Source organism: Leptodactylus fuscus, chromosome 7, assembly GCF_031893055.1.
Source record: "Leptodactylus fuscus isolate aLepFus1 chromosome 7, aLepFus1.hap2, whole genome shotgun sequence".
Taxonomy (NCBI): Eukaryota; Metazoa; Chordata; class Amphibia; order Anura; family Leptodactylidae; genus Leptodactylus; species Leptodactylus fuscus.
Window position 1 is genome coordinate 149,159,192 of NC_134271.1, and position 144,179 is coordinate 149,303,370.

Genomic DNA, 144,179 nt, shown 5'->3' on the forward strand with positions numbered 1-144,179 from the left:
CCATGTATTCAATTCATTACATTCACTATTTATTACTCATTTACTATTCCTTTCTGTATCGTTATTAGTATTTATTTTTCATTCATTTATCCAATTATTTATTTATTTATTTGATTATTTCCACCATACCTGCTCCACGCTCTCTGACTTATACGTCTTTTCTATCCTCCTCTTTACTTTTTTTCACTTTTCCAGCAATTAATTGATCTATTTCTTTATACATGTATCCAATCACTTTATCTTTGATTACCTCTCATCTAAACTGGACATTGAACTTTCCTACTACCATAAATGTTTTCCACCTCCATCTGCTCTTCTTATATTTTTCACAACTAGTGGATTAATCTAATCACCCAACTTTTCCACTCCTTAAGAAGGTATCGCTATATTTTACTGGTACTATATACTGGTATATTCTCTTTAGAACATGTCTGCTGTATCAGAGAGTATAATACTGGGGTTTATCACCTCACACAGCACTGGTGTGACCACATTCACATTACACAGCACACAGCACTACTAGTGTAGTACAGTGTTGGCCAAAAGTATTGGCACCCCTGCAATTCCGTCAGATAATACTCATTGTCTTCCAGAAAATGATTGCAATCACAAATTCTTTGGTATTATTATCTTCATTAAATTTGTCTTCAATGGAAAAACCACAAAAAGAATTGTCAAAAAGCCAAATTGGATATAATTCCACAGCAAACATAAAAAAGGAGGTGGCAAAATTATTGGCACTATTAGAAAAATCATGTGATGCTTCTCTAATTTGTGTAATTAACAGCACCTGTTACTTACATGAGGCACCTAACAGGTGGTGGCAATAACTAAATCACACTTGCAGCCAGTTGAAATGGATTAAAGTTGACTCCACCTCTGTCCTGTGTCCTTGTGTGACCACATTGAGCATGGAGAAAAGAAAGAAGACCAAAGAACTGTCTGAGGACTTGAGAAGCAAAATTGTGAGGAAGCATGAGCAATCTCAAGGCTACAAGTCCATCTCCAAAGCCCTGAATGTTCCTGTGTCTACCGTGCGCAGTGTCATCAAGAAGTGTAAAGCCCATGGCACTGTGGCTAACCTCCCTAGATGTGGACGCAAAAGAAAAATTGACGAGAGATTTCAACGCAAGATTGTGCGGATGGCGGATAAAGGACCTCGACTAACATCCAAACAAGTCCAAGCTGCCCTGCAGTCTGAGGGTACAACAGTGTCACCCCGTACTATCCAGCGTCAGCGTCTGAATGAGAAGGGACTGTATGGTAGGAGACCCAGGAAGACCCCACTTCTTACCCAGAGACAGAAAAAAGCCAGGCTGGAGTTTGCCAGAACTTACCTGAGAAAGCCAAAAACGTTTTGGAAGAATGTTCTCTGGTCAGAGGAGACAAAAGTAGGAAAAGGCCTCAACATAGAGATTACAGGGGAAAAAAGAGGCCTTCAAAGAAAAGAAGACGCCCCCTACAGTCAGACATGGTGGAGGTTCCCTGATGTTTTGGGGTTGCTTTGCTGCCTCTGGCACTGGACTGCTTGACCGTGTGCATGGCATTATGAAGTCTGAAGACGACCAACACATTGTGCAGCATAATGTAGGGCCCAGTGTGAGAAAGCTGGGTCTCCCTCAGAGGTCAGGGCTCTTCCAGCAGGACAATGACCCAAAACACACTTCAGGTCAGCACTAGAAAATGGTGGTGAGAGAAAGCCCTGGAGACTTGTAAAGTGGCAGCAATGAGTCCAGCCCTGAATCCCATAGAACACCTGTGGGGGAGGGGGAGAGATCTCTTGGTGGCAGTTTGGAGAAGGCCCCCTTCACATCTCAGGGGGGACCGCGAGCAGTTTGCCAAAGAAGAATGGTGTAAGATTCCAGCAGAGCCTTGTAAGAAACTCATTGCTGGTTACCGGAAGCGGTTGTGCGCAGTTATTGTGTCTAAAGGTTGTGTTACCAAGTATTAGGCTGAGGGCGCCAATACTTCTGTCCGGCCCATTTCTGGAGTTTTGTGTAAAATGATCAATGATTTGACTTTTTTTTTCATTCTCTTTTGTGTTTTATTCATTGCAAGCAAAATAAATGAAGATATTACCAAAGAGTTTGTGCTTGTAATCATTATCTGGAAGAACACGAGTATTATCTGACAGAATTGCAGGGGGGCCAATACTTTTGTCCAACACTGTATATATATAATATATCAAGGAATTTCCATACATAGTGCCAACATAAGTACAATACATACAGTGCCTTTCAATAGTATTCACACCCCTTGAACTTTCGCACATTTTGCCACTTTACATCCACACACTGAAATGTATTTTCCTGAGATTTTCAGTGATAACAACACAAAGTAGCCGATAATTGTGAAGTGGAAGGAGAATGATACAAGGTTTTTCATAATTTCAATCTAATAAAAATCAGAAAAGTGTGATGTGCAAAAATCTTCAGCCCCCTATATCAATACTTTGTAGAGCCACATTTTGATGCAATTCCATCTACAAGTCTTTTGGGCTTGGTCTTAGCTTTGCACATCTAGAGATGAGATTTCTGCTTCTTCTTCTTCTCTGCGGCCAGATTGGATGGAGTCGTCTGTGATCGGTAATTCTCATATCTGGCCACAGATGCTCAATGGGGTATTGGTCTGGTCTGTGACTGGGCCGTTTTAATACATGAATATTCTTTGATATAAACCATCCGCTGTAGCTCTGGCTGTAGGTTTAAGGTCATTAGCTTGCTGGAAGGTGATTCTCATTATCAGTCTCAAGTCTTTTGCAGAGTCTCTTGGCAATCCCTGGCCTGGTCTACTCAAAGGACGCCTAAGCCAAAGAAGTGGGTGCATGTAAACAAGCCAACACCTCTTACATGGCTGACAGCCTTAGACGCCTGTGACAATCAGATGGATCCAGCTACACAAACACCTGTCGGTCGTGATGACAGAGCGGATATCCGTGAACTCTGTGACTCTTATCTATGTACTTTACCCAATACCTCTGATAAGCTGGCACTTCTTATACCCAGCATTAACAAGGACATTAGCAAGCATCCATGTGTGCGTTCTCTTCACTGCCTCGATGAGGTCTGGGCTATCCGGGTCTATTTGTCTCTCACTGATCCCTTCCCTTGTTTGGATTCATTCTTCGTCCTTCCTGAGAGCCCTCACAAGGGGCTGCCTGATCCAAAGCCTTCCATTTCCCGGTGGATTTGACCTGCTATCAGGTAGGCCTATCGGTTGAAGGTTAAGGCACCACCCGTCGTGTGACGGCTCACTCCACGAGAGCTGTCAGAGCCTCTTGGGCTGTTTGGCATCAGGCCTCCACCACCTAGGCATGCAAGGCTACCACCTGGGCCTCTGCCAATGTCAGCTTAGTTTGTAAGGTTCTGGCTTTGCACTAGGTTCCTCGCATGCCTGAGAACTTCCCACCCTCTGGGACTTCTTTACGACATGGTGCTGTTTAAGTGAGAAATTTGGATTTTTGTACTTGCTGTAAAATCCTTTTCTTGTTGTATACATTGGGGGACACAGATCATACCCTTGTTTCTTGTTCCTTCCCGAGCTGTTTTAGTTCGTTTTTGGGTTCAGGACTTGTTGGTCCCATGTTCTTTTTTGTTTTTGCAGTACACACTGACTAGGCCAGTATCTGTGGAGGGGGTATAGTCTAGAGGCGGGGTGTAGTCTGGAGGGGGTATAGTCTAGATACGGGGTATAGTCTGGAGGGGGTATAGTCTAGAGGCGGGGTATAGTCTAGAGGCGGGGTATAGTCTGGAGGGGGTATAATCTAGAGGCGGGGTATAGTCTGGAGGGGGTATAGTCTAGAGGCGGGGTATAGTCTGGAGGGGGTATAGTCTAGAGGCGGGGTATAGTCTAGAGGCGGAGCTGACATCTTTGCTATTCCTAGAGTCGGCCTTCTAGTGGACAGGTCTATATCCCTTGGTGCTGTGTCCCCCAATGAATATGAGAAAAAGATTTTACAGTGAGTACAGAAAAAAACCCCAAAACTATTTTTTGTCTGTAAATTAAAGTTGTGGTCTTTATCTTACAGGGCCGTCATTGTGGACTCGAAAATGTACCAGAAGCCATTTCCGAATGTTGGCACTCCTTGTAGTAGAGGTCTCACTTTTTCATTACACCTTTTCAATTATTTACCAAATATTCCTATGTAACATCTCAGACATGTCTGAACTTCAAGGGCTTTTCCAGGCTTCAGCTGAGCTCCTTAGAATAGGTCATCAATAGAGATGAGCGAGTAGTATTTGATTGAATACTCGTATCGGTCGAATACCACGCGGGAAAATTCCATTGAATTCAATGCAAAGACCTCCTCGTGCTCATCGTCCTGCTACTTCCGGAACTTGGAGGATCCAATGTGTCGAACTTTGGTTTCCATGGAAACCGGAACAACATTCCTGTTTTTTCCCATAGACTATAATATTATTCGATATTCGATCAAATACTACTCGCTCATCTCTAGTCTTCAATAACAGATCAAGTTAGATCTAACACCCCCTCTAATCTGATATTACCTCCTTCCCGCACTGTGCCGTACTATTACATCACATTGAGCATATAGATAGCGCTCAGTTCTTGGCGCTCAGTTCTTGGCAGCACTACAAAGGTGAGACCCGGGACTAGCCACTGGAGTCAGAAAATACTCCGACTCTAGCTGCTTAGCCCAATAGCAATCATGGCATCTGGCCGGATCGGGGCCAAGATCAGTCTCCTGCCACCAGCGCCGCACCTCCTATGAGGTGACCTGAAGAGAGCGCTTCAGGCGGCGCTATGCCAGGGCCTCAGGGAGGGCGGCATTTTTGGTTACCTAAGCCAATCTCAAGTAATCTCAAACCCCACTTCACGTAATTTATCATATATAATTTCCAAAGATATTGTTGGCCCCCCCACAGTGGCCAATTTCGTTCATTTACCCGATTCATCTCAGTAGCTGGGGCCATGTAGTCAACATCCAGGCGTGAGCCATGGGAGTCAGAGCTCTCAGTATAAAGCCTTTAGAACCAGGTCCACCATTTGTAATATATGGGGGCCCTATAAAGCCAAAGACTCTGAGTACCATAGACTTCCTCAGTCTTCTTCCACCCTCCATTATGACTGTGCCATGAGTAACGTGAACTGTGTGTTTCCTCCTAGATGATAAGACCCGGCAATTTTACCATCGTCTTTCTCAGTATAAAGATCACGTCCTGAGGATGACCTATAAATATTTCCAGGACGATCTGATCTATGTTGTGAAGAACTTGAATTCAGACACACTTCTGAGTGAGCTCAAGTCACAAAAGTTCACTGACGTGGAGGTGAGAAGACAATATAGGATCGCAGCCCTGCTTGTGCTTGGGTTACATTGAAGTGTTTGGCCTCAGGACATTATATATGGAGCGTTGCCCACTTTTTTGCGGAGCAGCACTATGATTTTTCAGGGGGCACCCGTGTAGCACTGTCATATTGTTACCTAAATAAAATTTAGAGTACACTATGCAATGCTATTTTATTTAGGAGTCCTATTGTATGGTACTATTATTTTCAGGGGATACATTGTGTGGCAGTATTATATTTAGACAGATTCCTTCACCTGGGGCAAAGATTCAGTGACTGGTCTTTGTGTAGGGAGATACGACATTCAAGTGCATCAGACCTTTAGGGAGCCTGCACACGGAGTTACGCTCCGCTCATTCTGAACATAAAAACTCATTCAGAATGAGCGCGTAAAAAGCAGCTCCCATTGACTTGAATGGGAGCCGGCATACGCGCGTATCACATTCAAAGCAATAGGGAAAAAATCCTCCCATTGATTTCAATGGGGAGCGCGCGCATGCCGGCACCCATTCAAGTCAATGAGAGCTGCTTTTTACGCGCTCATTCTGAACGAGTTTTTACGTTCAGAATGAGTGGAGCGTATACTCCGTGTGCAGGCTCCCTTACACTGCTTTTGGCTAGTAGCAAAGCTGTTCAGGGTTCCCACGGTTGGAAAATTACCAGCAGGGTTGTCAGAATCCTGGTTTGCCACAACCTGCCCTAAGTCAAGTGGTTTTTTGATGGAATTTGTCAAATATAACAGGTTATGGACTCTAGATTTTAAGGACACGTTGATCCAGGGTTTTATATTGACTGCCAGATTGGAGTCTGGAACAAATTTTTTCCCCTGAAATGGGGCAATTGTCATGAGCCTCATGGTTTTTTGCCTTCCTATGGATCAACACTGTAAGGATTGTAGGGTTATTGGTTGGACTTGCTGGACTGATGTCTTCATCCAACCTCATCTACTATGTAACTAAATTAGTGAAGGAAAGTGACCTGGGGATCTTGGGTAGCACATAGTGAGTCACAGCCAAAATTGCCATGTAACCTTATGGAAGGAACTGCTTTCTGTGCCGTCAGCACTACCATAGAGGGGTATCTAGGTGAACATCAACCCAGAGTTTTACATTTTCATTTGTGTTTTTTTTTTACTATTAAGTATCTGATATACAGTTATGATGGATTTTAGAGGAACAATCTGGTAGATTCAATAGATTCCTTCTTTTGTGTTGTAGAAATTCCAAAGTCTACAAAGTGACAAAAAACAATTTGCCTACATTCTTCTGAAAGATATATTTGACCATGGAAGACAAGCTGTGATTGCACTGTGGGTTAGTCTCTATGTCCTACAAAGGAAATCTTCTCTTCTTACCTTAGATGCTGTACTGGAAGAATTCCTAGTGGAAGGTAACTTTGTGTATAATCTTTTTATTTTGTTTTTCACTACTACTGAGCAAATTTAAAAAAAGAAAAAAAATAGCCGATCAGTAAATTCTTATTACGGTTCTGTATTAGAGATGGGTGAACCTGAAAATTTTGTTTCAGGTTTGGACGGTTCAGGTCAAAGATTAATATCGGGAAGTGAAATTTTTATACTTTGAGGTCAGAGCATAACAGGTGGATGCTCAGAAGAGGTGTAAAAAAAACAAAAACACTTCATACTCACCTTCCCTCACGTCTTCAGGGCTTCCAAGTATCTTTCTTTGGGTCCTCATCACTTTGGGTAACATCATCACTGAGGCATGGCACATAGGGTGCATCAACGTCAGGTCAAATGTGGTTCGATCCAAAATGATTCATTTATGTCTATTCTGTACGGTATTACAGCCTCCATTGTCTTGCCTTCAGAAAATCTAGCTCTTTAATAGGAAAGATTAAAGGGAATGTGTCACCAGATAATGATTTTTTTTTTTTCAACCAAGTTTTATATTCACCATATTTTTAAATAATTTTTGGTGAATTTTTAATTTTTTTCATATTATTAACTTTATTTAAAAATTTTTTTTTAAAAATCTGAATTCATGCAGTTCTGACTCTAACACGTGTATTGCAGTGTATAGTACTGAACCAGCAATCAGAGTATCGCTGGTTCACATCCCCAAGTGCGACATCATTATACAGTAAAAAAAAAAAGAAGTAAAATGTGTGAAAATCTTTTTATAAATTAATAAAGTCCCAAAATGTCCTTTTCCTACTTAAAATTAAATATATAAAAGATAGGGTTGAGCCGATCTTGACTTTTCAGGATCGATTTTAAAATCCAATTTTCGATCATTTTTCATTCGAACCCGATCTCGATCCCAATTCCGATCCCAATGCAAGTCAATGGGATTTTTTATTAATTTGAGATCGGATTTTAAAAGCAATCCTATTCACTATACAGCATGGAATCTAACACTTGAACGCTTTAATTGTTAGAATCCACGTTGTGTAGTGAATCAGTAAGTAGCCAGAGGATTTTTTTTTTTTTTTAATCCTCTGGCTACTTAGTCCCCCCTGGTGTCCACTTACCTACAGAGATGGCTGCTCCGGTGCCCGGTGTTCTTCTTTGCCTCGCTGCCGCTCCATGCTGCTCTTCTTGCCTCGCTGACCCCTGCCTCCCAGGTTAGGAGAGTGTGGGCGGGTACTGGGAGGGGAGACGTCAGACCCCAGAGTATAATAATCAGAGACCGAAGGGGATAACAACATAAAAAACACTGTCACTTACCTATCTCCGGTTCTGCTGCAGTCCTTGGTGGTGTTGGACATCTTCAATGACGTCACATGACCCGGGACGCAGGGAGGGAGAATCACAGAAGCCTGCCCGAAGAGGTAAGTAACACGGATTTTTATGTTCCCTCACCTCCCCTGAACCTCTGATCATTATACTCGGAGGGCTGAAAAGACCCCCGAGTATGATAATGATGTTTGTGGGGCCCGTGGTGTCACTTACTGATCCCGGCCCCTGCCAGGATCGGTAAGTAAATAGTGCCCGTTACCGGCTGGAATAACTCCAGTTGGTAACGGCCTATTCGGAAAAAAAATAAATGCAGCGGTAGCAGCTGTCGCCAGGCCCTTAGTGTCCTGGGCCCCGTGGCAGCCGCTACCCCTGCTACCCCGGTAGTTACGCCACTGACTTGGGCATTACAGCTGTATATTACATTGTTTCATTCCAGGTGAAAGTCTGGTGGAAAAAATTCTAATGGATGAAGATGGATACTCACTTCCCACCAAACTGAAAGGTATTACATATCTTATATTTTAGATTCTTAGAATAATACTAGAGTAATACAGCTCACTATGTAATACTTAGGGAATAGAAATCTAATATGATGGAGCACAACAGTCATTTATTTGGCACTAAAAAAACATAGAAAGCAATAGGGACATAATGCAAAAAAGTAATGTAATAAATACATCTAAAGCAGGGGTCTCAAACTCAATTTACCCCGGGGCCGCTGGAGGTAGAGTCTGGGTGAGGCTGCGCCGCATCAGGTTTCCCAATTTTTTTTTTCTACAAGTCGCCATATTCCGACAGCCGTAACTTTTTTATACGTCTGTGTACGGGGATGCCTACGGCGTTTTTTTGCGGGGCCGGGTGTACTTTTTAGTTCTACCATTTCCGGGAAATGTTATTGCTTTGATCACTTTTTATTCAAATTTTTATCAAAATCAAAACAGTGAAAAAACGGCGGTTTGGCACTTTTGACTATTTTTCCCGCTACGGCGTTTACTGTACAGGAAAAATATTTTTATAGATTTGTAGAGCGGGCGATTTCAGACGCGGGGATACCTAACATGTATATGTTTCACAGTATTTAACTACTTTTATTCTATATGTGTTCTAGGGAAAGGGGGGTGATTTGAATTTTTAATACTTTTTATATTTGTTTATATTTTTTTTTATTTTTTTTGCATTTATTAGACTCCCTAGGGGTGTTGAACCCCAGGGGGTCTGATCACCAATGCAATGCATTACAATGCTAATGCATTGCAAAAAATCATTATTTCTTTTGCAGGCTGCATAGACCAGCCTGCAAAAGAAAGAAATTGCAGACAAGCCTGCAATCACTGGCGCCTGCAATCACTGGCAAAATGGCGGCACCTATGCGCCGCTGGGAAAATGGCGCCTCCGGCGCAGTAGACACCCGGCAGGGTGGTCGCCATAGTTACACACCCGGCATGCGCCATACTATTACGGCGGATGTCGGGATGTCCGCCGGGGGCCGCAAACTATAGGCCTGCGGGCCGCGAGTTTGAGACCCCTGATCTAAAGTAACAATTGTATATGGGCAATATACACACACACACACACACACTTTGCTGTAGATTCTGTAGCTAAGGCTCCTGACTGATTCGGCCCATTCATTTGGGCCTAATCAAAGGTGGGAAGTCGCAACGGAACTGCATAAGGGCAGAAAATGAAGAGGAATCCGCGGTAGATGTCCCCATAATATTCTTCTTCACAGTTCTATCTTCTTGTATGGAATGGAATATATTATACTCCATTCCACCAAGTCTGCCTCAGCAAAAACCACCAAATTTCAGCTGTTTTTTCACCACGGCAAATTGTGCCACAAAGGGACCCACTGAGGCTCTGTCGCCCAGTGGCCCACAAAAACCTGGAACTGGCCCTGGTCCAAAGTGAACAACGTCCTTAAAATGTGCAAGTCTAAAAATATCTCACATTTAAAATGATTTCTCCTGGTGTTTATTCCTATAGATGCCAAGAACTGTCACAAGAATCACTTACATGGCAAAAATGAAAAACTTACAGAGAACATACCTCCGGCATGTAACCAGGGAGAGGAAAGTTTCCCCTTCTCTACACGTTATGTGAACCTCATCATTGTCTCTAGTGATCACTTTAGGAAACGTTCTGAGAATGAGCTCATAGAGACCGGGGTAAGACATGAAACCATTTTAAAGAAAACCCAAAATGTACTACAACGTATTTCTCTCAACAAGATCTTCCGTTGGTGCCACCGATCCAGACTTGTACCACATATGGTCATGGTGAGCGGAGTGCCTGGCGTAGGGAAGACCACGCTGATGCAGAAGTTTGTCTATGACTGGGTGAAGGGCGATCTCTACCAAAGATTCTCTTTTGTCTTTTTCTTCAAATTCCGAGAACTGAACAGACTGGATAAGGTTAGTCTGGAGACCATGATCCTTCATCAGTACCCATATCTGGAGGAGCAGCTGGAGAACATCTTACAAGATCCAGAGAAACTTCTCTTTATATTTGATGGATTAGATGAAAGCAATCATACAATGGATTTCACATCACGTGACTTGTGCTCTCATCCTAAACAGCTCGGACATTGCGGTCAGATTGTGGTTAGTTTGGTGAGAAAGTCTCTTCTTAATGGTTGTTCTGTCCTAATGACAAGTCGTCCAACCAGACTGGCATCAATTGATTGTAATGTTTTCGATCGAATAGTAGAAATCATTGGATTTTTTCCAGAAGAACGAAAGATTTACTTTGAAAATTTTTTCTCCAACCCTGAACTGTCAGAAAAGTCTTTTACTTATGTGAAGCAGAATGCCACCTTGTACACGTTCTGTTACCTCCCGTCCTACTGCTGGATCATCTGTACTGTATTATCCAAGGCCTTCCAGACAACAAGTAGTGACCAGCAGGTGACATTATTACCCAGAACAGTCACACAACTCTTTGCCATATTTATCGCCAACATTCTGTCCAATCACAGCCTGGAGAAAAGTGACGCTCAGAAGATCCTGCAGTCCATCGGATGGATGGGAGAACATGGAGTCATGAACCACCAAATTATTTTCGAAGATCGAGATCTGGATTCTTTTTATGTTGACAAGAAGTCAAAGCTCTTATCAAGTTTTCTTATAGAATCTGAGGAACCTGTGACCTATTCCTTCTTACATCTCACTGTTCAGGAATTCTTCTCTGCCCTGGTCCATTATACTGATTATTCTCCTGAGAAGTTACAGAAATCACTAGAAAAAGCCAAATCCTATCCTGATGGACGTGGTGAGATGTTCCTCCGTTTCCTGTGCGGTCTATCGGATGGCACCTCCAGGTCAATACTATCTGGATATCTGGACAAACAAGCAGCTCAGGCCTCCAGAGATGTGATCACTTGGCTGAAGAACTTTACATTAGAAGAAGAGAGTCTAGTGAAAAGTAAAGCTGAGAAGCGACATTTTCTTATGACATTCTACTATCTCTTTGAGTCCCGGAATGAAGGTCTAGTTCTGGAATCATTGCAATCCCGCAGAAGACTGGACCTTTCTGATGTTCACATGTCAGCTCTAGACTGCAAGGTGTTAGCATTCATCATGGAAACCTGCAAACATATAAAAGAATTAAATCTATGTAGGTGTTCCATAGACATTGAAGGAATGGAAAGCCTTAAACCAGCCTTAGATAACCTCCAGAATCTGAGGTATTTTATTTCTCTGCGGTATTACACTTCTGTTACTACATAGTTATTACTACTCCATGTTATTGTTCATTTGTCTATATTATAAATGCATAGAGAACAAATATTAGTAACTACAGAAGAGTCAACCAGTTCAGATCAAACTGGATTCAACTGCTGTCAAGGGATGTGGTAACGCAGGATCAGCTGCCGGATTTGGCAGCTAATGTGCACCATATGTGCCCTAGAAGTCACATCAGTGGAATCAGACACAATGTCACTTAGTCTAGTGGGAACAACCACCCCACGCTATTGAGAACTTGAGTTTCTGGATAGTAGGGATCATAAAACAAGACTTACACACAAGAGACCTGAGTGGGGACACTGTGGACCAGGAATCGCAAGATGGAGAAAAGTAGGGATCATAGTTAAGCAGGTTATACTGCTTCATAGTGTAGTTAAAGGAGGCCATGGTCTGTGGGCTCTGGTAAGTGCTAGGGGCCACAGGCAGGCTATTTGGGTATCACCAACATATCTGTTTGGGGCCATCCATTTCAGTTAGAATCATGGCTGCCATATCCCTTGTAAAACATGGACACTGAGAAGGTATCACCCCCCCCCCTCTTCCCCCACATTTCCCCATTTATCCCAAGGTTTTAGTGATGATATTTATTGATTTTACCGGGGACACTTTTTTTTTACACATTTGTAAATTACAGATTTTATCCTAAGGTACTTTACATGCGTCACCCAAATTTTTATTTTTATCATTCTTAAAGATTGGACCATATTAAGCTACCAGACATTGCCTGCATCCAGTTGGCCTCTGTAATACAGAATAACCAGTCTCTGAAGAAACTTGTCCTGTCTCATACCCGTCTGTCTGGTCTTCACTTCATTGGCTTGATGGCTGCTCTGTCCAGTTCGACCTGCCGGATACAGGAATTACAGTGAGTATAAGAGATGTGTACAGGATCAGATTAGAAATAGGTGAACCGATTACTCACAAAATGGGTTTGAGCCGAATATTCCAAATTGTTCTTTTTTTTTTTTAAAAAAAAAAAACAAACAAAAAAAAACAAAACTGAATAATCACTGATTTTTCTTGGACTAACTTAAATGGCCGACAACACATGTATTGAGAAGGGTATGCAGAAGATACATATGAGTGTGAGTCACTGTGTGATGTTCTAGAATCATCTAACATCACCTGACAGCCTCTTAGCCATTAGATAGTGGTAGGTGGTGGGATATACACTATGTAAGGGGTTGTGGACTTGAACACGAGGCATTACAGTAATGTTGGAGATAGTGAAGGGTCTGTGATTAATCTCACTGCATGATACAGAGCACTCAGTTCTGAAAAGCTTGCAACAAATAATTAGGAATAGGAGTGCAGAGTGTAGAGGTTGCAGTAGTCTTATGAGGCCATACAGTGACACAGTGGAAGAGTGGGGAGGCGATAGTGGCATGAGGAGGCCATACAGTGACCCAGTGGCAGAGTGTTGAGGTTGCAGTAGCCTTATGAGGCCATACAGTGACCCAGTGGCAGTGTGTTTAGGTTGCAGTAGCCTTATAAGGCCATACAGTGACCCAGTCGCAGAGTGTAGAGGTTGCAGTAGTCTTATGAGGCCATACAGTGACACAGTGGAAGAGTGGGGAGGCGATAGTGGCATGAGGAGGCCATACAGTGACCCAGTGGCAGAGTGTTGAGGTTGCAGTAGCCTTATGAGGCCATACAGTGACCCAGTGGCATGAGGAGGCCATACAGTGACCCAGTGGCAGAGTGTGGAGGTTGCAGTAGCATTATGAGGCCATATAGTGACCCAGTGGCATAGTGTGGAGGTTGGAGTAGCCTTGTGAGGCCATACAGTGACCCAGTGGCAGAGTGGGGAGGCGGCAGTAGCATGAGGCGGCGATACAGTTACCCAGTGGCAGAGTGTGGAGGTTGCAGTAGCCTTATGAGGTTATACAGTGACCCAGTAGTCGAGTGTGGAGGTTGCAGCAGCCTTATGAGGCCATACAGTGACCCAGTGGTTGAGTGGAGTGGTTTCAGCAGCATGAGGAGGCTATACAGTCATCCAGTGGCAAAGAGAGAAGGTGGCAGCAGCCTTATGAGACCATACAGTAATCCAGTGAGTTCTCCTTGGGGTAACTATGGCCCTTGCCACACTAAACACTCGCTCTGAGGTTATACTACTGGCTAGGCAGGACAGCTGTTTCAGGGCAAACTCGGCCATGTTGTGGTCACAAATTCAGTTTTAGCTGCCTAAAAGTCCAGTGGATCTTCCACGATGGGTGGCAGGGTACACTTTAAGTATGCCACCACCTGCTGCTTCAAGTTCTGCGCTGTGTCTAGCTGCTGATGAGCAGCTTCTTCACTATGCGGGTGAAGAAAGCTGCTCATCAGTGACTCTAGGCTCAGGCTGGTGCTGATGGAGCCGATAATGCTCCTGCCACCCCTACTTCCTCCCACACCTGCCATGCCACTGCAAGGGCCCCCCGGTTCGGACATGCGAGAGTATGGATGATGGCACAGATAGGCAGCGGCCAACTTGCAATGTAGCATTTCTCTAAAGTAGTTCAGTTTGTTCTCCCTTTCAGTGAGTGTAAAAAAGGCCCCCATTTTTCCCTGGTAGTGAGGGTCTAACATGGTGGAGAGCCAGTAATCCTCCCTCAGCCGAATGGTGACAGTTCGGTTGTCACTGGCCAAGCAAGTGATCATGCATCGGGCCATTTGTGTAAGTTACTCTGAGGGACTTCCTGCATCCATTTCCACTGCATACTGTCACGGTGTGTCTGGGTCATCTGCCTCGTCCTCCTCATTTTCCTATTGCTATTCCTGTTGCTCCTGCTCCTCCTCTCTACCCATTTAGCTAGACATTGCTTGTGCTTCAATGTACTCCTCCTCCATTTCAGCCCCTGGTGACTGACCGACAAAAGTGGCCTCCTCAAAGTGAACGAGCAAACGGCAGATGTCAAACATGAGATGCTACTAGCTAACATTAAAGTTACACAGGGGAGTACCTCCACTTGTATCATCAAAAAATCATTTATGGCTTTTCTCTGTTCATATAGTCAATCCAAGATATGGAGGGTTGAATTCCAACGGGTGGAAACATTGCATATCCGCCTATGTTATGGAAGGCCGTTCTACCGCTGCAGCTCAAGGAAGGTGTGTTTGGCTGTGTACTAGTGGCTGAAGTGCATGGAAAGTTTCCTTGACATTATTAGGATGTCTTGAAGATTGGTGGAACACTTAAGGAAATGCTTAACAACCAGATTGAACACGTGCGCCATGCAGGGCACATGGCTCAGCCCCCTTTGACACAGCACCGACACCATGTTTTTCCCATTGTCACCACGGTTCAAATTTTAATTTCCTTTGGAGAAAGCCAGGATTCGATTTCTTGATTGAGACAATAAAGGAGTTCCTCCCCTGTGTGACTTTGTTTTCCCAGGTAAAAGAAGTGTAGAACAGTGTGACAAAGCTGTGCCCTGCACATGTGGTATGCTGGAGGAGCAATGGGAGTTATCCCTGCATTGGAGGCTGAGGACCCAGTGGAGGATGAGATGGAAATTGCAAGACCAATGGTGTGAGAATGTGGAGGTAGAATCTGTGTCACCTGTCCAGTGTGGAGGTTGCAGCATCCTTAGGAGGCCATACAGTGGCCTAGTGGCAGAGTGAGGAGGTGGCAGCAGCGTGAGTAGGCCACAAAGTGACAAGTTGATATAATGTGGATAACAATAGCCTTAGGAGGCCATATAGTGACCCGGTGGCAGAGTGAGGAGGTGGCAGCAGCATGAGGAGGCCATAAAGTCACCAAGTGGCAGAGTGAGGAGATGGCATCAGTGTGAGGAGGCCATACAGTCACCCAGTGGCAGAGTGAGGAGGTGGCAGCAGCGGAAGTAGGCCACAGAGTTGCAAGTTGATATAATGTGAAGCGAATTATAATGTGGTAGTGAGGGTCTAACACGGTGGAGAGCCAGTAGTCCTCCCAATTGCGATCGGTTACATTGTCATCCAATAATGTCTGCAGGTCACTGATGTCCTCTTCAACGGTCTCTAGCCAGGAGCCTGACTGCTCACAGCACTAGCTCCCACACCACTCTCCTCATCACTACTACTGGAGGAAGCGGCAGTTGTCACCTCCAGATCTTGTTTGGGCACTAGTTGCTGACTGTCCAGTAGTAGCTCAATCACAATGTATAGTGGATCTGAGCCCACAGCATACAGTAATTCTCTAGCTGAGGGAACATAAAAGGACAGAGGCATGTTCAGGACACCTGAGGGTATAGGGCCTGTTTCTGGGCCATGTCAACTAAGGGTTGTATCTGATGAATCTACCGACTCTGACTCTTAGCTGGGGGTGTCTGATGTGACTTGGGATGAAGTGGATGACTGAGTCAACCAGTCTTCAACTGTTGAGTCGCTGGTCAAGACACAATCGCGATTTGACACTCGAAGCTCAGACCTCTGTCACTGACCCCTGCTGCCACACCCCCTTAGTTTGCTGTGACCTGTGCCTGCGCCAGAAACATTTAGCTCTATGGCTCTCCCCTGTGCATGTCCTGTCACCTCTCTGTCTGACATATTGAGTAATGGCCTGTAATTTTATACTGGGAACAAAATTGAGAATATTTCTTTTATTTGTTTCCCCACTATTAAACACCTTTAAAATAAGTGTGAGAATAACAGGTAACTGTGGAGATTGGTGGCTAAGAATTCTTGATTTTTGCCAAGACTGTATTGAGAAATGGGCTGTAAATGTATACTCTGTACACACAATGGCTAATAATCCCCTAATTTCTTTCCCCACTTTTGAACGCCTTTAAAAAGGCATGAGAACAGATAAGTGCAGGTATTAGTGGATGATAATTCACTGGTTTTGGCTGTAAAAGGCTTGTTTTGTTCCACCTTGAATACACAAGTATGAGTAATGAGCACCAGTATAATGGCAGTGAGCAGTACAATGTGTATTAATGATGCTGCAACCACCCCAAGTTCTTCTTTGATTACCTCCCTATACTTTCCCTTCACCTTCAATCCTCTTTCCCTGAGCTTGTATCTGTTTTCTAACACTGTCCCTAGCTCCTGATGACTGCCTGTCCCTGCAGTAAGAGCGATGTGAAATGACTGTACCTAAAATGTGACTTCACAGGGCAGCTTGCTGCTGAATAGCTGTATGCTTGGCATTGTGGGTGATCCCGTGTTCCCAGAGTTCCCTGCCCCTTATCCTAACATGTGCGGTGGCCAATTTATGAAAAAATGCGATTCGATGCATCGAAGCTTGAAGAAGTCCGGATTCAGGGCGATTTGAAGATTTCCTGAAATTTAGATCGAATTCCACTTCTGCAGAATCGATTTGCTCATCCCTAGTAATAATGTACAGACAGGAGGTGAATGGATGGAGGACACAGGAGCCGCAGTTTGAAGACTGCAATAGTCAGTGGAGGATGGAGACTTTGCTGCAGAAGATGACTGGTGACACCAGTTCCTCTATTCAGCTTACATTTATAGTTTACAGATTACATTTGCTGCAATTATCTCTGTTTTATGACATACCAAAAAGTGAGGACAAGACGTGGCGTCTAGAGAAAACATTGTGTCTTAATAATATATACACAAGTTACAGATTTTATACTAATATTCTTTGAACACCTCACTCACATCACATCTTCTTGTTCTTACAGTTTAGCAGAGAATTATCTACCAGACATATCAAACACTTCCTGCGCCCCGCTGGCCTCTGTAATAAGGGAAAACCAGTCCCTGAAGACACTTGTCCTGTCCAGAAACAATCTTGGTTCTCACTTCAGTGACTTGGTGGATCCTCTTTCCAGTCCAGCCTGCAGGATAGAGGAATTACAGTGAGTATAAGAGATTTATTATTATTATTATTATTATTATTATTATTATTGTTTATTTATATAGCACCATTAATTCCATGGTGCTGGACATTATTATATTAATTCCATGGTGCTGTACATTATTATATTACTTCCATGGTGCTGTACATTATTATATTACTTCCATGGTGCTGGACATTATTATATTAATTCCATGGTGCTGGACATTATTATATTAATTCCATGGTGCTGGACATTATTATATTAATTCCATGGTGCTGTACATTATTATATTAATTCCATGGTGCTGTGCATTATTATATTACTCCCATGGTGCTGTACATTATTATATTAATCCCATGGTGCTCTGTACATTATTATATTAATTCCATGGTGCTGTACATTATTATATTACTTCCATGGTGCTGTACATTATTATATTAATTCCATAGTGCTGTACATTATTATATTAATTCCATGGTGTTGTACATTATTATATTACTTCCATGGTGCTGTACATTATTATATTAATTCCATAGTGCTGTACATTATTATATTAATTCCATGGTGCTGGACATTATTATATTAATTCCATGGTGCTGTACATTATTATATTACTTCCATGGTGCTGTACATTATTATATTAATTCCATAGTGCTGTACATTATTATATTAATTCCATGGTGCTGTACATTATTATATTAATTCCATAGTGCTGTACATTATTATATTACTTCCATGGTGCTGTACATTATTATATTAGTTCCATGGTGTTGTACATTATTATATTACTTCCATGGTGTTGTAAATTATTATATTAATTCCATAGTGCTGTACATTATATTAATTCCATGGTGCTGTACATTATTATATTAATTCCATGGTGCTGTACATTATTATATTAATTCCATAGTGCTGTACATTATTATATTAATTCCATGGTGTTGTACATTATTATATTAGTTCCATGGTGTTGTACATTATTATATTACTTCCATGGTGTTGTAAATTATTATATTAATTCCATAGTGCTGTACATTATATTAATTCCATGGTGCTGTACATTATTATATTAATTCCATGGTGCTGTACATTATTATATTAATTCCATAGTGCTGTACATTATTATATTAATTCCATGGTGTTGTACATTATTATATTAATTCCATGGTGCTGTACATTATTATATTAATTCCATGGTGTTGTACATTATTATATTAATTCCATGGTGCTGAACATTATTATATTAATTCCATGGTGATGTACATTATTATATTAATTCCATGGTGCTGTACAGTATTATATTAATCCCATGGTGCTGTACATTATTATATTAATTCCATGGTGCTGTATATTATTATATTAATTCCATGGTGCTGTACATTATTATATTAATTCCATGGTGCTGTACATTATTATATTCCATGGTGCTGGACATTATTATATTAATTCCATGGTGCTGTACATTATTATATTAATTCCATGGTGCTGTACATTATTATATTATTTCCATGGTGTTGTACATTATTATATTAATTCTATGGTGCTGTACATTATTATATTAATTCCATGGTGCTGTACAATATTATATTAATTCCATGGTGCTGGACATTATTATATTAATCCCATGGTGCTTTACATTTGGGGGTTACATACAATACACAGAATATACAGGTAGATATAATACTAACATCGGCTGGCACAGTGGGGTAGAGGGCCCTGCCCGCGAGGGCTTACAATCTATGGGGGAAGGGGGGTAGAGACAGAAGGAGAGGGGGAGACTGTACAGATGGCGGTGCGGTGATAGTATTATTGGGGGGGTGTAGGCCTTCCTGAATAGGGGAGTCTTCAGGGCCTTCTTGAAGCCTGTGATTGTGGGGGTCAGTCTTATGTGTCGTGGTAAGGAGTTCCAGAGTATGGGGGATGCACAGGAGAAATCTTGGAGACGGTTGTGTGAGGAGCGGATGAGAGCAGAGCGGAGTAGGAGGTCATTGGAGGATCTGAGGTTACATGTGGGCAGGTAGCGGGAGATTAGGTCAGAGATATATGGAGGGGACAGGGTGTGGATGAGGTCGGAGATATATGAAGGGGACAGGTTGTGGATGGCTTTGTATGTTAGCGTTAGTAGCTTGAACGCAATTCGCTGGGCTATAGGTAGCCAGTGGATGGACTGGCAGAGGGGAGCAGCCGATGAAGATCGGGAGGTGAGGTGGATTAAGCAAGCAGTGCAGTTTAAGGTGGACTGGAGGGGGGCGAGGGTGTTAGCTGGGAGTCCATGGAGAAGGGTGTTGCAGTAGTCTAGGCGGGAGATTATGAGGGCCTGGACGAGCATCTTAGTAGTTTCAGGGATGAGAAAGGGGCGAATTCGATGGATGTTCTTGAGCTGGAGGCGGCAGGAGGTGTTGAAGGTTTGAATGTGAGAGATGTAAGAGATGTGTACAGGAGGAGACATGTGGGGGACAAGACGCTCTTGAGGCCTTTCACCATTACCTAACGGTATTTGGAATGAGCTTGGCTTGATACTTGCATTTGATTGTACTGAAATCTATGTATTCACTTGTATTCTATGGGTCAGTACAATTCCAGAAATACTACTTTTATATAGTTTTTTTCCATTTTAACCCAAAACTTGGCAAATAAATAACAATTTCTTGGAGTTGCCATATTTGGACACCCATAATTTTTTTATTTTTTTATTTCCATATAGGGGATACACAGGGCATCTTTCCTGCCGGGCCAGCTATAATTTTAGTTATACCTTTTTGGGGAACATCTGATGTTTTTGCTTTTTATTCACATTTTCATAGTAAACAGCGTAAAAACATTGGTGCAAGCGATGTGCTTGCAAAGCACATGGAGCCCATAGTCTATGGGCTCCGTGTGCTTAACTGCACAGCGCCTGCATTAGCGTTGGTATTCTGTTCGGGGGACGCCTTGCGGACGGAATACAAGCGCTAGTGTGAACCAACCCTAAGTCTGGTTCAGTGGGCGACACAATCATGGGGAAGACTGCTGACATGACAGATGGCCGTCACTGACACTCCACAAGGAGGGGGACCCATAAAAGGTCATTGCTAAAGAAACTGGCTATTCACACAGTGCTGTATCAAAGCATAATAATGGAAAGTGGAGTGGTAGAAAAAAGTGCACAAGCAGGGGCGTAACTAGGAATGGCTGGACCCTGTGGTGAACTTTTGACCTGTGCCCCCCCCCCGACCGACGCAAAGACCTCGACCCCTAACGCCGCCCCCCCCCCCCCGCGTGCACATTTCTAATTTTCCATTCACCTCAATGTTTTAGTGATGACGTTTATGAATGTTACTGGGGACATTTTTTCAATATATATTCACAATTTACAGATTTTTATCTTAAGGCACTTCATATTGATCACAATTTATATTCTGCTTATTCTTACAGTTTGGCTGGTAGTGACCTACCAGACACTTCCTGCACCCAGTTGGCCTCTGTAATAAGGAATAACCAGTCCCTGAAGAGACTTGGCCTGTCTGGTAAGCGTCTGTCCGGTCCTCACTTGATGGCCGCTCTGTCCAGTCCAGCCTGCAGGATAGAAGAATTACAGTGAGTATAAGAGATGTGCATATTCTTCCCATGTTCTCACTTAAACCAAAACAATTCTCTCTAGGCTGCGCTGATGACGTCCAAAGAGACAGAAACAGTGCCGTCCGTAGCTGAGAAATTGATTTGGTTATAACCCCGCATTATGCAGTAAAGGCTTCTGGGAAGTCGGGCATGTTGTTCAGGGTGCTTGCTATAGAGGGCAGCATAACAGAGGCACTGTCTCCCTGTCTACATCTTGGGAGACAGATTTGCATATTCTTCCCATGTAAGAGATGTGTACAGGAGGAGACTACAACTAGGTGAATCGATTAGTCACATTTTTGTTTTGGGCTGAATATTTCAAATTGTTCGTTTTTTAACAAGATCGAACAATCATTGATTTTTCTTGGACTAACTTAAATGGCCGGCGACACTTGTATTGAGAAGGATATGCAGAAGGAAAGGATGATTTTTTGCAATGCATTAGCATTGTAAGGCATTGCATTAGTGATCAGACACCCTGGGGTTCAAGACCCCTAGGGGGTCTAATAAATGCAAAAAAATAAAAAAAATAAGTTTAAAAAAAAATGTAAAAAGTATTAAAAATTCAAATCACCCCCCTTTCCCTATAACACATATAAAAGTAGTTAAATACTGTGAAATACATACATGTTAGGTATCCCCGTGTCTGAAATCGCCCGCTCTACAAATCTATACAAATATTTTTCCTGTTCAGTAAACGCTGTAGTGGGTAAAAATAGTCAAAAGTGCCAAACCGCCGTTTTTTCACTGTTTTGATTCTGATAAAAATTTGAATAAAAAGTGATCAAAGCAATAACATTTCCCGAAAATGGTAGAACTAAAAAGTACACCCGGCCCTGCAAAAAAAGACGCCCTATGCATCCCCGTACACTTACGTATAAAAAAGTTACGGCCATCGGAATATGGTGACTTTTAGAAAAAAAATTTTTAAACAAAGCTTTGGATATTTTTTAAGGGGTCAAAATGTAAATAAAACCATATACATTTGGTATCCCTGGAACCGTACCGAAACACAGAATACAGCGGACATGTCATTTTGGCTGCACAGTGAACGCCGTAAAACCAAAGCCCGTAAGAAAGTCGCAGAAATGCATTTTTTCTTCAAATCCACCCCATTCTGAATTTTTTTCCTGCTTCCCAGTACATTATATAGAATACTTAATGATGGCATCATGAAGAAAAATTTGTCCCACAAAGATTAAGACCTCATATGGCTCTGGGAGCAGAGAAATAAAAAAGTTATGGGGTTTAGAAGGAGGGGAGTCAAAAACTAAAAACGAAAATTAAAAAATGCCATCGGCATTTGAGTCACCTCGTGGCCTGCCTCATGGAAATGGAAGGAGAGTGGCGAAAGTGGCTTCTTGCATCGAATGCTTGACTTATGTTGGTCTCATACACCAGACCACATGGACACTTGATCAAATACACAACAGATGTAAAGTCACAAGTGAAGTAGTCGGGTAACATGATGATGCCTTGACCAATATGAAGACGAAAAACTTGCCCTTGAGAACATGATTGCATTGTAAACAGTTGAGACGGGAGGTGAATGGAGGACACAGGAGCTGCAGATTGAAAAATGCAATAGTCAGGGGAGGATGGAGACTTCACCGCAGCAGGTGACTGGTGACACAAGTTCCTCCCTCCAACTTAGATTTTACACTTTACCCATACCTCCCAATCACCAGATTCAGCGGGACAGTCCCAGATTCTGGATCCTGTCCCACCATCTTGGTCTGTGGAACTCTGAGTCTGTGTTTCAACTCATCATGGAATACAATGGTCAATGAAGTAGGAACTGTCCGCAGACAACTCCTGCCGCCTCACCACTGTGCTCCAATGTGATGACGTCACTCACATTGCGCCTGCAACTACCATAACACTCTGTGACTGAGGCTACAGACAGACCAGCAGGGGAGCGAGGAGAGGTGAGTATCAGTGTTTTTTATGTTAAACTTTGGGGGAATATTGAGGGGGAACATAAAACTGGTGGCAAATGATAGGTGCAACATTAAACTGGGGCAGGTGAAGGGGGATATGAAACTGGAGGCAAATGTAGGGGGACATGGAGGGGAGGGGGAGCATTAAACTTTTGGCAGATGAAAGGGGGCATTAAATTGGAGGGGAGATTAAGAGGGACATTAAACAATGGGGAGTCACTGGATGGACACATTAAGCTGGGGGCAACTGGAAAGGGACACTATATGGGTGGGCAACTGGAGGAGGACATTAAACCGTGGGACTAGCTGGAAGGGGATGTGTCCCTCTTTAGTTGCCCCTAGTTTAATGTCCCTCTCCAACGGCCATTCATTTTTTGTCCCCCTCTGTTTAATATCCCCCTCTAGTTTCCACCAGTTTAAACTGGGGCACCAGGAGAAGGACTTAATACTGTGGGGCAATTGGATTATAATGTGGGGGCATATAATGTTAAGGAGCATTATAATGTATAGGGGCACAAAAAAAATGGATGAGTATGGGTGGAGTCAACATAGAAGTGGATGGAGCTAAATGTGCCACACATTTTGTCCCTCCTTCTGTTCTTTGAAAGGTGGGAGGTATGGATTACATTTGCTGCTATTATTTCTGTTTTATAAAGTGAGGACAAGTTGTGGCTTCTAGAGATAACATTTATATCTTAATAAGGCATGCGCAATTTACAGATTTTGTACTAATATTCTTTGGACCCCTCACTCACATCTCATCTTCTTATTATTACAGTTTGGCTGATAATGATCTACCAGACACTTCCTGCACCCAGTTGGCCTCTGTAATTAGGAATAACCAGTCTCTGAAGAAACTTGTCCTGTCTAATAACCGTCTGTTTGGTCCTCACTTCAGTGGCTCGAAGTACGTTCAGTCCAATCCAGACTCCAGGGAGAAGGCTCTACATCACTTCAGTGACTTGATGGCCGCTCTGTCCAGTCCAGCCTGCAGGATAGAGGAATTACAGTGAGTATAAGGGATGTGTACAGGATGTACACATTACCCCGTGCAAAAACTATGTTTAAACAATCTGTATAGATGCAACTGCTGTATTGCACAACAGACTTAGATAAAGATCAGTGTATTGTAAATTAAAGGGTTAACTGTTCTCTGTCTGTGTGTTAGGGCTAGTTCACACGGGGCTAAAGGGGCGGATTTTGACAGCGGAATCCACGTCATAATCCGCCCCTTTCAATGATGGTCTATGGAGACCACTAGGTTTCTTTTTTCTGCTATCGGCAGCTGCCGATAGCGGGAAAAAAAGAAGCGAGCTGCCCTTTCTTCTGAAAAATTCGGCTTATACTTGAGTATATACGGTTGAAACAATGTATCAACGACAGTAGCAATAAAATATATCCAGCACTCTGCTTCTTGTATTTTTCTTTTAAAACATAACTTTTATTGAATCATCAGGATCTTAGGGGGATATTGTCACTCCTTGGGGAGAGACCACCATATAGGTTTGTGGAGACTTATTAAGCCTTTAGCACTCCACTTTGCAAGGGACCATGGGAAGAATATATAAATCTGTCTTCCATGATGTAATTAGGAAGTCAGCTGCTGCCTCAGTGTTGCAAACCAATAGAGGGCGCTCACTGGAATGTGCAAGCCTGTCTTCCCTGATGTAATTAGGAAGACAGAATTCCAGTGATATAGCCCAATAAAGGCTGCTCCCTTTAACATCATGCTCGGCCTTCCAAGAGGCCTTTGTTTTGCAATGATGCCGGGATTATTACCAGGTATAGTCTCTCAACCGAGGACGGCTGTTAAGATCTTGACAGAGATTAAAAATTGTAAATAAAGTCTATGGTGTACAGGCAGGGAAAGTAAGCCTACACGTTTCAGAGAATACTCTCCTTAGTCATGGCTACCCCCCAAAGTTAGCAGAATTACATTTTATTTTCAGTTACCCCCTACCATAAAAATAAATAAAAATTAGCATTGTAATTCATTGCATTAATAATACATATTCCGCAGAACTTTACACATTGTAGGGTTCAAGTACAGACAAAAAGATACATTATAGAGTAATAGCCATTTCACACAATGGGACTGAGGGCCCTGCTCGCAAGAGCTTACAATCTATGAGGTAGAGGGGGTGACACAAGAGGTAGCAGGGGTGGCATTGCTTATACAGAGGTCAGACACTTCTGTAATAGAGGTGACTGTCACTACATAAACATAAACCTATATGAGCCGTCACCAGTCGTGTCCTGTAACGTACAGATGGTGCCTGGACGTATAGAGTTACAATCCAATACAGCACCATATCATGTGGGGTAATGTGGGAGGAAACAGAGGAAGGTTCGTTTTGGGGATTCTAACTATGAAAGGTTTTACATTAGACATTGTGATAGGCTTGTCTGATAAGATGAGTCTTTAGTTTGCACTTGAAACTGTAGAAGTTGGGAGTTAATCTGATTGTCCGGGGTAGAGCATTCCAGAGAAGTGGTGCAGCTCGGGAGAAGTCTTGTATACGAGCGGGGGAGGTTCTGATAATAGAGGATGTAAGTGTTAGGCCATTGAGTGAGCGGAGAGCACGGGTTGGGCGGTAGACAGAGATGAGGGAGGAAATGTATGGAGGTGCGGCATTATGGAGAGCCTTGTGGGTGAGAGTGATAACTTTATATTTTATTCTATAATGAATAGGCAGCCAATGTAGTGACTGGCACAGACCGGAGGCATCGCTGTAGCGTCTAGCCTGATAGATGAGCCTGGCCGCTGCATTCAGAATAGATTGTAGAGGAGAGAGTTTAGTGAGGGGAAGACCGATTAGTAAGGAGTTACAGTAGTCAAGGCGAGAATGAATCAGAGAGACAATAAGTGTCTTTAGTGTATCTCTGGTGAGGAAAGGGTGTATTCTGGAGATGTTTTTGAGGTGAAGATGACATGAAGGATTTATGTTCTATGGATACATCACTCACATCTACTCCATCTTATTCTTATAGCTTGGCTAATAATTATCTACCAGACACTTCCTGCACCCACTTGGCCTCTGTAATAAGGAATAACCAGTCCCTGAAGATACTTGACCTGTCCGGTAACTATCTGTCTGGTTGCTACTTTGGTGACGCCATGGAAAATCAGTCAAAATTATTGCGGCAGTCGGGGAAAGAAGGGTAAGTATAAGAGATTTGTACAGGAGGAGACATGTGGGGACAAGTTATACATGGATTTTATTCTATTTTATGCTCCTCCGCACCATTGTTATGTCTATGAGATAAACTGCTGACTGCACCTTCATATGTGACGTCTCTACTAATGTCTGACTGTCTCGTCTCCTCATATCACTTCTCCAATCTATGGAGTGAACAAGCCAGTATTTACAGCTGGTGCTGCCCCAGCCCCAGAGTCTCCATATTATCACATGAGCTGCTTTTGTCTTTCATCAATGAAACATTGATAAAATATTCATGTGTCCATATTTATTATAGGTCCGTCTGAACTTGGCACATCTGATAATGTAGGGTCACTCTCACTGTCAACCGAGCCGCTTGGAAAAAAGAGGCTTAGTTTAAGGCCCCACATTGCAGAAGCACTGCTATTTTTGCAGCATCTCAGCATGCTACCGCTTTAAGTGTTTATCTTTTGTGCCTCTGGGTTATGTTGGTATGTCCCGTCCTGTGTGTTCTATGTCGCTGTTATGCAGCTTTTCCCTTGTTGTTTTCCCCCTTAGTGTTCAATCCTTTCCCCTTACTACAGCTCTGGCCTATCACAGGCCACTGGGTGGGGTTGTAGGAGACTTTTGTCTCTGTGGTGACCGTTGAGGGCTCGGTCTAGTGATAGCAGAGGTCCTGTGCAGTACATGTTGGACTGTGCAGAGAGGAAAACACCAGCACTGAGACTGGGCTTCAACAGCCGTCCATATTGCCCCTAGGAGGAGAGAATTGCCCTAGGCTCATTCAGAGACAGCCCTGAGAACAGAGAGTCAGGAGGAGCGGTGGAGGATGCTGACGGATGAGTTGACTCGAGCCTTTGCAAAAGGTGACCAGAGCCCTGTCAGGACTACCCTGCATCATCATCCCCCAGTAGTGAAGAGACTCCAGAGTATAATATTTACCGCAATGTATGTCGTGGTAGCTATTTCAGCTCATCCGAGAACCCGGCTCATGACGAAGTGGATTGGCCATATCTAATCTTTATGTAATTGTATAAAAAAACTATTCCCTTTTCCCATCCCTTGGTTGCACCTGATGTCTTTTTTCAGTCGTATCATATAACATATCGCTACCACAATTTCTGCCATCCACCAGACCTCCAGCCCAGAACAGTTTCCACGTATACAGTCTACAGGTTTACTAACCACGTGCCATCTTGTTTTTCTAGTGTGGCTGCTGGTAGTAATAGTGACTCCATCTCAGAAGGATTAGCCTGGAAGAATAACCAGTCTGTGAAGAAACGCTGTGTCACTGCTATGTCATGTCCCAAAAATCAATCTAAAAATGTGTTAGACTACAGGGAAAAGGCTCTACATCACTTCAGTGACTTGATGGCCGCTCTGTCCAGTCCAGCCTGCAGGATAGAGGAATTACAGTGAGTATAAGAGATGTGCACAGGAGGAGACCTGTATTATTTACCATCGTGTTCCCAATGGTGTTCATTGGACATATCGCAAAAATTTTGGGTTCCACAGAACACAAAGTTTTTGGGGTGCACCATCTACAAACTATTGTTATTCTCTGGGGTCTTTTCAGAGTAACACTCCTGTTCATGGTTCCTGTTCTTCTTCCCCTTCTTCTCTCCAGGGTGCCCTAGTGATGTCATATGGGACACATGGAGGCCCCTGGAGGAAGCAGAGGTGGCCATTTTTGTTACCTCCCCTGGGTCTCCACCTCTGAAGAGACTCCACAGTATAATAACTTACTGCTATGCAGGTTTACGTGGACATTTTAGTTCATCCGAGACAAATCCCTAATTGTTCGGTTTACTAAATTTTAGATATTTGGATTGAACCTACCTCGGAATAAATCCGTTTGCTCATCTCCAATAGCCACACTAAGGCCAGGGCCCCACGTGGCATAAAAACCGTGGCGCAAAAAAACGAGGCGTTTTACAGTCCCTGCAAAGTTGGTATGATTCTGGATAATCCCATCCACACATTGCAGAAAAATATCTGCAGCAGAGATGCTGTGATTCCCCAAACCATTGTGTTTTTGTAAATTGCAGAATGTCCATTGCACCTACGGAAATGCCGGCAGTTTCCCTATAGATATAATGGAGGCAGAATGTCCGCAGAGGAAAATTCTGTGCACTTTTTGCAAAACGTGCTGTGGCATAAATCACAATGTGTTTCCACCACGGTTTTTCCCACTACGCTTTTTCGCTGTGGCCTGCTACATGGGGCCTTAGCCTAAGTTATATCGGTTAGGGCTACTATATAGCTGAACATGAGCATAGCATTCCTAACAAATGGCTCACCCCGCCTTCCCAGCCCCTCTTTAAAATATATTATATAATACCCCCTTTGTAGACTCCATGTGCCCCACTCTACCCGGCTGTGCTTCACCCCTAAGTGTGATGAAATCTCTGGACATGACCACAATTAACCCTTTGAGTGGCTTAGATGAAATGAAGAGCAAGAGGCCAGGGGGTCGGCCGTGAATAGGGCTCAAGACTACAATTAACCCCTTCTTGGGCATCAGTCAGCAATTCCCTGATAATATTGCTGGTTGCAGTGTAGTTGGGTTCCTACAGTCAAGGGGGTAAATCCCAGTCATGTTAAGACCCTGATTAACTCTTCCTTGGCTTCAGGGGTGAACCATGGGTTTCTGCCACCTGAGGCGGACGAGGATGAGGAGGGGCGGAGCAGAGGGGGCGGGGCCAAGTGGAAGGGGGCGGGGTGGGGCCACACGGAGGGGGCGGGACTGAGCGGACTGGAATTGTCCTGGACTGGCTTAGGTCAGCAAAAATGCCACCCTCCCTGGGGCCCTGGCATAGCGCCGCCTGAAGCGGTCGCCTCATGGGAGGTCCGGCGCTGCTTGGCTTTAATCAGTGATTCCATCACTTAGGCGGAATTGTTGGTTGCAGTGTAGGAGGCCTGGGGAACTTATGGTGAATACTTTCACTGCCGCGCCCCTTTCAAGGGTTTTATTGTGACCGCGTCAACAATGAATAACAGGAGCCGAGATGCAGTTGTGACCACTATACAGACCAAAGAGCTAACTGCTTCTGGCTCCATGCACTGTATATAGTATGGGCAATGGCAGCTCTCCATCTGCCATATAGTTATGGTCATATACCAATTATTTTAAGGTGTTAACCTTGAAAAGGAAACTTTCGAGTGGTGTCTACTCTATAAATGCTATTGCTCTGTGGTTGCGTTGCTCACATTTCGTCTTCTTAATCTTATAGTTTAGGTAGTAATAATCTACTAGACACTTCCTGCACCCACTTGTCATCGCTGATCAGGAATAACCAGTCCCTGAAGATACTTGACCTGTCTGGAAACTTTCTTTATGGTCCTCACTTCAGTGACTTGATGACCGCTCTGTCCAGTCCAGTCTGCAGGATAGAGAGATTACGGTGAGTATAAGAGATGTGTACAGGAGGAGACTAGAGATGATCAAGATGATTTGTAACGTTACAAGTTTTCTAAAAATCTCAGGTTCACACCCGAAAAATCATTATTATACCCTGAAGCCTCTCCCGACCCCCAGAGTCTAAGAAGCGGAGGACCAGGGAATGGTGTGGAGAAATAATACACTCTGATATCCACCTTCTCTCATCTCTCCTGGGCTCCTTCATGGCCTCTGGTGTTCCATCGTGGTTGTCTTCTGGCCTCTTCCATCCTCCAGGATAAGCAAGGTCATTGGTAGTCCCAGGGGTTTAGGTCTTAGCGGTCATGTGCAACATACTGTCATGACAGATGCATCATAGTGTCATGATATTGTTGTGGTCAGTGTTTATTGGCCAGATCAGGTAACTTCAGATCAACTACCTTTCATTTAAAGAGGACCTTTCACTATCTGGGGCACATGCGGTGTAATACACCAATAGAAAGCCGATGAATAGCCGTTCTGTGCCCCCGGTGAAGAGCTATTGGTGCCGTTACTGTAGCTCTTCACCATCAGAAGGGCGTTTCTGACAGTCAATTAGGAACGCCCTTCCTCACAGCAGAGTCTATAGCGCTTTACTGTGAGAGGGGTTGTTGCTTACCGCCCAATGATGACGCTGAGTGGTGAGGGGAGGGAGGGGGCGTTCCTTCCCACTCACACTTTACAGCGCGATAGGCGCTGCTGTGAGGAGGGGCATTCCTAATTGACTGTCAGATACGCCCTTCTGACAGTACCGGCACCAATAGTTCTTCACCGGGGCTCAGGAAAGCCGAATTGCGCTGAATTGAGCGTACTGTTGGCTTTCTAGCGCCGTATATTCAATTCTATTCTAGCATTACTAATCTGCCTGTGTATAATTATTGCTTGATTCTCTATGTCCTCCTATAACTATTGTTCAGTTTTCTGACTTGTGCTGCCTATAGTCTACCCAATAGCTATGGGATACAGTGAGATAGAAGACAGATGTGTTTGCATGTCCACCATTTACAACAAATGAAGCTGATCAGGAGTGTCCAACCTTATATAGTGTATGTGACATCAGTACTATAAGGTCCACCTACCACTGTCTATTGGCTGAGCCTGTTAGATGTCGCTCTCACACACATAACATTGTCTGCTCTGTAGTTCCTGGTCTAACTCAAGGCGGTGGACATTTTCTCGCAGTACGGCCAATTTTGGTTTTACCCATCTCTAGCCATAACCTTTTCGTTTTTCCAGTAACATAGGCAATAAAGATGAGCGAACACTGTTCGGATCAGCCGATCTGAACAGCACGCTCCCATAGAAATGAATGGAAGACCTGTGACGCTGACTTTGCCGGCAGCCGGCCGGCGTCACAGGTGCTTCCATTCATTTCTATGGGAGCGTGCTGTTCAGATCGGCTGATCCGAACAGTGTTCGCTCATCTCTAATAGGCAACACTTGAATAACTTTCAGTATTCTTTAGTTTTTTAGTATTGATACATTCTATGGCCAATAACAACCCAACAACCATTTTTAGGACTTGTTGAGGCTTCTTTTAGGCAGGGTGTCAATATTTCTAGACAGTGTCGGACTGGGGTGTCTAGGGCCCACCAGTGGAATTATTTCTAGGGGCCCACCATCAGGATCCCTGCAAACCAGCAATACCAAGACAGGGCGGTTGAAGGTAATAACATATCAGGAGCCATGCTGCTCTCCCGCCATACAATGTGCAACACTGCACTACCTAAACTTATTGCCACATACTGTATGGAAAGTGAACAGCATGGCTCCTAGAAATGTTACCATTACCTATAGCTGCGCTGTCCTGGAACAGCTGATCTGCAGAGGTCCTGGCTATTGTGTCATCACAGATGTAATATTGATGGTCTATCCCAAGGACAGACCATCAATATTACAAAGATGGATAAACCCTTTAAAGATTTGTCCAGGAATTGGAGCGACCCATGTGCTGGGAGGGAGGTGTAAAATAAAAAATAAAAAGCGCCTTCACCTGTTCCTGTTGCTCCGTTGTCCGCTGCCAGTGTCCATTCAGTCTCGCACCGCTGCCTCCATGCTGGGAGTCCTGCACCTCATGGGACCACTGAAACCAATTAGGTCTCATTTCTGGAAATCCTGCATCTAACAGACACAGGCGGGGACAGCGGAGTGCTGGGGACAAAAGCTCAATGAAAAACACTGTGGAAAAAATATATTGGGATTCACTGCAATTTTTTCCTCACAATGTTTTTTTAGCTGCATCTCGCTGTTGCGCCCAATCCTTAAAGAAGACCTTTCACCATCTGGGGCACATGAGGTTTAATACACCGCTAGAAAGCCAACAGTGCGCTGAATTTAGTGTACTATTGGCTTTCACGTTCTGTGCCGGTACCGTAGATCTTCATCGTCAGAAGGGCGTTATGACAGTCAGTCAGGAACGCCCTTCCTTACGGTAGCGTCTATAGCGCTGTACTGTGAGAGGGGTCGTTGCTTACCAGCCAGCGATGACGCTGAGCGCCTATAGCGCTCTCACAGTACAGCACTATAGGCGCTACCGTGAGGAAGGGACTGACTGTCAGAAACGCCTTTCTGACAGTGAAGAGCTACGGACTGATAGCTCCTCACCGGGGGCACAGAATGGGAAAGCCGAAAGTGCGCTGAAATCATCGCACTATCAGCTCTCTAGCAGTGTATTAAACCGCACCTGCCCCAGAAGGTGAGAGCTCCTCTTTACCATCTCAATATACTGTACATCACACTATAAGGACAAGGCCTAACACAGCGTCCCACAGCAAAAAAACACTGCGGGAAAACCCCCGGCACCGACACATCAGTTTTTCCTGCAGCGCTTTTTGCAGAAACTCCACAGAGGTTTCCGTTTCCGCGCTCGTTTTGTACACGACACAGGACTGGGAGCAGAAAGCTTCATCCACTGTATAGTTGTGTGGCAGATTCACTGCAGCTCAGCTCCCACTGACTTCAATAAGTGCCGAGATGCAGAGAAGGTGCCGGCTGATATACAGTGGACAGAGCTTTCTGCTTCTGGCCCCGTATTGTGTACAGGACTGGTGCCAGAAGTGGCTCCATACAGCTGATCGGTCTGAGGGCTGGGTGTGGGCCCCCTACAGATCAGGCATTTATAGCCTATTCTGACGATAAACCATAGAAAATTATGCCTGGACAACCCCTTTAATTTTCCCCAAAAAAGACGCACACTTTAAAGAGGTCGTCCAGCATAATTTATTTTTTTTTGTTTATAATTAGTCCTGGGAGGTGAAAAACAAAGTTCACATAAAAAAAAAACCTGCACTCATCTGTTCCCAGTGCTCCGGTCCTGCAATTCTGCTGGTAGTTACATGCCGGACTGGACCACACTGGGAGACACTGGGACAGGCAGACTTCCCCCTGCACACTCCGATCGGCAGTGTGCTTAAAAAAATAGAAAGTGTTTTTAAGGGCTCGTTCACATCTGCGCCTGGGGTCTCTGCCCTGCAGGCATTTTTCAAACCCATTCAAATGAAGTGTGCGTCCGTAAGCTCCTGTGAGCGTTTTGTGCTCACCGCGGCGAAACGTTTTTTTTTTTTTTAACCAGACACAGAGTCGGACATACAGGACTTTGTGTCTGGTTTAAAAAAAAAAACGGTTTTGCCGCAGAGAGCATAAAACACTCACCGGCGCTCACGGCCAGACTCGAACCGATAGGTTTCCGTCTTCCTCATGCAGAAGATGGAAACCTCAGAATGGAGACCAGACGCTGGTGTGAACCTAGTGTTAACTGTGTTTTGCTCAGTAGGGCCTAATCCTTAGTGGCCCCTGCACACAGTATTATACCCCATAGTGGCCCCTGCACACAGTATTATACCCCATAGTGGCCCCTGCACACAGTATTATGCACCATAGTGGCCCCTGCACACAGTATTATGCCCCATAGTGGCTCCTGCACACAGTATTATGCCCCATAGTGGCACCTGCAGACAGTATTATCCCCCATAGTGGTCCCTGCACACAGTATTATCCCCCAGAGTGGCCCCTGCACACAGTATTATGCCCCATAGTGGTCCCTGCACACAGTATTATCCCCCATAGTGGCCCCTGCACACAGTATTATGCCCCATAGTGGCCCCTGCACACAGTATTATGTCCCATAGTGGCCCCTGCACACAGTATTATACCCCATAGTGGCCCCTGCAGACAGTATTATCCCCCATAGTGGTCCCTGCACACAGTATTATCCCCCAGAGTGGCCCCTGCACACAGTATTATGCCCCATAGTGGTCCCTGCACACAGTATTATCCCCCATAGTGGCCCCTGCACACAGTATTATGCCCCATAGTGGCCCCTGCACACAGTATTATGTCCCATAGTGGCCCCTGCACACAGTATTATCCCCCACAGTGGTCCCTGCACACAGTATTATGCCCCATAGTGACCCCTGCACACAGTATTATACCCCACAGTGGCCCCTGCACACAGTAGTATTCCCCATAGTGGCCCCTGCACACAGTAGTATTCCCCATAGTGACCCCTGCACACAGTATTATACCCCACAGTGGCCCCTGCACACAGTAGTATTCCCCATAGTGGCCCCTGCACACAGTAGTATTCCCCATAGTGGCCCCTGCACACAGTAGTATTCCCCATAGTGGCCCCTGCACACAGTAGTATTCCCCATAGTGGCCCCTGCACACAGTATTATGCCCCATAGTGGCCCCTGCACACAGTAGTATTCCCCATAGTGGCCCCTGCACACAGTAGTATTCCCCATAGTGGCCCCTGCACACAGTAGTATTCCCCATAGTGGCCACTGCACACAGTATTATGCCCCATAGTGGCCCCTGCACACAGTATTATACCCCATAGTGGCCCCTGCACACAGTATTATGCCCCATAGTGGCCCCTGCACACAGTATTATGTCCCATAGTGGCCCCTGCACACAGTATTATCCCCCAGAGTGGCCCCTGCACACAGTATTATACCCCACAGTGGTCCCTGCACACAGTATTATGCCCCATAGTGACCCCTGCACACAGTATTATACCCCACAGTGGCCCCTGCACACAGTAGTATTCCCCATAGTGGCCCCTGCACACAGTAGTATTCCCCATAGTGACCCCTGCACACAGTATTATACCCCACAGTGGCCCCTGCACACAGTAGTATTCCCCATAGTGGCCCCTGCACACAGTAGTATTCCCCATAGTGGCCCCTGCACACAGTAGTATTCCCCATAGTGGCCCCTGCACACAGTAGTATTCCCCATAGTGGCCCCTGCACACAGTATTATGCCCCATAGTGGCCCCTGCACACAGTAGTATTCCCCATAGTGGCCCCTGCACACAGTAGTATTCCCCATAGTGGCCCCTGCACACAGTAGTATTCCCCATAGTGGCCACTGCACACAGTATTATCCCCCAGAGTGGCCCCTGCACACAGTATTATCCCCCAGAGTGGCCCCTGCACACAGTATTATACCCCATAGTGGTCCCTGCACACAGTATTATGCCCCATAGTGGTCCCTGCACACAGTATTATGCCCCATAGTGGTCCCTGCACACAGTATTATGCCCCATAGTGGCCCCTGCACACAGTATTATACCCCATAGTGGTCCCTGCACACAGTATTATGCCCCATAGTGGTCCCTGCACACAGTATTATGCCCCATAGTGGTCCCTGCACACAGTATTATGTCCCTTAGTGGCCCCTGCACACAGTATTATTCCCCATAGTAGCCCCTGCACACAGTATTATGTCCCATAGTGGCCCCTGCACACAGTATTATGTCCCATAGTGGCCCCTGCACACAGTATTATGCCCCATAGTGGCCCCTGCACACAGTATTATGTCCCATAGTGGCCCCTGCACACAGTATTATGCCCCATAGTGACCCCTGTACAAAGTATTATGCCCCATAGTGACCCCTGTACAAAGTATTATGCCCCATAGTGGCCCCTGCATACTGTATTATTCCCCACAGTGGACTTTCCGAAAAGGGAAGATGTGAACCAGGCCTAATACATATAACATACATTTACACACATACATTCATATACATACACACACACCTATCTATAAATATACAGGACTCACACAGTATATCAGACACTTTACACAAATATACACACATTAAATATACATATTTTACCCAAAAAATGTACTTACATTTGGCTGTGTCCTGTCTGTCCTGTCTGGCTGTGGTGAAAGCTCTTCATTTACAGCAGCCGGCAGACTTCCCCCTGCACACTCCGATCTGTGTGGGGGAGGGGCAGCACAGCTCCTGCTAGTGACGGCAGTGTGCAGTGCAGGGAGCAGAGACACACACTCCCAGCGATTGGTACAGGGGCCTATTTTGGCACGGTCAGGATCCCGATCGGGCCCCTGAAGATCCCGATCGGGTCCCTGACAAGTGCATTTAGATAAAATTAATAGTCAGGCTCGGGGGCCCACCGGGGAATCCCCCGGTGCTCCGGCGGGCCAGTCCGACCCTGTTTCTAGAACATATATTTGGTGGAGATGCCATAACGTAGAATTGCCGGCATTTTTGACATCTACTATACGCAAGAAGCAGCTTCTAGTTATGACATTTACAGATTTCAAAAATGGCCAGGAACATTTTTTTTCTCCACATTTACAATCTTCTCTTATTTTTGATCTTCTTATTACAGATTATCTTATAATGCTCTACCAGACACTTCCTGCACCCAGTTGGCCTCTGTGATAAGGAATAACCAGTCCCTGAAGATACTCGACCTGTCTTATAACAATCTCTTTGGTCCTCACTTCAGTAACCTGATGGCCGCTCTGTCTAGTCCAGCCTGTAGGATAAAGGAATCAAAGTGAGTATAAGAGATGTGTACAGGATGACCCAGGAAAGACCTCATTCTCATTTTTCCACGGCTCCACTATCATGTCCATTCTTCATTTCTCAACAACCGTGGGTTCTTTGTGTCTCCCCTGGCTCATGTAGAGGAAGCCAACCTTATAATACAAGTGTCAAAGTATTATTATATTGGGTCCCTCCACATGACTGCTGAGGCCCAACTACAGACCTTCACAGTGACCTGAGGTCATTTAAAGAGGACCTTTCATGAGTTGGCGCACATGCAGTTTTATATACCGCTGGAAGCCAACATTGTGCTGAACGCTTTCACAATCTGTGCCCCAGATGAAGAGCTATTGGTCACGGTACCGTAGCTCTTCACTGTCAGAAGGGCGTTCCTGACAGTCTGTCAGGAACGCCCTTCTTCACAACAGCGCCTACAGTGCTGTACTGTAGGACCGGGGAGGAACGCCCCCTCCCCTCCTGACCAGAAGCTGTCAGGCGGACCAGAACTGCAGATGAGAACTGCGGCCGCCAGGAGCAGAAGGGGAATCTCTGGGCAGCCGGGGAGATGAGCGGCCGCTGGCAGAAGCTGCCAGGCGGACCAGAATGAGAACTGTGGCTGCCAGGAGAAGAAGGGGAATCCCTGGCCAGCAGGAGCTGCAAGCAGGGGCCAGAATGAGAAGCACGGCCACCGCCATACCCAGGGACCCGGCTCCGGTGCCACGTTCCCGGGCGAGGCGATGGGCATCTCCCGCAGAGCAAATTGCCACTTCCTTAGACACTTAGAAAAAAAAACCAGCGCCCAGCGCCTTCCTTCGGGCCGAGCTCTCCATCCGGGAGCGCACCTCGGGTCGGCCTGGGGGGTCCCCCGCCGCTCCGCCACCGGAAGGGCCGCTGTGGAATCGGGCGTCGGACAACCCCAGAGGGGGCCTCGGTGGCGGAAAGTGACTACCGGAATGAGGATGAATTTGAAGCCTGGATCTGAGCAGGAGTTCCACAAAGTCAGCCAGGTCGAGCACCTTGTCTTCATGTAATGGGACAGGTGACACTCTCTCTGTGACCTACTTTTGAACACCCCCGTCTAGAACCGTGTCCGCCCTTCTGACTGTGAAGAGCTACGGTTCGGCACCGATGGCTCTTCACCCGGGGCACAGATCGTGAATTCAGCGCACTGTCGGCTTTCCAGCGGTATATAAAACTGCATGTGCGCCAACTCATGAAAGGTCCTCGTTAAGTCACAGAGGAGCCGCAAAAAGGGAATGCTAGGGAAGGAAGACCAAATAGATAAAGTATTGATAACCTTTGTTACCAGGTCCCTCCATAGATTTTCCAGATTCATTCTCCCCGATCAATTCTCCGACTAATCTGAGAAAATCCTTACAATACAGAATCACTAATAATTAATTTTGTTTTTGTTCTAGGTTATACGGCAATGAACAGGACAACTGAGCCTTAGGAAGAGGGACACCAAAGAAGAAGAAGTCCAAATTAAATATTTTACCATTGTTTGCTTCAAAAAATTTTTTTCCCTATTTTCCTCCTCTGCATCTTATGGTCCGGAAAATACATAGGAAGTCAGAAGGTCATTGCTTGGCCTCCTGTTTACCATGACAATCCATCGGACCCTACAATGTTATCATGGGGGAGCCAAGTGGGGAGGGGGAGGCAATCCTCTGGATGCTGTGATTGCTATTGATCACAATATCCAAGGGGTTCACCTGCCAGAGTCAGAGTATCTAGTTTCAGGCTATGACTGGGAAAGTCATTTGACAAAAGTTCAAGCCGTATTAGATTCCCTTTCGAGCAGCCGGTTTAACAGCCAACGCAAAGAATTGTGGTTTGGGTCTTGTAGAGGCCCGATACCTGGGGTATATAATAGGAAAAGGGGTAAGAAAATCCCAGGTTAACAAAATTGGTCCCAACCCTTAAATAAAAAGCAAGTAAGGGCTTTCCTGGGAATGGTTGGCTATTATCGTAGGTTCATCCCAAACTTTGCAACCATTGCAACCCCACTGACAGACCTAACTAAGGGAACGAGTTCCGTAATGGTGAAGTGAAGAGGATGAAGTCCTCTGTAACCACAACTAACTGTCACGACTAACTTCAAGAGAGAGTTTGTGGTACAGACTGACGCCTCTGATGTAGGGTTTGGTGCCGTTCTTTCACAAGTGATTGAAGGTGAGGAACATCCAGTCACTTACTTGAGTAGAAAACTTATATCCACAGAAAGTAATTATAGCATTGTGGAGAGGGAGTGCATAGCCATTAAGTGGGCCCTGGAATCTCTAAGGTATTACCTACTGGGCCGACACCTTAACCTGGTCATTGATCACTCCCCTCTGACATGGATGTGCCACACCAAGGAGAGAAACTTCAGAGTCACCAGGTGGTTTCTGACCTTGCAAAATTAAAAATTCACTGTGGAACACAAGGCAGGCAAGTTGCAGGGGAATATCGATGCCCTATCCAGGACCCATTATATGATGGTTATAAGTGTCCGCTTCGAAAAAAGGGGGTGGAGTATGTGAGAAAGTGACAGGCAAAGTGTTGGAGTCCTGCTATATCAGCCCCTAAAAAACAAACAAGAAGGAACAACAGTTCCAAAGGGTTGAAATATTCAACATACAAAATAGTATGAAACAGTATCTTTTATTAATGAAAAATCATTTCCAAAAATACATAATACGAATAGTATGTTAAACACACAGACACAAATATTCAACACAGACAGAAGCAACCATAACACAGCAGGTAAAATCACTGGGGAAATGCTGGGAACATACTACTAGGCGCAGCATATAAATAAAGACACTAAGGTGCCGGCACATATGACACTATGTATACAAGTGTGTCTATTACAAAATCCTTGCTGGCACAAAGGTACATACGTAGATGTCAAAGAATGTAAAGAGTGCAGTACTGACATAAGAACATCCACAAAATAATGCTAGATGGTTTTATTCTCTAAGGGGCATATGGAGTAATATAAAGTGCACATAAATATATACGCCCACTAGTGAATAGTGCCTAGATACAAGGAGAGTGTTCCTTACCCATAGTTAGAGTGTAATCCAGGAGCCCGCTGGTATGGTTGTTTTTGTATTCTGTTTCTGGTTGAAATATGCCTTTCATTATTGGGCCTATGTATGAGAGTTGTACATGTGTTAATTAACGTTTCATATACTCTCGTGTGCTATGTTTTTCCTCTATTTATATCAGCCCCTAGCTTCAGACCTATGTGTGGTCCAGGGTGGGCCGGGAGCAGGCTTCAGCCCAGGTGTGGCTTATAGGCTCATTACTGGCCCATAAAAGAAAGAAGAGCCTTCACTTCAGGGCAGATCCAGAGAGTGAGAGGAGGAGTCCGGATCTGTCACGTTACTTTGAGTCCGGTGAGACTTTATCCTGCCTATTGGTTTGTTCGTGTAGCTATTAGTAAGCCACACGTAGTGTTAGTTTCTTATCACTGTTTAGTTAGTTGCTCAGACGAGCAGGATTTTGTTTCTGTTTGTTTTGCCTGAAGCTAAGGCTGTATTTTGTTTATTTTGTGCCTGAAGTGAAAGTTTATTTATTTTCCTGTGTTTTCTAAATAAACCAGTTTCCTGCATATTTAGTGTCCCTGTCTTTGACTGGTTAGGTTCGTACGACTGTATTTCCTGCTCGAATACGTATCGGCGGCTATTTTGTCACAGCACGGCCATTTTTGTCCGAAGTTAATCACAATTTGTACACACTATTTGGAATATTCCGGATGAACCTGCCACATGACAAAGTGATTTGCCCATCTCTAATGGTAACAGAGTGCACCTCTTCCAGGTATATGAAGAGTCATAAAGCGCTATGAATAAACGTGGTAAAGAACAGTATCTATGTGTGGGTATGGCATCCGTGTCTCCGGACATACCCCTTATATGCTGAGATTATTGACATCACTACATTAGTTCCAACCTTTGAGTTAATTTGCCGATCTGGGATTATGGATCACCTGCAGATACAATGCGGACGTGTTTGCAGACAGTAGGGCCAACACAGGCGTGTGCAAGTAGCCTTATAGTAAATCTGAGGGGCTAAGATGCCCCTTCTGAGATCACCCTGTTTCTTGCTCCCTCTATCTACTTGTTAGGGTTGAGCAGGCATAAAAGCGTTATAGTGGCGAATATCTGACCCAAATGTCAGATATTCACTTCCATGCCTGTTTTCTGGTAAATTCCCCCCACTCCGCATTTCATTTGTTAGGTCTCCAGTTAAAGATTGTCACATCCATACAGTCCCGTATAAGACATCATCCCTTTCCCATAATCCCCTTTAGAATACAGTCCCATGTAAGGTATAAGAGAAATACATAAGACGCGTCGCTCCCCTCCCTTGTGCCTCCTCCAGCTTACAGTAACCCCCAACACACCGACCCCTCTAACATACTGTCCTACAGGAGACATCGCTCCTCTTCCGTTACATCAAGCATAAAAAATCATTCTCCTCCCTTCAGTCCAAACAACCAGAAGTCCCATGTAAAAGACATCAATCCTCCTTGTTTTCACGCCCAACCCAAGTACTTAATGAACATTAAACATTATTACTGTGCATCTGTACAGTCCCATGTAAGACACATTGCTCTCTTCCATCATACAGTCCCATGTAAGACACATCGCTCTGCTCCGTCATACAGCCCCATGTAAGACACATCACTCTCCTCCATCATACAGCCCCATGTAAGACACATCGCTCTCCTCCACCGTACAGTCCCATGTAAGACACATCGCTCTCCTCCATCATACAGTCCCATGTAAGACACATCGCTCTCCTCCATCGTACAGTCCCATGTAAGACACATCGCTCTCCTCCACCACACAGTCCCATGTAAGACACATCACTCTCCTCCACCGTACAGTCCCATGTAAGACACATCACTCTCCTCCACCATACAGTCCCATGTAAGACACATCACTCTCCTCCATCATACAGTCCCATGTAAGACACATCGCTCTCCTACATCATACAGTCCCATGTAAGACACATCGCTCTCCTCCATCATACAGTCCCATGTAAGACACATCACTCTCCTCCATCATACAGTCCCATGTAAGACACATCACTCTCCTCCATCATACAGTCCCATGTAAGACACATCACTCTCCTCCATCATACAGTCCCATGTAAGACACATCGCTCTCCTCCATCATACAGTCCCATGTAAGACACATCACTCTCCTCCATCATACAGTCCCATGTAAGACACATCACTCTCCTCCATCATACAGTCCCATGTAAGACACATCGCTCTCCTCCACCATACAGTCCCATGTAAGACACATCGCTCTCCTCCACCATACAGTCCCATGTAAGACACATCGCTCTCCTCCACCATACAGTCCCATGTAAGACACATCGCTCTCCTCCACCATACAGTCCCATGTAAGACACATCACTCTCCTCCATCATACAGTCCCATGTAAGACACATCACTCTCCTCCACCATACAGTCCCATGTAAGACACATCGCTCTCCTCCACCATACAGTCCCATGTAAGACACATCGCTCTCCTACATCATACAGTCCCATGTAAGACACATCGCTCTCCTCCATCATACAGTCCCATGTAAGACACATCGCTCTCCTACATCATACAGTCCCATGTAAGACACATCGCTCTGCTCCATCATACAGTCCCATGTAAGACACATCGCTCTCCTACATCATACAGTCCCATGTAAGACACATCGCTCTCCTCCACCATACAGTCCCATGTAAGACACACCACTCTCCTCCATCATACAGTCCCATGTAAGACACATCACTCTCCTCCATCATACAGTCCCATGTAAGACACATCACTCTCCTCCATCATACAGTCCCATGTAAGACACATCACTCTCCTCCATCATACAGTCCCATGTAAGACACATCGCACTCTCCCCTGTCCAGCATACACATGGTGTAGACCAGCTGATACTGCTTCAGCTTCCTGTTATGATCAGGAGACCCCGCCCTCCTGATGACATCATTCCTCCAGCTCTAGACACACCCCTGCCCTGACTGTCCTGCTCCCTGTGCTCAGTAGGTGAGTCCCTGCTGTATATACTGTCACATCTGTATACAGTATCTCTCTCGCTTCCGCTTATTTCAGCGATAATGACTTCTGAGCCCTGTTTAACCCCCTCTTTGCCTGTTTTGGGCCTTTTTGACCCTGTATTTTTCATTGTTTTCAGAGTCACATTACAAGATCCATAACTTATTCTGTTTCCGTTGTCTTTACCTTACGACGGTTGTTTCTATTTTTAGGTCGTCGTTTTTCGTTACGGATTAATTTCTATTAACCCTTTGTTTGCTGGAGAATGATAAAACTAGCCATTCAGTGATTTGTGTTTTCAGTTTGTGTCATTCACTATTTGGATAAATAACTTTAGTCTTATTTTACGTCGTAAGATTACGGTGGTACCAATGTTTGTTTTTTTTTCTGATGAAAAAGTCATGTATGCAGTGACACCAAATATGTCACCTACCCTTAACCCCTTCCCACCACACAAGTTGAAGAGGCCCCAGAGGATAATAATGGTTTGTGGGTCACAAATTCCAAATGTTTCAGCCAAACCAGACATTTTTGGAAAATTTGTAACAAACCAGAGAACAGTGCTGGAATGAAATGTTATCTTGGCGGTGTCAGTGACATTGTTGTTATGATGTCACGCTGTAGCAAGTTAACAAGTCAGTAACTTGACTACATCTGAAAATATATGTATTGCATATCTGTGCTGCCTGCTCCAAGCAGCCCTACATTATATACATAGCAAACACAGCCCTGCACTGCATGCATATAACTCAAACAACTCTGCCTTGTATACATAGCAAACACAGCACTGCATGCATATCACCCACACAGCCCTGCACTGCATGCATATAACTCACACAGCCCTGCATTGTATACATAGCAAATACAGCCCTGCACTGCATGCATATCACCCACACAGCCCTGCACTGTATACATAGCAAATACAGCCCTGCACTGCATGCATATCACCCACACAGCCCTGCATTGTATACATAGCAAACACAGCCCTGCACTGCATGCATATCACTCACACAGCCCTGCATTGTATACATAGCAAACACAGCCCTGCACTGCATGCATATCACTCACACAGTATTGTCTTGTATACATAGCACACACAGCCCTGCACTGCGTGTATAGCGCACAAGCGCAGTTCTGTATTGTAAGCATAGTACACATTCGGCACTGCATTATATACATTATATACAGCAACACTCAAGGAAAGGGGAAAACTAAATGCAGAAAGCAAGAACCGGTGCACAATACAGGATACAAGTCATGGCAGCTCATCCTGTATAGTCAGTGACTGTATTTATTGCCGTTCCCCTCTGTATTCATGGAATGTGCGCCTGTCTGCTTTTAGCAGCAGTGTAAAGTATCTGAGGCTTCCCAACTGTCCCTGCAAGACTCATAGAAGAAAGTAATCCAAGATAGCCAGGGAGCTGGAGAACTACTACTCCCAGCATGCAGTACTGCTGTCAGGGCACGCGAGGTAAATACTTCATGGAATGTCCCAGATTGTATAAAACAACAGACCATTGTTCACATTATTTACATTACACTTCACAGCGCAAATGTCCAGGAGACTCCAAGGAAAAGGATTCCCTTTGTGGACTAGAAACAGTCATGAAAATATTCCTCCTACCAGGGATGAGTGAACCAAATGAATCAAACTGGATGCAACACAAACTTTTCAAATGTTTCAGACTCGGCCGAACCTGAAACTTTTGGGATTTTGGGACATAACACCATTATCAGAACCCAGAGTATAATAAGTGGAGGCCCAGAGGAGGTTAGTAAAAATAAACAGTTGTACTTACCTCTCCTGGGTGTCTGGCGGTACCGCAGCATCCTCTCCAGGCCTCTTCCAACAGTGGCTGACATGACACCAATGTCATAAGACTGGGTCAAAACATCATGATGTCACCGCAACCCCCGTCACTGCTGGGGCCCAATCACAGGCCTCAGCGATGGCCCTGGGCTCTGTGTCACAAACCGGAGGCCAGAAAAGGATGCCAGGGGTCTGATGATGCCCAGGAAAGGTGAGTTAGTGTAGAATACTCGTAGGGCTCCTAGGAATCTATCTATAATACATAGTGTAGAATACTGTCAGGGCTCCTAGGAACCTATCTATAAAACATAGTGTAGAACACTGTCAGGGCTCCTAGGAACCTATCTATAATACATAGTGTAGAATACTGTCAGGACTCCTAGGAATCTATCTATAAAACATAGTGTAGAACACTGTCAGGGCTCCTAGGAACCTATCTATAATACATAGTGTAGAACACTGTCAGGGCTCCTAGGAACCTATCTATAATACATAGTGTAGAATACTGTCAGGACTCCTAGGAATCTATCTATAAAACATAGTGTAGAACACTGTCAGGACTCCTAGGAACCTATCTATAATACATAGTGTAGAATACTGTCAGGACTCCTAGGAACCTATCTATAATACATAGTGTAGAATACTGTCAGGACTCCTAGGAATCTATCTATAAAACATAGTGTAGAACACTGTCAGGGCTCCTAGGAACCTATCTATAATACATAGTGTAGAATACTGTCAGGACTCCTAGGAATCTATCTATAAAACATAGTGTAGAACACTGTCAGGACTCCTAGGAACCTATCTATAAAACATAGTGTAGAATACTGTCAGGACTCCTAGGAATTTATGTATAAAACATAGTGTATAACACTGTCAGGGCTCCTAGGAACCTATCTATAAAACATAGTGTAGAACACTGTCAGGGCTCCTAGGAACCTATCTATAAAACATAGTGTAGAATACTGTCAGGACTCCTAGGAATTTATGTATAAAACATAGTGTATAACACTGTCAGGGCTCCTAGGAACTTATCTATAAAACATAGTGTAGAACACTGTCAGGGCTCCTAGGAACCTATCTATAATACATGGTGTAGAATACTGTCAGGACTCCTAGGAACCTATCCATAAAACATAGTGTAGAATACTGTCAGGACTCCTAGGAACCTATCTATAATACATAGTGTAGAACACTGTCAGGGCTCCTAGGAATCTATCTATAATACATAGTGTAGAACACTGTCAGGGCTCCTAGGAACCTATCTATAATACATAGTGTAGAATACTGTCAGGACTCCTAGGAATCTATCTATAATACATAGTGTAGAATACTGTCAGGACTCCTAGGAATCTATCTATAAAACATAGTGTAGAACAGTGTTTGTGCTTCTAGGGACCTATCTATCCAATTTTTAGCTCCCTAAAGCAAACAGGGCCAAAGTTATGTAAAAGTGAAAAGTGTATATCTAAAAATATATGGTCTAATCAGTAAGTAGAAAAAGAAAACAAAATTATGGCAAAATTGTGTCTGATATCGTAGTTAAAACTCAATTTTTATTGATTAATTTTAAAACCTCATATATGGGATGGGAAAAAAATACACGAACATTAGACACACAGGCCTAACCAATCCCCATTCCTGATAAGATATATTTCATATGGGCTGTGGCTATGTTCTAACAAATCCACATGTGTACCATGTGACACAATTATAGTAATGTGGCCACAAAAATAACCACCTAGGCAGCCCGGTTGTGCATGAACGCCAGTGCAGGTAACATGTCAAACTGATACTGCAAGACCATTCACAATATGTGGACTATAACCCTATATATAAGTGTGTATAAATATATAAAGCAACCAGAAATGGTTTGAACATGTCCAAGTGGAGATGTATTAAATATCCACTATAGACAAGTTGAGGGGTACAGTGTCAGATCAGAGACATTCATATGTCCCCCTATATCTTAAACCTGACAATGCAATGTGGAGAAACTGAACAGCGTTCTAAATCCCAATCCCAGCAAATACAACTGAAAAGTGAAATTATTATATACTGAGGTCTATACTTGGACTTCTTGACATACCTCAATGATGTTTTTGAAGGCTTTTTGCCCAGTTGATAGACTTTGATAGGAGGCACATCACTGGACTTAGAGAAGCAGGATTGTTGCTTCAACCAAGGATGGACACACTCGGCAAACTGTACCATTTTTAGCAATGGAAGCAAGTTCTGTTTGGGATCTGACTATGGACAGGTTGGAGCTTGGAGGCCTCATGGTAAGCTCTACAATGTTGGCTTTGTTGTGGAGTGACACTGCCCCAATTGTTGTTCTGATGATCTGGGAAACATAGGACAGTCGGTCACCCCTAGTAATGATAGAAGGGACACAAAACAGCTCAATGATGTATACAGGCATTGCTGCCAGAGCAGAGAGGCCACCTGGACATTTTCTGTAGGATAATGCTCGCCCACACACACCAAAGGTTTCCCAGGAATGTCTCTGCCAGAATACAACTTACTTGGTCTTCCCGATCATCTGATTTATCTCCAACTGAGCAATTATGGCCACCTTTACTGGAAACATTATTTTTGGTCTGTAAATTAAATTACTGGTCTTTATTTTACAGGGCCTTTATTGTGGACACAAGAATGTACCAGAATCCATTTCCGATGGCTGGCACTCCTTGTGGTAGGGGTCTCACTTTTTTATTATTTACCAAATATTCCTATTTAACTTAACTGATATGTCTGAACTTAAAGGGCTTTTCCAGGCTTTAGATATAGATGACCTATCCTGAAAGAGAGCTGAGCTACCAGAGCCGAGCACCTCCTACACAGTGGATACAGCTGTCTTCTTCTGGGTCCATACACTATGTGGTCCTAGTGTCATGGCTGCTAATATCAGCTAGGGTCTTTTAAACCAGTCAGATGCTTTAAATGGGTGTTTCAGGCATTAGATATTTATGACAAATCCTTAGAATAGGTCATCAATACCAGATTAGTATGGTCATACGTCCAGCAACCCCCTCCAATCTGATATTAACCCTTTCTCGCTCTGTGATATACTATTAGGTTGCACTGAGTGTATAGTTAATGCTCAGCAATGTAATGATACGGTGCTCTAATGCCGCACCCATGCATTAGGGAACAATCAGAATTGCGGTTTTCCCTTTAGTTGCAGTTATATGGTTACAATTTAAGATAGGGAAACCTTTCAGGATTTATTTTATTTCAGGCAGCTCAGGTCCCATGTTCATTTTTGATTAAATAAGTTTGGTATGAACCACACCTTAAATTGGCTTAAAACGTTGTGTAGAACACTCTCATGGTTCCTAGGAAGCTATCTATAAAACATAGTGTAGAATACCCTTAGGGATCCTAGGAACCTATCTATAAAACATAGTGTAGAATACTGTCAGGACTCCTAGGAACCTATCTATAAAACATAGTGTAGAATACTATTAGGACTCCTAGGAACCTATCTATAAAACATAGTGTAGAATACTGTCAGGACTCCTAGGAACCTATCTATAAAACATAGTGTAGAATACTGTCAGGACTCCTAGGAACCTATCTATAAAACATAGTGTAGAATACTGTCAGGGCTCCTAGGAACCTATCTATAAAACATAGTGTAGAATACTATTAGGACTCCTAGGAACCTATCTATAAAACATAGTGTAGAATACTGTCAGGACTCCTAGGAACCTATCTATAAAACATAGTGTAGAATACCCTTAGGGATCCTAGGAACCTATCTATAAAACATAGTGTAGAACACTGTCAGGACTCCTAGGAACCTATCTATAAAACATAGTGTAGAATACTATTAGGACTCCTAGGAACCTATGTATTCAATTTATAGTTCTGTAGGGTAAATACAGTCAAAGTAATAGTGTCATTAATATACTCTGGAGTATCTTCATACCCCAGAGTATCATAGATGGAGGCCCAGGGGAGGTTAAAAAAAAAATTATACTCGCCTTCCTGCACTTCGTTTGTTTGGCGTACTTTCTCTCGTTAATATCATTTGCCTATTATATGACTATTGTCACTCCCATGTGACCACTGGTGGCTCAGTCACAGGCATCAGCAGTGAGCACGGGGTGCATGGTGTCACCAGGAGAGTGCCAGACGCTGCATGGCGGCCCAAAAGAGGTGAGGGAAGTTGAGCTCTGTTGATCATAATGTTAAAGGTAAAACAAGGCAAGCCTCCTTCACTTTGTTTAACTACATAATTGCCCCTAAAGTGTCCCTCTGCCATCAGTGGTGATCTTATGTATTTGTCCTCCATTAATGTAGTAATGTGAATTGTGTGTTTCCTCCTAGTTGATGAGACCCGGCAATTTTACCATCGTCTTTGTCAATATGAAGATCATGTACTGAGGATGACATTTGAATATTTCCACGATGATCTGTTCCACATCCTGGAGAACCTGAGTCCTCTATCACTTCTGAGTGAGCTCAAATCACAAAATGTCCCTGATGTTGAGGTAAGAAGATGTTATAGGATAACAGCTTTGTCTGGTGAAATTTATAGATTTGGCCTCAGCACATAATATATGGAACCTTCCAAATACACAGATATGAATGGGTCCTCAGAAGACTAGGGGAACTTAGAGAATCTAGAAATTACATAGGCAGACAGTGCTAGAATTCAATAGAGATAGAGTAGGATCATAAACAGTGACTGGGGGAATCTGGGCTTCTGCTTACACACACACACACACACACACACACACACACACACACACACACACACACACACACACTTAACCCTTTCATTGCCAATATCTAATTTTGTCTGTCTGTTGTGCAATAGAGCAGTTTCATTTCTATACACATTCTTTAAACTTACTTTTTTTTAATGGCAAGACAATCCTGTTAGTGAAAAATGTTTTGTTAAGCACTTTTTTGGGCACAAGTTTAAATTTTTTCATTAAATACATTCCGCTGTTCTAACAGCAAAGTGCTGATTTCACCTGTGCAAATCTTAAAGAAATAACAATTATATACAAGCAGGTTCTTGTTCACAAAATATACAAGTGTGTATATGTGTATATATATATATATATATATATATATATATATATATATATATATATATATATATACAGTACAGACCAAACATTTGTACACACCTTCTCATTCAAAGAATTTTCTGTATTTTCATGACTATGAAAATTGTAGATTCACACTGAAGGCATCAAAACTATGAAGTAACACATGTGGGATTATATACTTTAACAAACAAGTGTGACACAACTGACAATCTGTCTTATAGTCTCAGTTCCTTTTGCTTTGATTCCTGCTTTGCACACTCTTGGCATTCTCTTGATGAGCTCCATGAGGTAGTCACCGGAAATGGTTCTCACTTCCCAGGTGTGCCCTGTCAGGTTTAACAAGTGGGATGTCTTGCCTTATAAATGGGGTTGGGACCATCAGTTGTGTTGTGCAGAAGTCAGGTGGATACACAGCTGATAGTCCTACTGAATAGACTGTTAGAATTTGTATTATGGCAAGAAAAAAGCAGCCAAGTAAAGAAAAACGAGTGGCCATCATTACTTTAAGAAATGAAGGTCAGTCAGACCGAAAAATTGGGAAAACTTTCAAAGTGTCCCCAAGTGCAGTTGCAAAAACCATCAAGCGCTGCAAAGAAACTGGCTGACATGAGGACCGCCCCAGGAAAGGAAGACCAAGAGTCACCTCTGCTGCGGAGGATAAGTTCATCCAAGTCACCAGCCTCAGAAATCGCAGGTTAACAGCAGCTCAGATTAGAGAGCAGGTCAATGCCACACAGAGTTCTAGCAGCAGACACATCTCTACAACAACTGCTAAGAGGAGACTTTGTGCATCAGGCCTTCATGGTAAAATAGCTGCTAGAAAACCACTGCTAAGGACCGGCAACAAGCAGAAGAGACTTGTTTGGGCTAAAGAACACAAGGAATGGACATTAGACCAGTGGAAATCTGTGCTTTGGTCTGATGAGTCCAAATTTGAGATCTTTGGTTCCAACCACCGTGTCTTTTTGTGACACAGAAAAGGTGAACGGATGGACTCTACATGCCTGGTTCCCAGCATGGAGGAGGAGGTGTGATGGTGGTGGTGGTGGTGGGGGGGGGGGGTATCAATTAACCTCCAGCCCTCACACATCTAGTGGATGGAGTTTAGAGCTAAGCCAATGCTGTATACTAGGCTATATATATATATATATATATATATATATATATACTGCAATGCACGCATGGGATTGTGAAGATTGAGTCTGCAAAGACATTCCTGTATGTTATGGGCTTTTGACAGTGTAACAGACATCATGACAAGATGGCCTCTACAGTCATGGCCAAAAGTTTTGAGAATTATACAAATATTAATTTTTACAAAGTCTACTGCTTCAGTTTTTCTAATGGCAATTTGCATATACTCCAGAATGTTATAAAGAGTGATCAGCTTAACAGCAATTACTTGCAAAGTCAATATTTGCCTAGAAAATGAACTTTATCCCCCAAAACACATTTCTACATCATTGCAGCCCTGCCTTAAAAGGATCAGCTAACATCGTTTCAGTGATTGCTCCATTAACACAGGTGTGGGTGTTGATGAGGACAGGGCTGGAGATCAATCTGTCATGATTAAGTAAGAATGACACCACTGGACACTTTAAAAGGAGGCTGGTGCTTGGTATAACAAGAAATATTTCATGAGAGTTTCCCTATAAATTAATATTTTTAGAAAAAAACGGTATAAAGTGAGTATCCAAAAAATATAGGGTAGCAAATTAAAACTCAAAAGCTTTTATTAATACCCACTAAAACATTTAATATAAAATTGCTCCCCCACAAGTGAACCACCATCACCTATCACAATGTAGGATAGCTAGACTACAGATAGTCACATAGGTCTGATTGGGGGTATAGTAGCCAACACGGGTATTCCAGCTACTAGAATGTCAAGGGGAAAAAAATAAATAAACATGGATCCTCCCCCTCCTTTCCTCAGATCCCTTGAAGGGATCTGAGGAAAGGAGGGGGAGGATCCATGTTTATTTATTTTTTCCCTTGAAGGGATCTGAGGAAAGGAGGGCGAGGATCCATGTTTATTTATTTTTTCCTTTGAAGGGATCTGAGGAAAGGAGGGGGAGGATCAATGTTTATTTATTTTTTCCCCTTGACATCCTAGTAGCTGGAATACCCGTGTTGGCTACTATACCCCCAATCAGACCTATGCGACTATCTGTAGTCTAGCTATCCTACATTGTGATAGGTGATGGTGGTTCTCTTGTGGGGGAGCAATTTTATATTAAATGTTTTAGCTTTTGAGTTTTAATTTGCTACCCTATATTTTTTGGAGGCTGGTGCTTGGCATCATTGTTTCTCTTCTGTTAACCATGGTTATCTCTAAAGAAACACGTGCAGTCATCATTGCACTGCACAAAAATGGCCTAACAGGGAAGAGTATCGCAGCTAGAAAGATTGCACCTCAGTCAATAATCTATTGCATCATCAAGAACTTCAAGGAGAGAGGTTCCATTGTTGGCAAAAAGGCTCCAGGGCGCCCAAGAAAGACTAGCAAGCGCCAGGACTGTCTCTTAAAAGTGTTTCAGCTGCGGGATTGGGCTACCAGCAGTGCAGAGCTTGCTCAGGAATGGCAGCAGGCAGATGTGAGTGCATCTGCACGCACTGTGAGGCGGAGACTCTTGGAGCAAGGCCTGGTCTCAAGGAGGGCAGCAAAGAAGCCACTTCTCTCCAGAAAAAACATCATGGACAGACTGATATTCTGCAAAAGGTACAGGGAGTGGACTGCTGAGGACTGGGGTAAAGTCATTTTCTCTGATGAATCCCCTTTTCAATTGTTTGGGACATCTGGAAAACAGCTTATTCGGAGAAGACGAGGTGAGCGCTACCACCAGTCTTGTCTCATGCCAACTGTAAAGCATCCTGAAACCATTCATGTGTGGGGTTGCTTCTCAGCCAAGGGAATCGGCTCTCTCACAGTCTTGCCTAAAAGCACAGCCATGAATAAAGAATGGTACCAGAATGACCTCCAAGATCAACTTCTCCCAACCGTCCAAGAGCAGTTTGGCCATCAACAATGCCTTTTCCAGCATGATGGAGCACCTTGCCATAAAGCAAAGGTGATAACTAAATGGCTCAGGGAACAAAACATAGAGATTTTGGGTCCATGGCCTGGAAACTCCCCAGATCTTAATCCCATTGAGAACTTGTGGTCAATCATTAAGAGACGGGTGGACAAACAAAAACCTACAAATTCTGACAAAATGCAAGCATTGATTGTGCAAGAATGGACTGCTATCAGTCAGGATTTGGTCCAGAAGTTGATTGAGAGCATGCCAGGGAGAATTGCAGAGGTCCTGAAGAAGAAGGGTCAACACTGCAAATATTACAACGCTGCATTAACTCCTTCTAACTGTCAATATAAGCTTTTATTACTCATAATATGATTGCTATTATATTTCTGTATGTGATAAAAACAGAGATTTGTGTCAGATTTGTGTCATTCTCAAACTTTTTGCCATGACTGTATACTGTGCTCAGTGGTAGGCCTGAACATGTGGACACAAGGAGACTATACAGGGTTTCCTATGAAAGCATGGGAGAACCTGGCACACCCGCAGAAAGTGACATCATAGGAAGCCACATCACAGGAGGCGGATACCTCGACCAACCAATCAGAGCTTGCTGTTGTTTACTTCCTGTATTTGGATATAAAAACCTGCACGTTCTGTAATAAATCTCTTTTTGTGTGCACTGCTGAGGCTAAGAGAGAAGGTCTTATACTAAACTCTTCTTGTGTGGTGTGAAATTTCATTGCTAGCACTTTGAATTTGGCCAGCCATTGTCACTCACAGTTAGTTGCTGTGCAGGTGACCACAAAGGCCCGGACATTCTACACTATGTTTTAAGCCAATTTAAGGAGTGGTTCGTACTGAACTTGTTCAACCTGAAACCCATCTTCGTTCTAAACCTGAAACAAATCTTGAGTAATTCTCACTGTAGCGTAACAAATATGTTTTTAAAATCTAGGCTGTTAGACCAGCCCAAAACAGTTCTCGTGATCAGTAGATCCCCACTAATCAGCACATTATTCTAGCTTATACACAGGGTAGGTGGTAATTTGCTTTAAGAGAACAACCCCTTTAAGTATTTGATATACACTTGTGATGGATTATGATGTAGATTCAATAGATTCCTTCTTTTGTATTGTAGCAATTCCAAAGTCTACAAAGCGACAGAAAACAATTTGCCTACATCCTTCTGAAATATATATTTACCCATGGAAGACAAGCTGTGATTGCACTGTGGGTTAGTCTCTATGTCCTACAAAGGAAATCTTTTCTTCCTACCTTAGAAGCTGTACTGGAAGAATTCTTAGTGGAAGGTAACTTTGTGTATTCTCTTTTTTGCTCTGGAACTCATTGATTGTTTTTTACTAGTAGTGAGTACGTAAATTAGAAATTAGTTGATGGATAACTTTCTATTGTGGGTCAATACAGTACTTTAGACTCGATGCAGTAAATATGGCTATGTAAGAAAGAGAACCTATCACCTAAATTTGGGACACTAAACCTCTAACAGCTCCTCATGGACAGGTGGTTTAGTTAAGATTTCTCCTTAGATTGTAACTCTATGTGAAAGGGATAGGTTAAAAAAATAAAGAAACTGTATACCATGCATGGTTCTGCACTGAAAATGGGGCAGTACACCTCAGCTCCTCTGTCCATGCTCCCAATGTCTGGCTCATTCACTGTGGAGATCAGATGTACTCCCCCATCTACATTGCAGAACTTCGTGGGCACCTGATGCAGCAGATATGAGTCATATAGTGTGTGCTACAGCTATGGGAGGAGGGGGCGGGGCGGAGTGAAGGGGGGCATGGCAGAGCGGTGTTAGCAGGCAGAGAGCAAGCAGGGAAAGGACCTGCTCTCTGCCTGAGCGTGAGGGGAGGCCGCTGGAGCAGCACTGCATCCACAGGGCCTCCCCAATCCACTGCTCGCTTCCTGTGCCGGGCTGCCGAGATGGTGACGCTAAGCCAGTCCAGGACAGCTTGTCCTGGACTGGCTTAGCTAAACAAAAATGCCCCCCCCCCCCCCAGGGCCCTGGCATAGCGCCACCTGGCACACCCCATTAAGCTTGGGCTCTATTTGCATATTTCTAAAAACAGTAGTGCATCTTACTATATAAAGGTATGATGGTTCTCAGAATAGTGTCCCCTACCATGCACAGTGACTGGTTTAACACCATGTTTCCTGTTGGCAAACTCCCTTTAAGACTATGGCCCCATTTGTTGGTCCCACTGATCGACATCCTACTGTAGACCCGCTCTTCGAGAAACCTGCAGAAAATGGCTGGTATCAGCACAGGAAAAATGTAGTATATAGTCATAGAGTTGAATGATAACATTCTGTCTGCCTGAAGCCACTACTCATGGGGCAGAGTAGCATTATGGTTAGAGATGGTTGAGATTTGTTTCGCAAATATTTGGGCTAGTTCTCACAATGATGGTCTATGTAGACCGCCAGGATACTTTTTTCCATGTTGCCATGTTCCGGGTTACCCTTTCTTCGAGCAGATTCCGTGGCTCGTTGAGCTGTGGCGTCCGCCTTGCGACAGTAACCTCCGGAGTTGGCCCATTCATTTGAGCCTACTCCGGAGGGGGAAGCCGCGACAGTTGTGGCAGGTGGGTTTTGACCTGAGAGTGACGCAGCTCCCCACGTCTCTCTCGGTGCCAAAATCCGCGCTTCCGCTCCCCATGTGAACTAACCCTTAAAGCTTTTATTATAGTTGATGTTCTCTGTAGACCGCAGAGTATAATAAATGGAACCCCGGGGAGGTGATGAAAAATAAGCCATCTGGTCTAACTCGTGGAATCTGGAACTTTATTGCAGTCCCCTCCATTTGTCTTCTATCCTCCTGGGTGATGTCTTGGGCCCTGTTTGACAGCTGAGACTGTTGATTGGACCTCAGTCTTCATATGGGTCTCCCTGACCATGACAATTGTGTCAAAGCATCCAGTGAGAATGAGAGTTCTGAAACTTTGTAACGCACCTGGCTCGCTATGAACCAGTTCGCGCCTCTCTACTTATAGTATATTAACTATGATGACCTATTCATTATATAATTTGGACATTACAGCTGTATAATATATGCATATTGTATAATAAGTCAATGCATTTTTTGCTTTTAGGTAAAAGTCTGGTGGAAAAAATTCTAGTGGATGAAGATGGTTACTCACTTCCCACAGAACTGAAAGGTACATATCTTACATTTTAGTATAGAGAGATGCAGTAGGAGACTCTTGGTGTGTGGACGTAGGATCCCAACCCGTGATACACTTGAAGAAAAGGACGTCACACTTGGGTTGTGCTGTAAGCAATATCTTACATTTTAGATAATTAGAATAATATAGGTAACTATGTAATACTTCTTGTCAAAAACAAAAGAACTCTAATAGAACGGAGCACAGCAGTGACTCAATTGGCACAAAAAAATGGAAAGCAATGGGGATATAATGGAAAGCATTAATGTAATAAAGATAATTAAAGTAACAATTAGAGAGAGGCAAACGTTGCGAGATCTATTTTATAAATATTTGTAAGGATTGCCAGTCAGTTTAGTTAAGCAGTGGGCAGTAAAATGACTGGAAAAAAGGCAGACAGGCAAAAGGAGGAGAGGAAAACTTGTGTAAGTTCTACTAACAATAAGAATGTAGATGGCAACAGCAACACTACTTCTGCTCTTTACAGCCCAGTAGTGGAACATCAGTTACAGACAAGGGACAATATATTAGTTTCATGGACCACTAGGTCAATGTTTGAGTGTTAGAGGCCACAGAAACACAGCAAGGCACGGTACTTATATTAGTTTTGTTCCAGATCCGTAAATGCTTTTATTAAACTCCAAAGTTTCTTCAGGCCCCAGAGATTAATAAGTGGGGGCACAGTGGAGGTGCAGAATTATAATAAACTCTGATATTCACCTTTCCTTTTGTGGAATCCTCCAGAGCACTATCATGGTCCTCTTTCATGAAAGTGTCATGACATCAGTATGGTCAAAGAGGCTGAAAGATGACTGTAGAGGACTATGATGGAGCCCTGGATGTCATGAGGGAGGTCATGAGAGATGAGGGAAGGTAGTACCAGTATTTCCTCTGTTTCTGAACCTTCACTGGGCCCCTACTTATTGTATTGTGTTGTAGTTTGTGTAGTGATTTGTGGATGGCGAACCCCAAATATCTCAGATTTGACCGAACCTGAGAAAATTCATAATGAACTCTGCTTGTTATGAACTGATTTACTCATCTCTAGTAACAATATCCTATGGTTTTATATGGAGTATGAAGTGGGACAGGAATATGCTAAAAATAAAAAGTTCAAAATAAAATTAAAAAAAAAATCCCGAATTGTAAGTGCCATATGTCAAAAGAATCCTTCAGCTCTGTCCACGAATAAAGACAAATGGCATATTAGAATGTGACAGTATATCCTAAACCATGTTGGCTAAAAAAGCTTGTTACATTCATATCTGGACATGTCCAACCAAGAGGGAGGTCACATCTGTATCTTCTGTGGTTATACATTTTATCCCAAATAAGGTCCCAAAATATTTTACCAAAAGTCAAAGGTAAACCCACATGTGCTAAAAAAAAAAAATATCAGCTCAGCTATAGTAGATCAATGCTTACTCAAAAAAATCCTAAATATACACAAACATGGCATGGGCAAAAGTGACTGCATGACAGATACATAAGAGTGGTTTCATATCATAGTGAAGACTATATACAGATCTGGTGAGCATAGCTTGGCAGCCCTGACTACTTTACTCCTAAGAGGTGAGACTAGTGCCATAGCAGGAGGACTTGTTTGGTTGGGGGAATTGGGGATATTCTAGGAAACAATGATTGAGGTAGATTCTGTGTTCAGTATTCAGTTAATATCTGAGCATGGCCAACTCAAAACCATCTTCTATGTCCCAAAGTTAAGAGCTAGAGATGAGCAAGTAGTACTCGATCGAGTAGGTATTTGATCGAATACTACAGTATTTGAAATACTCGTACTCGATCGAGTACCACTCGCTATTCGAATGTAAAAGTTCGATGCAGAACCAGCATTGATTGGCCGAATGCTATACAGTCGGCCAATCAATGCTGGTTCTTCTCCTACCTTTAGAAGTCTTCTCCGTGCAGCTTCCCGGCGGCGTCTTCCGGCTCTTCATTTACTCTGCCAGGCATTGGGCCTGGGCAGAGCCGACTGCGCATGTCCGCTTGTAGTGCGGGTATGCGCAGTCTGCTCTGCCCAGGCCTGATGCCTGGCAGAGTGAATGAAGAGCCGGAAGATGCCGCGGGGACGCTGCAAGGAGAAGACTTCTCGGAGGATCCAGCCCGACCCTCACTCGTGGACTTGGTAAGTATAATTTTATCGAACGTTGCCTACCCCTGAAACGAGCATTTTCCCCCCATAGACTATTATAGGGTTCTATATTCGATTTGAGTAGTCGAATATTGAGGGGCTACTCGAAACGAATATCGAACCTCGAACATTTTACTGTTCGCTCATCTCTATTAAGAGCATTTGTCACTGGGGTTGCTAAAACATGTCAATACACTACATGAAGAGATCATCAGTTCCATTGGGCACTGTCATTTTTCATTTTTCCTGTGGTGGCACCACAGGAGAAATAAGAACCATTGGTTTCATTTAGATTGTAGCAGATCACTGGGTGCCATCTATCGAAGCTATATTGTCCAAAATAAGCAACTTCCTTAAATTGTACAAGATGGCTAAAAATATCTATTTAAATTTATTTCTTCTGCTATTTATTCCTATAGATGTCCAGCACGTTCACAAAAAACATCTAATGACGAAAACTCAGACACTTATAGAAAACATACCTCCAAGATGTAACCAGCGAGAGGAAAGCTTTTCACTCTGTACACGTTATGTGAACCTCATCATTGTCTCCACCTATCACTTTAGGCAACGTTCTGAGAATGAGCTCATAGAGACCGGGGTAAGACATGAAACCATTTTAAAGAAAACCCAAAATGTACTACAACGTATTTCTCTCAACAAGATCTTCCGTTGGTGCCACCGATCTGGACTTGTACCACATATGGTAATGGTGAGCGGAGTGCCTGGCGTAGGGAAGACCACACTGATGCAGAAGTTTGTCTATGACTGGGTGAAGGGCGATCTCTATCAAAGATTCTCTTTTGTCTTTTTCTTCAAATTCCGAGAACTCAACAGACTGGATAAGGTTAGTCTGGAGACCATGATCCTGCATCAGTACCCATATCTGGAGGAGCAGCTGGAGAACATCTTACAAGATCCAGAGAAACTTCTCTTTATATTTGATGGATTAGATGAAAGCAATCATACAATGGATTTCACATCACGTCACTTGTGCTCTCATCCTAAACAGCTCGGACATTGTGGTCAGATTGTGGTTAGTTTGGTGAGAAAGTCTCTTCTTACTGGTTGTTCTGTCCTAATGACCAGTCGCCCAACCAAACTGGCATCAATTGACTGTAATATTTTCCAGAGAATAGTAGAAATCATTGGATTCTTTCCAGAAGAACGAAAGATTTACTTTGAGAATTTCTTCTCCAACCCTGAACTGTCAGAAAAGGCTTTTACTTATGTGAAGCAGAATGCCACCTTGTACACGTTCTGTTACCTCCCGTCCTACTGCTGGATCATCTGTTCTGTATTATCCAGGAGCTTCCAGACAACAAGTAGTGACCAGCAGGTGACATTATTACCCAGAACAGTGACACAACTCTTTGCCATATTTGTCGCCAACATTCTGTCCAATCACAGCCTGGAGAAAAATGACGCTCAGAAGATCCTGCAGTCCATCGGATGGATGGCAGAACATGGCGTCATGAACCACCAAATTATTTTCAATGATCGAGATCTGGATTCTTTTTATGTGGACAATAAGTCAAAGCTCTTATCGAGTTTTCTGATGGAATCAGAAGAACCAGGAACCTATTCCTTCTTACATCTCACTGTTCAGGAATTCTTCTCTGCCTTGGTCCATTATACTGATTATTCTCCAGAGAAGTTACAGAAATCACTAGAAGAAGCCAAATCCTATCCTGATGGACGTGGTGAGATGTTCCTCCGTTTCCTGTGTGGTCTATCAGACGGCACCACCAGGTCAATACTATCTGGATACCTGGACAAACAAGCAGTTCAGGCCTCCAGAGATGTGATCACTTGGGTGAAAAACTACATTTTAGAAGAAGAGAGTTTGATGGAAAGTGAAGACAAGAAGCGATGTCTTCTCAGGACATTCTACTATCTGTTTGAAACCCGGAATAAGGCTCTAGTGCTGGAATCATTACAATCACTCAGAAGTTTTGACTTTTCTCATTTTCGGAAGTCAGCTCTAGACTGCACAGTGTTGGCTTTCATCATGGAAACCTGCACACATATACAAGAACTCAATCTAAATTACTGTTCCATAAATACTGAAGGACTGGAAAGACTTGCACCAGGATTACATAACCTGCAGAATCTAAGGTAAAATCTCATAAAAATTGTGATCTAAGCAATAGGCATTCCCCAAAATAGTATAAATAAAAAGTACACCTGGCCCTGCAGAAAAATATGCCCTATGTATCCCCAAACACGGAAATACACTGTCTTCCAATAAGTATTTGGATGGACACCCATGCTAATGAAGATACAGTATCTGCGGTCGTGATGTACGGCACACCTTCCACCGTTTAATCGGAAACAGAATTGGCATTAGTTGCATGCAAGATGCCACGAAGTGCAGAGCTGTCCAATTTCGGGAAAGGGGTAATTGTTGGTTAATACAAAAATAGTTGATCCCTAAGTGACATAGCAAGCGATCTGAGTTACCCAAAATCGACAGTGGCCTATGTGATTACAAAGTGGAAGGTGAACAGTGATTGTCGGAATGTGCCCCGAGTCGGCAGACCCCGAAAGTGGGAGGTAGAGACCAACGGGTGCTGGCCAGAGAAACCGCACCCAACCAATGGTTCACATACACCAGGAGTGTCACCAGGCAGTATTGTAAAGAAGTATCTGCTGGGGTCTACCAACTATTGGATAGGAAGAAATGTTGTTTTTCTATTCTACCACTGGTGTCCAAATACTTAGTGGTAGACAGTTTATAAAAAGTTACGGGTGTCAGAATATGGTGACTTTTACAAATATACATTTTTGCAATGTTTTCGATTTTTTTTTTTTTTGTTAAGGGGCTAAAATGTAAATAAAACCATATACATTTGGTATCCCCGGAATCGTACTGACACATAGAATACAGGTGGCACGTTATTTTGGCTGCAAAATGAATGTCGTAAAAACGATGCCTGTAAGAAAGTCGCACAAATGAACTTTTTCTCCAATTCCACCCCATTCTGAATTTTTTTCCAGCTTCCCTGTACATTGTACAGAATAATAAATTGTAGCATCACGAGGAACAATTTGTCTCGCAAACATTATGCCCTCATATGGCTCTGAGAGTGGAGAAATAAAGAAGTTATGGAGTTTGGAAGGGAGGGAGTCAAAAACAAATCAAAAAATGCATCTGTCCCTGGTGCTCCGCTGTCCACCCAGCATGGTCCGGTCCTTCTTCTCTGAAGTCTTCTCAAGGGTCTCTTCCTAACCTACACTGAAGCCACTGATTGGCCTTATTTAAAAAATTTTTTTAAAAAACCAACAGCCTCAGCAATCCTCGGGAAGGGACCTGTGATGTCACAGGTAGTGACACCTCATGCCCTTTGCTGAGGCCACTGATTAGCCTCAGCGGTCACATTGGATGGGACTTCTGCCACACGTAAACACTGGAACAAGAAGACCGGACTGCGCTGGGAGGCATCGGGGAAAGGAGAGTATGATTTTTTTTTTTTTACTGAACCTGAAAGTGGGTTTTCCATTTTTGCCTGGACAACCCCTTTAAGTTATTTCTTCTGCTAATAATTTTTTTTTCCAAAAGCTGCTTAATCTGGTTCATTTGTTGCCTTATGTTCGCCTAGATTGTGTTAAAGTAGTCTTAAAAATCAAGGCTGTGGTGTCGGAGTCAGAGTTGGGAACAATTTTGGTCTGAGCTGTATTTTGGCCTCCTGACCACACAGCTCCGTGCTCAGTCAAACCTCGATCTCCTCCAGGCATTGTGATGTAATGTATGAGACGTGAACCTGCTGTGCTGAACTGATTTGACATGAGGCTCCTCCTAAGAGTATTATTTAAGTGGTCCTCTGGTTTCCACCCCTCAGCCCCCCAATATGTGGATGCTGCAGGGAGTCGCTAGGTTGCTAACTCTTGGAGTAGTCTCTGTATAATGGCCGATAACCCAGGTGGTCCGACATCACATCGTTTTACTAATAGCAGAGGACACTTTTTTTCTCCACGTTCAGAATGTACAGATTTTACCGTACAGCACTTGAGATACATCAGTCACTTCTCATCTTCTTATTCTTGCAGTTTGGCTGATAATGATCTACCAGACACTTCCTGCACCCAGTTGGCCTCTGTAATAAGGAATAACCAGTCCCTGAAGATACTTGACCTGTCTAATAACCGTCTGTCCGGTCCTCACTTCAGTGACTTGATGGCCGCTCTGTCCAGTCCAGCCTGCAGGATAGAGGAATTACAGTGAGTATAAGAGATGTGTACAGGAGGAGACATGTGGGGACAAGTTATACATGGATGTTGTTCTGCACATCATTGTTAGTTGGAGCTGTATGGAGCAGTGGATGTGCTGGACAGATCATTGCTCCATTCAAATAGGATAACATCTCACCCATTCTCCTCAGAGAGGGTCTATAAAACATAGTGTAGAATATTCTTACTGTTCCTAGGAACCTATTTATGAACATAGAGTAGAATACTGTCAGGGCTCCTAAGAATCTATCTATAAAACATAGTGTAGAACAGGGGTAGGCAACCTTTTTTGTTCGGCGTGCCGATTTAAATTAAAAAATCAAAGATGAGGTCCTCGGAGTGCCGAGCAATAATTGTAAAGCTGACGACACCTACACTAAAGTCATATAGCACAGACCACAACATAGGGGTGCTGTCATACTGCGCTCCCAGCCACATGCGCTTACTACTATTTGCCTGGGTACACATGTGCTTTTCCTTTAGAAGCAATGTAAGTACATGTGTAACCCACAATTAGTGGTACTGTATGTGACTGGGAGCAGAGTGAAGTCATACCTGTAGGGGGCGACACACAATGTACCTGTATGCTCCATCCAGTCCTTGGCCGTTAGTAACTTCAGTTTTCTGTAAGGGAGCGTTCACACTACCGTCGGTGTCTGACAGCTAGTGTCCGCTGCTAATGTCCGTTCAAAATCTTGCACGGACATTAGCAGCGGACACTAGCTGTGTCTGTGACATTTTGCATTGATTTAAATGGACATCGGGTGCGTTCTTTTACTGTCTGTGGGTGTCCTTAAGTGTCCGTTCTCAAAGATGTCCGACTTTTCAAGCGGACAGCAAAACCCGACATGTAGGTTTTTCTGTCCGCTTGAAAGGTCGGACATCTTTGGGAACGGACACTTAAGGACACCCACGAACAGTAAAAGAACGCACCCGGTGTCCATTTAAATCAATGCAAAATGTCACAGACACAGCTAGTGTCCGCTGCTAATGTCCGTGCAAGATTTTGAACAGACATTAGCAGCGGACATTGTCTGACGGACACAGATGGTAGTGTGAACGCTCCCTAAGTGAAACGCAGATTAATTTGTCACATTTAGTTCCTGGCGGTGCAGTAACAGCAAAACCCCAGCCAGGAATTAATGGGGGTCACACTTTCAACAAAGTGGCCGCACTGGTGCCCGGGAACTGGATTTGGCTTTAATTGCATCTAGTTACAGTGTCACCACCCAATAGAATCACACTAAGGCTAAGGCCCCACATTACAAAAATGCAGCTTTTTTATTGCAGATTTAGCTGCGTTTTTTTTTTACGTCAAAGCCAAGAATGGCTAGAAAACGAATGGGAAATATATAGGAAGCTTCTTATATGTCTCCCTCCTGCTCAATCTACTCCTGGCTTCGGCTAAAAAAAAAAACCTGCAAAATCTGCAACGAAAAAAAGCTGTTTCTGCAACGTGGGGCTTTAGCCTAAGGCCCCCGCGTTGTTGGAACACAGCTTTTTTTGTTACATATTTTGCTGCGTTTTTCTGAGCCTGAGCCAGGAGTAGATTAAGCAGAAGGGAAACGTATAAGAAGCTTCCTATATATTTCCCATTCCTTCTGTAGCCATTTTTAGCTTTGGTTGAAATAAACCGCATGAAAATCTGCAACAAAAATGCTGCATTTCTGCAATGTGGGGCCTCAGCCTTACACCTCCTGCATACAAGTGGCACGCATGTGGTTTTCACTGACCTATATGTTAAAAATGAATTGACAGGGCTGCAAATGCAGACAGATATAGGGGATGTATAGGACAGATATAGGGTACGTATAGGACAGATATAGGGGATGTATAGGGCAGATATAGGGGATGTATAGGACAGATATAGGGGATGTATAGGGCAGATATAGGGGATGTATAGGACACATATAGGGGATGTATAGGACAGATATAGGGGATGTATAGGACACATATAGGGGATGTATAGGACACATATAGGGGATGTATAGGACAGATATAGGGGATGTATAGGACAGATATAGGGGATGTATAGGACAGATATAGGGGATGTATAGGACAGATATAGGGTATGTATAGGACAGATATAGGGTATGTATAGGACAGATATAGGGGATGTATAGGGCAGATATAGGGGATGTATAGGGCAGATATAGGGGATGTATAGGACAGATATAGGGGATGTATAGGACAGATATAGGGGATGTATAGGACACATATAGGGGATGTATAGGACAGATATAGGGGATGTATAGGACAGATATAGGGGATGTATAGGACAGATATAGGGGATGTATAGGACAGATATAGGGGATGTATAGGACAGATATAGGGTATGTATAGGACACATATAGGACCTGCTCAATAGTTTTCAGCTCTTCAGTTTGGCCCAGATACACAGCCACAAAAATAATGGCTGTATACATGAGTCCCCCTTTGACAACAATAACAAAGGATTAAGTCCCGCCCTTCCTATTTCCGGTCGAAGATCTCTTTCCGGTTTTGAGAGTTTGCCATGTCTAGCAGTGGTATAGGCATACTGTTTTGTGGTTACGACGAGCCTGCTGCAGAACCTCATTTGCTGAATGCTATACAGTATATATATTCATTTGCCGAATGCTATATATATGTATAGCATTCGGCAAATGAACACTGATTCTGCAGCAGGCACGTCCTTGCTACGGGCAGGCAAGAGTTTTTCTCATTGGAATGAATAGTCCGATGTTAGACTCCGCCTCCTCAGACGAGCCTCTGGCAGAACCAGCGTTGATTGGCCAAATCACTGGCCACTGGCCAATCAACGCTGGTCTATTCATTTCAATGAAAAAAGTCAACTGGTAACAGCATACTTACCTGCTCGTAGCAAGGACGAGCCTGCTACACAATCAGCCTTCATTTGCCGAATGCTATACACTGTATAGCATTCAGAAAATGAGGTTCTGCAGCAGGCTCGTCGTAACCCGAGGACCATACCCTGAAGTACATACCCAGCCCTGGTTAATTCACTAAGGAACCGGAAGTTTTCTTGCCGCCCTTCCATTGCGCATGCGTCTACCGGAAGTTCGCAGGGGGACTCATGTATATATGGGTCAATTGAAATATATAGGTCTGTACTTTTATCCACAGTTGTAGATAGAGTCTGGCCATGTGCATTACAGGTTAACTCAATGTGCCTCATATTAATAGCAGTTAACCCCATCATGTCCTTCACATTAACCCCCTGTGTGCTTTACATAAGGGACACTGATATGTGAGACATATGGAGGTAATAAGTGAATATCTTCATTATATAGGTCCTTTATTAGTACCTCCATATGTCTCACACATCAGTAACCCTTATGTGAGCCACACAGGGTTAATGTGAGGGACATGATGGGGTTAACTGCTATTAATGTGAGGCACATGGGGTTACTAACACTAAAGTAATAACCCCAAATGTCTGACATTACTAGGAATAGTTAGTAACACACATGTACCTGATGTTGTTTTTGCTTTCACTTTGCTCCCGGAGCTTCCTCTCCTCCTCAGGGCTGCAGACGGCAGGAGCTCCTCCTCACATGTAGCAGCAGGTCCAGGGAGCCCTTATCCTGTGCAGTGAGAGGCTCACCTCTGATTGGTGGGCAGGGAGAGAAGGGGGCGTGTCCTCAGCTCTATAGCAGAGCACTGAAGGGACGCGCTCTCTCTCTCAATTTGTATGAAAGTTGCAGGCTGGCTGCCGTGCCAGCAAAATATGCCTCGCGTGCCAGGGGTTGCCGACCCCTGGTGTAGAATACTCTTAAGATAGCTAGGAACCTATCTATAAAACATAGTGTAGAATATTCTAAGAGTATTCTACACTATGTTTTATAAATAGGTTCCTAGGAGCCCTAAGAGTATTCTACACTATGTATTATAGATAGGTTCCTAGGAGTCCTGACAGTGTTCTACACTATGTTTTATAGATAGGTTCCTAGGAGCCCTGACAGTGTTCTACACTATGTTTTATAGATAGGTTCCTAGGAGTCCTGACAGTGTTCTACACTATGTTTTATAGATAGGTTCCTAGGAGCCCTGACAGTGTTCTACACTATGTTTTATATATAGGTTCCTAGGAGCCCTGACAGTATTCTACACTATGTTTTATAGATAGGTTCCTAGGAGTCCTAAGAGTATTCTACACTATGTTTTATAGATAGGTTCCTAGGAGCCCTGACAGTGTTCTACACTATGTTTTATAGATCGGTTCCTAGGAGCCCTGACAGTGTTCTACACTATGTTTTATAGATCGGTTCCTAGGAGCCCTGACAGTGTTCTACACTATGTTTTATAGATAGGTTCCTAGGAGCCCTGACAGTATTCTACACTATGTTTTATAGATAGGTTCCTAGGAGCCCTGACAGTGTTCTACACTATGTTTTATAGATAGGTTCCTAGGATCCCTGACAGTATTCTACACTATGTTTTATAGATAGGTTCCTAGGAGCCCTGACAGTGTTCTACACTATGTTTTATAGATAGGTTCCTAGGAGCCCTAACAGTGTTCTACACTATGTTTTATAGATAGGTTCCTAGGAGTCCTAAGAGTATTCTGCACTATGTTTTATAGATAGGTTCCTAGGAGCCCTAACAGTGTTCTACACTATGTTTTATAGATAGGTTCCTAGGAGTCCTGACAGTGTTCTACACTATGTTTTATAGATAGGTTCCTAGGAGCCCTGACAGTGTTCTACACTATGTTTTATAGATAGGTTCCTAGGAGTCCTGACAGTGTTCTACACTATGTTTTATAGATAGGTTCCTAGGAGCCCTGACAGTGTTCTACACTATGTTTTATAGATAGGTTCCTAGGAGCCCTGACAGTGTTCTACACTATGTTTTATAGATAGGTTCCTAGGAGTCCTGACAGTGTTCCTCAATATGTTTTAAGTCAATTTAAGGTGTTGTTGGTACGTAACTTGTTTGACCCAAAACAAATCATGGACCTGAACCTGAAATGAGATGATTCCAGAGAGGTTCACCCATCTCTAGCTATGACCAGTACACTTTGATGTTGTTTTATAATTGAGGGGAAGAGCCACATCCACACAGGATGGAGACTTCTCAGCAGCTGATGACATTGTGACACAAGTTTCTCCATCCAGTTTACATTGTAGAGTTTATAGATTACATTTACTGCAGTTATCTTTTTTTATGACATGACATAAAGTGAGGGGAAGCCCTAGTTTCCAGAGATAACATTTATGTCTTAATAATGCATGCACAATTTAAAGATTTTGTACTCATGTTCTTTGGATGCCGCACTCACATCTCCTCTTCTTATTCTTACAGTTTGGCTGATAATAATCTACCAGACACTTCCTGCACCCAGTTGGCCTCTGTAATAAGGAATAACCAGTCCCTGAAGAAACTTGTCCTGTCTGATAACAGTCTGTCCGGTCCTGACTTCAGTGACTTGATGGCCGCTCTGTCCAGTCCAGACTGCAGGATACAGGAATTACAGTAAGTATAAGAGATGTGTACAGGAGGAGACATGTGCGGGACAAGTTATACAGGGATTTTATTCTATTTTATGCTCCACCATTGTTATGTCTATGAGATAAACTGCTGACTGCACCTTCATATGTGATATATCTGCTAAGCTGTGTATCTAATCCTATCATGTGTGATACTGTATACTGAGCTGTGTATCTAATCCTATCCTGTGTGATACGGCATACTGAGCTGTGTATCTAATCCTATCCTGTGTGATACTGTATACTGAGCTGTGTATCTAATCCTATCCTGTGTGATACTGTATACTGAGCTGTGTATCTAATCCTATCCTGTGTGATACTGTATACTGAGCTGTGTATCTAATTCTATCCTGTGTGATACTGTATACTGAGCTGTGTATCTAATCCTATCCTGTGTGATACTGTATACTGAGCTGTGTATCTAATCCTATCCTGTGTGATACGGCATACTGAGCTGTGTATCTAATCCTATCCTGTGTGATACTGTATACTGAGCTGTGTATCTAAGCCTATCCTGTGTGATACTGTATACTGAGCTGTGTATCTAAGCCTATCATGTTTGATACTGTATACTGAGCTGTGTATCTAATCCTACCCTGTGTGATACTGTATACTGAGCTGTGTATCTAATCCTATCCTGTGTGATACTGTATACTGAGCTGTGTATCTAATCCTATCCTGTATGATACTGTATACTGAGCTGTGTATCTAATCCTACCATGTGTGATACTGTATACTGAGCTGTGTATCTAATCCTATCCTGTGTGATACTGTATACTGAGCCGTGTATCTAATCCTATCCTGTGTGACACTGTATACTGAGCTGTGTATCTAATCCTATCCTGTGTGATACTGTATACTGAGCTGTGTATCTAATCCTACCATGTGATACTGTATACTGAGCTGTGTATCTAATCCTATCCTGTGTGATACTGTATACTGAGCTGTGTATCTAATCCTATCCTGTGTGATACTGTATACTGAGCTGTGTATCTAATCCTATCCTGTGTGATACGGCATACTGAGCTGTGTATCTAATCCTATCCTGTGTGATACTGTATACTGAGCTGTGTATCTAATCCTATCCTGTGTGATACTGTATACTGAGCTGTGTATCTAATCCTATCCTGTGTGATACTGTATACTGAGCTGTGTATCTAATTCTATCCTGTGTGATACTGTATACTGAGCTGTGTATCTAATCCTATCCTGTGTGATACTGTATACTGAGCTGTGTATCTAATCCTATCCTGTGTGATACGGCATACTGAGCTGTGTATCTAATCCTATCCTGTGTGATACTGTATACTGAGCTGTGTATCTAAGCCTATCCTGTGTGATACTGTATACTGAGCTGTGTATCTAAGCCTATCATGTTTGATACTGTATACTGAGCTGTGTATCTAATCCTACCCTGTGTGATACTGTATACTGAGCTGTGTATCTAATCCTATCCTGTGTGATACTGTATACTGAGCTGTGTATCTAATCCTATCCTGTATGATACTGTATACTGAGCTGTGTATCTAATCCTACCATGTGTGATACTGTATACTGAGCTGTGTATCTAATCCTATCCTGTGTGATACTGTATACTGAGCCGTGTATCTAATCCTATCCTGTGTGACACTGTATACTGAGCTGTGTATCTAATCCTATCCTGTGTGATACTGTATACTGAGCTGTGTATCTAATCCTACCATGTGATACTGTATACTGAGCTGTGTATCTAATCCTATCCTGTGTGATACTGTATACTGAGCTGTGTATCTAATCCTATCCTGTGTGATACTGTATACTGAGCTGTGTATCTAATCCTACCATGTGATACTGTATACTGAGCTGTGTATCTAATCCTACCATGTGTGATACTGTATACTGAGCTGTGTATCTAATCCTATCCTGTGTGATACTGTATACTGAGCCGTGTATCTAATCCTATCCTGTGTGACACTGTATACTGAGCCGTGTATCTAATCCTATCCTGTGTGATACTGTATACTGAGCTGTTTATCTAATCCTATCCTGTGTGATACTGTACACTGAGCTGTGTATCTAATCCTATCCTGTGTGATACTGTATACTGAGCTGTGTATCTAATCCTATCCTGTGTGATACTGTATACTGAGCTGTGTATCTAATCCTATCCTGTGTGATACTGTATACTGAGCTGTGTATCTAATCCTATCCTGTGTGATACTGTATACTGAGCTGTGTATCTAATCCTATCCTGTGTGATACTGTATACTGAGCTGTGTATCTAATCCTATCATGTGCGATACTGTATACTGAGCTGTGTATCTAATCCTATCCTGTGTGATACTGTACACTGAGCTGTGTATCTAATCCCATCCTGTGTGATACTCTATACTGAGCTGTGTATCTAATCCTATCCTGTGTGATACTGTATACTGAGCTGTGTATCTAATCCTATCCTGTGTGATACTGTATACTGAGCTGTGTATCTAATCCTATCATGTGCGATACTGTATACTGAGCTGTGTATCTAATCCTATCATGTGTGATACCGTATACTGAGCTGTGTATCTAATCCTATCCTGTGTGATACCGTATACTGAGCTGTGTATCTAATCCTATCCTGTGTGATACTGTATACTGAGCTGTGTATCTAATCCTATCCTGTGTGATACTGTACACTGAGCTGTGTATCTAATCCCATCCTGTGTGATACTGTATACTGAGCTGTGTATCTAATCCTATCCTGTGTGATACTGTATACTGAGCTGTGTATCTAATCCTATCCTGTGTGATACTGTATACTGAGCTGTGTATCTAATCCTATCCTGTGTGATACTGTATACTGAGCTGTGTATCTAATCCTATCCTGTGTGATACTGTATACTGAGCTGTGTATCTAATCCTATCATGTGTGATACTGTATACTGAGCTGTGTATCTAATCCTATCCTGTGTGATACTGTATACTGAGCTGTGTATCTAATCCCATCCTGTGTGATACTGTATACTGAGCTGTGTATCTAATCCTCTCATGTGTGATACTGTATACTGAGCTGTGTATCTAATCCTATCCTGTGTAATACTGTATATTTCGCTGTGTATCTAATCCTGTCCTGTGTGATACTGTATACTGAGCTGTGTATCTAATCCTATCATGTGTGATACTGTATACTGAGCTGTGTATCTAATCCTATCCTGTGTGATACTGTATACTGAGCTGTGTATCTAATCCTATCATGTGTGATACTGTATACTGAGCTGTGTATCTAATCCTATCCTGTGTGATACTGTATATTTCGCTGTGTATCTAATCCTCTCATGTGTGATACTGTATACTGAGCCGTGTATCTATTCCTATCCTGTGTGATACTGTATACTGAGCTGTGTATCTAATCCTATCCTGTGTGATACTGTATACTGAGCTGTGTATCTAATCCTATCATGTGTGATACAGCTGCTGATACATCACTCACATCTCCTCTTCTTATTCTTACAGTTTGGCTGGTAATAATCTCCCAGACACTTCCTGCACCCAGTTGGCCTCTGTAATAAGGAATAACCAGTCCCTGAAGAGACTTGACCTGTCTGATAACTATCTGTCTGGTCGCTTCTTCATTGACGCGATAGAAAAACAATCAAAAACATTCCACAAATTGGAAAAAAAAAAAAAGTAAGTATAAGAGATAAGTCCTAGTAAGAGTGGTAAGACTATGGAGCTCAGTGTCACGTGATGTGCTGATAACTGAGGACTTGTACAAGACCAGGAGGGACCAGAATAACTTTTTGGAAATATAAAATATCATAGGTTATGGGAGCTAGACATTTTCATATATGGAATGGGGAAGACATTGTTGCCAGCCTTGTGGGGTACTTTGCCTTCTGGATTCATTTGGTAGGTTTATAAGTTGGTCTTGATGGACTTCTCCAACCTTATCTTCTATGTGACTATGTGGTTAATAAGGTTTTGGATAATTATTTCTGATGATCTATCCACGGTATAAGTCATGAGTAGTGTTGGGCGAATCGACTCGCAATGATCCGGATTCAACCTGCATATTCTAAATTGTTGGTTTTCTTAACAAAACTGACTGAACTCAGACTGAACTAGATGGTCACCAGATCAAACAAATCTTCAGAGGGTCGCCCATCCTTAGTCATCAAAAAGAAAGATTAACTTGGGGCCAGTAAACTACTTTAACCAAATCTCGTCTTAATTTTACAGTCTGACCGATGAGATTTGCATCTCCGTCTCCAACTCAGCGGCATTAGCATGGAAGAGTACCCAGTCTTTGAAGAAAAATGCCCTGGCTATGCCACGACACAACTATGCAATAAGACCTCTGTCCAGTCCAGACTACGGGGAGAAGGCTCTACAAAACTTCAGTGACTTGATGGCCGCTCTGTCCAGTCCAGCCTGCAGGATAGAGGAATTACGGTGAGTATAAGAGATGTGTCTCATCTCCTCATATCACTTCTGCCCAAGCTATGGTATGTGAAGAGGCCTCATCTTATCGAAAGAACTGTATTATTTTCTCATTATTCTTCATAGGGAACATTCCCTACGCAGTAAAAATTATATATTCCGTCATTACAAATTTGGTGATATCCAGATGACACAGACAACACATTGGCTCAAGAGTAAGAAGGGGAAGGGAATTGACGCCAGAAAGTAAAAATTATGGGGCATACGTATCAATAGAGATCCCTACAGATCTGTTCGTAGTTTTAGACATACTTATAAACCCGTCGAACAAAACTTCTTAAATCTGGCTTACTTTCCAATGTGCCAAAATCCTGGCTCATTTTTTCCAATGCCCCCCCAAAAAACCTGTCTCCTTTTGCACAAAAAAACTAAAAATATGATTCCATTGCACACACATACAAAAACAAAATCTGGCTCCATTGCAAAAAAATGTATATGGCTCCATTGCCCAATATAAAATCCATCTCCACTGCACAAACAAAAATCTGGCCCCTTTTCCATAAAAAAAAAAAATACACAGTCCTATGAAAAAGTTTGCTCCCCCCCTATTAATTTTGATCATTTTTAGTTCTAAATATTTTGGTGTTTGCAGCAGCCATTTCAGTTTGATATATCTAATAACTGATGGACACAGTAATATTTCAGGATTGGAATGAGGTTTATTGTACTAACAGAAAATGTGCAATATGCATTAAACCAAAATTTGACCGGTGCAGAAGTATGGGCACCTCAACAGAAAAGTGACATTAATATTTAGTAGATCCTCCTTTTGCAAAGATAACAGCCTCTAGTCGCTTCCTGTAGCTTTTAATCAGTTCCTGGATCCTGGATAAAGGTATTTTGGACAAACAATTCAAGTTCAGTTAAGTCTGATGGTCGCCGAACATGGACAGCCCACTCTCAAATGATCTGAAAACAAAGATTGTTCAACATAGTTGTTCAGGGGAAGGATACAAAACGTTGTCTCAAAGATTTAACCTGTCAGTTTCCACTGTGAGGAACATAGTAAGGAAATGGAAGACCACAGGGACAGTTCTTGTTAAGCCCAGAAGTGGCAGGCCAAGAAAAATATCAGAAAGGCAGAGAAGAAGAATGGTGAGAACAGCCAAGGACAATCCACAGACCACCTCCAAAGAGCTGCAGCATCATCTTGCTGCAGATGGTGTCACTGTGCATCGGTCATGAATTCCACTCGGTATCAGCAGATTCTTGAGAATAATGTTCAAGAATCAGTGACGAAGTTGAAGTTACGCCGGGGATGGATATTCAGCAAGACAATGATCCAAAACACCGCTCCAAATTGACTCAGGCATTCATGCAGAGGAACATATAGAAAAAGTGGCAACTAAACGCTGTTCATCAATGCCTGAGCACGTCTATTTTTTCATCATGCTGTAAGTGTTGTTTTCATATATAATTAATTTTATATTTAATATATTTTAATAATGGACATTAAAGCAATGTTTTAATTTTGGAAAAACCATTTGAAGTGCCGACTTCCCATTCTTTGTTATTCATGCAGAGGAACAATTACAATGTTCTGGAATGGCCATCCCAGTCCCCAGACCTGAATATCATTGAACATCTGTGGGATGATTGGAAGCGGGCTGTCCATGCTCGGCGACCATCTAACTTAACTGAACTTGAATTGTTTTATAAAAAGGAATTGTCCAAAATACCTTCATCCAGGATCCAGGAACTGATTAAAAGCTCCAGGAAGCGACTAGAGGCAAAAGGAGGATCTACTAAATATTAATGTCACTTTTCTGTTGAGGTGCCCAGACTTTTGCATCGGTCAAATTTTGGTTTAATGCATATTGCACATTTTCTGTTAGTACAATAAACCTCATTTCCATCCTGAAATATTACTGTGTCCTTCAGTTATTAGATATATCAAACTGAAATGGCTGCTGCAAACACCAAAATATATAGAACTAAAAATGATTAAGATTAATAGGGGGGCACAAACTTTTTCATAGGACTGTATATATATATATATATATATATATATATATATATATATATGGCTCCGTTGCGGTCTCCCCCTCTCCCGGTCCATTCCTGCTGCTCCAGAGTCTTGTTTTGACAGAAGTCCCAGCCACACGTGACTGTGTAGGCCAATCAGTGGCCTCAACGGCCTGAGTAAAGTACATCACTCGCTTCTGTCACCTGTGGCGTCCTGTGTTCTTCATTTTGGCTTCAGAGGCCGCTCATTGGCCTCAGCGGTCACATGTGGCGGGGACTTCCACCAATACAAGACCCGTATTTTTACCAAAAGGGACGGGAAGATCACACTTGTAGTGGCTCTCATGAACATTCATTAAGGCTGCCATATACAGTATATATACAGTATACTGACTCAAACGTTCAATAGGGCCACAGTACTAGAGAGTTGGAAAAAATTTATTTTGAGTAATTTCTGGGTTTCTCTGGGAGTTCCTGGCATCATCTGCATTTGTTTACATGGGTAGCTTCTTATTCTGTTTTCCTACAACTACCATGATTCCTTGCGCTTCACTCAGAGATGACTCCCTCCCCCTCCCTCTCTCACTCCCTCCTCCTCTCTCACTCCCCCCTCCCTTTCTCACTCACACCCCTACCCTGTTTCCCTAGCTAGCCTGCACACTACTAGCCTTTCCTAACTAACTCAACCTCCTCCCACCCCATCATACTTACCTGTCTTCTGGGCAAGACCTTCTTGGCAAGGGACTTCACTTGATTCGGGTGGCCAGCACTTCCTCTTCTTGACCTCTGCCGGCCGTCCACCCATGTCTGCATAATACAGCTGGAGTGCTGGCATGTGCAGTAGCCCAGAACAAGTGACGACCCAAGCCAAGAAGATCTGGACAGGCAGACAGGTAAGTATAATGTGGTGGGTTAGTATTAATGACGTTCCATCACCGGAAAATCAGAAAATGTGCCAGGGCAGTCACGTGACCACCCTGGAGATCTAGGTAAACATAGATTTTTGGTAACCTAAGTAATTTAGAAGGTAGGTGTGGAATGGGGGAGGGAGGCTTGTCTAGCTTAGCTTAGAAAGATCACTTTATTCCCGACACCTTTAAAGTGCTATCATATGGTGATATTGTGTTTCATTGGTTTCAAGACAAATTGGAATCCATATTGGAGACCGGGTAAATATGGACACGTGTGGGAGCGTGAGCGACCTCATGTGATCCCTTATATACAAGCGTTACTCACATCTCATCTTCTTATTGCTATAGATTGGGTCGTAATGATCTACTGGACACTTCCTGCACCCACTTGGCATCATTTATCTGGAATAACCAGTCCTTGAAGATACTTGACCTGTCTGGAAACCTTCTTTATGGTCCTGACTTCAGTGACTTGATGGCCGCTCTGTCCAGTCCAGCCTGCAGGATAGAGGAATTACAGTGAGTATAAGAGATGTGTACAGGAGGAGACATGTGGGGACAAGTTATACATGGATTTTATTCTATTTTATGCTCCTCCGCTCCATTGTTATGTCTATGTGACTACAACTTTCCACGGTCTGGGACTTGTCAGAAACCCAGCCATGATGTCCTTATTGTGGACATGTTATCAGACCAATTCAGCCACAATAAGGACAGCATGGCTGGTTTCAGAGTATAGAAACACACCAAAACTATATGTAAAAAAATTTCTAAAAACCTAAGGGGATTCTACCATTAAAATTTATTTTTTTGCCTACTCATCTCCTATCTTTAGATGTCTTCTATGCGCCGCTGTTCTGTAGAAATCCCGTTTTTTTGTCAGTATGCAAATGACCGCAAGAAAAATGGCCGCTTACACAGTAAGTAAGCGGCCATTTTCTTGTGGCCTGTGAGCATGCGCAGTCGGCTCTGCACGAGGCCTAGAAATTTGACCCCCAGCGCAGGAAGAAGACGCATGAAGAGGCCGTTTCTGAAGAAGATGGAGGCGGCGCTGGAGAGTTTTCTTGCAGCATTGGGAACGCCCCCAGTGCTGTTTGAGTGCTGAGGACCACCTCCAGTGCTGGGAAAGAACTCATTTGTATACCGATGAAAACCGGGATTTCTACGGAACGGTGGCGCGGAGAAGACATCTAAAGGTAGGAGAAGAATAGACTTTCTTATGGCTATTCCAACGTGTGGCCGACAAAAAAATTATATTTTAATGGTAGAATCCCTTTAAATCAAATAAAGGTAAATAAAAGTAAACATAAACACATGAGATATCTCAAAGTCTGAAAAACTATTAATACATAATTAGATTTGTCCTAGACGGTAAACGCCAAAGCAGAAAAAAACCATCCACTTGGCTAAATTGACTTTTTTTCCCCCATCAAGTTGCGTACCTAAAAAATGGAATAAAAAGTGATCAACCTATCTTACATTGCGCAACATGGTGTCAATAAAAACTACATATTCGTCCCACCAAATAAATCTACCTTACACAGCTTTGTACACTGAAATGTAAAAAAGTTACAGGTGTCAGCATGTGGTAATTCGGAGAATTTTTTGAATGTTCTGTTTACTGTTCATGTCACCTACCTTTCATTGTCTAATTCTTACAGATTATCGCATAATGACCTACCGGACACTGCCTGCACCCAGTTGGCCTCTGTAATAAGGAATAACCAGTCCCTGAAGATACTTGACCTGTCCTATAACAATCTATATGGTCCTCACTTCGGTGACTTGGAGGCTCTGTCCAGTCCAGCCTGCAAAATAGAGTTAGTATAAGAGATGTGTACAGGAGGAGACATGTGGGGACAAGTTATACAGGGATTTTATTCTATTTTATGTTCCTCCGCACCATTGTTATGTCTATGAGATAAACTGCTGACTGCACCTTCATATGTGACCTCTCTAATAGTAATGAGCCAACCTTGCAAGGTTTGTATGAATAATATTCACAAAGTTCAACCACAAATTTTGCTTTGGCTCAACTTGTTCCTGCCGAATTGGACATGCTATTATTCTACTCTGGGTTTCTTTAGATCGGAGAGTATAATAGAATTTGAGGTTCCAAAATGATTGGGGTTCACCACCTACAAACCGTTATTATATTCTGTGTTGTCTTCAAACCCAAGAGTATAATCAAAACCCAAGGAAGGTTAAAAATATCAAGTCATTTATACTCCATTGTTCTTGGCTCCGCCATGGCATCTGGTCTTTCCCGTAAATTTCCCCTACTCCTCCTGCTGGACCAAAAACAGGTCTCGGGAGTCACATAGACATCAAGACTCCAGCACCAAAGCATTATGGCTTCTACCTACCCACCTTTTTTGCCGCCCGAGGCGGATGACAGAAAGCCGAGCCGCGCGGAGCGAAGGGGGCGTGGCAGAGCGGCGTTAGCAGGCAGAGAGCAGGGAGGGAGAGGAGCATTGCGTCCACAGGGCCTCCCCAATCCACTGCTCGCTTCCCGTGCCGAGACGGTGACGCTAAGCCAATCCAGGACAGCTTGTCCTGGACTGGCTTAGGTAAGCCCTGACTGCCTGAAGCGGTCGCTTCATGGGAGGTGCGGCGCTGTCTACACCCCCCACATGACTGCTGACATCAGCATTGACCTGCGGCCATTGACATCATAGAAGAGACCCCTAGACATTGGGGGTGCCAGGAAAAGAATATTGTATGTCGCAGAGGACCCAAGGAAAGGTAAGTATGTGCGGTTTGTTATTTCTGTCCCTTCCCTCGGTCTCTGGATATTATGCTCTCAGGTCTTACAGTTAGTCTTCGCACACCAGCTCAGACTGGAGCGTTAACCTCCAATACGCAACGGACAATACAATGACCTATACAGTAGATATTGGCCACATTGTCTTTAAATAATAGATAAAGGGGTTTGATACTAAAATCTTGACAACTTATATTACACAGATTTTCCTCATTCATCCTGCCCAATCCATTCCCCGAAGAATCTGAGATTATGAGAAAATCCTTACAATACGGAATCACTAATACTTGGGATTTTGTTTTTGTTCCAGCTTACGTGGCAATAAAAAGAACAGGAAAACAGATACCAAGAAAGAAGAAGCCCAATTTCCACCGGTGACAAGAAGATAGTAGGACTTCTGATGGCCACAGGTCCAAAGTTTACTGGTGCATTATGGGTAGCATCTCCAGAAGATGAAGAGACATCCTATTATCATGAAGGTGATGCCCTAATAGGGAACCCCACTAATATTCGCGAAGTTCCCCAATACCAGGAATGTTCTTGTCTAATGATATGGATGTATCAAACCTAAACTTGAGATACCAAGTACATCATTTTCTATATCTGTGTGTCCGGGACTGAAAGCTCTTTATAGTGAGCCTAAAACCAGGACTATGGGATGTAGCGGTGGTCGCAGGACGGCGGAGTTCTCACTGTAATACGGGAGAGTTCCCGCTCTTTGCAGACAGTGCACACTCCAGGCCACATGCCGTGACCCACGAAAAGCAAACTGGTGATTGCACCATCGGTCACATGGCTTCCCAGACCAAGAAGTGACCCTACATGATTCCAGCAATGATAGAATTATGTGCTCTGGCATTTCCTTTGCTAAAAACTTTGCCCTTTATTGAAAATGCGTATTCAACAAACTGCGAGCGATGACTATCAAGGATAGGACAAGTTCTGTCGAAATGCGTAGCACGGCGATGCCTCTGTTATTTGCAAAAGAGACTGTTAGCTTTTTTTGAAAATACATTAAAAAAAATCATCAAGTTTTTAACAAAGGAAGTGCAAAACGGCTTAATTCTATATGTCTTTTGATCAACTCCTTGGCCAGTGAGAGGAACAGTACACTGCATATTGGGCGAGCACGACGTTGGTGTTTTGGTTTTGCACTGCAGGATTCTAATGCACTTACAATACTATTCAGTGGTGTAGCTAGTAATGGCGGAGCCCCGTGGTTAACTCCCCCCCCCCCCCCCGACCGACACTGAAGACCTCGACCGACCCCCTCCTATGCATTCCTGCGTGTTCTATTATCCCCCATAGTGGCCCCTGCAGGCAGTAGTATCCCCAACAGTGGCCCCTGCACACAGTATTATCCCCCATAGTGGCCCCTGCACACAGTATTATCCCCCATAGTGGCCCCTGCACACAGTATTATCCCCAATAGTGGCCCCTGTGCACAGTATTATCCCCCATAGTGGCCCCTGCACACAGTATTGTCCCCCATAGTGGCCCCTGCACACAGTATTATCCACAATAGTGGCCCCTGTGCACAGTATTATTCCCCATAGTGGCCCCTGCACACAGTATTATCCCCCATAGTGGCCCCTGCACACAGTATTATCCACAATGGTGGCCCCTGTGCACAGTATTATGCCCCATAGTGGCCCCTGCACACAGTATTATCCCCCATAGTGGCCCCTGCACACAGTATTATCCACAATGGTGGCCCCTGTGCACAGTATTATCCCCCATAGTGGCCCCTGCACACAGTATTATCCACAATGGTGGCCCCTGTGCACAGTATTATCCCCCATAGTGGCCCCTGCACACAGTATTATGCCCCATAGTGGCCCCTGCACACAGTGTTATGTCCCATAGTGGCCCTGCACACAGTATTATCCCCCATAGTGGCCCCTGCACACAATATTATCCCCCATAGTGGCCCCTGCACACAGTGTTATGTCCCATAGTGGCCCCTGCACACAGTGTTATGTCCCATAGTGGCCCCTGCACACAATATTATCCCCCATAGTGGCCCCTGCACACAGTATTATCCCCCATAGTGGCCCCTGCACACAGTGTTATGTCCCATAGTGGCCCCTGCACACAGTATTATGCCCCATAGTGGACACCCATAAATAATTATTATACTCTGGGGTCTTTTCAGACCCCAGAGTATAATAATCGGAGACTCGGGAGAATAAAAACATAAAAAACTACTGTTTCTTACCTGTCCCCCGGCTCCTCCGCTGTCGGCCTCCGCTGCAGTCCATCTCCAATGACGTCAGATGTCACATGACCTGGGACACAGGCCGGGTTCATGTGACGTCAGAAAGGAGGCCTGGCAGGATCGTGGAGAGGTAAGTAACAGTGTTTATGTTTCTTACCTCTCCCGGGCCGCCAATCATTATACTCGGGGGTCCAAAAAGACCCCCTGAGTATAATGATAGCAGCGGTAGCGGCTGTCACTGGGCCCCTAATGTCCCAGGCCCCGTGACGGCTGCCTCTGCTGCTATGGCGGTAGTTACGTCACTGATACTATTAGAATGATACACAGCACATATAGCATTGAATAGAATAGGATGCATTTGCTAAGCTGCTGCTTGCTACATCTGTATAATGCTATAACATATAGTGGAGGTCAGAAGAGCCTGGATTGGTTTTTACTCCTGCAGTATAATGCGGCCCGATACTATATGTGCCTTAAATAAATATCTTTTTACCATACGTGTGAGATTTATATCCTGCAATTTCTGTAACATATCACAATATGCTAGCAAAACCCTAAACTGTATGCAATACACATCATGTCCAGTGGGAGGCCTCACATCCAGACAAATAAAGCTTATATAGATCATGACAGAGTATTCTTCAAGAGAAAGCACAGCGGAGGAGACAGAGATCAACAGAGAATGCTGGGTGTATTAGATAAGCTTAGTATGAAAGGGGTTACCTGGTTTCTACTATTGATGGCCTATCATCAATATTACATCTGTGGGGGTCCAACACCCAGGATCCATGAAGATCAGCTGTGCCAGGACAACATGGATCCCGTATTGTTTACATTCCAGGAGCTGTGCTGCTCATTGAAATCTATGGGACAGTATTGCAATACTTACATCTGCCACTAGAGTTTATATGGTAAGTGAACAGCTCTAGATACAGCTGATCTGCGGGGGTCCCAGGTGTCAGACCCCTGAAGATCTAATATTGATGGCCTATCCTAAGGAAACCGGATAAGCATTTTTAATTATTTTTAAATTTCAAAACATTTGGGGGAAATGTTTAATATTTTTTTTAACTTTTTCACTTTAAAGGGATTCTACCATTAAAGCAACTTTTTTCTAATTACCACGTCAGAATAGCCTTCAGAAAGGCTATTCGTCTCCTACCTTTAGATGTGGTCTCCGTTGCGCCGTTCCTTAGAAATATCGGTACTTACCGGTATGCTAATGAGGTCTCGGCAGCAATGAGGGCGTCCTTCTTCTTCATCTGCCTCCTTTCCTTGTCTGTCGTCTTCTTTCTTTGTCATGTCTGACGCCTGCGCAGTCGGCTCTGACAGCGAGACCCTGTTAGAGCCGACTGCGCATGCCGGTCTGCAGCCATATTTCCAAGGCTGCAATTGCGTGCATGCGCAGTACGCTCCTCACATCTTCGCCGAAGAGTGTACTGCGCATGCTCAGTAAGGTCCGTACAGTCCTCCAACGCCTGGATGAGTTCACTCGCGCGTCATATCAGAGCCGACTGTGCAGGCATCAGACATGACGAAGAAAGAAGACGACAGACAAGAGGAGGAGGCAGATGAAGAAGAAGGACGCCCCCATTGCTGCCGAGACCTCATTAGCATACCGGTAAGTACTGGTATTTATAAGGAACGGCGCGATGGAGACCACATCTAAAGGTAGGAGACGAATAGTCTTTCTTAAGGTTATTCCGACGTGGTAATTAGAAAAAAAGTTGCTTTAATGGTAGAATCCCTTTAAAGTGAAAAAGTAAAAAAAAATTATAAAACTTTTCCCCCAAATGTTTTGAAATTTAAAAAGAAATAAAAATGCTTTAGAATTGTTAATTCCAATTTTGTAATACCCCTCCAATAAAAAAAATACTTTGCCAACAAACAAAAAATGTCATGTAAAGCAATGAAAAAGTCTTATCTTCCCCAAAATGACACCAATAAAAATGTTGGGTTTTCCCAGAAAAAAGAAAGCTCCGATGGGGAAAAAATGGAAAAAGTTATGAGTCTTCGAAAGCGTGAATACAAAAACAATTACAAAAAAAAAAAAGGTTTTACGTAACACGCAAAAAGGAAATGAATGTAAGAAATTGATGTAAATTTTCAAGTAACTTGAGCTGCTTGGTGGATGGTACAGAATATATAACATAAAAAGTCAGCAGTGGATGTAGGGTGGATATATGGACCCTGAAATAATGCCGTTAAACTTTACAATTTGTCCCAAAAATGAAGACGTTAGGGCGCTTAGTAGGATGGAAAAACGCAAAAAAATAAATAAGTGGATGTAGGATTTTTCACGATTTTTCAGGATTAATCACTTTTACTTCAATTTTTGTGAAAAATGAAACAATAAACAGCAATTCTGGTCTAGGTTTTTATTATTTTTTTCTCTTTGGCGTACACCATGTAGAAGACTGATGGGTCCAGCATTAAGTCAAAATTTGGTTAAGGACTCCATTTTCCCATTAAACCAATGGACAAGTTGTCATCTGGTCCAATGGGAATCAGAAGCGCCCAGAAAGAGATCATGCGGCACTGCAATGGGGGGGGGGGGGGGTTTTGGGAAGTTTTTGGGTTTTTTTTAATTATTTTGACAACACTAGCAGAAAATAGCTCAGAATACCCCTTTAATCGAGCATCTAGAATTGTCAGAGATCATTCTATATACACTCTATGGCATTTGGGATGAAGTTTTATTTGGCTATCTCTGGGACTCCCTTTGAAGTGAATGTCCACCACTAGAGATGAGCGAGTAGTATATATAAGAGCTATAAGAGCTTATAAGATTGAAAAGGGCATGCAGTGAAAATGCTACCTATAAAACACAATCTGAACAGGTCTGTAAACGTCTAAAAAGAAGAGGTTATACAAACTGGTCACTAAATAGAGCAAAACATATAGTTGAAAAAATTAATAGAAAAACACTTTTGTCATCTAAGAAAAAAATACAAAAATTTGGAAAGGGATAGTTTTAATCTTTATTTTTCAACCAGGTACAGTAATGACTATAAAGAAGTAACAAATATAATTAAAAGAAACTTGGGGATATTATACCAAGATGAATCATTAAGTACCCTTTTGATGAAAGGAGTGAGATTTGTCTCCAAAAAAGGGAAGACATTAGGGAATTATTTATCCCCCAGTTTCTTTTCAGATAAAAATAAATCCAAATCTGAGACCTGGTTACATATAAAAGGTTTCCACAAGTGTGGTCTAAATAGATGCCAAGTCTGCAGATATGCAGAAAAAACATCCTCCTTCAGTAATATTACTAACACATTGTCCTTCAATATCGAAGGTTTTATGAATTGCACCACGGATCATGTGGTTTATTTAATCACATGTACAGCATGTAATATTCATTATGTAGGAAGTACAATAAGAGCAATCAAACTTCGAATTTCCGAACATTTACAAAGTATTACAAACAGGAACTCCATAAAAATCACAGGAGTAACTAAACACTTTCGTGAAGTGCATGGGGGAGACATCTCCACTTTCAGTTATAAGGCAATAGAACGCATTGCCAAACCCGTAAGAGGTGGTAATTGGGAACACTTGGTTAGAATTAGGGAAGCCTTTTGGATACTGAAATTGGACACAAGAATACCAAAGGGTATGAATTATAAAAATGATCTTTCTTACATATATAAATATTAAATATTGAACATCTTATAACATCATATATGGTTTGAAGATCAGATAATTATTTCATTCAATTCAACCTGTAAACTATTTTTCATATGGAGACACAGACATACGGTGTTAGAGACATTTTATGATCTAGTGTATTAAAATTAAAACAAAATAGTGAATCAATCGATCATTGATAGAGGGCAAAAAAGAACTACGCACAAAAGTTTAACCCCTTCCCACCGATGGCATTTTTTGATTTTCATTTTTCGTTTTTGACTCCCCTCCTTCTAAACCCCATAACTTTTTTATTTCTTCGCTCCCAGAGCCATATGAGGTCTTAATTTTTGCGGGACAAATTTTTCTTCATGATGCTACCATTAATTATTCTACACAATGTACTGGGAAGCAGGGAAAAAATTCAGAATGGGGTGGATTTGAAGAAAAAATGCATTTCTGCGACTTTCTTATGGGCTTTGGTTTTACGGCGTTCACTGTGCAGCCAAAATGACCTGTCCCCTGTATTCTGTGTTTCGGTACGGTTCCAGGGATACCAAATTTATAAGGTTTTATTTACATTTTGACCCCTAAAAAAAATTCCAAAACTGTGTTAAAAAATTTTTTTTCTAAAAGTCGCCATATTCCGACGCCCGTAACTTTTTTATACGTAAGTGTACAGGGATGCATAGGGCGTCTTTTTTTGCGGGGCCGGGTGTACTTTGTAGTTCTATCATTTTTGGGAAATGTTATTGCTTTGATCACTTTTTATTCAAATTTTTATCAGAATCAAAACAGTGAAAAAATGGCGGTTTGGCACTTTCGACTATTTTTCCCACTACGGCGTTTACCGAACAGGAAAAATATTTTTATAGATTTGTAGAACAGGCGATTTCGGACGCGGGGATACCTAACATGTATGTGTTTCACAGTTTTTAACTACTTTTATATGTGTTCTAGGGAAAAGGGGGTGATTTGAACTTTTAATTCTTTTTATATTTTTTTATATTTTTTTAACTTTTTATTTATTTATTTTTTTGCATTTATTAGACCGCCTAGGGGTGTTGAACCCCAGGGGGTCTGATCACTAATGCAATGCATTACAATGCTAATGCATTGCAAAAAAGCATCCTTTCTTTTGCAGGCTGCATAGACCAGCCTGCAAAAGAGAGGATTTGCAGACAAGCCTGGGAGCCTGTACAAGGCTCCCGGCTGTCATGGCAACAGGACGTCAGCCCTGGAGCATGCTCCAGGAGCCGGCGATCCCGGCCAAAATGGCGGCGCCCATGCGCTGCTGGGAAAATGGCGCCTCCGGCGCCTTTGACCGCGGCGCCGGAGGGGTCCGGACCGGGGACCGATCGGAGGCATTAGAGCCGGTTGTCTACTGCTTAAAGCAGTAGACACCCAGCGGCTATGGCGGCCGCCCGGCTCCCGGGCGGTCGCCATAGTTACAGACCCGACATGCGCCGTACTATTACGGCGCGTGTCGGGAAGGGGTTAAGATGTATATACATATATATATTAAACAGTTTAACATCTAAGGTAATAAAATTCAAAGCCCGCTATTGCAGTCTTGAATGGCTAGGATTAATAATATACTGGATCTGTACGTACTTACATTGTATGTCTATACGAGGGAACTTCTCTTCTCTTAGTGGTTTAGCTTTCCACGTGATCATAATTCTCTAATGCGCATGAAATCTATCGCAGTCATCTTTATTATGGGCAAATTGGCAGTTTATATGGTATCTTGGAGATTTTTCTGATAATTATGCACTTTTTATGGGATCATATTTCCCTAATATATACATGCATGACATTCATGGTAATCTTCTTTATGGGCAAATTGGAATTTCATATGGTGTCATGGACATTCTCCCGATAATAATGCAGTAAGTCTTTTTCTTTTTCCCACACATTTTATTCTATCACATTTTATATGTATTGTATATCTTTTTGATTGTTTGTTTATGTTTGTTGTTATGTTTGTTTTGTTTTTGGATTATATCATCTCTTGTTGTGGTCTCCCACAGTGACGTAGGTGATTACAGGTGAATGGATAATTGCTAGTGCTATATAAATTTGTCTTTTTCACCTATGAAGTCAGGCTATGAGGAAGGGGCAGCATTAACGCCCCGAAACGCGTCAGCCAGACTAACGCAGTATCTACTATGCCATCACGGATGATTTTGCCTAAATTTTTATGGAACACTGAATGTTTTGGTGTATCTTTCACAAATAAAAGTTAAGTTTTACACAAGCAATTGATGGTGGATTGTTTCCATTGTTCTGGAGAAACTACCCCTGTAATCAGGGGTCTGCAAAGATATACATCCCCCCCCCCCCCAAGAGGCCCTTAACCCGGGCACTTACCCCTACATCTCCCCGTCATTTCCGGCCTTTAATAAGGCCTGATTCCCCTCTGAGCAAGCGGTCGCCGGCACCAGGCCATTGCCATGGCGCCATGATACTTCTGGCGAAGCCGGAAGTGCGCGTTCACAGCGGCCGGCAGGGAACAGGATACACAAACAGTGTGGTTCCACCCGCCAGCAGTCCGCGCGGCCACCAGAGGTGGCATGCGGAGTCCCCGGACTCTCACCAAAATGTCAGGTAAGTCACAAGGAGCGGGGGAAGCAGAGGAGAGGGGGGGGAGGGGGGGATAGAGGGGGTAGCCACACATGGCTAACAAGCACCTTCTCCCCGCAGGGCACAGAAGGTGACAAGAAGAAAACAACCGCTCAGGAGGTGAGTGATCCTGCTGAGCTTCTCTAAGAGGACACAAGTCCTCCCACCTGTCCTCTGTCCACACAGGACAGAAAAAAACACGCAGAGGGGAGGTTCTTGTGCCCTCTTATAGGGCCTGCCACGTATTTATTGGCTAATTAAATATCTGCCTGTCCTACCAGCACAAAGGGGCAGAAACACCCCACATTGTGCCGCTGGTACGGACGACAGGGAAATATAATTGCAATCATATTCTGAGTAATAAAAGCTTATAGTGACAGTTAGAATGAGTTAATGCAGCGTTGCAATATTTGCAGTGTTGCCCCTTCTTCTTCAGGACCTCTGCAATTCTCCCTGGCAGCTCTCAATCAACTTCTGGACCAAATCCTGACTGATAGCCGTCCATTCTTGCACAATCAATGCTTGCATTTTGTCAGAATTTGTAGGTTTTTGTTTGTCCACCCGTCTCTTGATGATTGACCACAAGTTCTCAATGGGATTAAGATCTGAGGAGTTTCCAGGCCATGGACCCCAAATCTCTCTGTTTTGTTCCCTGAGCCATTTAGTTATCACCTTTGCTTTATGGCAAGGTGCTCCATCATGCTGGAAAAACATTATTTGATCGCCAAACTGCTCTTGGCCGGTTGGGAGAAGTTGATCTTGGAGGACATTCTGGTACCATTCTTTATTCATGGCTGTGTTTTTAGGCAAGACTGTGAGAGAGCCGATTCCCTTGGCTGAGAAGCAACCCCACACATGAATGGTTTCAGGATGCTTTACAGTTGGCATGAGACAAGACTGGTGGTAGCGCTCACCTCGTCTTCTCCGAATAAGCTGTTTTCCAGATGTCCCAAACAATCGAAAAGGGAATTCATCAGAGAAAATGACTTTACCCCAGTCCTCAGCAGTCCACTCCCTCTACCTTTTGCAGAATATCAGTCTGTCCCTGATGTTTTTTCTGGAGAGAAGTGGCTTCTTTGCTGCCCTCCTTGAGACCAGGCCTTGCTCCAAGAGTCTCCGCCTCACAGTGCGTGCAAATGCACTCACACCTGCCTGCTGCCATTCCTGAGCAAGCTCTGCACTGCTGGTAGCCCGATCCCGCAGCTGAAACACTTTTAAGAGACGGTCCTGGCGCTTGCTGGTCTTTCTTGGGCGCCCTGGAGCCTTTTTGCCAACAATGGAACCTCTCTCCTTGAAGTTCTTGATGATGCGATAGATTGTTGACTGAGGTGCAATCTTTCTAGCAGCGATACTCTTCCCTGTTAGGCCATTTTTGTGCAGTGCAATGATGACTGCACGTGTTTCTTTAGAGATAACCATGGTTAACAGAAGAGAAACAATGATGCCAAGCACCAGCCTCCTTTTAAAGTGTCCAGTGGTGTCATTCTTACTTAATCATAACAGATTGATCTCCAGCCCTGTACTCATCAACACCCACACCTGTTTTAATGGAGCAATCACTGAAACGATGTTAGCTGGTCCTTTTAAGGCAGGGCTGCAATGATGTTGAAATGTGTTTTGGGGGATAAAGTTCATTTTCTAGGCAAATATTGACTTTGCAAGTAATTGCTGTTAAGCTGATCACTCTTTATAACATTCTGGAGTATATGTAAATTGCCATTAGAAAAACTGAAGCAGTAGACTTTGTAACAATTACTATTTGTATCATTCTCAAAACTTTTGGCCATGACTGTACTATATGGTTAGTGTATAGGACTGGCTGTATACTATATGGTTAGGGTATATGACTAATTGTATAGGTATATACAGTATATCTGTCATGTTTATATGCTGAATCTTGTCTCATCAACTTCAACAGTTAGTAGGAACGCTCTAAACATGATCTATAACTGGATCTGCCTAGAAGTTTGTGACCCCCTTCCCAGTGATTGATCAATGCAATACCCTACACCAGGGGTGGGCAATTAATTTTCCCATGGGGCCACATGAGAAATTGTAACGGTTCTAGAGGGCCATGTGTGCTGTGGCAAACTTAGCTCCACCCACTTCTCCACTGACTCCGCCCATTCTTAATCATTTTTCCCCACAAAGTAAGGTCCTCCTACAGTCACCCGTTCATTATACACCCCCACATTATAACGTTTCCCTCCAAATGTCCCACGGTATAAAGTCCATCTCCTGGTGCCCCAGTATAAACTAGCAGAAACTAGAGGGGACATTAAACTGGGGCAGCTGGAGGGGGACATTAAACTGGGGGCAACTAGAGGCAGACATGTCCCCCTCCAGCTACCCCCATGGGTTAATATCCTCCTCCCGCTGCCCCAGTTTAATGTTACCCTCTATCTGCCCACTAGTTTAATGTTCCCCCTCCATGTGCAGTTTAACTGCCCCCCTACATCTGCCCCTAGTCCCCCCTCTTGCTCACACATGCCGTCTCTTCTCTCTATCATCCTGCATCTTCCATTGCTGGCAGCTTGCAGAAAGCACACAGTCCTGTATGACTCCGCCCACTAATAATTCATAGCCTATCCTGGTGATGGGCTGTGATGACATCATCACAGGTCCTTGAAAATACTTCCACTATCTATGCGGGCCAGATAGAAGCAGTCAGAGGGCCGGATGTGGCCCCCATCCCGCACATTGCCCACCATAAACAAATAACACTATATATATATATATATATATATTATATAATGTGTGTGTGTATATATATATATATATATATATATATATATATATATACTAGAGGGAGGACCCGGCTTCGCACGGGTATATTACATGTTATGTTTGTGTAGTGGCCTCATAAGAATTGTCCAGTTTTGCACTGATGTATTTTGTATGTGGTTTGTGTTTATGTCCATAAGCGTCATGTGATTATGTGTATCTCATTTTGGATATCAGTGAAAAACCTGTGATCAGTTGTTATGGATACCTGGAGTAAAGCTGTATCTAATCCTTCCCCATGCAGTACTGTGTTTAGACGCAAGTATCTAATCCTTGTTGGTGTGATACTGTGTACAGATGTGTGTATCTAATCCTCCCCCGTGTGGCATTGTGTGAAGAGGCATGTATCTAATCCTCCGGTAAATGAAACTGTGTGCAGACGTGCATATCTAATCTTACAGCATGTGGTACTATGTGCAGACGCGTGTATCTAATCCTCTGGTGTGTGGTACTGTGTGCAGACAGGTGTATCTAATCCCTGGCGTGAGGTACTGTGTGCAGATGCGCGTATCTAATCCTCCCCCGTGTGGTACTGTGTGCTGAGATGCGTATCTAATTATCTGGCATGTGGTACTGTATTCAGACGCATGTATCTAATCCTCCCCTGTGTGGTATTGTGTGAAGAGGCGTGTATCTAATCCTTTGGCGTGTGGAACTGTGTGTAGACGCGCGTATCTAATCCTACAGCATGTGGTACTGTGTGCAGATGTGTGTATCTAATCTTATGGCGTGTATAACTGTGTGCAGACATGCGTATCTAATCCTCTGGAGTGTGGAACTGTATGTAGATGCGTGTATCTAATCCTACGGCATGTGGTACTCTGTGCAGACGTGTGTATCTAATCCTATGGCGTGTACAACTGTGTGAAGACACGTGTATCTAATCCTCCCCTGTGTGGTATTGTGTGAAGAGGTGCGTATCTAATCCTATGGCGTGTGGAACAGTGTGTAGACGCGCGTATCCAATCCCCCGGCATGTGGTACTGTGTGCAGACGCGCATATCTAATCCTATGGCATGTGGTACTGTGTGTAGACGCGCGTATCCAATCCCCCGGCATGTGGTACTGTGTGTAGACGCGCGTATCTAATCCTCCCCCGTGTGGTACTGTGTGCAGACACACATATCTAATCCTCCCCTGTGTGATACTGTGTGCGGGAACGCGTATCTAATTCTCTGGCTTGTGGTACTGTGTCCAGAGGCATGTATCTAATCTTCCAAAGTGTGGTACTGTGTGCACACACACGTATCTAATCCTCCCTTGTGTGGTATTGTGTGAAGAGGCGCATATCTAATCCTTCGGTGTGTGGAACTATGTGTAGACGCGTGTATCTAATCCTATGGCATGTGGTACTGTGTGTAGACGCACGTATCTAATCCTCCCCCGTGTGATACTGTGTGCTGAGACGCGTATCTAATTCTCTGGCTTGTGGTACTGTGTGCAGAGGCATGCATCTAATCCTCCAAACTGTGGTACTGTGTTCACACACACGTATCTAATCCTCCCCTGTGTGGTATTGTGTGAAGAGGCGCGTATCTAATCCTTCCGCTTGTGGAACTATGTGTAGACGCGTGTATCTAATCCTACGGCATGTGGTACTCCGTGCAGACGTGTGTATCTAATCCTATGGCGTGCACAAATGTGTGCAGATGCGCGTATCTAATCCTCTGGAGTGTGGAACTGTGTGTAGACGCGCGTATCTAATCCTACGGCAAGTGGTACTGTGTGCAGACACGCGTATCTAATGCTACAACATCTGGTACTGTGTGTAGACGCACGTATCTAATCCTACGGCATGTGTTACTGTGTGCAGACGCGTGTATCTAATCCTATGGCGTGTACAACTGTGTGAAGACACGTGTATCTAATCCTCCCCTGTGTGGTATTGTGTGAAGAGGCGCGTATCTAATCCTATGGCATGTGGTACTGTGTGTAGACACGCGTATCTAATCCTCCCCCGTGTGGTACTGTGTGCAGACGCGCGTATCTAATCCTCCCCCGTGTGATACTGTGTGCGGAGACGCGTATCTAATTCTCTGGCTTGTGGTACTGTGTGCAGAGGCATGTATCTAATCCTCCAAAGTGTGGTACTGTGTGCACACACACACGTATCTAATCCTCCCTTGTGTGGTATTGTGTGAAGAGGCGCGTATCTAATCCTTCGGCGTGTGGAACTATGTGTAGACGCGTGTATCTAATCCTACTGCATGTGGTACTGTGTGCAGACACGTGTATCTAATCCTATGGTGTGTACAACTGTGTGCAGATGCGCGTATCTAATCCTCTGGAGTGTGGAACTATGTGTAGACGTGTGTATCTAATCCTACGGCATGTGGTACTCTGTGCAGACGCGTGTATCTAATCCTATGGTATGTACAAATGTGTGCAGATGCGCGTAATGTGTGCAGATGATCTAATCCTCTGGAGTGTGGAACTGTGTGTAGACGCCTGTATCAAATCCTTCAGTGTGTGGAACTGTGTGCAGAAATGCGTATTTAATCCTCTGGTTTGTGGGACTGTGTGCAGACGTGTGTATCTAATCCTCTGGCGTGTGATACTGTGTGCTGATCTGTGTATCTAATCCTCTGATGCATGTATCTCAGTTTGGATATCAGTGTTGGATTGTGCATGTGGAGTGACCGTGTGTATTGCAGTTGGAATATGAGTGAAAGTCTTGCAGGTTTGTATTGGCTAAGGGGGGGGGGCACTGTGTTTGGAATGCTGTATCTCAGCAACGGTACGTCCGAGCGAGTTGGAGTCTCGTCTTAAACCTTCCCGGATACCTGAAGTGTCTCTGTACCAAATTTGGTGAAGATCGGTCCAGTCGTTTGGTTCGCATTAGAGCACAGACAGACAGACAGACAGACAGAAATTCATTTTTATAATATAGGGAGATGTATATATATATATATATATATATATATATATATATAATAACGTGTGTGTGTGTGTGTGTATATATATATATATATATATATATATATATATATATACAGTCCTATGAAAAAGTTTGGGCACCCCTATTAATCTTAATCATTTTTAGTTCTAAATATTTTGGTATTTGCAACAGCCATTTCAGTTTGATATATCTAATAACTGATGGACACAGTAATATTTCAGGATTGAAATGAGGTTTATTGTACTAACAGAAAATGCGCAATATGCATTAAACCAAAATTTGACCTGTGCAAAAGTATGGGCACCTCAACAGAAAAGTGACATTAATATTTAGTAGATCCTCCTTTTGCAAAGATAACAGCCTCTAGTCGCTTCCTGTAGCTTTTAATCAGTTCCTGGATCCTGGATAAAGGTATTTTGGACAAACAATTCAAGTTCAGTTAAGTTAGATGGTCGCCGAGCATGGACAGCCCGCTTCAAATCATCCCACAGATGTTCAATGATATTCAGGTCTGGGGACTGGGATGGCCATTCCAGAACATTGTAATTGTTCCTCTGCATGAATGCCTGAGGATTTGGAGCGGTGTTTTGGATCATTGTCTTGCTGAAATATCCATCCCCGGCGTAACTTCAACTTCGTCACTGATTCTTGAACATTATTCTCAAGAATCTGCTGATACTGAGTGGAATCCATGCGACCCTCAACTTTAACAAGATTCCCGGTGCCGGCATTGGCCACACAGCCCCAAAGCATGATGGAACCTCCACCAAATTTTACAGTGGGTAGCAAGTGTTTTTCTTGGAATGCTGTTTCTTTTTGGACGCCATGCATAACGCCTTTTTTTATAACCAAACAACTCAATCTTTGTTTCCAAAATGAAGCTGCCTTGTCCAAATGTGCTTTTTCATACTTCAGGCAACTCTATTTGTGGCGTACGTGCAGAAACGGCTTCTTTCTCATCACTCTCCCATACAGCTTCTATTTGTGCAAAGTGCGCTGTATAGTTGACCGATGCACAGTGACACCATCTGCAGCAAGATGATGCTGCAGCTCTTTGGAGGTGGTCTGTGGATTGTCCTTGACTGTTCTCACCATTCTTCTTCTCTGCCTTTCTGATATTTTTCTTGGCCTGCCACTTCTGGGCTTAACAAGAACTGTCCCTGTGGTCTTCCATTTCCTTACTATGTTCCTCACAGTGGAAACTGACAGGTTAAATCTCTGAGACAACGTTTTGTATCCTTCCCCTGAACAACTATGTTGAACAATCTTTGTTTTCAGATCATTTGAGAGCGGGCTGTCCATGTTCGGCGACCATCAAACTTAACTGAACTTGAATTGTTTTGTAAAGAGGAATGGTCCAAAATACCTTCATCCAGGATCCAGGAACTGATTAAAAGCTACAGGAAGGCTGTTATCTTTGCAAAAGGAGGATCTACTAAATATTAATGTCACTTTTCTGTTGAGGTGCCCATATTTTTGCATCGGTCAAATTTTGGTTTAATGCATATTGCGCATTTTCTGTTAGTACAATAAACCTCATTTCAATCCTGAAATATTACTGTGTCCATCAGTTATTAGATATATCAAACTGAAATGGCTGTTGCAAACACCAAAATATTTAGAACTAAAAATGATTAAGATTAATAGGGGTGCCCAAACTTTTTCATAGGACTGTATATACATACACTCACCGGCCACTTTATTAGGTACACCTGTCCAACTGCTCGTTAACACTTAATTTCTAATCAGCCAATCACATGGCGGCAACTCAGTGCATTTAGGCATGTAGACATGGTCAAGACAATCTCCTGCAGTTCAAACCGAGCATCAGTATGGGGAAGAAAGGTGATTTGAGTGCCTTTGAACGTGGCATGGTTGTTGGTGCCAGAAGGGCTGGTCTGAGTATTTCAGAAACTGCTGATCTACTGGGATTTTCACGCACAACCATCTCTAGGGTTTACAGAGAATGGTCCGAAAAAGAAAAAACATCCAGTGAGCGGCAGTTCTGTGGGCGGAAATGCGTTGTTGATGCCAGAGGTCAGAGGAGAATGGCCAGACTGGTTCGAGCTGATAGAAAGGCAACAGTGACTCAAATAGCCACCCGTTACAACCAAGGTAGCCAGAAGAGCATCTCTGAACGCCGCACAGTACGTCCAACTTTGAGGCTACAGATGGGCTACAGCAGCAGAAGACCACACCGGGTGCCACTCCTTTCAGCTAAGAACAGGAAACTGAGGCTACAATTTGCACAAGCTCATCGAAATTGGACAATTGAAGATTGGAAAAACGTTGCCTGGTCTGATGAGTCTCGATTTCTGCTGCGACATTCGGATGGTAGGGTCAGAATTTGGCGTCAACAACATGAAAGCATGGATCCATCCTGCCTTGTATCGGTAACGGTTCAGGCTGGTGGTGGTGGTGTCATGGTGTGGGGAATATTTTCTTGGCACTCTTTGGGCCCCTTGGTACCAATTGAGCATCGTTGCAACGCCAAAGCCTACCTGAGTATTGTTGCTGACCTTGTCCATCCCTTTATGACCACAATGTACCCAACATCTGATGGCTACTTTCAGCAGGATAATGCAATGCCATGTCATAAAGCTGGAATCATCTCAGACTGGTTTCTTGAACATGACAATGAGTTCACTGTACTCCAATGGCCTCCACAGTCACCAGATCTCAATCCAATAGAGGAGCATCTTTGGGATGTGGTGGAACGGGAGATTCGCATCATGGATGTGCAGCCGACAAATCTGCGACTGCAACTGTGTGATGCCATCATGTCAATATGGACCAAAATCTCTGAGGAATGCTTCCAGCACCTTGTTGTATCTATGCCACGAAGAATTGAGGCAGTTCTGAAGGCAAAAGGGGGTCCAACCTGTTACTAGCATGGTGTACCTAATAAAGTGGCCGGTGAGTGTATATATATATATATATATATATATATATATATATATATATATATATATAATAGGTATGTGTATGTAATCAGAGAGATGAAGATCTTACCTGACAGTTGTGAACACTGCGTAGACATACAAGATTCCGGGGAAAGTGTAAAGCGAAGAAGAGGAGGGGGAATGCTCTAAGGTCCTTTCACTTTCCCCTTCTATAATCTCTTGTATACTTATACATGACTGGCAGAAGAGCAGGTACTGTATGTGCTTATAATTTGGATGTACCCCCTGTTGGGTGTGCACATTTTACATTTTTCCTCCCCACCTTCTAAAAGCCATAACTTCTATATTTCCCATTCACATATTCCTATGAGGACTTGTTTTCTGTGGGACAGGTTGTATTTCCTATTGACACCATGTAATATTCCACATGATATACTGGGAAGCCAGAAAAATATTCTAAGGGGGGATGTTACTGGATTGCTGGATATTCCTGAGGGTTTTGTTTCGATGGCATTCAGGGTGTAATATAAATGACGTTTTTTTTTTTGTTTTTTTCTTTCTCCAAATCGGTCCAATCCCAGCGATGACAAATTTATGTTTATTATCTTTAAAATATTAGACCTTTGGTACCTGACTCTGAAGTAGATGTAAACAGTGTGAACATGAGAGTTTATAAAGCTCATGGACTTGTTGCAGAATGTCCTGCTCTTTTGGATTTTCACCTCAGATTTTTACCTTTCATTGTAGCGGAGGTGAAATTCCTGGTGAAGCTGCACTAACAATACAACATAACATATATGTATTCTGCTGTGGATTCAAGCAAATTTTCAGCAAATTTAGCATTCAGTGTAATGTTGTGGTCCAATCGCAGTTGCGAGGATACAAAAGGAAGCCCCTCTGGGTTTCTGGATTGCAGGACCTAATAGCACCTTAATTCACTCCTGTCGCCATAGCTCTGTATGTAGCATCTGCCCCAGCCTGGACTCCTTACCCTTCCTAATACATCACAGGAAGATAAATGAGCAGTGCAGATACTTGCTGTACATTCTGCCCGGCAACAATGCCCATTTTGGTGTGGTGTTTGCATAAAACCTGTCCCTTTTGGGGACCATTCATGTTGGTCTCCTAGTGAATGCAAGTCCAATGTGCAGCCTTTTCAAAAGGTTTCCCACTGAACAATTTGCTCAAAAAAGTGGTATTTGGTTGGATAAAGTGGTAGTCTGGTTATAGAACGGTAGCTTTTAAAGAGTGTATTGGGAAGAAAAATTGGTCACCAAAAAGTTGGTCTTTAACAGGGTTGTTCTGTTAAGGACACTTATCTCCCATCCACCAGATAAGGGATTAGTGGCAGACTTCTGGGGTTCAGACTGTCTCGTCCCCCAGCAATCAGGAGTCTGGGGGACAAAAAGTCCCCCTAAAGCCTCTTTGTGAATGGAGTGCCAGTGCACTTGTGTGACCGGTGCTCCATTCACTGCTATGGAGCTGATGGGGCAGTAATCTCCAGCAGTGCCCACAACCCTATAGAAGTGAATGAAGCGCCAGTCACACAACTCCATTCACTTACATTATTGAAGGACTCGCAGGGTAAAGCCGGCAATCTATGGCTGCACAAAGGAAGTCATGGCCAAAGTTTAATTGAATTTAATAAGTCACTTTGTGTTAGTAAATTAAAAAAAAAAAAATAATAAAGTGAAAACCAGACACAATTTCCCTCCTCTCATGTTTATATTTTCCCGGATATAAAAAAAATTAAAACACATTCGAAAAATAAAACCAACATAAAAATAAAGCCCTATGTGTCCCCGAAAAAAGAAGCAAAAATTAGTTGAATGAGACATACGAGAAAAATGTTACAGCCTTCAAAACTGCACATACAAAATAAACCGAAAATGTGTCTGGTCCCAGACCATAAATTGGCCCGGTACTGACGTGGTTAAACCTTGTTAGCCAATCTGATCCTGGCCATCAACAATTGTTAAATACAGCCGCCGATAAAAGCGATTCAATGCTTGAAATTGTAACACATGTAAACCCCCCATTTAAGAAAAATGCTGAACTTTTGTTAAGTAGGATGAAGCAGAGCGGAGGAGTTACGGCGTGGAATGATAAAGGTGAATTTATTTACAAGGGCGATGTTCCTGGTTCTAACATGCTGGACCTTCTGAGCAATGCGACGCAAAGCCACAGACTCCCAAGAAACAAAAAACCTCCTGGTTGGAATGCAATTATGCTTGCTATGGCCGACATAAATATGTTGTCTACTGTTGTTGCCCATGTTACAATTTTCTTGGTTAAGCTTGTAAATACTGATCACTTGTATATTATTGTATAGTGTGACTCTGCGAAACATTTTTTTTTTTTAATTTATATGCGCTGTAACACTTTATCTGCTGAATAAACTTTTCGTTTTTGTCTGTGCTCAATGTGTATACTGACATTAGCCTTATAAATAGTGGGAGCTTTAGCCCATTGACCAAGGACATACCTAGTCTGACTTAGATCATCTCCTTTACTATAAGACGTCTCCTCACGTTCTATAGAGCAACCATATTACCATCTAGAAATGTAACGCTGGACCTCTAAAGACCTATTAACCATCGAAGCCCTGCTCATCACACATCTAACGTCAGGTTCATTTAGTAAGATATTTTCAGATTTTCTCTGCATCTTCCCAGATTTCTTATTGCTTCCTTCTCCTCTTCAGATAACTTAAGGAACTTCAGGCTGGAACAGAAACAGACCCCCCCCAGTATTAGTGGCATGGTAAATATTTCCTTGTGAGCTTACGTTACTGAATCTTGTCTCTGTAATCTATAATGAAGCTTTCAGGTACAAAGTGCCCTGAATCACTTGGTGACCTTTTTGGTGACCAATTTTTCTTCCCAATATACTCTATAAACGCTACCGTTCTATAACCAGAGTACCACTTTATACCTGGTGATGGGCAATGATGGATACAACCCTATTACAGGTTTATCTAGTACAGGGAATAATCAGCGCCGCACCTCTCATGCAGCGACCTGCATTTTTATTTTTACTGACATAAGCCAGTCCAGGACAAGCTTAGCGTCACCGTCTCAGCAGTCCGGCACAGGAAGCGAGCGGTGGATTGGGGAGGCCCTGTGGATGCAGCGTCATAAAAGGCTAGGTTCACCTCTGGGAATAACTACTTTAAGAGGTGTCAGCATTTGTAAGAGTCCCACACTTCTAAATAGCACAGCATGTGAGGTCCTGGGAACCAGAACTGAAATCTAGACCACGCTGTAGGTAGCTTTCCAGCTATTACACACATCATTACTCACTTTTCTGCGCAAGTTATAGTGAAACTATTGGATCAAGGATCTCTCACACTTGGCCAAAAAAGTGGTGAAATGGTTAGAAAAAAGGATGATGTGGCCCGTTTTTGGTGCAAAAAGAGCAATAGCATGAGAAACAGCTTAGTAACCCCCCCCCCTAATAAATTTTACCTGTACAAACTGAATCCACATTGAGAACTCTGACAAACACGCATGCAGTTTTCCACATATCCATTGTGTCGCTCCCATCAATTTAGAAGTAATTTCATTTTTTACACATGAAATGGGGAAATGTCTGACTTTAACCCTCTCATGTGTGTTGTAAGTGTAACGATCACCTTCTGATATGTGATCTACGAGTGATAAATCTGTACCAAAAATCAATGACAAATCTCATGGTCTTAGACTTTCAAATAAAATGTGAAGTTCAGTTTATCTCATACACATAATAACATCCCTGTATAACTTGTCCCCCACATGTCTCCTCCTGTACACATCTCTTATACTCACCGTAATTCCTCTATCCTGCAGGCTGGACTGGACAGAGCGGCCATCAAGTCACTGAAGTGAGGACCAGACAGACGGTTATTAGTCAGGTCAAGTCTCTTCAGGGACTGGTTATTCCTTATTGCAGAGGCCAACTGGGCGCAGGAAGTGTCTGGTAGATCATTATCATCTAAGCTGTAAGAATAAGAAGATGAGATGTGAGTGAGACGTCCACAGAATATCTGTAGCTCGTGACTGTATAGAGATAATGTATTCAGCCAGATCTAACAGTGTATAAGCTACACGAGGACAAAATACATATGGACGGCCACTCAGACTTCAGACTCCTACAATTGAAGATATATAGTTGTATAAGGTGCCAGTGACATGGTAATGTGTGATGCACAATATTCACTAACAGAGATGAGCGAATACGGTTCAATTGAGTAGGTATTTGATCGAATATTTATGGTATTCGACATATTCGATTTCGATCGAATACCACGCGGTAAACGCACTAAAAATTTGTATCCTCTCCCACTTTTCCTGGTGCTTTTTTTGCACCAATAACTGCAGGGAAGGTGGGACAGGAAGCAGGAAAATGTAGGCATCGAAAAAAAAATAAGAAAAAGTCATTGGCTGGCTAAATCAGGTGACCGCCGATTTTTCAGAATAGTGTCAACCACATTTGTGTCAGATGCGGTTTGGTGAGATAGGGAGCGACATCATTGTGAGGGTCAGAGAGATTTTAGCTTCTGCTAGGCAGGAAAACTGGAAATCAACAGTTCTTTTCAGAGCTACACTGCAGGAAGAGTGTATATACTCAACTGTATACACAGTGTTGGCCAAAAGTATTGGCACCCCTGCAATTCTGTCAGATAATACTCAGTTTCTTCCAGAAAATGATTGCAATCACAAATTCTTACCATTATCTTCATTTAATTTGTCTTCAATGGAAAACCACAAAAAGAATTGTCAAGAAGCCAAATTGGATATCATTCTACACCAAACATAAAAAGGGGGTGGACAAAAGTATTGGCACTGTTTGAAAAATCATGTGATGCTTCTCTAATTTGTGTAATTAACAGCACCTGTTACTTACCTGAGGCACCTAACAGGTGGTGGCAATAACTAAATCACACTTGCAGCCAGTTGAAATAGATTAAAGTTGACTCAACCTCTGTCCTGTGTCCTTGTGTCTACCACATTGAGCATGGAGAAAAGAAAGAAGACCAAAGAACTGTCTGTGGACTTGAGAAGCAAAATTGTGAGGAAGCATGAGCAATCTCAAGGCTACAAGTCCATCTCCAAAGCCCTGAATGTTCCTGTGTCTACCGTGCGCAGTGTCATCAAGAAGTGTAAAGCCCATGGCACTGTGGCTAACCTCCCTAGATGTGAACGGAAAAGAAAAATTGACGAGAGATTTCAGTGCAAGATTGTGCGGATGGCGGATAAAGAACCTCGACTAACATCCAAACAAGTCCAAGCTGCCCTGCAGTCCGAGGGTACAACAGTGTCACCCCGTACTATCCGTCGGCGTCTGAATGAAAAGGAACTGTATGGTAGGAGACCCAGGAAGACCCCACTTCTTACCCAGAGACATAAAAAAGCCAGGTTGGAGTTTGCCAAAACTTACCTGAGAAAGCCAAAACCGTTCTGAAAAATAATGTTTTAGGGCTCGACCCGAGGGCCAAAACCTAAAACTCTGCTGGTTAAAGGCTCAGCTCACCCAAAGGGCTAAAAACTAAAACTCTGCTGCTACAAGGCTCAACTCACCCAAAGGGCCAAAAACACTGCTGGTTAAAGGCTCAACTCACTTTAAGGGGCTAATACTCTGTTGGTGCAAGGCTCAACTGACTTCAAGGACTTAATACTCTGCTGGTACAAGGCTCAACTCACTCCAAGGGCCTGAAGCTAAGTTTAGGAGGGCTCACCCCAAGGGCCTGAGAGAGTACATTTTTGTATGGCTCAGTTTAAGAGCCTCTAAAGTTGGAAGGGCTTATGTGAAGGTCCAGAAAGTTAATTTTTGGAGGTCTCACCACATCACACACATAAACAATGACAGTTAAGGGTGGGGGCTGTTGGATTTCCCATTGCCTATGCCATCTGTCATGGGCAACGTGATTTAAAGGGGGGCATGCAAATTTTTCTTTAGCTTAAAATGTCTTTCTGTCCATACTAATGTAGAGGAAACCTCATTTCAATCCTGAAATATTACTGTGTCCATCAGTTATTAGATATATCAAACTGAAATGGCTGCTGCAAACACCAAAATATTTAGAACTAAAAATGATTAAGATTAATAGGGGTGCCCAAACTTTTTCATAGGACTGTATATGTGGGTGTAAATTGCTGTTCAGGCACAGAAGGGAAGGAGAGCTATTTTGTTTTTTGGAGCACAGTTTGTTTTTTGGACATCATGCCACTTTTGCAGAACCGCTGAATTGCCAGTAAAGTGGGATTCGCAGACTTGTGACCCCATTTTGGAAACTACACCCCTCCAGGGATTTATCAAGTAGTATGGTGAGCGTTTTTAACCCCTGAGGGTTGCATTAATTTAATTTGCAGCTGATAAAAGTGAAAATTGCAATTTCTTCATAGTTATGTTACTTCAGTGCCTGATATGTTGTGCCCAACTTGTGTTTTTGAGATACACACTCAAAAACTGTTAAGTGGTTATCCCGGGCACAACAGATTTTGGAGTGTTTGTCTCTGATACAAGTCAGGCACAACATATTATGCACTGAAAAATTGTCATTTTCACCTTTCACAATCAGCTGCGTATTCATTTCTGGATAATCAGTTATACAGTAGCACAAAAACACTTAGGGGTTAAAAATGCTCCCTGTATCTCTGGATAAAATGTAGTTTCCAAAGTAGGGTCACATATCAGAGGATTCCACTTTACTGGCATTTCAGGAGCTCTACAAAACTAAACCGTCTAAGTCTGTGCTCCACAAACCAAATATTGCTTCTTCCCTTCTGTGTCCGGCTGTGCCCAAATATCAGTTTATACAACATATGATATTACGTACGTTATCCTGGGTACACCAGTGTCATACATGTGCCCTAATATCAGTATATACCACATATGACATTACGTACATTGTCCTGGGTACACCCGTGTCATACATGTTCCCAAATATCAATATATACCCACATATGACATTACGTACGTTATCCCGGGTACACCAGTGTCATACATGTGCCCTAATATCAGTTTATACCCATATATGACATTACGTCCGTTATCCTGGGTACACCAGTGTCATACATGTGGCATAAACTGCAGTTTGAGCACAACCAGGCACCGAAGGGAAAGAGTGTTATGCAAGTTTTGGAGCGCAGATTAAAATATTTGATATCTGGACGCCATGTCATGTATGTCATGAGCCTGTAAGGTACCAGAAAAGTGGATTCCCCAAAGGAGTGACCCCATTTTGAAAACTGCACCCCTCAAAGAATTTATCAGGGGGTGTAGTGAGTATTAGTATCCCAGACGTGACTGCACAGTGGATGGTGAAGGATGAATACGTAAACTGTGCAGAGAACATTGCAAACACCAAATTCTCTACTATCTCCCTTGTAGTTCCTATTACTGGGTAGGGTCACTCTGGGGATCAGTTCTGGTTTCCTTTCCCTCATAAGCTCTAAATATGGGGTGTCCCCTGATATTCGCTTGCACACCTTATATATTACCTTCCTGCCGCAGCCAGTTGTTTTCTAACGATTTGGCGATTTGGGGGGGTTTTGTCTACAGATTGTACAAGCTATATATTTTTTTTTTATTCTGGTGATGTGGCCATATGAGGGCTAGGCTTTTTTTGTGGGATGAGATGTATTTTTTATTGACACCATTTTTTAGGGGGTGCCTACAACTTACTGACTAAATTATATTAACTCTTTCTTGGTGGATTAAAAAAAACAAACATCAATTCTCGTATTGCTTTTTACCTTTTAATTTTTTTTCATGCAGCGTAACATATAAGTAACATGTGACCTTTATTTTGTGGGTCGGTATGATTACAGCGATACCTCATTTATAGGGTTTTTATGTAATACTAATTTTGTAGAACAACAAACTATTTGGGGATATAAATCCATTATTTTTACATCGCCATCTTCTGAGATGTGGAACAATTTTATTTTTCAATTGACAAAGTTGGTTGAGGGCTTATTTTTTTGCGGGAGGGCATGGGCTTTTTATTGGTACTGTTTAGGGGTACATATGCTTTTTGATCACTATTTATAGCATTTTTAGTAAATGAGATGACCAAAAATCATTATCTCTGGCGTTTTTTTTTTCTTTTTGGTTTTTTTCCCCCCCAACATTCACCATGTATGTTAAATAATACTTTAGTTTCATTGTACAGGTTGTCGTGGACGCAGCAATACCAAATACGTATTACTTTTGTAAATGTTTAGAAGATATATATATATTGCAGTCTATAGAGGAAGTCAGACGCATACGCTGACTTCCTGACCTCTTGGCAGGATCAACCACCAGGTATTGAGGGCTCCAAGCAGGCCAAGGTCACTGGCCAGACCTTGGGTTGCAGAAAATAAGAGACAGCACCCCCCCCCCCATCTTGCCGGAGGGAGGAGGAAGTGTACCAATGGAGGATATTGACATGGCAGAACCCCTCGGATGCAGCAGTCATGTTTTACAGTGGCAGCCAAAGGGTTAGAACCCCAATCAGAACAGAACTCTGACCAATGCTTTTTGGAGTGGATGTTAGCTGGCATTCAGAGCTAACACCTGCTCCTAGATACTGAGTGTGCAGCAGAAATTGTGATTGTTGTGACTTACTGTCACAGCGATCACAAGACTGGAGACCACACACATTGGTCTCCAGTCCCTGCTCGATGTCCAGGACTGTTATTAACAGCCCTGGCATGGAGATCTATGAGAGTGATCGCTCTCACAGGGTCTTTTAAGTTTACTATTCGGTGGACATCAGAGACCAGGACGTCAATTGGATAAAACTGGTGACTGTTCTGTATAGTTCTATAAATGGCCTTAAAATGTTATATGTTCAGTGATAGATACAGCTACAGCTAATATGATAATATAGTACCTGTAAATGTAGCACCTGCAATACATATCGCCCTACAGAGAGGAGAAGTGACATTTCTAGAGACGTCACATATGAAGGTGCAGTCAGAAGTTTCTCATAGACATAAAATAGAATAAAATCCCTGTATAACTTGTCCCCACATGTCTCCTCCTGTACACATCTCTTATACTCACTGTAATTCCTCTATCCTGCAGTCTGGACTGGACAGAGCGGCCATCAAGTCACTGAAGTGAGGACCGGACAGATGATTATTAGTCAGGTCAAGTTTCTTCAGGGACTGGTTATTCCTTATTCCACAGGCCAACTGGGTGCAGGAAGTGTCTGGGAGATTATTATAAGCCAAACTGTAAGATTAAGAAGATGAGATGTGAGTGATGTATCCGCAGAAGATCTGTAGATTGTGACTGTGGAGAGATAATGTATCCAGCCAGATCTAACAGCTACACGGGAACAGAATACATATGAATGGCCACTCAGACTTCAGGGTTCACCTCTGTGCCCGGTCCACGTTTCAACTAATCCGCCCGGTTTCCATCTTCTGCCTCGCGAAACTGGACAGGAGACGGAAACCCAGCGGTTAGCTTTCAAACCCATTCACTTGAATAGGTTTGTAAAGGTGACCGCTGTGTGCGTCTTCTTCCTGTCATCGGGGAAATCGGGGTTTTTTGACCGGACACAAAGTCCTGCATGTCCAACTTTGTGTCTGGTTAAAAAAAACAGTTTCCCTGCGGACACACAGTAGATGCACACGGGCGGTCACCTTTGCAAACCCATTCAAGTGAATGGATTTGAAAACTGACCCCTGGGTGTCTGTCTCCTGTCCAGTTTCGCGGGGTAGAAGATGGAAACTGGCCGGATTGGCTAAAACAGGGGCTGGGCACAGATGTGAACCCGCTCAAAGAGATAAATAAAAATGCACATATATAATGCTACTATCAGGTGCCAGTCACATATTAAGCTGTGATGCACAATATTCACTAACAGTCTATTGGTGACGTCCATATTGTTAGAGAGGTGGTCCAGGCTAAAAAAAAAAAATAATAATTTTAAAATGGGGGGGGGGGAGGTTAAAGAAAAAATCATACTCACCTGTCCCTGGGGCTCTGGTGTCCTCCCTGTGAGGTCCGATCCTGCCTTGGCAGCAGCTGCCTGGCACTGGTCACTAAAGGTAAGCTTACTGTCCACCAATATCCCCAAGTCTTTGCCACTGTCAGTCTTACCCAGTAACCTACTATTAAGTACATAATCAGACATTTTATCTCTTTGCCCAAAATACATAACCTTACATTTTGTCTACATGAATCTTCATTTGCCAAGTCTTCGCCCAATCTTCCAGCTTCCCTAGATTCCCCTGTAATATTCTACTATCCGCCTCAGTTCTGATTACAGAGGTTAGTATCATCTGTAATATGGGCATCTGCTGTGTAAAATTCTACCAGGCCATTACTAAATAGAAAGCTAGATAAATTGTGCTATATGGTCAGGGCCGGCGTCAGCCCCCAACGAACCCGGGCAAGTGCTGAGGCCCCAAGCTCCTGAGGGGGCCCACTGTGCAGTGGCAAACAGTACAGGACCGGCAGCCAGGTGGAAAAGGCTGGGGCCACAAACCACCATGATAGCGGTCGGGGAAAGTCTGGTTCTTTGACCACTATATATAGGGCTAATGGAGAGGGGCCTAGCGATCGCCGGTAATTAAAAATAAAAAAAATACTTATACTCACCTGTCCTGGGTTCAGTATCCACTCCGGAGCTCTTTTGGCCGTGGCTGAGGTCCTGCTCCTTAGGCTTCACTGCTGGGACCTGTGATTGGGCTTCAGCAGTCACATGGAGTAAGCCGACGTAATGACATCATCATGCCCCACGTGACTGCTGAGGCCCAATCACAGGCCCTAGCAGAGTCACGTTTGGGGACCAGGAACTCATTCGCAAGGAGGACGCAGAAGACAGCAGGATACCCAGGAGAGGTGAGTATAAGTGTTTGTTATTTTTAATCAATTCCTCTGGTATTATATCCCATAGTGGCCCCTGCACATGGAATTATGTCCTATAGTGGTCCCTTCACACAGTATAATATTCCAACTTTTATAATACTTCAGTTTTCTCTACTCAATAGCTATTATTATACTGGGGGGTCTCTTCAGACCCCAGAGTATAATAAGTGGAGAGCCAAGAGAGGTGACAAACATAAAAAAAAAAAAAAATGTTACTCACCTCTCCTGCACTCCTCAGCAGCTCTGTTCTCTTTGTTTTTTCTGCCTGAAGTCAGCAACCACTGATTGGGTGACAGAGGTCACATCTGGCATCATTATGCATAATGACCCCTGTGATCCCTGAGGCCCTATCAGTGGTCTCTTACTTCAAGCAGAAAAACCAAAGAGAACAGAGCTGCTGAGGAGTGAGGCAGAAGTTAGTAATATTTTTTTTTTACTATTTAATCACCTACTCTGGGGCTCCACTTATTATACTCTAGGGCCTGAAGAAACCCCACAGTATAATAGCAGTTTTGTTTCGGTCGAAACAGCTGGGCGAGGACTCCTGCTGCCCGTGCCAGGGAAATAAACCTCGCATGCCACTCTTGTCAGGTGTGCCTGGAGTTGTTAACCCCTGCCGTAGAGTGTATTAGTATTGGTTTGGCTGGAAAAAAGTGGAAGATCGAATCTTGTTTGCTCATCTCTACCACTAGAATATTAGAGTGCTCCTCAACAATCCATGTATAACTTGTCCCCACATGTCTCCTCCTGTACACATCTCTTATACTCACTGTAATTCCTCTATCCTGCAGGCTGGACTGGACAGAGCGGCCATCAAGTCACTGAAGTAAGGACCGGACAGACTGTTATTAGACAGGTGAAGTATCTTCAGGGACTGGTTATTGCTTATTCCAGAGGCCAACTGGGTGCAGGAAGTGTCTGGTAGATTATTATCAGTCAAACTGTAAGAATAAGAAGATGAGATGTGAGCGATGTATCTACAGAACATCTGTAGATTGTGACTGTGGAGAGATAATGTATCCGGCCAGATCTAACCATGTATAATGGAGGCTGCACAGGGACAAAATACGTATGAGCGGCCACTTAGGCTTCAGACTCCTACAGTCCAAGAAAGAGAAAAATGCAAATGCACATATACAACACTGCTATAAGGTGCCAGTCACATGGTAATGTTTGATACACAATATTCACAACAGTCTATTGGAGACTTCCATATTGTTAAACTGGTTGTCCAAGCTAAAATAATGGGAACTTTTGTATTTACTGTAAAATCCTTTTCTTGTTGTTTCCCTGGGGGACACAAGCACCTTGGGTATAGACCTGGTCACTAGGAAGCGGACAACTAGGATAACGAAGACTGTCGGCTCCCCCTACTTAGTCTATACCCTCTCATAGACTGTGCACTAAGGCAGTTTTGTACCACAGCAGTAGGAGAGAGTCCAAAAAAGAATACAGAACAACCAACCACCAACAAATCCAAACCCATGCAGAAAAAAATAAAGGGTGGGATCTGTGTCCCCCAGTGAAACAACGAGAAAAGGATTTTACAGTGAGTACAAATATCCCATTTTTTTTGCATATTTCACTGGGGGACACAGCACCTTGGGACGTCCTACAGCAGTCCCAGAGGGAGGGGAAAACAGACAACCATGCGAACAGTCGAGCGCACAGCCACTTGCAGAAGCATACGACTCAATCTGGCATCAGCCGAAGCCACAGAATGCATCTGGTAAAACTTTGTGAAAGTGTGAATAGAAGCCCAGGTGACAGCCTTGCAGACCTGGGAAACAGAAACCTGACGCCGAACAGTCCAGGAAGCACCGACAGCTCTAGTGGAGTGAGCCGTCACATTGAAGGCGGATCCTTACCCTTAAGCCGAAAGGCTTAGTGACAGACCGAATCCATCTATAGATGGAGGCCTTGGAAGCAGGCAAGCCCTTCCGAGAGCCCTCTGGAAGAACGAACAGAGTGTCAGAGCTTCGGAAAGGGTCAGTGAGAGCCAAGTAGACCCAGACCGCACGAACAACATCCAGGAAGTGAAGAGAACACTCACGAGGATGCTTGGAATCAGGACAAAAGGATGGCAAAACTGTCCTCATTGATGTGAAATGAAGAAACCATCTTTGGCAGAAAAGACGGTGGAGGATGAAGGACAACCTTGTCCTTGTGAAGGACCAAAAAAGGGAGACTGCCGAGACAAAACAGTCAGCTTGAAGACCCTGCGAATAGAAGAAATGGCCACCAGGAAGGCAACCTTCCAGGAGAGAAGACAAAGAGAAATAGCCTTAGGTTCAAAGGGGGGAGCCTAAAGTACAGTATCTCAAGAACAAGGTTAAGATCCCAAGGATCTACTGGTGACCGATAAGGAGGGACGCAGTGAGCTACACCCTGGAAAAAAGTCTTCACCTGGGGAGGGAAAGCCAGTGTCTTCTGAAACAGAATAGAAAGGGCAGAGCTCTGACCGTTAGGGTAAGTTCACACAATGTAACGTGCAGCGTGATGTGGCACGTACACGGCGTGTGAGACTTTGCACACCGTAAAAGCTCCCATTGATTTCAATGGGAGTTAGGATCGTATTCGCCGCGTTATTTTGCGGCCGCAAATCACAATTGTCCATTAACCACAAAAAATGCCCCAAATGTCCTTCATCACAAGCTCTCCTCCTTTCTTCTTACCACTGTGTTCTACTGCCCATAGAAGTCTGAAGCCATCCAGGTAGACAGGGTGCGGCTCTCTTGCCAAGCCTCCATAAACTCATGGGGTAGGTGGGTGATGGTTCCCAGGCTGTAACAGAGTCCCACGTGTCCACAGTAATAGAAATAAATACCAATCAGCTGTAGGCATCTTCACACATCAGCAATAGACTCCAAAAATCATCTCCTTGAAAGAAGTCCACACTTCCATGTAGGTTTCTCCTCCATGCCGCATGGTGAGACATGCTGTCCTTAGCTCCTGGGGGATGGTAACAGGCACATGTGCAAACAGGAAAACTCCAGCTGATTCAGGTCTTGAGTCTTGTCCATGCTTAACAATAGAAACAAAAGGAAAAAAAAAAAAAGGATTCTTGAAGATACAGAAAAAAAGAGTGAAAAAGGAAGATAAAGGTTGCTCTCCGCTTGGAGCTCTGTATCGAGGCAGCCACTCAGTACGGCGCCATCTTTAGAGATGAAGGGACCGTTCGACTGGATCGAGATGTGGACTGCTGAAAGAGCAGGGACCTGAGGCTCTGCCCACCTGAGAGAGTGAGAAGCCTCCAGAAGGGCCACACGGCTCCTGGTCCCGCCCTGCTGGTTCAGGTAGGTGACAGCGGTGGAGTTGTTGGACTGAATGCTGACTAGAAGACCCTGGAAGAGGGAGGTCCAGTGACAGAAAAATTGCCCTCAGTTCCAGCAGGTTGATCTGGAGAGAGGCTTCCTCCATGGACCACCAGCCCTGAACGTTCAAGACACTGAATACCGCAACCCAGACCACGTTGGTGGTGACAACCTTCCAATGGATGGGAAGAAAAGACTTTCCCAGGGAAATCCCTGGGAAGGAGAGCCACCAGAGAAGCTCCTGATGGACCCAAAGAGGAAGAAGAATCAGATGATTTCATACTTACCTGATGTCTTCAGGCGCCGCAGGGTCACGCCATCAGTAAAACCTGGCACGTGGTAGTAGGGTCACTGAAATCTCCAACTGCACCAAGTAAAGGATGGGGACTTGGTAACTGGCGAGACGCTCTATTACAGAGTGTTGCGCCCACAGGGGGTATGACTAAATGTGGCGTACACACTGATGAGCTCTGAGTCAGGTCATGACTGCCTCCTATGACACTAGGTTCAAAACTGCCTTAGTGCCCTGACTGTGAGAAGGTATAGACTGAGTAGGCGAAGCCAACAGCTTTCGTTATCCTAGTGTCCGCCTCCTAGTGCCATGTCTATACTCAAGGTGCTGTGTTCCCCAGTGAAACATGCGAGAAAAATATTTTTAAAATAGGCGGGGAAAGGTAAAAGAAAAAAAAAAAAAACATACTCGCCTATCCCTGGAGCTCTGGTGTCCTCCCAGTAAGGTCTGATCCTGTCTTTGTGACAGCTGCCTGGCACTGGTCACTAAAGATAAGCTTACTGTCCACCAAAATCTCCAAGTCTTTGCCACTGTCAGTCTTACCCAGTAATTTACTATTAAGTACATAATCAAACATTTTGCCGAGTCTCCGCCCATTCTTCCAGCTTCCCTAGATCCCCCTGTAATATTCTACTATCTGCCTCAGATCTGATTACCTTACAGAGTTTAGTATCATTTGTAATACGGACACCTGCTGTGTAACCCTCTACCAAATGGATGCAGGAAGTGTCGGGTAGATTCTTCTCACCCAAACTGGAAGAATAAGAAGATGAGATGTGGGGATGTATACAGAATGTTCTACTCAATCTAATCATTGTTAACATGGAGAAAAAAGGGCACTGGCTGTTAGTGAGATCTCTGAATGTCAAGAGGGACACACCCTGTTGCATCTGTATCTGTAGAAATATATAATACCTGAATGTATACTAGGTTCTAGATGGGCTTTGGCTGTTGCACAGTTTTTTGTTTGCATACATTCTTGTGCAAGGGTCTTTTGTGTAATTTCACAATGTTCTGCACATTGTGCTATTTATTTAATGTAATCTCTAGCAATTCTGATTGGAAGCAATGTCCTAAAGGCATCATTCCTATTAGATGACAACTAATTTGTATTTGTAAGGATAGTTACCATAAAATAGTATTGTTTAGAAAACTTTGTACATGCCAGAGAGTTTTGTGTTCATTGTCTTCCTATCCGGACTATCGCTTTCCTTCACAAGGACACTGAAGAATTGGAAGCTCACAAGCAATAAGTTGAGATCCGTAGTCTGTGGTTCATAATAAATTTTACCACAACATTTTTTAAGGGGGCAACTAGATCCCAACTGCAGTTTATAGGGACGATCAACAAGGAATCCTGTTATTGGACATCTAAAATTCGGTAAGTAAGACCATTGCTTTTGCAGTGCCTCACCACTAGTCCATGTTATTTTATTGTATTGTATGATTGTTCCAGGAATTGTACTAAGTCTTCAGGATGAAGGCGCACTCATCTGTAATGCTCTGTATATGTTTGTAGTGTGCTTGGTGCATATCGAGAATTCTTTTGTGGTGAATTGAAACTATAATTGATCAATCATATATGGAGTAGTGAGGTTTCTAAAGGATTTTGATATTGTTCTTTATATGTTGGTTGCCATATATAGGACCAGAAGACACGGCTACAAACTGGTTCACTCATTGCTAGTAGGTGGCAAATGTCACATGAAAAATGGAAAACTTAGTTGTCAGATTATACAGATGGGAAGCCTGGCAAGTGAGCATGAGTAAAGGATAACCCCCAGAAAGTAGGGGATCAATGGGATCATCATGAAAATTAGTTTCCAGAAGGTACTTCATAATGCAGTTCATAGTCTCTCATTCTCCATGAGATGTTTGGGTTGAACCAGACATTGCTGCCACTATATATGCACTGTAGTACAGACATAACAATGGTGCAGAGGAGCATAAAATACAGTAGAATAAAATCCATGTATAACTTGTCCCGCACATGTCTCCTCCTGTACACATCTCTTATACTCACTGTAATTCCTCTATCCTGCAGGCTGGACTGGACAGAGCGGCCATCAAGTCACTGAAGTGAGGACCAGACAGACGGTTATTAGTCAGGTCAAGTTTCTTCAGGGACTGGTTATTCCTTATTCCAGAGGCCAACTGGGTGCAGGAAGTGTCTTGTAGATCATTACCAGCCAAACTGTAAGAATAAGAAGAGGAGATGTAATTTATCTGTATACAGTATCACATGCAGCAACCCAGTGGAGGGGATCATAGAGTGAGTGTAAAGATGACATGGGCTGTGCTGCCTGCCAGGCCTTGTTTGCTTCCCACACATTTCGAACCCTCCCCAGGGCTGTGCACAGACAAGGGGGGTCTTGTAGTTCTACCTGTTGGTTGGGGTAGAGGCCTTGTTTCTCCCAGGGCACTCCTTGTTGGAGAGGGGACCTCTCGAAACTGAGCTGGTATGTTGTTGTTCAGGAGAGCCCTGATGTTGATGCAGGCAATGACTTAGGAGTCCAGTGTTGCAGGGTAAACCAAATAACTCTATATTCAACAGCGTCAACAGATTCATCAGCAGCTTTGCAAAATGGGTTACAGCATACAGTTCAATACCCAGCACTTTAGACTTAAGAGATTCGCCAAAGGTAACTTAAACTCTGCAGTAATAGATGTGCTTCTCTCCTCTCCTCCTCTTGTACCACTCCCTGAATAAATAGTTAGGGGCTGTAGAGGGGCAATGAGTCCTGATAGGGAACCTGGGTACGTGGAAGGTAGGCCCGTATTCAATACTCCTGTTGGGAACCTCTGTAACTCCTATTACACAGACACAGATGTTGCTCGGTGATACTTAAAGTTCTCTCACTAACTCCGGGGCTGTCTCCGGATATATCTGGAATAAGATGGCTTCACTCTTAGCTACTAGGCGGGTGCCTGAAGTACTTTGCTGAGTTCTCCCACTGTTCCGCACAGCAGGGCGTATACAAGATGCCCTGCCCAGATAGGTCGCAAACACCACACAGGACTCTGGCACTGTCCTCTGACATCAACACTGGACTGACTTTGCAATAGCTACGGGAGAATATAAACCCTTTCTTCAACCCCGCCCAGTGGCCTGTGATTGGTCATAAGGTAGTACAACAATATTCAAACTGCAGAGAAATATACAAAGATGTGGCAGACATATTGCATTTACCATAGACCAGTGGTTCTTAACCGGGGTTTGATCGAACCCTAGACCATATGCACGGTTCATTTTGTGTACCAGTAAAAAAACATATACCTATGTCTTGAATTTGGAAAAAAAAAAATATATTTCATTTATCACTAAAGAAGGGTTCAGTGAATGTACCTATGAAACTGGTGGGTTCGGTACCTCAAACAAGGTTAAGAACCACTGTCATCCTATTAATATTATAAATGTGAAAGTTTGTGAGTTTGGATGTTTGTGGGTTTGTGTGTTTGGATGTTTGTTCCTCAATCACGCAAAACCCGCTCGACCGATTTGGCTGAAAGTTTCCACAAACATAGTTAATACACCCGATTGCGCAATAGGCTACTTTTCGTTACAATAACGCACACACGTTTGTGCCAGGACCCCCACAAAACCCAAACTCACATCACCATCTCTGCAATCTCACACACTTTGGACCATAGCAAGCCACAAAATTCATATTGCCCTCTACAGCCTCGCCCCTAACCCCACACAATCACATATACATAAACTTTACCACTTTGCCCCTCCCCTTAACGATACTCCAGGAGGTTCTCTTTAACGCTCCGGAGCAGCCATGTTTGCTGACCCCCACCGCTCTGACAATCCGCGACACCGCCCACCCATGTCAATACCCCTAGGAGGTCTAATAAATGCAAAAAAAAAAAAAGTTTTAAAAAAAGTAAAAAACATATAAAAACAAATAAAAAGGATTAAAAATTCAAATCACCCCCCTTTCCCTAGAACACATATAAAAGTAGTTAAAAACTGTGAAACACATACATGTTAGGTATCCCCGCGTCCGAAATCGCCCGTTCTACAAAGCTATACAAATATTTTTCCTGTTCGGTAAACGCCGTAGCGGGAAAAATGGTCAAAAGTGCCAAACCGCCATTTTTTCACTCTTTTGACTCTGATATAAATTTGAATAAAAAGTGATCAAAGTGATCAAAGTGATCGATGGTAGAACTAAAAAGTACACCTGACCCCGCAAAAAAAGACGCCCTATACATCCCCGTACACGGACATATAAAAAAGTTACGGCTGTCGGAATATGACGACTTTTCAAAAAAAAAAAAGTTTTAACAGTTTTGGATTTTTTTAAGGGGTCAAAATGTAAATAAAACCATATGAATTTGGTATCCCCGGAATCGTAACGAAACACAGAATACAGGGGACAGGTCATTTTGGTTGCACAGTGAACGCCGTAAAACCAAAGCCCCTAAGAAAGTCGCAGAAATGCATTTTTTTTTCAAATCCACCCCATTCAGAATTTTTTCCCTGCTTCCCAGTACATTATATAGAATAAATAATGGCGGCATCAGGAAGAAAAATTTGTCCCAAGAAAAATTAAGACCTCATATGACTCTGGGAGCGGAGAAATAAAAAAGTTATGGGGTTTAGAAGGAGGGGAGTCAAAAATGAAAAACCAAAATCAAAAAATGCCATTGACGGGAAAGGGTTAACTTCAAATACTTCTGTCCCAAAGTCACTATGTCACGTTTCTCACAACACCGAATATATAGCAGCTCAAATACAAATTAACTTCAACACAAAAGTGTCACGTATTCTCTGCAAAAACAAGATACAAAGTTACATTTCATATCCCATACCTTATACACAGTACGAAAACCTTACCCGCGCCTGTATATACCCACTGCTACAATCACCGCAGACGAAGTCGCAGGTAACAGCTAGTAGACATATAAAAGACAAGACAAACAAAACAACCCCGGGGTACAAGTGACAAACACAAAACATTTAGCAGCTCACTCTGGGATGCTGCACACACATGATAGGATTAGATACACAGCTCAGCAGTCAGTATCACACATGAGAGAATTAGATACACAGCTCAGTAGTCAGTATCACACATGATAGGATTAGATACACAGCTCAGTATACAGTATCACACAGGATAGGATTAGATACACAGCTCAGTATACAGTATCACACAGGATAGGATTAGTTGCACAGCTCAGTATACAGTATCACACAGGATAGGATTAGATACACCGCTCAGTATACAGTATCACACAGGATAGGATTAGATACACAGCTCAGTATATAGTATCACACAGGATAGGATTAGTTGCACAGCTCAGTATACAGTATCACACATGATAGGATTAGATACACAGATCAGTAGAGACTTCACATATGAAGTTGCAGTCGGAAGTTTATCTCATAGACATAACAATGGTGCGGAGGAGCATAAAATAGAATAACCTCCATGTATAACTTATCCCCCCCCCACACACACACACACGTCTCCTCCTGTACACATCTCTTATACTCACTGTAATTCCTCTATTTTGCAGGCTGGACTGGACAGAGCGGCCATCAAGTCACTGAAGTGAGGACCAGACAGTTGGTTATTAGACAGGTGAAGTCTCTTCAGGGACTGGTTATTCCTTATTACAGAGGCCAACTGGGCGCAGGAAGTGTCTGGGAGATTATTATCAGTCAAACTATTAGAATAAGAAGATGAGATTTGGGTGTTACACATGATAGGATTAGATACATAATTTCAAAACATATGTCACATATGAAGGTGCAGTCAGCAGCAGTGGCATAACTAGGAATGACTGGGTCCCATGGCGAACATTTGAAATGCCCCCTCCCCCAACTCCCTTCCCGCACAAACTGCATTCCTACACACACTATTATGACCCATAGTGGCCCCTGCACACAGTATTATCCCCCATAGTGGCCCCTGCACACAGTATTATGTCCCATAGTGGCCCCTGCACACAGTATTATACCTCATAGTGGCCCCTGCACACAGTATTATCCCCCCATAGTGGCCCCTGCACACGGTATTATCCCCCATAGTGGCCCCTGCACACAGTATTATACCTCATAGTGGCCCCTGCACACAGTATTATCCCCCATAGTGGCCCCTGCACACAGTATTATGTCCCATAGTGGCCCCTGCACACAGTATTATGTCCCATAGTGGCCCCTGCACACAGTATTATGTCCCCATAGTGGCCCCTGCACACAGTATTATGTCCCATAGTGGCTCCTGCACACAGTATTATCCCCCATAGTGGCCCCTGCACACAGTATTATGTCCCTTAGTGGCCCCTGCACACAGTATTATGTCCCCATAGTGGCCCCTGCGCACAGTATTATACCCCATAGTGGCCCCTGCACACAGTATTATGTCCCTTAGTGGCCCCTGCACACAGTATTATGTCCCCATAGTGGCCCCTGCGCACAGTATTATACCCCATAGTGGCCCCTGCACACAGTATTATGTCCCATAGTGGCCCCTGCACACAGTATTATCCCCCATAGTGGCCCCTGCACACAGTATTATGTCCCCATAGTGGCCCCTGCACACAGTATTATGTCCCCATAGTGGCCCCTGCGCACAGTATTATGTCCCCATAGTGGCCCCTGCGCACAGTATTATACCCCATAGTGGCCCCTGCACACAGTATTATGTCCCTTAGTGGCCCCTGCACACAGTATTATGTCCCCATAGTGGCCCCTGCGCACAGTATTATACCCCATAGTGGCCCCTGCACACAGTATTATGTCCCATAGTGGCCCCTGCACACAGTATTATCCCCCATAGTGGCCCCTGCACACAGTATTATGTCCCCATAGTGGCCCCTGCGCACAGTATTATGTCCCATAGTGGCCCCTGCACACAGTATTATGACCCATAGTGGCCCCTGCACACAATATTATGTCCCATAGTGGCCCCTGCACACAGTATTATGACCCATAGTGGCCCCTGCACACAATATTATGTCCCATAGTGGCCCCTGCACACAGTATTATGTCCCATAGTGGACCAACCATGAACAAATATTATAATCTGGGGTCTGAAAAGAGTATAATGATGTGAAACCCAGTGGAGGATACAAAGATAAAAAACACAATATCTTACCTCTCCCTGGCTTCTGTGCACTCCCCACTACTTTCAGCCATCTTCAATGTTAGACCAGACGTCACCAAAAAGGACCGGTGTCCCAATGCATAATGACACCTGGCCCATGTGTCTGGGACGTCACCAAATAGGCCTGCCAAAGCTTGCTGAACCACAGGAAAGGTAAGTAACAGTGTTTTTTATGTTCCCTCACATCTCCTAGCCCTCCGATCATTATACTCTGGGGTCTGAAAATCCTGCGGTCTTATTTACTGATCGCCACTCCTGCTCACTACAGCTTCCGCAGAAGGGGAAGCACACGTGGCCGGAAGCAGGAGCTAGGTTCGGTAAGTAAATAGGGCCCTTTACCTGGGGTTACTGTTAGCTGGGGTTACTTCATTAAGTGCCACTGCTACCCCAGTATTTACACCACTGGTCAGCAGTTTATCTCATAGACATAACACTGGTGCGGAGGAGCATAAAATAGAATAAAATCCATGTATATTGTCCCGCACATGTCTCCTCCTGTACACATCTCTTATACTTACTGTAATTCTTGTATCCTGCAGGCTGGACTGGACAGAGCGGCCATCAAGTCACTGAAGTGAGGACCAGACAGACGGTTATTAGACAGGTCAAGTATCTTCAGGGACTGGTTATTCCTTATTACAGAGGCCAACTGGGTGCAGGAAGTGTCTGGTAGGTTATTACCACGCAAACTGTAAGAACAAGATGAGATATGGGTGAGGTGTCTGCATAGTTTTAGAATTTATTTCAGGACATGGAATATACAGGATCAATGAGATTGTCATCACTTGCTACTGAGAAAGTTCCTTCCTATTTTATCTATTGTAAATCTCAGTCTGTGTCCCATGTGTCCTTCATTCACCTCCTGTCTGCACATTATTACATATCACGTGTCTGTTGATTCCTAAATTCATCTCCTGTTGTTTTGGGGTTTGGTTTTTTTTTTTTTAAACGTTGTTTCTATAGGGCATTTACACCCCCTACTAGATCATCATCTGGGTTTGCCCAGAGGAACAATTACAATCTCACTAACATCTCCCTCATCACTCTGCTGCCCTAAGGCCCCTGGAGCTTTGGGGAAAATCATTTTTGTCAACTAGACCAGATTAAGAAAATTTAGGCCCAAAATGCTGCCGAACTCTCGCCAACAATTGTCTCCTTCCAAGAGCCCTGGGACACCGCAGCTATATGGAGAGGACTATACATGAAATAGAATTCCCACAGTGGAAACTCTTTGTGGATTAATTGTGAGCTGTGGAAACCCAAAATCTGTATTATCTGTCGTATATTGACCTGTCTGGCAGATTCTACATTACTCAGATTCGTAAGTACATAAAATGGCCATCAAAGTAAAAGCTCCATAAACCCCTTGAGAAAATATAATTATTATTATACCTCAGATTCTGCAGGTTATGTAACACTGGTGAAAGTCTCTCTAATCCTTCAGTGTCTAAGGAACATCGAGTTAGATCGAGTTCTTCTATATTTGTGCAGGTTTCCATGATGAAAGCCAACACTGTGCAGTCTAGAGCTGACATGTGAACACCAGAAAGGTCCAAACTTCTGAGTGATTGTAATGATTCCAGCACTAGAGCCTTATTCCGAGATTCAAAGAGATAGTAGAATGTCCTGAGAAGACGTCGCTTATTATCTTCACTTTCCTCCAGCTTCTGATCTTCTAAAATATAGTTCTTCAGCCAAGTGATAACATCTCTGGAGGCCTGAGCTGCTTGTTTGTCCAGGTATCCAGTTAGTTTTGACCTGGTGTTGCCGTCTGATAGACCACACAGGAAGCGGAGGAACATCTCACCACGTCCATCAGGATAGGATTTGGCTTTTTCTAGTGATTTCTGTAACTTATCAGAATAATCAGTATAATGGACCAAGGCAGAGAAGAATTCCTGGACAGTAAGATGTAAGAAGGAATAGGTCACAGGTTCCTCCGATTCCATCAGAAAACTTGATAAGAGCTTTGACTTCTTGTCCACATAAAAAGAATCCAGATCTCGATCCTCAAAGATAATCCTGTGGTTCATGACTCCATGTTCTCCCATCCATCCGATGGACCGCAGGATCTTCTGAGCGTCATTTTTCTCCAGGCTGTGATTGGACAGAATGTTGGCGACAAATATGGCAAAGAGTTGTGTCACTGTTCTGGGTAATAATGTCACCTGCTGGTCACTACTTGTTGTCTGGAAGCTCCTGGATAATACAGTACAGATGATCCAGCAGTAGGACGGGAGGTAACAGAACGTGTACAAGGTGGCATTCTGCTTCACATAAGTAAAAGCCTTTTCTGACATTTCGGGGTTGGAGAAGAAATTCTCAAAGTAAATCTTTCGTTCTTCTGGAAAAAACCCAGTGATCTCTAATATTCTCTGGAAAATATTACAGTCAATTGACGCCAGTCTGGTTGGACGACTGGTCATTAGGACAGAACAACCATTAAGAAGAGACTTTCTCACCAAACTAACCACAATCTGACCACAATGTCCGAGCTGTTTAGGATGAGAGCACAAGTGACGTGATGTGAAATCCATTGTATGATTGCTTTCATCTAATCCATCAAATATAAAGAGAAGTTTCTCTGGATCTTGTAAGATGTTCTCCAGCTGCTCCTCCAGATATGGGTACTGATGAAGGATCATGGTCTCCAGACTAACCTTATCCTTAACTATGTTGAGTTCTCGGAATTTGAAGAAAAAGACAAAAGAGAATCTTTGATAGAGATCGCCCTTCACCCAGTCATAGACAAACTTCTGCATCAGTGTGGTCTTCCCTACACCGGGCACTCCGCTCACCATGACCATATGGGGTACAAGTCTAGATCGGTGGCACCAACGGAAGATCTTATTAGGGGAAATGCGCTGTAATTCGTTTTGTTTTTCCTTTAAATATTCATCATGTCTTACTCCGGTTTCTATGAGCTCATTCTCAGAATGTTTCCTGAAGTGTTGTGTGGAGACAATGATGAGGTTCACATAACGTGTAGAGAAGGAAAAGCTTTCCTCCCCCTTGTTACATCCTGGAGGTATGTTCTCTATAAGTTTCTCAGTTTTTGTGTGGAGATTTTTTTTGTGACAACTTTGAACTTCTATAGACAAAAAAAAAGCATGGAAAATACATTTAAATATAAGGTCTGCTAGAAAATAACGAATATTAATCATTATTGATATTATTATTACTATATAAGTCTAACTCTGAAAAGTTAGGAAGCTGTGTAATAAATGTAGAAAACAAGCATATAATGATTTGGAAAGGTCATATAACTATATGTTATTCACAAAATAACTTATAACAGATTAGCCTCTGCGTGCGACTTTGTCTGCATGTTGTTGGTGTCAATGATCCACCTATATTCAGCAAATTGCTCCCGTCGATGGTTTGCCTGCTCTGGCGTTTTGGCTGCTCTTAAGCTGTCCTGTTGCTGAACTTGTTCCTCACGCCGTGCCTGTGATTGTTCCGGCAGCTAAGTATACTGTTGGCGTCAATGATTCCCCTCTGCTCCATTTGAGGAGAACTCTGTGACTTCTGGCTTCCTTCATAGCTCTCGTTGTTTTTGAATTTTGCTACAAATTAGATTTTCTTTTTCCTGGCATGTTTAAAATTGGTAAACTGCCAATTTGGATTAAAGGTGTTTTCTCATCCAGTGTGTCAGCACTGCCTGGAGCAGATCAGATAATATGCAAAAGCATGTACACAATGGACTGAGGGTTAGCTGAGTGTTTACATATTAGAGATAACAGACCTGGGACCTGAGATAAGCTGCTGCAAGAACAGTGTAATATACTATCCTATCCTATCCTACTAATCTTAGATAATATAAATGTGAAAGTTTGTATGTTTGTTCCTCCATAACGCAAAAATGGCTGAACGGATTTGAATAAAATTGGCACAAAGATAGATTATAACCTCTATTAACACATAGGCTACTTTTTATCCCTGTAAATGACATGGCTTCGCAATTGTTATGAATTTATGTTCACATACTATATTACACTGCTCTTATCTCAACTTCTAAGAAAGACAGGGCTGTTATCTCTCTGTGCAAACACACACTAACCCTCAGTGTACAGTCATGGCCAAAAGTTTTGAGAATGATACAAATATTAATTTTTACAAAGTCTACGGCTTCAGTTTTTCTAATGGCAATTTGCATATACTCCAGAATGTTATAAAGAGTGATCAGCTTAACAGCAATTACTTGCAAAGTCAATATTTGCCTAGAAAATGAACTTTATCCCCCAAAACACATTTCAACATCATTGCAGCCCTGCCTTAAAAGGACCAGCTAACATCGTTTCAGTGATTGCTCCATTAACACAGGTGTGGGTGTTGATGAGGACAGGGCTGGAGATCAATCTGTCATGATTAAGTAAGAATGACACCACTGGACACTTTAAAAGGAGGCTGGTGCTTGGCATCATTGTTTCTCTTCTGTTAACCATGGTTATCTCTAAAGAAACACATGCAGTCATCATTGCCCTGCACAAAAACGGCCTAACAGGGAAAAGTATCGCAGCTAGAAAGATTGCACCTCAGTCAACAATCTATCGCATCATCAAGAACTTCAAGGAGAGAGGTTCCATTGTTGCCAAAAAGGCTCCAGGGCACCCAAGAAAGACCAGCAAGTGGCAGGACCGTCTCTTAAAAGTGTTTCAGCTGCGGGATTGGGCTACCAGCAGTGCAGAGCTTGCTCAGGAATGGCAGCAGGCAGGTGTGAGTGCATCTGCACACACTGTGAGGTGGAGAATCTTGGAGCAAGGCCTGGTCTCAAGGAGGGCAGCAAAGAAGCCACTTCTCTTCAGAAAAAACATTAGGGATAGACTGATATTCTGCTAAAGGTATAGGGAGTGGACTGCTGAGGACTGGGGTAAAGTCATTTTCTCTGATGAATCCCTTTTCGATTGTTTGGGACATCTGGAAAATAGCTTATTCGGAGAAGACGAGGTGAGCGCTACCACCAGTCTTGTCTCATGCCAACTGTAAAGCATCCTGAAACCATTCATGTGTGGGGTTGCTTCTCAGCCAAGGGAATCGGCTCTCTCACAGTCTTGCCTAAAAACACAGCCATGAATAAAGAATGGTACCAGAATGTCCTCCAAGATCAACTTCTCCCAACCGTCCAAGAGCAGTTTGGCGATCAGCAATGCCTTTTCCAGCATGATGGAGCACCTTGCCATAAGGCAAATGTGATAACTAAATGGCTCAGGGAACAAAACAGAGAGATTTTGGGTCCATGGCCTGGAAACTCCCCAGATCTTAATCCCATTGAGAACTTGTGGTCAATCATCAAGAGACGGATGGACAAACAAAAACCTACAAATTCGGACAAAATGCAAGCATTGATTGTGCAAGAATGGACGGCTATCAGTCACGGTTTGGTCCAGAAGTTGATTGAGAGCATGCCAGGGAGAATTGCAGAGGTCCTGAAGAAGAAGGGTCAACACTGCAAATATTGCAACGCTGCATTAACTCATTCTAACTGTCAATATAAGCTTTTGTTACTCATAATATGATTGCAATTCTATTTCTGTATGTGATAAAAACATCTGACAAACACACAGAAAAACCAGAGGGAGCAGATCATGTGACAAGAGAAGATTTGTGTCATTCTCAAAACTTTTGGCCATGACTGTACACACATCTGCATATTATTTGATATGGTCCAGGCACTGCAGATAATCTGACATGGGCAAGCATCTTTAATCCAAATTGTCAGTTTCTCAATTTTAAACATGCCGGAAAAAAGAAAAACTAATTTGTCGCAAACAACGAGAGTTATGAAGGTAGCCAAAAGTCACAGAGTTCTCCTCCAGTGCAGCTGAGGGTGATCATCTACTCCAACAACATACTCATTAAATGGCATTGCAGCGAGCTGCTGAGGTGCCGGAACAATTACAGGCACGGTGCGAGGAAAAAGTTCAGTGCCAGGGCAACTTGAGAGCTGACGAAACGCCGGAGCAGGCGGATCATCAACGCCCACAACACACTGATTATATAGCGTCCCAGCGAGTTGCTGAGATACCGCAACAATCACGCCAAAAATACGGCAAACCGAGGGCATTGTTAGCACATAGATAGTTTGTAACCTCGATTAATAGGTTACTTTTTATCTCAGTAAATGACATGGCTTCACGACTGTTTATGGATTTATGTTCAAACTAGCTTCTGCCCGCGACTTCGTCCGCGGGTTGTTGGCATGGTATGATCCACCTAAATTTAGCCAATTGCTGCTGTTGATGGTTTGCGTGCTCCAGTGTTTTGGCAGCTCCTGCTGCTGAACTTGTTTCTTGCACTGTGCCTGTGATTATTCCAGCATCTCAGAAGCTCGCTGGGATGCCATATAATGAGCGTATTGTTGGTGTTGATGATCCACCAGCTCCAGCATTTCGATAGCTGTCCTGCTGCTGAAGAATGGGGTATATAAGAAAGGTGACTGCACAAATTCCCTGTACAGGGATAAGGGTATATCCATCCTCACCCAAAGACCTGTATATATGGCAAGTTGGTATCTCTAAGGGAACCTGCCCAATTCACCCCACTCCTGGTTTTTATACTCTATTGATGACTTATTGATGAGAAAAAAATGAAATAACAATTCTTCGTTCAGCCCATTAGGTTTAAGTGGGTTAAGGCTGTAGAATTTTTTTCTTAAAATTCCCTCCCCTAATGGGGGGTTTAACCACTTCCAATACCAAAAACTTGATACTGGCAGGCTCCCCTGAGTGGCAGTTGTTCACGTGATTAGCTACAGATGTATCTGTGCCCCTGTTTATGTCACCTGTATGTCCCAGCGTTCTGCGTCTTAATTCTCTGCTGGTTTTGCCCACATACTGGATAGAGCAGATGCAGGTCAGTAGATACACTACTCCTTTAGTTCTACAGTATGCTAAACATTGGGCAGGGAACGTTCCGATATTCTTTACAGGATCGATAATTGGCATGCTCGGCAGCCACCACTTCGTATCGTGCCGGTGGTGCCCGTTGCTCCCAGCCATGTAGTGTCTAGTTGGGGGAGTAATGGCTTTGGACTAGTTGATCCCTCAAATTTTGTCCTCTCCTAAATGTGATCTTTGGAGCAGAACCAACCAAACCTCCCACATCTGGATCTAACCCTAGGATGTTTCAATGTTTCTCCAATACGGTCCTAATCTGGGTGCTGGCACAATCATATGTTCCGATAATGTGATTGAACATGGATTCATCATCACGATTACGTGGAACAAGGAGGGGCGATCTATCTTGTATGCGGGCATGATAATAGGCCCGCCTCAGAGTGTCATCCGGTAACCCCTCGAGGCAAACCTTTCTCTCAGATCGTCTGCAGCCAACTTAAATTTTCCTATCTCAGCAGTTTCGTCTTGCCCTGAGATATTGCCCCTTCGGGATGCCCCTTCGTAGTGGCAGGGGATGCCAGCTTGACCATCGCAAAAGGCTATTCATGGCCGTTTTTTTTGCGCTAAATTTTTGTTGATAACCGACCATCCAGGAGTTTCGTTATTAAAGGATCCAGTGAGGTGTTACTAATCTCGTAGGTAAAAAAGAAACCAAAATCGTTCCTATTCAATATTTGAACCAGTTCCGAAAAACGTTAAGCCGTATCCTGCCATAAGATGAAAGTGTCGTCTATGTACCGTAACCAGACCGTTGCTGCGCCCAACCATGGCTCCAGTTCTGAGAACACCACGGACCTCTCCCACCAGCCCAGGTAGAGATTGGCTTAAGATGGCGCATAGGGGCTGCCCATAGCCACTCCCCTGAGCTGGTGGAAGTATTTACAGTTAAAGATGAAAAAAATATGCTCTAAGATGAAGCTGAGGAGGGCCATGGTGAATTCACTGTGACTGGAGTACTGGGTGCCCCGCATGCCAAGGAACTCCCCAACAGCCTCGCATCCCCTATTGTGAGGGATGCTGCTGTAGAGGGCCTCAACTTTGAGGCTAGCCAACAGAGTACCCAGCTCACATATAATGCCCTCCAGCTTCTAGAACACATCCGTGGTGTCCCGGACATATGATGGTAATCCGGCCACAAATGGGCATAGGATCCAGTCACAGTACACGCTGGCATTCTGAGTAAGGCTGTTAATGCCAGATACTATCGGGCAAGCCTTAAGTGGCTGTGTACCTTTGTGCACTTTAGGTATCGAATAAAAAGTGGCAACCTGTGGGTGGGCAAAAGAAATTCAAACTCAGCTTGAGAGATAAGATCCTCATCCCGGTGGAGATCCAAGGAACATGTATTGAGATAGTCAGGACCTATAAGTACCTGGGTGTGCTCCTCAATAATAAACTAGACTGGGCTGATCACCTGGAGGCGCTGCACAGAAAGGGCCACAGCAGACTCTACCTGCTCAGGAGACTGAGGGCCTTCAGAGTCCAGGGGACACTTCTTAGGGCCTTCTTCAACTCTGTGGTTGCTTCAGCCATCTTTTTCGGTGTGGCCTGCTGGGGGAGCAGTATATCAACCAGGGACAGAAATAGACTTGACAGACTGATCAGGAGGGCCAGCTCTGTCCCGGGGAGCCCCTTGGACCCAGTACAGGTGGGTGAAAGAAGGATACTGTCTGTGGTGACCTCCATGCGGGAGAACAAATCCCACCCCATGTATGGGACCTTGATGGGACTTGGCAGCACTGTAAGTGGCCGTCTGCTTCACCCCAAGTGTGAGAAGGAGCTATCGCAAGTCCTTCCTTCCAACCGTGACCAGGCGGTATAATCTACATCAGACCAATCGAAGACACTCCGCGCAGAGAACTAATGATTATGACCATGAAGACTCCCTTCTTTCTCTTCCGTTCCTTAGTTGCTATGGACTCCTAGTATATCTTCTCTTCTCAGCATATGTGTGTCTACGTCTGTAATATATTACTGTGTATCATCCTGTACCTGTATTACTATGCTGCTGTAACATACTGAAATTTCCCCACTGTGGGACTATTAAAGGATTATCTTTTCTTATCTCTTATCTTATCCCAAGCCTTAAGTAGTAATGTTTTAAGTTCTCTAGTGAATGCCTTTGTAGGGTTTTCTTGAAATATTCTATAGTCTGAAGTGTCACTAAGGATGTCCTCACATAATTCAACATATTCGCTGCTATTCAAAATCACTGTTTCTGCCCTTGACGGCCAGTTTTATTGTAATGTTTGGATTGTGCATCAAAGAGTTTAGGGCTGCTCTCTGAGAGTGAATGAGGTTGGAGTGATATTGTGGAATAATGTCTTTTATACCATTAGTTACTAGGGTCAGGGATATATCTAAGGGTCCCCCTTCATTAATAGGTGGCATCTTGATAGCTGGCATTTTAAGATCTGTAAGACCCATTCATTTTCCTGTAACAATGATGTGAGCGCCTGATGTAGTGGAATATCTTCTATGGCAATGCCCAACTCTTGTGTCTCTCTCAACTGTTGTTGAATATAGTATTTCTTCCATTTTAATTTACGGATAAAAAGATGAATATTTTTCACCCAGCCAAACGAACCAAAGTGGGTAGTTGGAACAGAGGATAAACAGTGATGGAGTAAGGTCAATTCATCCTCAGATAGGCTAATATTCTAAATGTGAAAGTTTGGATGTTTGTTCCTCAATCACGAAAAAACGCTTAACAGATTTGAATGAAATTTGGCACACAGAGTGTAACCTCGATTAAAATATAATCTACTTTTTATCCTGGTAAATGACATGGCTTCGCGACGGTTATGAATTTATGTTCATATACTATATTACACTGCTCTTATCTCAGCTTCTGAGAAAGCCAGGGCTGTCATCTCTCTGTGTAAACACACAATAACCCTCAGTGTACATGCCTTTGCATATTATCTGATCTGCTTCAGGCACTGCAGACAATCTGACATGGGCAAACACCTTTAATCCAAATTGGCAGTTTGTCAATTTTAAACATGTCGGGGAAAAAGAAAATCTAATTTGTCGCAAACAACGACAGCTATGAAGGAAGCCAGAAGTCACAGTGTTCTCCACAAGCGGACCTGACGGGGATCATCGACGCCAACAACACATGCATTATATGGTGTTGCAGCAAGCTGCTGAGTTGCCAGAACAATTACAGGCACGGTGCGAAGAACAACTTCAGTGCCAGGCCAGCTTGAAAGTTGCTGAAACGCTGGAGCATGCTGATCATCAACACCAACAACACGCTCATTATATGGTGTCGCAGCGAGCTGCTGAGATGCTGCAACAATCATGGGCACAGAGTGAGGAACAAGTTCAGCAGCAGGCCAGCTTGAGAGTTGCCAAAATGCCGGAGCATGCAGATCATCAATGCCAACAACACACTCATTATACAGCTTCCGAGCGAGCTGCTCAGATGCTGGTGCAATCACGGGCACAGCACGAGGAACAAGTTCAGCAGCAGGACAGCTTAAGAGCTGCCAAAACGCCAGAGCAGGCAAACCATCGAAGGCAGCAATTTGTTGAATATAGGTGGATCATCAACGCCAACAACCTGCAGATGAAGTTGCGGGCAGAGGCTAGTGATCTGATAAATTAATGACTTGCGACGGGTCATATTTCAAATAATTTAGGGTTCCCTCCTGTCTCAGAGTAGATAATCCGAAATCGGAGGACCTCAAGCTAACCCCCACACACACACACACCACCTCTGGAATTTCCACTAGATGAAGCTCCCCTGTTTTTACTAGCTCTATTCCTGGACGGCATTTGGGAGGTGCCCGGATTGACTTAGGTTGTACAGGAATAACTAAGACCCTTCTTAGTAAATGTCTCATCTATTGGGGAGTGAATAAAAATTGACCCAGGAAATGCCAGTCTTAATACATTCTCCTCCATTATTGCTTTCTATTGGTTTTCTGATGGTAAGTGCCCTCAGTTTGCTCTACTATTGTAATAAATATGTAATACCAATAACATAAATATAGTATAATATACCTGTCAGATTCGGTGGAAGGTAGTGTCCTTCTGTATCCAGAATAATTTTATCCACCAAAGATATACCTAAATAGAAAGAAATTTGGTAAGTTATTGTGTTATACAGTATGCATACATTCTCAGCAATCTTAACATCTTTCACATGCCACACTAAAAAAAAGTGCACAAGGGTGCGGTCCATCGTAAGCCCTCTCTGAAAAAAGAAGGGCCCCGGGGCAACACGGTGGCTCAGTGGTTAGCACTGCAATCTTGCAGCACTGGAGTCCTGGATTCGAATCCCACCAGGAACAACATCTACAAGGAGTACTTATGTTCTCCCCTTATTTGCGTGGATTTCCTCCCACTCTACAAAAACATATTCATAGGGGGAGAAAATATAGATTGTGATCCCTGTATGAGGCTCACAATCTACATTTAAAAGAAAAAAACACCCAAAACCCTCAAAGCCCTAGAAGGGTCAAGAACAATGGACTCACCATGCTGAAGCAAGGGAGACCCATCTTGCTCCTGACCTCCACATGGGCTCTCACCCAAGTGTACTACCAGGAACCTTCAACAAGGTGCACCCACCTCCACAAAAGCAGAGATGGGGTTGGTTAGCAGGGTAGGAGGGTCCCAAAAGGGAAACCGCATCTTTCAATCCTGTGACAAAAACGTGACAAACAAACGGTAAACATAGAAAAAAATATGACCCGGTCATCCCATTGGAGCTATAAAAATTACCCCTTGTAAGGTGAATAGCCAAGTAAAAAGGGATGAGTGAGCTGTGAAAGAGAAGTGCAGTGCTATGTGCCAGACTTGGTGGGATCCCACCCCCAGTCAGTTAAGTCACCCCAGGAGTCATCACCCCCTTGGGCACTTCAGCACCTCCGGCTTTCAAGCTCACAAACATCTTGGTGTTGATTCGGAGGTGCTGGCATGCCACCGTGTGGATCTCTGCCCTCCATCACTGGCGTTCTTTACCCTCCCTACATTGCGTAGACCACTCCCAATGGCGGAAGTTATTAATAACCAATGATAAAAACAGATATTATACTTCATCTGTCATGCATCAGTTCGAAACAAGGTACTATTTGGTTACGTGAGAGGCCATAGAGATGGGGTAGTGGTTGTAGTATGTTTTCTCACGGCTTGTAGAGTCTTACAGGCCATACATGCTCTGATGGGAATTGTGGGAAATAATGTGCAAATAAGGTTTCCTTGATTGGTGAAGAAAAACTGGTTCTCTAGCGTAACCCATCTACAGCTGTTTTGAGGGGTATTAGTGCAAAACAGAGTACTGGTTGGCTACGTGAGATACCATAGATGTGGGTCACCTAAATACTCCAGAGGAAGGACCACATGACCTCGTAGAAAGTCTTCACAGCTGGAATGGCCGTCCTTCCCCATCTAACAGTTTCTATATACATGTTGTTCACAGTTGATCTTCTGGACATAAACCCACATTGGTTGCTTAACCACTTCAGTACCAAGCCAATTTCTCTGGTCCAGGACCAGACACATTTTCAGGGATTTTGTATGTGCGGTTTTGAGGCTATAACATTTTTATAATTTTCACTATTCGGGGGAGTTCACACGGAGTATTGTGCCGCGTGATGTGGCACATATTCGCCGTGTGAGATTTTGCAGGCCGTATACTCTCCCATTGCCGCGTTGGTTTGCGGCCGTGATTTTGTTACACGTGTATTGCAGAGCACAGGGTTACAGCTTCCATTCCTGGCAGGATCAACCAGGTAGGTGCACGGGGCAGCATGGGGCAGACCCGGGGTCACTGATCAGACCCCGGGCTGCCCAACACCGGCACCCCTCATTACATTACATGTTTGACCGCCGGCATCTCAGGGGTTAACACCCACGATGGGACCTGGTTGAGACCAGTGTACTCTAAATCCCACAATCCTATTTTGACGATTCATATTTAGTACACACTAGCAATACCCGCGACTTCGTCCGTGGCCCCGTTCTCCCTGTGCGCAAGAAACCCCCCAACCTCCCCCCCCCCCGGACCTCCAGCAGCACCACCAAACTCAATCCCCCATTCCAAAATCCCCTCCCCCCCCCCGGACTTCCAGCAGCACCACCACCACCAAAATTGACTCCATACTCCATCCCCTCCCCCCCGGACCTCTACCACCGTACCCCGGCCTCCACCACCCAGCAGGGGACTCCCTCCCGCGCACCTAGTGTCCCGACTGTGCTGCGCAGCCTGCGGTGATGCATGCCGCTCCACGGGTAGATGGCAGTTTAGTGTATTTCGCTCCTGGTTCCTCCTCCTCTTTACAACCCCTGGGGCCCCGGCGGACTCACCCATCCACGCCGCGTGCTGGGCTTCATCGATGCCGGCACGTTTGGGACTTCGCATAAGCACTGACATGTTCTTGCTTTAGCTCGGCATCTGGCTTGAGCTGCTATAGCTCCGCCCCTGTATCGCCCGCCCCAATAAGAGAACAGCAGGAAGGCTGTGTGGCCAGCTTGAGTCTGCATAGCTCCATTGCTTGCTCCAATCAGATCAGCACTCTGACGTCATCCCAGGTCCTTCAGCCTCCGCCGACCGTGATTTCGGTGCTCACGGTTGGGCAAACCGGCAACCTACGGGGATGGTAACGTGCCTATGTTTCCTTCCGGGCACCATTCTAGGTATGTGTCAAATCTGACTGTAATCCGTTCGGCCGTATCACCGTGATTGAGGAACAAACATCCAAACTCACAAACATCCAAACACACAATCTTTCACATTTATAATATTAGTAGGATACCTTACCTATCTCAATTGTGTTTTGTGGAAAAATCTTTTTCTTCTTGTATACTACAAAAGAAAACCTGTCCTCACATTCCCTAATAGCTCAGGGTGTTAATAGGAGATTCCCAAGTGAAAGGTGGCACTGGTTTAAATCTAGGATCAGCTCTGAAGAAGATTTCCCAAGAAAAGAGAAACAGCAGCACCCAGCTCAAAGATAGCGACCTCTTAGTCAAGAAAATTGCCAAATTACTATCCGTCCATCCATTCAAAACCCAATAGGAGAAACACAGCAGTGGTGGTGGCTCATAAACTTCATAATTGTGAGAGTACAGATGTCCACGTGAGCACCATTTGACGTGCGTTACACAAGTCTGGTGTACAAGGGTAAAAGGGCCAACGAATAGAGACACTGAAGGAAGTGTCAATTTTGGTGGCAAAGCAGAAGATGTTACCATGTCCCATGTGATGAAAACGCTCCAAATTTCATACATGTTGGTTGGATATTATACAGATAGTGACATTGAATTTGATTGTGGAATATCTATATTTTGTATTGGAAAATTTACTTATTTACTTGCAGTGCATTAATTGCCTTTGCAAGGGCACACATAACCAAAACAAAACTCTTCTCGGCTGAGAACTAAACTAAACACAAACAAACTTTTCCCTGACTATACAGGAGACTGGCTACCAGACTCCCACCTTGGCAACAACGGATGGCACAGTACCTGCTTTGTATGTTCAGTCTGAACAGGTCAGCTCTGTCAGTGTGGTGCCACACTTCCCAGTCTTCACACACAGACTATTATCAGGCCTTGGTTACCCAGCTGACCTCCCTGGTGTGAGTCTTTACCAAACACCCTTTAGATGCCTGGCTGGAATGTACCTGTCTTCCCAGACCACACCCTTCACTCTCTCACAGCGGATAAACCTCCTAACAGAGTCACTAAAAGGAAAAAAGAATTTCAAAAGAAATTTGGAATCCTTGGATAACTTTTTGGAAAGAGTGATTATATCATAACTTTTGTACACATGCATGTTTGTTAATTTTTCTCTTTTGCCACTTGACATGTTTCTGAATCTAAAGAAGCAGGAAGGCAAAGGAGATTTCTTTTTTATGTCTATAATGGTTGTATTTATTTTTAAAATTCCTGTAAAAAAAATTTTTTAAAACCCTCTATGATTCTACGAGTGGGGCCTGAGAATTCACTTGCTATATGGCTGCTTTTCTGCACCCGTATTACAGATGGAAGACCCAAACCTTGATCATCAGAGGCAGAGTTGGATCATCACAGGTTTCTTTGATGCTCTAACTCAATTTTTGGTGAAGATTACTGGATAGTGATGGGGGAACCTCATAAGATTCATTTTGCAAATATTTGTGAAGCTTGACTGGAAAATTAGTTTAGACCAAACTTGTTCGTCAGGTCATGTTGTAAGTCAGAGAGTGACCAATCAATCCCATGGGAAAAAGATATTCCTGACTGACAGCTATGTAGAGTAGGATTCCTGGGAGGGAGGGGTGGCTAAACACAAGCCTTAAGAGGCTATGATAACCGTACAACTGAAGTCAGCTAACAAGGCTGGATGACGGCCATATTGCTCCTCCAAGCTTCCTGGAGACAAAGAGCTTTAATTATATGAGTATTTCATCTTTTCCTATTTTATTTGTTAGTCTGTTTGAGTGTGTGACATTTGTTCTATTCTCTTTATATATAGCACTGAACCCTTTGGGTATTAAATCATTCAATGGTACTTTGTGTTGTTCTATCAACCCATTACCCATTTTGAAGTGTGTTTGCATTTGTTTGCTGGGAGCAGTAGTGTGTGTCTTGGTTTCCTACTGGTTTTTCATCCTGCATACAATAGGTGGTGGCAGTGTGTACCTGAACAGTGTTGGGGTGTGATTTATGCTCAGTTTGTAGTCTGAGTGAAAGGTAAGTGCAATTTTGAGTGAATGGAGGGAGTTGACGCCACATCACACGCTGGAACAGCTCGTTCGTGACATTGAACCATGCGATATAAAACTGTATTTTATATATCTTATAAAAATGAATTTTTGTCTGTTCTCTATGCGCGACCAAACAACTGGACCGATCATCACCAAATTTGGTACAGAGATACTTCAGGTATCTTGAAAGGTATAACATGAGACTCGAACTCGCTCGGACGTACCGTTGCTGAGCTACAGCACTCAAAACACAATGCCCCCCCCCCCTTATCCAATACAAACCTGCAAGTCTTTCACTCATATTCCAACTGTAATACACACGGTCACTCCACATGTATAATACAACACTGAGATACACACATCAGAGGATTAGATACACAGATCAGCACACAGTATCACATGTCAGAGGATTAGATACATGCGTCTGCACACACTTCCACACACCGGAGGATTAGATACGCGCCTCTTCACACAATACCACACAGAGAGGGTTAGATACGTGCATCTGCACACAGTGCCATACGCTGGAGGATTAGATATGTGCATCTGCACACAGTACCACACATTAGAGTTTTACTCCAGGTTTCCATAGCAACCCAGTCATTTTTCTTCACTGCTGTGTGTCAGCTTTAAAGAAGCAGGGCGCTGTGGATGACACTGTTACACAAGCTCACATACACACAGCTTTACTCCAGGTATCCATAACATCTGATCACAGGTTTTTTACTGATATCCAAAATGAGATACACATAATCACATGGCGCTCATGGACACACACAAATGACATACAAAATACACCAGTGCAAAGTTGGCAATTCTTATGGGGCCACTACACAAACAAAAAATGTAATATACCCGTGTGTATATAGATATATATACACACATATATATATATATTCACATTTAAATAAGCAAAAAATTAAGAAGGGGGCAGTCACCAAAACAAAAGCTGTGTCTTTATTCCAAAATTTCCAAATAAAAACAATAGGCTGCAGCATGGGAGATAGGAGTATGCAGACAAGGGACAAGCAATAACTTTCATGCCCATTGACACTTTCTCAAGTCTCGTACATGTACCGTACCTTACAGAAGGCACCAAATATGAGAGACCTGAAGCAGTTTGTAAATGAAGAAGGCTCAAAAATTCCAGGTAAGCTTCTTGATGGTTATAGGAAACCATTGATTTCAGTTATTTTTTTTCCAAAAGGTCGGCAACCAAATATTGAGTTGAGGGTAATTATGACAGTTTTTAGAGGTTTATGTGGCATTATATCATTTTTAGCTGTGATTATATTCTATACCAATCCCTCTCTGTACTTTATTACTTTATTAAAAACTTCCCAAGGGTTGTGGAAGGAGACTTATTCTGCTGATTTTTTGAAGCTGGACTTGGAGGTTCTGAGCTGGTTCCAACCAAGAGTCATGTGATAGGTACCAGCAGTGGTGTAACTAGGAATGGCGGGGCCCCATGGCGACCTCGACCAACCCCCTCCTACTCATTCCTGTGTGCTCTATTATCCCCCATAGTGGCCCCTACACACAGTATTATCCCTTATAGTGGCCCCTGCACACAGTATTATCCCCCATAATGGCCCCTGCACACAGTATTATCCCCCATAGTGGCCCCTGCACACAGTATTATCCCCCATAGTGGCTCCTGCACACAGTATTATCCCCCATAGTGGCTCCTGCACACAGTATTATCCCCCATAGTGGCCCCTGCACACAGTATTATCCCCCATAGTGGCTCCTGCACACAGTATTATCCCCCATAGTGGCCCCTACACACAGTATTATCCCCCATAGTGGCCCCTGCACACAGTATTATCCCCAATAGTGTCCCCTGCACACAGTATTATCCCCAATAGTGGCCCCTGCACACAGTATTATGTCCCTTAGTGGCTCCTGCACACAGTATTATCCCCCATAGTGGCCCCTGCACACAGTATTATCCCCAATAGTGTCCCCTGCACACAGTATTATCCCCAATAGTGGCCCCTGCACACAGTATTATCCCCAATAGTGTCCCCTGCACACAGTATTATCCCCCATAATGGCCCCTGCACACAGTATTATCCCCCATAGTGGCCCCTGCACACAGTATTATCCCCCATAGTGGCTCCTGCACACAGTATTATCCCCCATAGTGGCCCCTACACACAGTATTATCCCCCATAGTGGCCCCTGCACACAGTATTATCCCCCATAGTGGCCCCTGCACACAGTATTATCCCCAATAGTGTCCCCTGCACACAGTATTATCCCCAATAGTGGCCCCTGCACACAGTATTATGTCCCTTAGTGGCTCCTGCACACAGTATTATCCCCCATAGTGGCTCCTGCACACAGTATTATCCCCCATAGTGGCCCCTGCACACAGTATTATCCCCCATAGTGGCTCCTGCACACAGTATTATCCCCCATAGTGGCCCCTGCACACAGTATTATCCCCCATAGTGGCCCCTGCACACAGTATTATCCCCCATAGTGGCCCCTGCACACAGTATTATCCCCAATAGTGTCCCCTGCACACAGTATTATGCCCCACTGTGGACACTCATAAACAATTATTATACTCTGGGGTCTTTTCAGACCCCAGAGTATAATAATCGGAGACCCGGGGGAATAAAAACATAAAAAACTACTGTTTCTTACCTGTCCCCCGGCTCCTACGCTGTCGGCCTCTGCTGCCATCCTTCTTCAATGACGTCAGCCGTCACGTGACCCGGGATGCAGGCCGGGTTCATGTGATGTCAGAGACGTCAGACAACTAGGAAGGAGGCCTGGCAGGATCATGGAGAGGTAAGTAACAGTGTTTTTTATGTTTCTTACCTCTCCCGGTCCACCAATCATTATACTCGGGGGTCCGAAAAGACCCCTGAGTATAATGATAGCAGCGGTAGCAGCTGTCACCGGGCCCCCAATGTCCCGAGCCCTGTGGCAGCTGCCTCTGCTGCTATGGTGGTAGTTACACCACTGGGTACCAGACCCTTTTCCTGGGTCACTTCACCTCCTCTCTCATTTTCAAAACTAGTTACCTGTGCTATGGTGTGCTAGAGCGTGGAAAGAGGAAGTTGAGTGACTCATGGAGGGTGGCTGGTTCTGATCACGTGACTCAGGGGTCGGGACCATCTTCAGAAAGTCCAGGTCCAGGTTCAAACAGTCACTAGAAGAAGTAAGTTAATTTACACATTTTGGACAACCCCTTTAAGCAACAGATTCTGTACTGTGAATAGAGTCACTGAAGTGCGTTCCTGTTGCGTCTCCTACAACATTACACAACCAATGAGTTACAGGGAAAAAAGTCATATAGAACATTACCTTCCGCATAGAGTTCACCCAATACAGCTTGTAAAGTAGTAGAGGAACGTTCCCGTTGTAGGACATATAGACTAACCCACAGCGCTATCACACCACGTCTTCCGAGGCCATGAATATCACGTAGCAGATTTTGGGCCAAACTTTTCCTGTCTTCTAGTAGACATTTGTATTTCTACGACGCAAAAGTGAGACATTTGAATGCAAGTCTAACAATGCTAAACAACAATTACAATTCCAGGCTGATGTCCCTGGTCAACCCCCTGACTATCTGCAGGTCAAAGAGACAAATACTGCAGCCATTCTCACTAACTATAGGGGTCGCAGTTGTGACTACATCCATAAGCCAGGGGGGCCGACGGGTAACCCTCACCACTCTAAGTCCCATGCACATAGACATCCAATGCTCCCCTGAGGGGGTTTCCAAATGTCCACTCTGTTCTGATGAACATAGAGCAGGTCCTATACTGCTCCATGTTATTGATCCAGAACAGTTCAGAAGCTCCCATAGAGGTGAGTACATCATAGAGTGCAAGTGTCATCCGAGTGCATTCTGTTGCAAACTCAGCCCCACATTGGATTGTATAAGTAGCCAACCATGTCTAGACAAACCTGGACAGTCCAACCCCAGGCTACTTCTGAAGAGCACTACGGGTGACCAGAACTGTTTAAAGCTCACCTAAATTTTCTGCCAGCATTTGTCCCGTTTAGACTAAAGCCCCATGCAGCAACCCCGCGGAGGAGAACGGAGAGTGTGGAATGAGAAGACACGGGCTGTGCCACCTACTAGGCCTGGAACGGTGCTCACACACTCCAATTCCTCCACAAGGCTGTGCAGACAAGGGGATCCTGCAGATCTACCTGTTAGATGTGGTAGAGGCCTTGTTTTCTCCTCCAGGGACCTCTCAATACTGAGCTGGTGTGGATTCTGTTCAGGAGATGCCCTGATGGTGATACAGGCAATGACTCAGGAGTCCCAGGTTGCAGGGTGAACCAAATAATTTTTATTGAACAACGCCAAACAGATGTTCCAGCAGCTTTGCAAGATGTATACAGCTTAGGGCTCGTTCACATCTGCGCCCGGTGTCCGTTCATGCAGGTTTCTGTTTCCTGCACAAAACTGAGCAGGAGTCGGAAACCTTCAGGACTCTTTCTCACCCATTCATTTGAATGGGTTTGAAAGATGTCCGGCCGTGAGCGCCGGTGAGTGTTTTATGCTCTCCGCTGCGAAACCGTTTTTTTTAAAATCGGACACAGAGTCGGACATGCAGGACTCTGTGTCCGGATTTAAAAAAACGGTTTCACAGCGGAGAGCAAAAAAATGCTCACCGGCCGGACCCGGTCTGACAGGTTTCTGTCTTCTTGCATGCAGAAGACGGAAAGCTCAGAACGGACTCTGGTCGCTAGTGTGAACCTAGCGTCACAGTTCAATATGAAATGCCCATGACTTAAGAGTTTAGTCACAGCATTATAGACACCGTAGTACTTAAAGGGGTATTCCCACGTCGCATACTCACCAGTCTTCACTGCTGTAAAATCTTCTTTCTTCCTGGTTTCTTGCATCATTTGGTGGGCGGGGTTTCACAAGTAACAGGCTGAAGGGCCTGTGATGTCATCAAAGGTCCTTAAACACTATATGCACAATATTGGACTATGAAGTACAGGCAGGAGCAACTCCATTCTGTTACATACAGAGACTGCCTGTCTCTGCCATAATGAACACAATTGAATTAGCTAACCTGATAACTGGGAGAACAGAAGAAATGAAAGCAGCTCCTCTCCCCTCTCTGCTAACAGGAAGCTAGGTCACGTGGTGCAGACACAGGAATAGCTAGATACACAGGCTCGCTCCCTGCACTTAGCCACTCCTCCCTCCCCCTTGAGAGCAGCAGATACATCACTTGACTCAGGAGCAGCTAGGTCAGGGCTGTGGCCACAAAGAATTGAATAAAGTAAGATAGTGGACAAACAAAGCTGATTTGCTGAAGCAATGTATTTAGGAAAAGTCTTACATCCACATTAACCAGCAGTATAGATAGGATCCTTGTGATGGGACAACCCCTTTAATGTACTTTTCTCCTCCTCTCATACCGCTCCCTAAATTAGTTAGGGGATAAAGCGGGGCTAAGAATCCTGATAGGCAAAACGGGTTCCTGAAAGGTAGGCCCATATCCAATACTCCTGTCGGGTACCTCTGTAACTCCTAATGCTACGGACACATCCAGATATCCTCTGGAATCCCCAAAGTTCTCTCACTAACTCCAGGGCAGCCTCCGGATGTACCTTGGAATAAAGTGGCTTCACTCCTAGAGCCTGGGATGATGCTGAACTCTGCTCTCTGCAACCAGACACTGGGTTTGATCTGAACTAGACTGGACTGGACTGGACTAGCTGGAAACAGCTACTGGAGACTATAAACCCGTTCCTAGAACCCCACCCAGTGGCCTGTGATTGGTCATGAGGTTATACAGCATTATATGACAGTGCATCTATGCAGTAATATGGCAGACATAATGCATTTACAATAGACATATAAAAGACAAGACAAACAGGACAAACAGGTATATGAAACAAACACAACACACTTAGCAGCATTGCTCGGGGACACTGCACCCATATTGTGGCATTCAGCAGAATAAACCGCAGCAGAAATGCAAAGTGCAGCCTTGCAGTGCTGGAGGCCTGGATTTGCATCATGGCAAGGACAGCATCTGCAAGGACTTTGTATGCTCTCCCCATGTTTGGTGGTTTTCCTCCGGGTACCCCGGTTTCCTCCCACACTCCAGAGACATACTGATAGGGAATGTAAATTACGAGCCCTATATGGGACAGTGACTGACAATGTCTGTAATCGCCGCAGAATATGATGGTGCTATGCAAGTAAGCATAAAAAATGGGTTTTTTTCAAGGGTTTTTAATTGCCTTTTTGATGTGTTTTCCATATAGATTTAATAAGGGAAGAAAAGCGCTAGCGTCTCCACAGCATTTCCTAGTGAATGGGCTGAGTTGCGATATGAAGCTGTACAAATGCTGATATGATCTGCTGTACAAATGTAAGGCACTGTGCTTGGTAAGTATTGAAAAGACTGCAGTGCTCATGGTGGGAATGAGCTAAAAAAAACAATAATAAAAAGTCAGAGGTGTAATCCTAAATCTCCTTGGCCATAATGGGATATATGTGACAGAGCCCTTCAACTACCATAGACAGGTTTAATTTTGGTGTCTTGTTATGTGACAGAGAGGACTTTGGACCCCTCATACTCCAGGCTCTACTTCTGCACCTCCATTAAACTCTGCAGTCCTTAGGAGAAATTGTCATGGTGGTGTGGGCAATAATGAGAAGAAAGGGAAGGCTTTCAAGAGGGTGTAGCTCCTAGTCAGCGCCGCACCTCCCATGAGGCGACCTGAAGCGACCGCTTCAGGCGGCGCTATGCCAGGGCCCCGGGGAGGACGGCATTTTTGCTTACCTAAGCCAGTCCAGGACAAGCTGTCCTGGACTGGCTTAGTGTCACCGAGCGGTGGATTGGGGAGCACTGCTCCAGCGGCCTCCCCTCACACTCAGGCAGAGAGCAGGTCCTCTCCGTGCCTGCTCTCTGCTGCTAACGTCACTCCGCCATGCCCCCTTCCCTCACCCCGCCCCCTCCTCCCAGGGGGGGCGGCTTTCTGTGGTCCACCTCGGTCGGCAAAAAAGGCAGGTTCACCCCTGCTCCTAGTCAGGGTCTGTTCAACCCAATCTATCCCCTTACAAGAAAGGTTGTCACGCTATGTTTTCTCACCTCAACATCAGGGATATTTCGGGACTTGAGTTCATGTAGAAGTGAGTGAGGACTCGTGTTCTCCACAATGTAGAGTAGATCATCTTCAAAATATTCATATGTGAGTCTCAGGGCATGATCTTTATATTCAGAAAGTTTCTTGTAAAATTCCTGGGTCTCATCTGCTGAAGAAATAAAAACACAACTCATCGACTCATGTTATCACAGTGATGGCGGCCATCCATACAACCATTCATGGCACAATGACACTTCAGGGGCCGATAAGTCAGTCAATAGAAGGCAATGGCTTCCTTTCCTTGACCTTTAGCATTGTAATCATCAGGGCAGTCCAGGGCCAACAGAACACTACATAGGGTACCATGGTCAGGGTCCCACAAAGTGCAGATGGAAGATGGGAGAAGATTAAGGGATTTCAAGGGTCCCTCTGAAAGGATCTCATATGCCTGACCATTTCATATGGACAGCCTTGGCCCTATATGAGACATCACATGATCCTCAGACACCCTGGCAAACAATACATTTTGTAGAGGGAGGCCGCAGCCAGCATATAGGACGGGACAGGTTCTTTAGTAATAGAGAGAGGGTCTTTGCAGCTGCTCTCCACTCTGGCTCATAAGGGTGAGGGTCCCTAATGGAAGATTCTATTCCATTGCCTAGTGGGGTCTTCTAAACCAGACAACTTATTTTAAGGCTGAGCTGTTAGTGGGGTAAAGAGGATATTTTAGTAGTGGTAACGGTTGCAATTCAAAGATGAGACCCCTACCATCATTAGGTTCCTGGTGCATTCTTGGGTCCACAATCACGTCTCTGCAAGATAAGACTTTTGTTTTGATTTACAGACTGAAAATCCAGGTTGCCATAAAGATGTCCATATACCTTAGAGCAAACGTATGATCAACAGCTGTTTCTCCTGACCCCTCTATACACGTGTTCGGGGGCTTGGCTGAGATGGGAATGACTCTTTACACTGTGTATTAATATAAAAATATCTAAATTTACCTACAACCTTGGACAAGTTGGTATACAAAGCTGGCATACTAGTCAACCAATAGAGTCACTTTCCTAGCCAAGGCACTTTTTGGGGTGTAACTACCACGATAAATGCTGTAATGGCTGCTATAGGGTCCACAACTCTAATCCTGCTCTGATCTCTGCATCCTATTGAATACAATAGAATTTTGGGATTAATTCTGATTCTGCCATATGAACGGTCCCTTAGGCCTCGTTCACATCTGTATCGGTAATCCATTAGGTGGAGTCCATATGGTAAGCAATGTGCAGTGAAAGCACACAGACCCCATAGACTATAATGGGGTCCAAGCGCTTTCCACAAGATCTCCGCACGAGTCATGCGGACAAAAAAGTAGATTGTGAAGTGATTTTCTGTCCACATATTCCATGCGGAGATTGCACGGAAAGCATATGGACCCCATAATAGTCTATGGGGTCTGTGCAGGGGTGAACCTACCTTTTTTGCTGCCCGAGGCGGATGACAGAAAGCTGCCCCCCCCTCCCCGGGAGGAGGGGGCGGAGCGGAGGGGGCGGGGCGGCGTTAGCAGGCAGGGAGAGGACCTGCTCTCTGCCTGAGCGTGAGGGGAGGCCACTGGAGCAGCGCTGCGTCCACAGGGTCTCCCCAATCCACTGCTCGCTTCCCGTGCCGGGCTGCCGAGACGGTGACGCTAAGCCAGTCCAGGACAGCTTGTCCTGGACTGGCTTAGGTAAGCAAAAATGCCGCCCCTCCCCCCCCAAGGCCCTGGCATAGCGCCGCCTGAAGCGGTCGCTTCAGGTCGCCTCATTGGAGGTGTGGTGTTGGTTCTGTGTGCTTTCACTGCACACTGCTTGCTGATGTGTTCGGTAGTCCTTTCTGGGGGGTCCCCATGCAGACTCCCCCAAACGGATTACCGACACAGCTGTCACGAGACTTGAGACATACACATCTAATCCAACACAACCACACACAGCTTCCCAGTGAATGAGCGCGCTACAGTTTCACATACCCTGCAGCCATGTTAGGCCTTGTTCATGATGCAATTTTCACATACTGTTTGTGAAAAACAGATCCAATTAGTTTTTTTTTTTATTACAGTTTACAATGTCTCTGGGTCTGTGATAAACGGACAGGCATCATCTATTTGTGATTCGTGATATTCAGGATTTCATAGGCCAGAATTGGTCCATGGAGAAGGAATGGAGCCCATTAAAGTCACTGGGTGCCCATGCGGCCTTTGACTTACAGGGGACCACCTCCTCCTCTTTTGCATTAGTCAATCGGCTCGCTCCACTGATGTCAGAGCAATTGTAGTTTTTTTCTCCTTTGTAACCCTTTCATTACCAAGCAATCATTTCTGTTACTATAACCCCTTCCCCCCTCCACAGCCATTTCTTCAATTTTTGTTCTTACTCCCCTCTGTCTATAGGCCATAACCTTTTTATTGCCTTGTTCACAGAGCCATATAAGGGGCTTCATTTTTGTGGGACAATTTGCACTTCATGATGGTACCATGTATTATGCCGTATCATGTGCTGAGACGCTAGAAAAAAATTCAGAATGGGGTAGAAAGAGAGAAAAACTGCGTTTGTTCAACTTCCTTCAGGGCTTGGTTTTTAGGGTGTTCACTGTGCAACTAAAATGACCTGTCCCCTGTATTCTATGGGTTGGTACGATTCCGGTGCTACCAATTTCATATACATTTTTTTCAATATTTTGCCCTTTAAAAACACGGACACAGGGCTACATATTCATGAGGGTCAGAGGGGCTCATCATTACTACAGTAATAGACCTTACTCTATACTGTACAATGACAAGCCTAGAACCTTCAATAAGCTCCCATCTGTCATAGTAACGGATTGCTGCCCAGGATTTTGTCCCAGGACTGACGATCCACCTCAAAATGGGAGCAACCATGCGCTGCCGGGATGATGGTGCCTTGGTCATGTTTGGAGTTTAGGAAGGTGCGGGGGGATATCGTCACTCCATAGGGAGAGATCACCATATAGGTGTGTGGAGTCTTATTAAGCCATTAGCACTCCACTGTGCAAGGGATCATGGGAAGAATATGCAAATCTGTCTTCCATGATGTAATAAGGATGTCAGTGCCTCAGTATGTGCACACCAATAGAGGGCGTTAGCTGAGGATGTGCAAGTCTGTCTTCCATGATGTAATTAGGAAGACAGAACCTCAGCCATGCACCCCTATAGGGGGCGCTCCCTTTAACATCATGCCTGACTTTCCAGAGGCCTTGTGTTCGCAACGATGCTGGGATTTTACCAGGTTCAGTATCTCAACCGAGGACAGCCGTTTCGATGTGTTTGCATCTCTGCAGCCCGGTGTAGAGAGTACTGACCTGGTAGAGGTGAGAGGCTATAGACAGGGTCGGGGGGATATCGTGACTCCATAGGGAGAGATCACCATTTAGGTGTGTGGAGTCTTATTAAGCCATTAGCTCTCCACTGTGCAAGGGATGATGGGAAGGTGGTGAAAGGTTCCTCATCCTGAATGCAGACAAATAAATATGTCTTTTCTCTTCCACCTACTCTATAGAGATTTTTTCCCCACGAACATAAACATATTTAAATTTGAAAACAATTTGTAAAATTTTTGCAAATATAATTTAAAAAATTTGGCAAATTTTAAACATTTCCTTAGGTAGGGTTCACACTATATTAATATATAGTTCTGTCCATGAGAGGCAGATGGAAAGGAGTAACACATGACTGCAGGAACAGATAGAGACGCATAGACCCGCGCAGGAGCTGTATACAGATTCAATAAAGATTTAGAAAAGCGGAAATTTTACAAAAATAAAAAGTTATATACACAACCTTGAATAAAAAGCATGGCACTTACTTCTCAAAATGCTGCAAGAATATTAGTCCTGTGTATCCCGAGGTCCTTCGCTGAAGTGACACCGGTGTAACGTGTTTTGTCTGTAGTGTAAAGGTAAGGGGCCATGTGTTTGGAGTGTTTCACAGCAGTAATAAATATACACGCCCTGCGGTAATAAACTCTAAGAATATAAACATAAGAATATGACAAAGGTCAATCATAGTGAGCGACTCCAAAAAATTTAGTTCCTCTTTTTTTTTTTTAAAGGATTGAAAATAAAATAAAAAATATATAAATTTGGTATCTCCTGAATTGTACGAACCCATAGAATACAGCTAAGCAGTGGCGTAACAATCATGGCCACAGGGAGTGCAACCAGCCCCAGAGGGGTACGGGGACCGCGGTCAACTGGAGATGGCCCCAGACCAGAATGATAGCGGTCAGGGGAAGCCAGGTTTTCTGACTGCTATATATATATGTTGTTAATGGAAAGCACTAGCCATGCCCCTTTCCAATAAATACAGGTAGTCCTCGACTTACGACGTTGATCTGTTCTTACTTGGGAGCTGACTTTTTTTCATAGGAATGAATTGACCAGCGTTGATTGGCCAGTGTACAGCATTTGGCCAATCAACGCTGGTTCTGCCGGAGGCTTGTCTGTGAGGAGGCGGAGTCTAAGATCAGACCACAGCAGTCTCCATTGTGGTCCGATATTAGACTTTGCCTCCTGGCCAGCGTTGATTGGCCGAATGCTGTACACTGGCCAATCAACGCTAGCCAATGCATTCCTATGAGAAAAAGTAAGCTCCCGCATAAACGCAAGCTGCCAGCTCTCCCTGTACAGTACGTGATTTAGTGTGCAGCGGCTCGAAACCGAGGAAGACTGTACTGTACTGTATATGGTACAGTATTCTTCTGTTCCGAGCCGCTGCACACTAAATCACGTTGATCCATTCCTACGCGACGTCTTATGGTATGTTTCCGACTTACGTCGAAATTCGGTTTACGACGACGCGTAGGAATGGATCAACGTGATTTAGTGTGCAGCGGCTCGGAACCGAGGTAGACTATACCATATACAGTACAGTACAGTCTTCCTCGGTTTCGAGCCGCTTCACACTAAATCACATACTGCACAGGGAGAGCTGGTAGCTTGCGCTTCTGACGGAGATGACTTTTTCTCATAGGAATGCATTGGCCAGCTTTGATTGGCCAGTGTACAGCATTCAGCCAATCAACGCTGGCCAGGAGGCGGAGCCTAATATCGGACCACAATGGAGACTGCTGTGGTCCGATCTTAGACTCCGCCTCCTCACAGACGAGCCTCCGGCAGAACCAGTGTTGATTGGCCAAATGCTGTACACTGACCAATCAGCGCTGGTCAATTCATTCCTATGAGAAAAAGTCAGCTCCCAAGTAACAGCAAGCTGCCAGCTCTCCTCACTAGCA

General features: G+C 43.8%; 2 protein-coding genes and 1 long non-coding RNA gene across 3 annotated transcripts; 2 read left to right on the forward strand and 1 right to left on the reverse strand.

The window, feature by feature from the left end:
• The first annotated feature begins 4,030 nt into the window (after nt 1-4,030).
• Nucleotides 4,031-79,255, forward strand: LOC142214330 (NACHT, LRR and PYD domains-containing protein 12-like). The gene is made up of 20 exons (XM_075283256.1): nt 4,031-4,095; nt 5,128-5,291; nt 6,528-6,699; nt 8,448-8,513; nt 9,995-11,693; nt 17,364-17,540; nt 20,937-21,098; nt 23,838-23,966; nt 24,018-24,068; nt 26,051-26,169; nt 27,554-27,635; nt 29,454-29,624; nt 36,283-36,453; nt 61,798-61,968; nt 67,285-67,455; nt 70,944-71,117; nt 71,670-71,882; nt 75,155-75,325; nt 76,468-76,626; nt 77,881-79,255. Exons 1-20 carry the CDS (start codon nt 4,050-4,052, stop codon nt 77,957-77,959), a joined length of 4,347 nt encoding a protein of 1,448 aa, XP_075139357.1. The 5' UTR covers nt 4,031-4,049; the 3' UTR covers nt 77,960-79,255.
• Nucleotides 13,134-13,454, forward strand: LOC142214331 (uncharacterized). Its single transcript, XR_012717268.1, has 3 exons — nt 13,134-13,163; nt 13,333-13,383; nt 13,429-13,454. It is a non-coding gene; the product is annotated as an uncharacterized LOC142214331 (long non-coding RNA).
• Nucleotides 79,256-97,268: 18,013 nt separating the features above from the next.
• LOC142214634 (NACHT, LRR and PYD domains-containing protein 3-like) lies at nt 97,269-139,938 on the reverse strand. The gene is made up of 12 exons (XM_075283571.1): nt 139,902-139,938; nt 138,903-139,066; nt 135,130-135,301; nt 127,118-127,183; nt 117,603-119,301; nt 116,729-116,899; nt 114,598-114,768; nt 111,113-111,283; nt 106,254-106,424; nt 103,699-103,836; nt 98,508-98,609; nt 97,269-97,356 (listed from the first exon to the last, which is right to left on the reverse strand). Exons 1-12 carry the CDS (start codon nt 139,936-139,938, stop codon nt 97,269-97,271), a joined length of 3,150 nt encoding a protein of 1,049 aa, XP_075139672.1.
• Nucleotides 139,939-144,179: the final 4,241 nt, after the last annotated feature.

Bases quoted from the DNA above. Each gene is read 5' to 3' on its own strand.
- LOC142214330 (XM_075283256.1), top strand. From the start codon at position 4,050: ATGTACCAGAAGCCATTTCCGAATGTTGGCACTCCTTGTAGTAGAG. The intron at 8,514-9,994 runs GTATTACATATC...TTATTCCTATAG, and splicing joins ACTTCCCACCAAACTGAAAG to ATGCCAAGAACTGTCACAAG. The intron at 21,099-23,837 runs GTGAGTATAAGA...TTATTATTACAG, and splicing joins TGCAGGATAGAAGAATTACA to TTTGGCTGATAATGATCTAC.
- LOC142214634 (XM_075283571.1), bottom strand. From the start codon at position 139,938: ATGCCAGCTTTGTATACCAACTTGTCCAAGGTTGTAG. The intron at 139,067-139,901 runs GTAAATTTAGAT...TTATTTCTTCAG, and splicing joins CAACTTGTCCAAGGTTGTAG to CAGATGAGACCCAGGAATTT. The intron at 98,610-103,698 runs GTCCAGTCCAGA...TTATTCTTACAG, and splicing joins AGTGACTTGATGGCCGCTCT to CTTAGATGATAATGATCTAC.